General features: G+C 40.3%; 13 protein-coding genes across 21 annotated transcripts in view; 9 read left to right on the forward strand and 4 right to left on the reverse strand.

The window, feature by feature from the left end:
* The window catches only part of rgl2 (ral guanine nucleotide dissociation stimulator-like 2), a 29,661-nt gene extending 5,665 nt beyond the window's left edge, over positions 1-23,996 (forward strand). For 2 of the 3 annotated variants that reach the window (XM_056381887.1, XM_056381888.1), the window contains exons 3-20: positions 6,575-6,622; positions 6,994-7,077; positions 7,171-7,337; positions 8,825-8,881; positions 10,473-10,669; positions 11,107-11,216; positions 11,661-11,876; positions 12,961-13,064; positions 14,284-14,368; positions 17,470-17,529; positions 18,620-18,706; positions 18,806-18,838; positions 19,319-19,440; positions 19,565-19,651; positions 20,305-20,398; positions 20,593-20,817; positions 21,052-21,166; positions 21,763-23,996. In XM_056381887.1, coding sequence (XP_056237862.1) covers positions 6,575-6,622; positions 6,994-7,077; positions 7,171-7,337; positions 8,825-8,881; positions 10,473-10,669; positions 11,107-11,216; positions 11,661-11,876; positions 12,961-13,064; positions 14,284-14,368; positions 17,470-17,529; positions 18,620-18,706; positions 18,806-18,838; positions 19,319-19,440; positions 19,565-19,651; positions 20,305-20,398; positions 20,593-20,817; positions 21,052-21,166; positions 21,763-21,944 — 2,073 coding nt within the window. In that variant the 3' untranslated portion in view covers positions 21,945-23,996. Of the gene's footprint in view, positions 1-3,597; positions 3,880-6,574; positions 6,623-6,993; positions 7,078-7,170; positions 7,338-8,824; positions 8,882-10,472; positions 10,670-11,106; positions 11,217-11,660; positions 11,877-12,960; positions 13,065-14,283; positions 14,369-17,469; positions 17,530-18,619; positions 18,707-18,805; positions 18,839-19,318; positions 19,441-19,564; positions 19,652-20,304; positions 20,399-20,592; positions 20,818-21,051; positions 21,167-21,762 lie in introns of those variants that run through there. The other variant, XM_056381890.1, reaches the window with a different exon arrangement.
* A 410-nt stretch (positions 23,997-24,406) lies between these two features.
* Positions 24,407-34,488, reverse strand: dnase2 (deoxyribonuclease II, lysosomal). 2 transcript variants are annotated; one of them, XM_056381895.1, is made up of 7 exons: positions 34,144-34,488; positions 32,294-32,391; positions 31,942-32,113; positions 30,979-31,084; positions 29,781-29,945; positions 26,697-26,915; positions 24,407-26,475 (listed from the first exon to the last, which is right to left on the reverse strand). In XM_056381895.1, exons 2-7 carry the CDS (start codon positions 32,389-32,391, stop codon positions 26,105-26,107), a joined length of 1,131 nt encoding a protein of 376 aa, XP_056237870.1. In that variant the 5' UTR covers positions 34,144-34,488; the 3' UTR covers positions 24,407-26,104. The 2 variants fall into 2 exon arrangements, with proteins under 2 accessions (XP_056237870.1, XP_056237869.1); XM_056381894.1 differs by lacking the exon at positions 34,144-34,488 and adding an exon at positions 34,061-34,138.
* Positions 34,489-36,224: 1,736 nt separating this feature from the next.
* Positions 36,225-39,114, reverse strand: LOC130172920 (G-protein-signaling modulator 1). Its single transcript, XM_056381896.1, has 5 exons — positions 38,889-39,114; positions 37,940-38,440; positions 37,532-37,697; positions 37,057-37,286; positions 36,225-36,908 (listed from the first exon to the last, which is right to left on the reverse strand). The coding sequence occupies exons 2-5, from the start codon at positions 38,420-38,422 to the stop codon at positions 36,768-36,770; spliced, it is 1,020 nt and encodes a 339-aa protein (XP_056237871.1). The 5' UTR covers positions 38,423-38,440; positions 38,889-39,114; the 3' UTR covers positions 36,225-36,767.
* A 606-nt stretch (positions 39,115-39,720) lies between these two features.
* On the forward strand, positions 39,721-46,369 carry pbx2 (pre-B-cell leukemia homeobox 2). Its single transcript, XM_056381893.1, has 8 exons — positions 39,721-40,104; positions 40,763-40,836; positions 42,216-42,460; positions 43,260-43,450; positions 43,720-43,855; positions 44,095-44,236; positions 44,599-44,693; positions 45,601-46,369. The coding sequence occupies exons 1-8, from the start codon at positions 39,863-39,865 to the stop codon at positions 45,679-45,681; spliced, it is 1,206 nt and encodes a 401-aa protein (XP_056237868.1). The 5' UTR covers positions 39,721-39,862; the 3' UTR covers positions 45,682-46,369.
* Positions 46,370-48,801: 2,432 nt separating this feature from the next.
* On the forward strand, positions 48,802-50,790 carry LOC130172924 (enhancer of split mgamma protein-like). 2 transcript variants are annotated; one of them, XR_008828349.1, is made up of 4 exons: positions 48,802-48,949; positions 49,151-49,246; positions 49,497-50,470; positions 50,605-50,790. XR_008828349.1 is itself a non-coding variant. In XM_056381900.1 (3 exons), exons 1-3 carry the CDS (start codon positions 48,872-48,874, stop codon positions 50,046-50,048), a joined length of 726 nt encoding a protein of 241 aa, XP_056237875.1. In that variant the 5' UTR covers positions 48,802-48,871; the 3' UTR covers positions 50,049-50,790. The 2 variants fall into 2 exon arrangements, 1 of the variants encoding a protein (XP_056237875.1); XM_056381900.1 differs by having other exon boundaries at positions 49,497-50,790.
* A 4,835-nt stretch (positions 50,791-55,625) lies between these two features.
* LOC130172925 (transcription factor HES-5-like) lies at positions 55,626-57,069 on the forward strand. The gene is made up of 3 exons (XM_056381902.1): positions 55,626-55,702; positions 55,887-55,973; positions 56,078-57,069. The coding sequence occupies exons 1-3, from the start codon at positions 55,658-55,660 to the stop codon at positions 56,612-56,614; spliced, it is 669 nt and encodes a 222-aa protein (XP_056237877.1). The 5' UTR covers positions 55,626-55,657; the 3' UTR covers positions 56,615-57,069.
* A 4,008-nt stretch (positions 57,070-61,077) lies between these two features.
* Positions 61,078-70,943, reverse strand: notchl (notch receptor, like). Its single transcript, XM_056381886.1, has 11 exons — positions 70,532-70,943; positions 69,346-69,490; positions 68,724-69,056; positions 67,501-67,709; positions 66,318-66,642; positions 65,615-65,790; positions 64,862-64,923; positions 64,519-64,642; positions 62,954-63,051; positions 62,493-62,824; positions 61,078-62,269 (listed from the first exon to the last, which is right to left on the reverse strand). Exons 1-11 carry the CDS (start codon positions 70,581-70,583, stop codon positions 61,753-61,755), a joined length of 2,373 nt encoding a protein of 790 aa, XP_056237861.1. The 5' UTR covers positions 70,584-70,943; the 3' UTR covers positions 61,078-61,752.
* A 43-nt stretch (positions 70,944-70,986) lies between these two features.
* Positions 70,987-76,917, reverse strand: LOC130172917 (uncharacterized). Of its 2 annotated transcripts, XM_056381891.1 has the most exons (5): positions 76,625-76,915; positions 75,535-75,642; positions 74,714-74,863; positions 73,453-74,088; positions 70,987-72,587 (listed from the first exon to the last, which is right to left on the reverse strand). In XM_056381891.1, exons 1-5 carry the CDS (start codon positions 76,668-76,670, stop codon positions 71,668-71,670), a joined length of 1,860 nt encoding a protein of 619 aa, XP_056237866.1. In that variant the 5' UTR covers positions 76,671-76,915; the 3' UTR covers positions 70,987-71,667. The 2 variants fall into 2 exon arrangements, with proteins under 2 accessions (XP_056237866.1, XP_056237867.1); XM_056381892.1 differs by lacking the exon at positions 75,535-75,642 and having other exon boundaries at positions 76,625-76,917.
* Positions 76,918-79,400: 2,483 nt separating this feature from the next.
* Positions 79,401-88,784, forward strand: tap1 (transporter 1, ATP-binding cassette, sub-family B (MDR/TAP)). Its single transcript, XM_056381903.1, has 13 exons — positions 79,401-79,554; positions 80,003-80,335; positions 81,548-81,776; positions 82,244-82,358; positions 82,835-82,965; positions 84,319-84,524; positions 84,708-84,905; positions 85,074-85,202; positions 85,300-85,494; positions 85,594-85,767; positions 86,245-86,404; positions 87,160-87,296; positions 87,386-88,784. The coding sequence occupies exons 2-13, from the start codon at positions 80,015-80,017 to the stop codon at positions 87,614-87,616; spliced, it is 2,226 nt and encodes a 741-aa protein (XP_056237878.1). The 5' UTR covers positions 79,401-79,554; positions 80,003-80,014; the 3' UTR covers positions 87,617-88,784.
* Positions 88,785-90,073: 1,289 nt separating this feature from the next.
* Positions 90,074-101,128, forward strand: brd2b (bromodomain containing 2b). 2 transcript variants are annotated; one of them, XM_056381884.1, is made up of 12 exons: positions 90,074-90,211; positions 92,720-93,008; positions 93,352-93,489; positions 94,444-94,588; positions 94,837-95,000; positions 95,265-95,777; positions 96,019-96,147; positions 96,282-96,527; positions 96,647-96,900; positions 97,084-97,400; positions 99,249-99,389; positions 99,533-101,128. In XM_056381884.1, exons 1-12 carry the CDS (start codon positions 90,180-90,182, stop codon positions 99,661-99,663), a joined length of 2,499 nt encoding a protein of 832 aa, XP_056237859.1. In that variant the 5' UTR covers positions 90,074-90,179; the 3' UTR covers positions 99,664-101,128. The 2 variants fall into 2 exon arrangements, with proteins under 2 accessions (XP_056237859.1, XP_056237860.1); XM_056381885.1 differs by having other exon boundaries at positions 99,252-99,389.
* A 1,056-nt stretch (positions 101,129-102,184) lies between these two features.
* On the forward strand, positions 102,185-105,609 carry LOC130172923 (H-2 class II histocompatibility antigen, A-U alpha chain-like). Its single transcript, XM_056381899.1, has 4 exons — positions 102,185-102,303; positions 102,627-102,884; positions 103,929-104,213; positions 104,536-105,609. Exons 1-4 carry the CDS (start codon positions 102,246-102,248, stop codon positions 104,664-104,666), a joined length of 732 nt encoding a protein of 243 aa, XP_056237874.1. The 5' UTR covers positions 102,185-102,245; the 3' UTR covers positions 104,667-105,609.
* A 699-nt stretch (positions 105,610-106,308) lies between these two features.
* LOC130172921 (HLA class II histocompatibility antigen, DQ beta 1 chain-like) lies at positions 106,309-110,844 on the forward strand. Of its 2 annotated transcripts, XM_056381897.1 has the most exons (5): positions 106,309-106,477; positions 107,578-107,847; positions 108,075-108,356; positions 109,645-109,756; positions 109,859-110,843. In XM_056381897.1, exons 1-5 carry the CDS (start codon positions 106,411-106,413, stop codon positions 109,890-109,892), a joined length of 765 nt encoding a protein of 254 aa, XP_056237872.1. In that variant the 5' UTR covers positions 106,309-106,410; the 3' UTR covers positions 109,893-110,843. The 2 variants fall into 2 exon arrangements, with proteins under 2 accessions (XP_056237872.1, XP_056237873.1); XM_056381898.1 differs by lacking the exon at positions 109,645-109,756 and having other exon boundaries at positions 109,859-110,844.
* Positions 110,845-115,628: 4,784 nt separating this feature from the next.
* LOC130171632 (vitelline membrane outer layer protein 1 homolog) lies at positions 115,629-121,554 on the forward strand. 2 transcript variants are annotated; one of them, XM_056379694.1, is made up of 4 exons: positions 115,629-115,901; positions 117,461-117,573; positions 118,901-119,207; positions 119,312-121,554. In XM_056379694.1, exons 1-4 carry the CDS (start codon positions 115,692-115,694, stop codon positions 119,402-119,404), a joined length of 723 nt encoding a protein of 240 aa, XP_056235669.1. In that variant the 5' UTR covers positions 115,629-115,691; the 3' UTR covers positions 119,405-121,554. The 2 variants fall into 2 exon arrangements, with proteins under 2 accessions (XP_056235669.1, XP_056235670.1); XM_056379695.1 differs by having other exon boundaries at positions 115,636-115,901; positions 121,467-121,554.
* The last annotated feature ends 4,918 nt before the right edge of the window (positions 121,555-126,472 follow it).

The raw sequence follows: 126,472 nt of genomic DNA on the forward strand, positions 1-126,472 counted from the left end.
AGTATTTTCAGAAAAGTCTCTCCTCGAAAGCATTGGGTGTTACACTTAGCTGTTCACATGGAAAATGAGAACAATAGCTGCGTGAAGAATGAAAAACACACAGTCTGAGAGAGATTTTCAAATCTTTCTTAGCAGCTGCGACTGTTGGCTTGTTGGTTTCGGGAAGTTGCAGAAATTGCTGGACACAGAGCCACCGATTGTGATGCCAGACAGGTGTTGGGGGAGGACCAGCGTTTCAGATGGAGTATACTGGTGCTTGTTATCAGCCGGCATCAGTGGCTGACCTCACTAATGCTGCTGTAGGAGCAAATCCCTGAAGCCATGTTCCATCACCCGGTTATAGCAGCATGATTTTCAAATGAGCTGCTCAACAGTCTCAAATAGGTGTAAAGTTTGGATATCCACATATTGTACTATGTTCATACATTACCTGCCTGGATAGTTAGTTACAATACCCATAAGCCCACCTCAGATTTTCACTGCTAGGAATTACTCACTAAAGTTGAATTAGAGGTGCCAGGTTAAGTCAGAGTTTGCGCACCACAGAGTCAACTATTCCCTCTGAACTAACTTTCAGAACATCACAGACTGACGATATCTAACAGAGTCATCATATCCAAGGGAAGAGTTTTTTCCCCCTTTAAGGGAAATAGAACAGCTTTGACCTGAATGCCACAGAGTTTTACTTGAAAGAGAGTAGATAACGGGCACCAAGGGATATATAGATGAAAGCGTGAGAAGAGGAGCAGAGAGAGAGATAGGAAGGAAGGGGTCGGGGTTGTGGACCACTCAAAAAAACAAAACAATGGTTATCTTTAAATAAAACTTCAGAAGATGTATTTATGACCCCCTGTTTGGTGGAGAGGCTTGTGTGAGGTTGTAAATAAGGGCGTCAGTGGTGTGTATTTGTTCAAAGCCAAAGCTTTTTGGCACAGCGGAGGCACAACTACATGGATTTATTTAAGGAAAAAGGTTGAAACTGGTTGTTTTCTGAGGCCGGGGGGTGGGGGGTGGGGGGGTCAAAATGGAGAGTCGGCTTCCTGCCTGCTTTTCTGGTGCCCTCCAATAGCTGATGTAGTTGTTCAGGAGGAGAGGTTGACTCAGCCTCAAGTTGTGATGGAAGGAGAGAGGAAGAAAAATAACTTCGCAACACGACAGCACGTCCTGCTTCCTGTGTTTGTCTCCACTTATTATGTACTTCCTGCATGCAGCTGGGGGTGGGGAAAGCTTAGGGCCCTCAGAGAAGATCTTACAACAAAGTTCATATGGGAAAAAGCGACAGTGTTTTTGATTGTTTTTTAAATCACGAGATTCATGAATAGCAGCAGCAGAGTCCTTTTTTTTTTTTAAACTAATAATCAACTCATACCACCCACCACTGTGGTCTATAATCATGATCCTTACCCAGCAGCCTTTGAGGCAGCTGAACTCTAAATTACACACGCTTTAAAAAGTTTCTCCACAGTAAAGGCTGGCTTCTCCCTGACCCAGATTCGGCCCGGTTTCAGAAGGCAAACTCAATCGACGCTCCACTGAATGTACTTTTATCTCAGGGATCTCTATATACCAAGGAACAAGGAAAAAGAGCAAAGGGCTATGGTTTCCTTTGTGGCTGTGATAAAGGTCCACAGGATCAGCACGCTAAAGTACTGAAGGCCAGACAAGTGATGAGTGAAAGCTTTAAATCACTTTCACTTTTTTATAAGTAAGCAGTAAGACTGTGCCTTGAGGGGAAATGATACTATCTTATATATAAACCAGTTATATTTAAAGCCTTTGTATCGCTGTGAGACTTGTCAGCTCTCAAGCCTGCGTCTATAAGACACGTCTAATTCCATAATTCTATCACGTTTTCTTCATATTCTCTCTCTTTTCAGACTTTGTTGAGTTTAGCAAAATGAAACAGGCAAATATCCTGAATCGGGTTTTATTTTTGTGTTATTATCCGTTCTCTTATTGCACTAAGACTTGCATTATTTAAGTTCGACTTCCTGTCATAACTGTTGGTTTACAGAGAAGTTTTTGCAGCTATGTTGCTTAGAGGATCTTTTTTTTTTTTGTTGTTGCATTTTCTTGTCAAAGTAATAAAATCCAAAACATAAATATAAAACAAAATACATTTTGATTGATTATGTTTGACAGCTAAATACCTTAGAATATAAATCCTGGATTGTATCAAAGAGTTTCAATATGTACTGTTTTAGACTGTAAAATACAGAGTTTAAAGTAAGGACCAAAAATAGACAAAGCTTTTACAAGATGTGTCTAGCACGGCCTAATAATAGGTGATGTCAAACTTGCAAATAGCTTTTTATAAGTCAGAGTAAATACAGTTTACTGCGAGGACTAATGCTCCTTAGTGGACATTAGCAGTCTACTCAAGATACTTCCCTCCCAGAGCAGTGCAAGTGACATTTTACACTTTGTTTGTTTGTTTGTTTTTACATCTAATGCAGATTTTATTTTGCACCCAGTTTGCACACTTTCACTATCTATTTATCTGGAGGACCTGACTTCTGGAGAACATAGTATTTCTGGTCTAATTAAAGCTGCGCTAATCAGTGTTATTATGCTATGTAGCATTTTTAGCATCTTTTCGCTCTATTTTACAGTCTGCAACTTTACTTTGCTTCAGTCTCACTAATCTTTTCAACCCTGTTTCTAGCCACAGTAAGCAGCTTTTATTTCTTTTGATAATGCTGATTCTCAAGCTAATGTTGCTCTGCGTCTGCTGAATATTTAAACAGGAATGGATCGCCGACACGTTTAAAATAAGAATTTGGGTACGGGGATAAATATTGTGTTTACAGCCTGTTCCATAAGTGTCCAAAAAAAAAAATCACTTATATTGCTTTGAATATTGTGCGTACAGTCTTGGCGATGTGTTAACGTACTAATAAGCAACTGCCCTTTACACACATACACAGCTGTGAAAGTCTCGCCCTAGTTAACGTGGCTTCACTCTCTGATGTCATTAGCCCCTTAAATAAACACAGCTTGCTTCCTGGTTTAGTGGCCGTCTGAACATTTATTACCTCTTGTTACAAGACCACAGGAATCTTACTGCTCCAACACCAGGTCAGGGCACAGGTACGAAGGCTGTCCAACTTCCGCCTGTTCTCAGATAGCGTCCTTCCCAACTGAACTGTTGCTTTGGTTAGCGCCGCATTAAACAGGATACTCGGCCAAACTGGTTTATCTGCATGGGAAGGTCATCTACAAAGCAAAAGAGAACAGGAGAGCACAGAGGAGAGATTGAAAGAGAAGGGGTATTGTTCTGGAAATAGCTTCGGGGCTTTGTCTCTGTGTGTGTGTGTGTGTGTGTGTGTGTGTGTGTGTGTGTGTGTGTGCGTGTGTGTGTGTGTGTGTGTGCGTGTGCGTGTGTCTGTGCAGGCAAGTGCCCATGCACGTGTCTACTGATGAGAGCCTTTATTTGTGTGTGGCTGTATGTGAGGTTTTCATGTGTGTATATGGGTTACTGTGTAAAAAGTGACTCACTGAAAATGAGTGTTGGTCTATCCACACAGCCTATCCCTATCTCTGTGTTTGTAGTGTGTGTGTGTGTGTGTGTGTGTGTGTGTGTGTGTGTGTGTGTAATGGGAGTGCCAAGGCTTGCGGGGGCCGGACTTAGCTCCTGCTTCAGGTGTGTCTTTGTGATACATAGCCACAAGACTTGAATAGTCAAACGGTAAAGACCTAAACACACAGAGAGAGGTCAACTGAGGAAATAAGAGACGGTGAAGTCAAGAAAGAAAAAAAGAAAAGACGGAACAACAGATGAGAGAAAATGGGGAAAATGAAACTGCCATTTCTACCTTCATCCTGAAAATTTCCAGGAAGTTCAGGGATTGTTACCTGTCTGGACTTGCTGAGGGAAAGGTGACTTGTTTTTGTCTGTGTCTGTTTGAGCTCATTTCATGGGAGAGAAAGAATCACAGGCAGATTTGCGTAGAAAACAGCAGGGATCACGCAGGCAGGCAGAATAACAGGTTTGATAAACAGACTGTATTTTTCAGTGCAGTAGGCTGCTTTGTGAAAGCTTCCTTTGTGGAGCGTCTGCTCGGAGCGTTGACCTTCGATCAAGTCGAGTCAAGGTAATTTGAAAGAGGCTAGCAGAGGCTAACACATGCCTATTACAGCTAATTACAGCACAGGTTGAACACAGAAGAATAGCAGACCACAGCCGGCAGCAGCTTCTGCTCACTTCACCTCTGCTCTGTGAATGAAAATGTTTCTTGGCTCACACTGTCGATTTGCATGTGAGAGAGCTCACAAGTCAGAACATGCAAAATGAATAAAAACGAAAGGCAGATCATTATTTTATTTCATTTTTTGTGAAGCCGATTAACAGTCAGAAGGGTTTAGAAGACGTTGTGTTTTGTTGTGTTCGTTTTGAGTTTGTTGCCAAGGTGGTTTTTTTTTTTTTTTAGATGAAAACTGTTGACTCACAGCGAGTATGAACCATCTCGAATTGTCTGGAGATTTCACCAGACACCCGGGATGACTCCACTCTGCGTTTTACTCATGCATTTTTTATCATGGAAAAAGTCACAGTTGTGAAATCATCAGTGTCGGTGTAAAGTGTAAAGTGATATTGATCGGCGTATTAGTTTAATGCACAATCTGTGATCTACAGTTGATGTAAACAAAAGAGCGGCCCCACCCACCACCAACAATTCACACTACAAGAGAGGAAGCAACTGTCATTCTCAAATTGGTTGACAGCTAATTTATTGCAAGAGCTGCAAGAGAGTTTTTTTTTCTAATGCTGTGGAAGATTTTCTTTTCGTCAGTGAAACGTGCCTGTATCAGTTTGGACGTCCCACATGCTGATTTTTGCATTTAAAATCTTACTAAACTAAAAGTGCAGAAGTATTAACAACAAAATGAACTTAAAGTTAGTCAATCTGTAGAAAAACTTATACAGTATATTCTTACATTTTATATTACTAGATTATTAATACTGATGCATCAGTGTTTAAGAAGCATTTTACTGTTGTAGCTGGCTCATTTAAACTACTTTATACAGTTTGTTAGAGTAGTTTAGTCCAGTGGTTGCTTGCTCCTTTTATTCAAGGGGTCACAAGCCGAAAAAGAAAAGCGATGGAACCACTGGTTTATAAGCTTATAATATGTTTATTTTTAATATAAAATCGTAATCTGTAAAATAACTAGTCAACTCCACCTGTCAAATAAATGTAGAGCATTAAAAACTACAGTAGAGTAGAAGTATACCGTAAAGTTGCATAGAATAGAAATACTCGAGAAAAGTACCTCAACTACACTTGAGTAATTGTGCTTAGTTACTTTCCACCTCTGGCCTTTAATGACACAATAAAAACCTCTGGCTTATAATATTAGCAGTTCTTTAGCAGCATAGAGTCACCAGGCTCTTATCTCGCTGCCTGTGCTGACAGTATTCAAATGTCTCTGGAGTGCGAGTGAATGTCACTGTATTCTCTTCTTCTCTCTGCTGGAGAGCTGTGACTCATCATCTGCTGCCTGTAACGTGACTCGCGCTGCAGGAGACTGCTGTCCAAGAACTGTGTGTGTGTGTGTGTGTGTGTGTGTGTGTGTCAATATTTAGTTGCTCATAACACTTTGTACAAATACTGGCTGGATTTAAGTCGATTTAAGTCTGCAAGGAAGTTTTCTAATTAACCATCAGAACTTCCCATTATGGCACGCATGACTGATGTTATAGTTTAATATCCATTTGTCCTCTGTATCCGGGTGTTTTTCTGGGTGATGTGTTTGTGTGATTGGCAAACACAATGCTGGATCGAGAGAGCTAAACCAAGTTGAGCAATAAACTAAAATTGTTCGATTATGATTTTAAACTCTGATTAACCCGCCCTCTTATCTGTATCAAATTAACCTGATTATTTGTTTGATCAGTGATTAATATTATGTTAAAAACCATGTTGAATTTGGAGGATAATTAGTAAATCCTGTGTAGGTTGTTATGGCTTGTACACGCTGATAATGTGTGGGCTGCATAATATTTATTAGACCATGTAACTAAAATTCAGACTGCTTGTTACACACACACACACACACACACACACACACACACACACACACACACACACACACACACACACACACACACACACACACACACACACACACACACACACACACACACACCCCTGAGCCCTCAAAATGATGTTATTTCATTTTGCGTGCACAGGTTATTATCTTGTGCAGATTATATGTTGGAGCAGGATAATAACTCGTGTGTGGAGCCTAGTGGTTAAGGCCTCAAGCAAGTCCAGTTGCTTCGTATAGAACAAATTCAAAGATGTCTGTTTACAAGTTCCCATTTTTTTATGTGGCTTTTTTCTTGTGAAATAAAGACTTGCTGTTTTTGTAGTTTAGTCTTACCATGTGAGCTTATGGAGACTATGATTGTCAGGATTAGTTTGCCTTCATATTAAATAGACTAGGGACCAGAGTATACACATAATTATTATGTGATGTGTTGCTTTACTGCGGATTCACTTATTTGGTGTAATGCCTTTTTATAAGAAGACAAGCACATTATTAATGTTTGTGTGTCTCTGCTCCGCAGGCAGAGCCCTCACCGATGAAGACTACCTGGTACTGTCCTCTGGATCTGGTAAGGCCGAGTGTGTCGCACATTGCAACATGCACAAGATACTGAGCCTGTGTGAACCAGTACCAGTAGAAAATAGGGTAACTGTGTCAGGGCCTTTCCTCGAGGCTAAAACCGGATCGTTCGAGCTCCCTGCACTGTAGCGTGTGAGAGATGAGTTCAAAGCAGCTTGATTTTATGCCTTTTTAAACACATACATGGATGTTGGTTGTCTCCAGTAGAACAAATTACATCTCAGTCATTATTATAATGAGACAGTCTGACAGTGTGAGTCTGTAAAGTCAGTAAAATGCTAAAGTTAAATTTAGTACTTGTAATCAGTATCAACAGCCTTTAAATGAACAGTGTCGTAACTTGGGTTTTCTGCTCTACAGTCCACTGTGGTGGAGGAAGAGGAGGATGGAGTGATCTACACAGTGGTGGTCAAACAGCAGCATGCAGGCCCCACCAGTCCACTGGTAAGCTATATAAAGTATGTGACTGACTGAAAAAGCCTCATTTATATATATAAACACTAGCTTCCTTTCTTCTTCCTTCCTGCCTCCCTCCAGTCAGCAGGTTCTCGCTCCCAGTGTGTGAAAGCAGGGACAGAAGAGAAGCTGGTGCTCCACCTCCTCCACTCCTTTTCTATGGGAGACTCCTCTTTCATCACCATCTTCCTCTCCACCTACCGCTCCTTCACCTCCACACTGAGAGTGCTGGACATCCTCACTGACAGGTAACAAAGAGTTCCACCTCTTATCAGCACAATGTTTGTGTTGAGTGTAGTTTTTGTCCGGTAAGGGAAAGTTTTTAAAAAGGCAACAACAAAACAAAATAACAGAGAAACAAGTGCTATGATAGCAGTTCCACATGCAGTGATGCACAGCAGCCACAGCAGCTGTCAGTTTCCTGTCTGACTGGGTTTGTGCAGTTTGAAGCGGGAAAGCTCAGACTGATCCTGTCCAGTGGGAGTTTGGGTGGAGGAAGACAAAAAGTGAAGAGAGAGACTGTGCCAACTCAGCTCTTGCTAAATTGGAGGAACAGATCTCATAAAACAAGACAAAGAGTCTGCAGCCGCGCTAGCTGCTCTGTGAGGCTGCACTTAGGCACAGCTGCTTTGAACTAAATGCTAATGTCAGCATGCTAACATGCTCACACAGACAATGCTACCATGCTGATGTCTAGCCGGTGTAATGTTTACCATGTTCACTCACTAAGTTTAGCATGTTGCTAATTGGCAATAAACTCAAACCACAGATGAGGATGGCAACATCAGTTTTACAGGTATTTGGTTGCAAACAAAAGCACTGAATATATTAGAATTTGAAGATGTTGCAGGGTTAAAGGATCACCAACGTTTTGCAATTCATCCTGCAGGGAACATGAATGTAAATTTCATGGCAAATGTCAAACTCATAGAGCAAAAGTCAGCGGATCACCAAAGTCATTAGGACACATTATCTGGGAACCATGAATGTCAAATTTGACAAATTTTGTGCCAACATCCATCATGTAGATGTTAAGATATTTCATTAGCTACATGAAAACTTTGACAAGCAGGTGCCACTACATGGAAGGTTAGGGTTAGTTATTGTTATTATGTTATTATGGTATTGTTTTGATGAGGGAAACCCTAGCAGCAGAACATTTCCTATTGTGCGTTTAAATGTTCACATTAGAGTCTGCTATGCTAATTTCCATTTTCACAGTCTAAGCAGGTGTTAGTTTAGCTTTGCACTTTGTCTTCAAGCTCGGTCTAATGTAAACAGCAGTTTCTAGATTAATGGCGTCACTTAATTCAGAGACACTTCACGTTGCAGGATGCACCTGTGTGGTGGTTTAAAATAACTGCAGCTTTGTGTTTTTCTTGGCAACATGAGCTAAAAAAAGCTTGCTTGTGAAAGCTCTTGGTTCTTTTATAAAGTCTTTATTGAATAACGGAGGCATTTGTATGAAACACCTGCTTGGAAAGTTTTCCAGAGATGCAACACAAAAGAGAGTCAGTTTAGTTGCACTTACTTCCTGCCAGGATGCTCAGTAAACATTGGGACAGCACCTTAGCTAAAACACCATCTTTGGAAAAACAAGCCATAAATACGTTTAGCACAAAGCATGAGAATTATTTCTGACACAGTAGATGCACGTATTTGAAGTTGAATGGAACTCTGAAGCTGGTGTTTTGGTTTTTTTCTCCTCCACTAACTTTTTCTTTTTTGTTCACAGATTGGAGAATCCACCTGGGGACAGCGAGAGGAGCCAGACGAGACAATCTTTCAACAAGTGAGTTTTTGAAAACGCTATCTAACGTCTCTGTGGAAGTTTTAGTGTCTTTGTGTGCAGCCCTCTAAAATATGTTTTGCTTTTTGCTTCTGTTCTGGGGGGATATTATTATTACTAGGCAGTATTATTATTTAAAACTATGATAAAAAATTTTATTCAGGTTCTATTTTATCAAAACAAAATGAATTGTTAACGTAAAACATGATCATTAACCGAGTGAACAACAACAGAAAACACCAGCACAAAAGATAGCAACAGGAACGAGCTATTTCTTTGACATAGTTTACCAGTGTTCTGAGATGAAGCTGTTTAACTTATGGAAATGTTTAAGTTGAGCTAACTACTGTTCAGAAGACAGTAACAAGCTGTAAAGAAAACACTGACACGTCTCTTAATAAAGTTGCTATGGCTAACATGTTAGCAAACAGTTTCCTATTTACACATCCAGCAGACACAGAGTCAATGTTAGCATTTATTTGGAGTCGTGTTTCCGAATCTAAGTCCAACATTCACTCTCTTTTAGCTCTGTTTTTGGACTCCGCTCCCTCCCCAGGAAAATATCTCACGCTACTCTGTTCACCACCTACTTGCTAAGTTGATGAGACCAAATCGAAACAGTAAAGCGGCTAAAACCAAAACAACAAGCTGAAAGGTGCTAAAATACTCTGCACACTGAGGGGGACTGCAGATAGTCGAGAGATCTCTGTACGTGTCATTTCGACCAATTAATATGAAACAAATATTTATTATTAATGCACCAGAAGATAACATTGTTAGACACGCATGGTTTTCGAGTGTTTTGTGCACAGACATGTTTAACTAATGGAAATGACAGTGTACTTGAACTGACTTACTGTTTGAATGAATAACTCAGACGACGTGGAGGGCAGAAAGTGTCAGGCCTGTTTTACTGTAAAGAAGAGTTTGTATTTAAGCCTGCAGTGTTGTCTTATACAGGAAGCTTTGTTGTCTGGAAAGGTGGGAGAACACATGTAATGGCCCCACCAGTGCTGCACTCCATCTTTCTTTGGAGAGGTTCTCGGTGCTGCTAGCCCAGGCTTACTCACTGATGGATGTGTATGGGTTTTCTTTTTTTATTACTTCATGTAAGCAGGCGATCCATCAACATCTGTTAAAAGAACACAATCTTGATCCTTTGTTTCCCCTAAATTATAGATCCGTCTCTAAGCTGCTTTGCTTGTCTAAACGCCTTGACAAGGTGATTTCTTGGAAACTTTTGAGACATCTTGGAAAAATATCAATATATTCAATCGATTCCAATCTGCAACAGCTTGTTTATCTGCTTCCAGCGGTGCAGCTACAACCAGGAATTAAACCAGAAACATATCCTATATAACACATCTCTTCATTGGCCCACATCAAGAACTGATGACCTGATTTACCCCTACAGCACTGTCCTCAGAAGTCAGATCCGTGTGGAGGTCAAGGCTAGAAACAAAAGATTATCAGGTCTTTGATGTTGTGGCCCTTGAAGTGAGATCCCCAGAAGCTCTGAAAATAGTGCATCAGAATAATTTCTTTCTTAAGCATTTTGCTGATCTCACCCTTTTCCCCCTCTGGGCCCCCACAGAGCGGTGTGTACCGTGTTCAGCACATGGCTCACGGAGTATCCTGAAGACTTTAAGAGTTTGGGGGAGCCCGATCGCCTGCTGCGCCTCGCTCCCCTGCTCCCTCAGGACTCCTCCTCTGCAGCCGACCTCCGCGCTCGCCTCCTCAGGATCGCCGAGGAGCTCAGCGAGAAAGCCCTGCTGCCAGACGCCCATAAAGGTCTGTATTTTAACTGGGATTTAAATGACACTCTTGAATCCTCGATAGATGAGGTTTTCATGTAGAACTTCACTTGTTTTATCACTTTAAATCACAAACGGAGGCTGAGAAAATACAGGCTGAGCTGGTTGTGGCTTCCTTGATTTGAGGAATGTGACTAAACAGCTGCAGAAATGTAATGTTCAAAACTGTGGAGCGCCTACAAGGTTATTGAAATATCCTGAAATAATCTGGAAACTACAGCTGAACTTCTATGAAAGCCAAAGGTGGCTGTGGTTGCTGCTGTAATCTTTAGCCAGTGTAGTGGATGGCAGTCTCAGCAACTATCAAATGGATTCCCGTTACATGTGGTGCACACATTCATGGTCTCCAGAGGATGAATCCAATTACTGCTTTTTCTTTTCCGCAGTTTTATTGAACATCCTTACATTTTGCAGATCAGAGCAGTTTCATGACCCCGCCTCCTGACCCCTCCAAGTTTGAACCCACCAGCATCCTGGGATTCCCTGCACCTCTCATTGCTGAGCAGCTCACCAAGATAGAGACAGTGAGTTCACCTTTAAGCCTGAACATATTCTTTTTAAGGTGGCATGAAGCAAAAAATGTTGACAATTCATGGTCAAGTTATTGACAAGTTATTTGGTTTATTCTGACATTTACAGAATATGTTTGCATGCGACTGTCTGTACCTGCTTTTAAGTGGCTGTTGAGTCTGTAGATCAGTTCAGCTACAATCTGTTAATTAATGATTAATAATTTTGTATTTTTCGCTCTATTTTAATCACTGTTTAAAACAGGATCCACCCATTTTCAGGGTTGAAGTTTTTACTGTTAAAACCAGCGACAGCAGTTTGTTTAGAATACAAAGACAGTAAATGGTACTTACAGTAAGATGAGCCACCACAGAGAGGTTCCACCCACAGAAATGAAAGCTCTGTCAACAGATGTAAACAGGCTGTAATTCATACCTCTGTGTGCCGTCACATCTCAGGAGCTGTTTGTCCGTCTGGTCCCGTACCACTGCCTCGGCTCACTGTGGTCTCAGAGGGACAAGAAAGGGAGGGAAGGCGTTTGCTGGTCCGTCCGGGCCACCATACGTCAGTTCAACAAGTTGGCCAATGCCGTGCTAGCATCGTGCCTTGGCCCCACGAAGCTGCGCAGCCAGCAGAGAGCTCGTCTGCTGGAGAAGTGGATCAGCGTGGCAGAGGTCAGTAGAAGAAAATCACAAGGTCACAGCACATAAAGTGAAGCATTTGATGCCATAAACACAGATTTTTACAGTCTAGAAATGGAAAATGGGGTTCGCGCTGAATTAAAAACAGTTTGTCAGTTGGGGTTTCAAGTCTTCCAAAAGCCTCCACTGTGCATTTTCCTACCATAAACCCCCATAATCCCCTAACCATAATCCTATTCTCAGCTCTGACTGTGCACATAGCATCACAAAGTCACAGTCGGCTTGGCTGGCTTCTGCTGTGACTAGGCTACTAATAATTTCACTTCAATCAATAACTGAAAGCAAAACAAATTAATGAAGTTTTGATTTATGGTTCTTTTCTGCACCGTGCAGCAACAAATAACAAAACTGTGCGCTCCCTACTCGGGTGCATTGTGTGGTGAAACAAGTTTGCTGCAAGATTAAAGGAGAGATTGTTCAAATCAGCATTTTTTTTTTAAGTTTGAGGTGTGCATGCAGTTCCAGTGCGCCTTTAGGAAACTGAAGAGGAAATGTACTTTTCATGAACGCTAATGTGCTGAGTCAGAAAGTCAGCTGTAAGACCTCAAGGCAAACAGTGAAATTTTAAATCTGCTTAAAAAACGACAGTATTATACAAGAGGAAATGTGGATTAGCTGAAGCCTGAAACAGTGTTATAGTTATTGTGCACAATAATCAGCTTCTTCTATAATTTCAAGGAGCTTGCACCAAAGACAGGATCTGCTCCTGTCCTTTGATGTTATGGTCACATGAGCCTTTCTCCGTCTGTGAATAAACACAGATTCATTCATTTATTCTCTTATGAAGCTGCACAAAAACACACACTCCAACATCCTCTTTGGCAAAGTGAGATATCACTAGTTTTCTGCCAAAACGCTGTCCCAAGCTCACCCCAGGTTTCGCTTTGGACAAACCTCTTTAGCAGAATACATTATTCAGCACATCAGGCTGACACTGTAACTTAACACCAGCCAGACCCGCACCCACAGCGGTTCTCAGTTACAGTATGAGTATGTGTATGAATGTGTGTGCGTTTGTGTGTGCATGCAAATGACTGTATTCATCTGTGTTCAACAGGAGTGCCGAGCCAGAAAGAACTTCTCCTCACTGTACGCCATCGTGTCGGCCCTGCAGAGTAACCCCATCCACCGGCTGAGGAAGACGTGGCAGGACACCGACAGGTCTGTGGCTGAACAACTCGCTCTATTTAAAGGGGAATTAACACCCAGACATTTAAAGGTTTATGGCCACAAAGAGAAAATAACTGCACTTGAAATTGTTTTACAGCAGCAACTTCACAAAAACTAAAAAAACAAAAGAGATTGATAATAAACAGGTACAATTAAAATGCCAAATTATAAACAATGACTCAAATAAACTTGAAATATTTAAAGAAATTTTTTTTTTAAAGAATAAAATTAAAAACTTTAACTAATATGTTCTGAAAATGTATTGTACAATGATAGTTACAAAGTGCTTTACAGAAAAAACGAAGAAAAAAAGTAACATCCAAAATATAAACTATAAAACAAGATAAATATATGATAGAAAGGTGCCACATGCATATATATATATGACTATGTTATATGAATATAATGTCTGAGGTTCAAAAGAAAAACAGATGAGATTGGATTCCCCCATAGAAAAATACTTAGAAATATTTAGACAAGTAGACGAGTAAATAAGTATAAAAACTTTCAAAAGTGTGTTGTGCAGCTGTATTTCAGTGAGTGAAGTCTGATGTGCACCATAAATCAGGTGTGAAATAGTAGTATGATTTTCTACAGTACACCTGGATGTGTATTACAGTTGGTATTGCAGTATTAACTAATGGAGGACTGTTATCGACCTCTGCTGGTTACCGAGGAATTGCAGCTGTGTCATCTCAGGTGTCTTTCACAGATTCCAGTGGCCTGATACTGAAACAAACAAGGATGTCTAATTTTCACACGGTATAATTACTTAATTACTAAGTAAGAGTTTGTTATTGTGCACGTGGGCTGAGTGGCACGCCTATTGTAAACAGAACAGAGCCATTATTTATGTGGTTAGTCTCACCTGTGCTTCTCCTGTGAGACACTTTGACCTGAGGAGACGGTATATAAAGGACACTAGGTAATAAGTTGAGTAATAAACACAGATTTTACTTACACGCAGCAAAATTCTTTGTCAGGCTTCGGTAAATTACATTTTTCAACTCTTGATGATCTGCAGCAAATTCAGCAGCTCGTTTTATCTGTTTATCTGTTTAAGTAAAGAAGTAAATCTTTCTTTCTTTAAACACATAATGATAACAGGCCACTTCAGTAGCGTTGTCCTCACAACATAAGCTGCAAAAACAGTCGTAAATGAAAAGTGAATATTTACTGTAAATCAACTCAATGATTTGTTGCTTTACAGGGAGGCAATGAGGAGATACGAGGAACTGTCAGAAATATTCTCAGAGAAGGACAACTACTCTCAGAGTCGAGAACTCCTCAAGGAGGTAAGCTGATGTCAACATAATGGACATGATGGAAATGTTATATTCTGTACCTTTTTCCACTTGGCTGACGTACAAACAGGACATCAGACTCTGAGCTTCTCTTACTGTGTGAACAGAGTGAGAAACTTGATCAGTCATGGCGTGCACAGGCTGGACTATGACACAGCATGTCACCACTTTTGTTTTTTAAACTTAAAAGTAAAAGGTCCAAGCCTGAAGTTTCTCCAGAGCTTGTCATTTGACCACTCGTGTGTTGTTTGATAAAACTAACCGGCGGCCTACGAGCTGCAGAAGCAGTGTCTCATGCTGGAAAGCTGCCAGTTTGAGCTCTCGCTCACAGGGTTGTAATGTTGGAGTGGAGTGTTGGTTTGGAATCAGATTTCATAAACACTTTTCTGATGTCTTGGACTCGTTTCAGGCCTATTTTCACTCTGATCCATGTTGCTCTTGGCTGCTGTTCGATGCTTTTACAGCTTATCTTTTCACTGCCTCGCTAAAAAATCTGCAAAGATGTTTTTTTCTCCACCTTTCCCACCCATCACCACAGCTGTAGTGAAACCTCTGTGTACAACATGTAACAGTAAACTGTGGATACATACTCCTGAACCATAAAGAAAGACACTGTTTACTGCATGTTTACTGTACACTTGGTTTTGAATTTGCTCTTCCATCATTCTGGTATTATATCAACATAGTTTCTTTTTACCTGAGTTTGGAAAATTACTATTTAATGTACGAGCTAATCCATGAGTAAAACAGTGTCAAATACTCTCCCAGCCTCAGTTAGTTGTTTCAACATCATGAGAGGCGGGATATTGCTGAACACCGCTAACAGTCTACAGCCATGCTAGCAGCTCTGTGGCTGTACTGACGTGCTTTGTGCACTGAGCTACTTGCTAACGTCAGCATGCTAACATGCTCACAATCACAACGCTAACGTGTTGATGTTTATCAGGATAACCACCTTAGTTTAGTGTGTTAACGCGCTAACGTTTGCTAATTAGCACCAAACACAAAGTATAGCTGCACATGAGGACAATGTCATTACGACCATCAACATCAGCATGCTAACCTGCTCACCATATCTATATTGACATGTTGCTGTTAACAGGAACTGTAAGTCATGCATGCAAATTTTGCAGGTGATTAATCATAACCCAAGTATATACAAATCAAAATTGACATTGGCATAAAGTTGTTACAATTCACCCAGAGGGGAACATGAATATCTGATCTAAATTTAATCCATCCAATAAATGTTGAGACATTTTGCTCAAAACCACAAATATCAACCTCATGTACTAGAGGAAAATGCAGGGGATCACCACAGTCTGTAGGGGACCATGAGTGTGTTACTTAATCTGAATCCACCCAATAGTTAGAGATATTTGAGTCTGGACCAAAGTGTTGAACTTGGGCCAGCTGACAGACTGACATCGTCTCTCTACAGTCACGCTGCCAGCATGGTTAAAAACAACAACAACCGCAAGCATAGCTGTTGAACCTCAAACTGAAAAACCACATGACTCTTTTGCACTTTGGCTGATATGTCACATCCTGGTGACTCGCATCTCATCATTTGAACAGCAGTTCAGAAACATTTATTAATGTTCCTGTCAGGTGCCACCACTGGTTCACATTTTTGGCTAAAGACTGTCGAGCCTCATCCTCAGCTGCAAACAACATTCACTGTGGGAGATTTAGGACTTCTTTAAAGACCAGAAACCAGTCTAATCTGGTTGAGAACAACTGCCCTTATTCTGTCAACACTTTCACTTCAGTGTTAGACACCCATCTGAAGAAGAACATTATATTTAGTTTGCACTGTGTCAGAGAGTTGGGGAAATTGGCAGGATTAGCTGTGTTTTGATTTGCTCTAATGGTGCAGTGCAAGCATCAATACCTTTGCATTAGCTGCGATTTTACCCATGATACCCTCTAAGGAATTCATCCAAACATTTGCTTTCATTTTGAAAGCTTCACTCTGAGCTTTGATGCCAGAAAAACACCACCGCCTTCTGTTGGCCTTTGATTTTTTCAGCACAAGTACTCGCTTCCCTTCATCTCACTGCTTGTCTTAAAATGACTACGACTAGCAGTCAGGGTGTAAGATGAATGATTCAGACTAATAAAAGACTAATAAAAGTTAGAAGAAAAGAAATTATTCACCACTCTGTCACTGGAGCATTTCACAGAGTAATAACACATGTTTATGACAGGCTATTTCTTGGCTAATGGATGTCATGACTGAGCTGTAGACGGAGCAGTGCTGAAGGGTACCATTATTAATTCTATAAAAATTAATCAAAAAATAATGTTCATATTAGTTGTAATGACAGAATTGGTTTTTGTCTAGTTTACCAATGCATTTATTGTCATTTGTATTTTTTGTATATTTTATATCACCTTGAATATTTATTTTTATAAAATAAAAGCCCATATATATAGCCTATAAATGCTAGGTGTCACATATTCATAACTGAATATTCTGTGTCCCAGTAAAACGTCTCTATGGTTTAGAAATAGATGAAAAATGGACCTTGAAAGTGGCATTATTAACAAAATGACATATCTATGTTAATAACAGATTGCATGTCTTCCCCTGACTCTGGAGTTGCCCTCAGCTCAAAGGAGCATTTTAATGTCTTTCAGCTCAGCTGTATTGTTTTGGTTCAATGCCACATGCTCTTATTGGTTTTTTGTTTTGTTTTGTTTTGTTTTTAGAAAGCATTGATAAACCCACTGTGCACTGCTTCCTCAGCACCAAACAGCAGACAGACGCAGTTAGAGACAAGCTGGTGAACTTATGGAACATTTAGCAGCTAAGAATCCAGATATTTCCCTCAGGAGCTGATGGAAACCAGATCAGAGCTAAATAAGAGGCAATATTTGAATGTCATCAGGTGACAGGAAACACGGCTCCAAATGAATGATAATGTTGATCCGTATCTGCTTGTTCGGTAACATGTTGACGTTGACTTAAAAGAGTTTCACAGCCCAAAATCTGCAAACACTTCCAAACTCCATCTGATGATGAAGATCAATTCCTGTTTTCAAGGTCAAAAATAAAGGGAAGACTTTCCCTTACTTTTGTCTTGCAGGAGGGAACGTCAAAGTTTGCCAACATTGACAACAGGCTCAACAGCAGACATCTTAATAAGGTAAGCAGAGTGGAAATGGAGACTTATGATGGCGGTTTAGCGTTCGGGGAGGCTGGTTTGTTTGTGAAAGGGTTGAACATTTAGGTTACAGATAATGATCTTCCTTAACAACCACTTGAAAACAGAAGACGGCTGTTGTACGAGTCTGCACTCAGGTGTAAATGGTTGTACTTGTACAAATATGTCTCTTGAAAGTCTCAGATATGCCACATACATAGTTTAACGTTTGTAAATTATTCTCACTGGAGTGTCGAATCATTTAGGGGTTACATCACCAAGACATTTCAGATAGCTTCAGTCACAGAGGAGCAACTTAAAACAACCTCAGCGTTTATCGCTGAGGCAAAACCTCAGATCTTCAAGCACATGAGAAAAACAAAAAAAATTCATGAACTTAACATCTCACGTTTGGTGTGAATACCAACCATTTTAGCCTGAAGGATTGTACATCCCCACAGGCCTTTAGGGAGACCTTGGAACATTTGGAAATGATGTAAGACCCTGCAAAAGTGTCATTAGTATTGTAAAAGTTAGGGGACAGAGATATGGTATAATGTCTTTGGAAAATGATCTGTATTTTTGGGGCTTAGAGAAGGAGAAGGCATGACACGAGTCTTATTTTATATACAGTGCATGTTCTGCTCTGCACGGTTTTAATGTCACCAACATGCGAGTGGTTAAAAGCACATTAATGAAAAGCTCCATGGCTTTGCTGCAAGATTAATAACAGATTACATCCTAAAACTACTTGAAAATAGTGTTTTCCTACAAAAAGCTACATTCAAACGATGATACAGATGTCACGGCGCTAAGCAGGGGGTGTATCAGGAGTTTGATGGAGGGCTGTAAGAGGGATCGACCAGCATGCGGCAACAAAGTGGAACAGAGCTGTTGTCTGTCCCTGTGTGTGTGTGTGTGTGTGTGTGTGTGTGTGTGTGTGTGTGTGTGTGTGTGTGTGTGTGTGTGTGTGTTTGAAAAATAGCTGCGGGCGGCTGCTCTGAAATGCCTCGCTGTGAGGGCTCTTTACGATGTGGATAGAAATCTCTGGGGAACTGATGAAACACCTTTTCCTTTTTTTGTCTCAACACAGTCCAATGCCCAGGGCACCGTGCCCTACCTGGGTATCTTCCTCACAGACCTCACCATGCTGGACACAGCTGTCAAAGACAGGCTGGATGTAAGTTCATCTCTATCAAGGGGAAACCTGGTCAGATCCCCTGGAAGTTGCTCAGTATTTTCCAATGATCAGACTTACAACCTGTCACTTCCTTTGCAGAATGGCTACATCAACTTTGACAAAAGGAGAAGGGTGAGTGTTGCAATACGTATTACTTTGAAATTTGAAAGGTTAAAAGATGAATACATTATCTGCTGCAGTGCTCCTGAATGAGGATGTCCTTAAACTTAGCTGATGATTAGATAATGAACAGTTTTCGACGAGTGAAGCAGCAAAATAAGCTTCACTTTCTGCAGCATTAACGGCTCTAACAGGCTGCAAGCAGTAAGGACTCCGACGGTGAGAATTGGAGCACCCTGACAAAAATCCTGTGACCCTGAGATAATAGAAGCTACAGTAAGAAGAGAGATAGGAAGGATCGTTTTCAAGATAAGAGTGTATTAGAGTGAGCAGAGGTAACAGAATTTCTGAGGGAGGAAATGATTAAGTGGAAAGTGCCGTGAAGTCCTAGATGAGAAAAAAAGTTGCTGCACAGTAATACTAGATCAGCCAACATGTGTGCTTTTTTTATTTATTATGAAACCTTGCGGTGATGCGGCTCTTTGTTAACAGGAATTTGAGGTTTTAGCTCAAATCCGGCTCCTGCAGTCTTCCTGCAAAAACTGTGTTTTCAGCACTGACGAGTCCTTCATGCAGTGGTATCACAGCGTACCTACACTAACAGAGGAGGAAAGGTAAACACACCTTCAGTTACTGATTATGAAAACATCTTGAATGCATTCAATTTTTTTTTAATTTGAGCAAGTTATGTTTGTTGCCGTCACTGAGAAATTGTGTTTGTGATGATCTCTATCACAGTTACAGACTGTCCAATGAAATCGAAGCGCCCAGTGAGCCGAGCCCCCGTGGCCTTACTCCAACAGTCATCATCACACAGTGCCCAGAGTAAGCCGAGCTGAGCGTCACACACACTTAAACACAAACTATAAATGATATAATATTCGCACAAAGAGCCTTACAGTTCATAATATCCAGTAGGATTTAGGTTGTTTTTGACTCTTCGTTCATGATAAAACTAAGAGGCCGCTCCAGCACTTTTACACATGACATTTAATTTACACATCACAAGGAGAACTACACGGAGAGTGAAAACAGGTGCATGATACCTTTCTGTCCTTCTGAAGGAGCGTCTCAAAAGTACTTGAGGCTGTGAGTTCCTGTGTCTGATGACGGCCAGTACAGCGTTGCATTGTGGGAAATGTATCGTTTTGGTGCTTGACTCTATCATCTAAGTCAAAATATGATTCCATTTTAACCATTATTTATTTATTTATTTTATGACAGAATGAATGTATGAATTAGTGCTTGAAGAATTTGTTGATTAATCAGTAGTAAAATGAGCTAAATGCTAATATTAGCATATCACCATAGCCACCATCTGAGTTCAAACATTTCCTTAGGCTCTGAGAAATTTTGTTTTCCAGCATTTTGTAGACTAGTGATTAAATAATTAACAGAAAAAAAGCAATTGGATTAAATGAATAATGAAAACAATCATTATTTGCATCCCTAATTTGAATGTGTTCATGTGTTGGCAGCTTGAGCACGTCGCGGACCAGCCTGGCTGGTGACAGCGACAGCCTCTTTGACTTCCCCTCACCTGTCAACAACCTGCTGTCAAAACTCACAAAGGTAATATCCTGGTATTCATGTGTTTAAACCAACTGTGCATTTATATTAGCTCGTTTCAAAGACGCTGTTCGCAGAAGCAGCTCTTTTTCGCTTTTGTCTAAATCTACATGACAGCGACTCAACTCGGTCATTATTCCAGAAGAACAATCATGTCCTTGGTTATCATTAGCAATGTCACTTTTATTCTATTGCAGCATATGAGATCTCCATCTGTGTCCTGTCTGGATGTTGACACGTCGCCTCCTACCAATGACTCCACCCCCGCCGCGTTGACTCCAACCACTCCCACAAAATCCCACCGCCGATCGGCCTCCTGCGGCAACAACCCCCCCAATAACATCCAAGGCTCTGGGCCCGACATGCGAATCATCAGGATACGGATGGACCTGCAGGATGGAAACCTATACCGAAGCATACTGGTAATAATTCACACTATTTGATTCTAATTTACAGCAGCAGCCGTGACATTGTCGAAAATGCTCTGTCCCAAATTATCTGTGACACGGTGCACTTAAAGCTTCACTTCCTCTTATCTGCAAGGATCCCGTAATGATAGTCATCAGAATCAGATCCTCAGGATACAATGGACCTAGGATATCATTATTGCAAATCAAGCTGTCCTAGTGTCATTGTTATTCTCCTCTCTCCCCCAGGTTACGAGCAATGATAAGACCCCCACTGTGATCAGCTCTGCCTTAGAAAAGCACAATCAGGACCCCAAACAGGCGTCCAAATATGAGCTGATCCAGCTTCTGCCTGAAGGAAGAGGTAACGATCTAAAGAGGAACGAATCCCCTCCAGCTGTCTGAAATGTACATTGTGTTTCTGAAGCCAGTTTTATGTCAAAATGGAGAAAAAAACCTGAATAATAATGATAATTTGACTTTTAAAAATCATACAGAGAGAAAATGATTACGATGTTGGTTGTTTGCTGAATGTTTGGTGCAGAAAGTCCCTCTGTGTGCAGAAATCAGTTTTGCTTTTTGTTACATCACTTACATGTTTGACCTTCACTGTGCAGAATAATGTATGTGCAGAGTTTAACACCAGAAGTCTGTTCACGTCCGGCCGCTGAGGGAGGAGAGCTTCTCTGTGCTCAGCTTTAATCTGACTTTAAGATGGGGACATAAACAAGATTGATTTTGTGACACAGCTACAGCCGTTTGTTTGTAGTTTGGAGACAATTGTGGTCAAGTGTGCAACTTGTAAGACAACAGTGGAGATATGACGGAGGGAGAGCGAGAGAGAGAAGGAAGGAAGGAAGGAAGGACATGCATTCCTCACCTAGACGTGATCCGGAGATGTTGTGGTTCACGGTCGAGAAGCTCTATTGAATCTTTGTCTCTCTTCTTCTCTTGACGCAGAACTGGTCATCCCTGCTACAGGAAACGTCTTCTACGCCATGACATCATCTAGTGTTGACTTCCTGTTGAGGAGGAAAGGCGGGAACACTCCTCTCGGCTCACAGCCGATCAGCACAGAGACGAGCGCCACGTTTCCTCGAATCAAGGCCAAGGGGAGGAGACTGGTCAGGACTCTGTTTTGACGTCAGATTTTCCTCGACTTTGTTCACAGCACAGTGACATTTTTCTCGTGCTCCTGACATGAACGCAGAGCGATCCCTCACAGACAGATAATGTGGCCTTCTCCGTGCAAAACAAACAAACAAAAAAAAAAACTCTACATCTGCCTTTATCCCATGCTCCTACAAAGCTGGTTCTACCAAAACACCAAGACCAAGACCACGTGAGTCAGACGTTTCAGACCCCTGCCGCCCCTCTGTGTCCACCACAGCCGTCTGCTGCTGAAGAACACTGTCAGTTTTTTTCCAAACAATATGCATAACTAATTTACACCCAGAGGAAAAGCAATGGAAGCCTTTTAACTGAGTGATTTTGGTGCTGGCTCTCGAGTCCCAGTCAGGTAGCACTTAAAAAACATTTCTTTTTCTTTTTTTTTCTCATTCCATCTCAATGAATAAGATGTGTTTTTAATTACCACCAAGAAATCCCTTGTTGTCGTGTGCCTCAGCTGTGAGTGACATGTCCAAATGTAAGAAGATTTAATTGGTCAGAACGTGTTTTCAGTGATCACCCATGAGGCCGTCGGAGGATTTACGACTGTTTTGGGGAAGAATCATGATGAAATCTGAAAGTACAGAGCCTGTCTGGTCTGGTCCTGGTAAACAACACACATCAGGAGGACACGTGGAAGAAGATGCAGGGGATGTGCATCATTGTAGCAAAACACTGGAGCTTGTCATATGAGATATATGTTTTTTGTATATATTTATATATTTTGTACGTCTGCGTGATGTCAACATTGTGTTTACACTGGCAAGGAGCTCTATGTCCATATGTCTGAATTGTCAAGTAACTAATTCATCAAGGAAAAATACATCAAATACCTGCAGTGTCCACTTTAAAACAGGCCAGCACATGTAAAACATAAAGCTGCATTAATCTATATTTTTATATTAACATCAAATCGTAAATGTGAAGGTGAAAAAGTTGTGAAGAACCTGTGTCCGATCATCACCGACTCTGCAGCTCTAGTGAGGTTTTTTAGCTTGTTTTGGTTACACAGCCCAGAAATGTATGTCATGGTTCCCTGTCACAGCTGTTGTCAAAACCTTTTCAAGCAGCAGCAGTTTTCAGCAAAAAACAAACAAACAAAAAAAAGCTCTAACTAGCAAACAGACAGTAAAACATCTAGAAGTGAAATATCTGAGTGAGCCAAATTCTCTCAGAAGTTGCTAGAGACCAAACTAGAACTAAAGCAGTGTAATATGGACTTGTTTTCATTAGACGGACAGACAGACAACTCTCGCAGCTGTCAGCGAAACAACTTAATAAGGCAATAATATACTAAACAGCTCATTTCGGTGCATTTCTTCCCCCTGGTGGCCAAAAACTCATTACTGCAGCTTTAAAAACAACTAGCAGCTTTTCTAACCTTGTGGCTTTGCTTCAGTTTATCACTGTGGTGCCAAACCCATAAGGACAACAATAAGAAAAAGAACTATATATATATATATATATATATATATATATATATATAAATCTATATATATAAATCACCGGTTAGGTTTAAGGTTTTCCAGGTCTGAACTTCTCAACAGAGCATAAGCTAAACTTAATTTATGCAGACTTTGCAGCAGCTCAGCAGGACACATCTTCACTGCTGTTTACATTCAGTACAAAGACTCAGCTCTGATCGCTCTTTTTGGAACAACTTCAGTGTAGGTTTGAAACACCCAACCTCGACTTTGACATAAGTCTTGTGACCTCTGGTTGTCGTAATCCCTGCTCAACGCTGGTGAGGCCTCCTTATCGGCCGAGGCACGAGCATGACTGGACCGGGGAGAGGGTTCTGGGTAATAATAGATGACGTGTGCTAGCGTAATGCTATGCGACTGATTGCTTTAGTGCCTTTCTCTAAAGGGTGCTCACCTTTCCCATGATTGCATTAGAATGTATACAGTATACATGGAGGCAATGCAGTCACCTCCAGTGCTGTGTAGTCTCACATCAAAGCTCTTTATGCACTACATACAGGATGTCCTATTTTTGTGGTAATAAATTTACTTTTATATGAATTTCATTGCTTTTGACTGATGTGCTGTAACATCTTCCAGGTCCAATACAGACATACCTTCCATGCTGCTGATTATCCCATCAAAAGAATTAAGACTGTCTCCACATGTCAAATTCTGACATTTCTATTTTTCTCACAGATAAAGAAAACAAAGCAAGGTGAACATACATCAGCTACAAAAAAAAATACACCTCTGTTCTAGTGTTTTTGTTCAGATTCAAGACAGCCAGCATCTCTATCTTCAAGCAAAATCAAGGTCAGAACGAATGTATGTGGAACGAGACATAACAAAACATATTTCTGGATATGTCAGAAAAGCACATCTGAAATACACAGACACTCTTTCAAACCCAGTTAATAATACAAACATTCATTAAACACAAAAGTATTAAAGCATTCCTCACACCTGAATGTTGTCAGTGTCTGTAATTTAATATCGTCAGTAAAAAGTGTGCGTGTGCTCAATGTTACAATTAATCCCACATGTTCATGAATTTAAAATCCCATAAAAATCCATTTTCATACAGTTTCAATGAAGCAAAGCCTGATGCTCTCCCTGAGAACAAACCCACAAACCAGCTAATGTTGATTTAAACATAAAAAGTCAGAGTTAATGAAGCAGCACTCATCCAGTTCAGTTTCGGTTAAAACAGTACGCAGCGGCTGTAAAGACACTCGACACCATTTCTTTCATTTAAGGTGCCACTTTGAGGCTTTCATCATATTTCCCACAAACCCCTCTGCTTCCCATCAGATCTGACTTCTTGTCCTCCTTCAGCATTGTTCTGGATGCTTTAAACATAGAGGAGGATGTAACAGCAAAAAACATGGAACAAATGAATGAACAAGCAAAACAGTTTTTGTGCTTTAAAAGTCCCTGACAACAAGTTTTGTCAGTCAGTGTTTTACTGTGAGTAACGGAGTCCTGCATGAACACACCATCTTCTGCTAAACTTGGGTCAGTTTTGTTTATTTTCAATGAGAGACGTCTGTGTTTTTCTCTGTGCTCTTCCCACTGGTCTGAAGTGGGTGAGACTCAGTTGAACAGAGGTGCTGTCACGCACGTCTGCGCACCGGATTTATAAACCTTAATTCAGAATCTGACGTCAGTTGTTTGGTCACTGGCAGTCGAGGATACTCAAACCACACAACCACAGAAGTTTTTAACTCCTGACAGATAAAGATAAAGATACCTAAGAATGTTTTGTTTTACTTTCAGTCATGAATATTTAATAGTATAAAGACATCTTATCGAGTGTTATCCAGTGTGATCGAGAGCTGAAGTCAAACAGTAACTTCCAGTCTCTGCTCCGTCACTACAGCGATTACTAAAAGCCTTGGAGCAGAGCCTGTCTCCACAGTCTGTCATGTGGCTCGCTTTATGTGTGTTTAGATAAGGACGGTAGTTTTTATATCAATGATTATTCATATTTATGTATTTAGCTGCCTTTAATGAACACCATTTCCCATAAGCCTAAATTGGACTAAATTTCCCGGCTGGACAGAAAAGGGGCGTCCATGAACAGTTTGAGGGGTGGTGGTTAGTGCAGACATGTCTGTAATAACAGCAGCACAGAGAGGTTTTTAGACAGCAGGGATTACAATTAGAAACCAATTGATGTTGATGCAAAGTACCATTACTGCTACACTTTCATTATTTAACCTTTTTGTGCTCACAAAGAAATCTTTGTTTAACTTAAGATTTCATTTTCTCATGGCAGCTGCTGTAGTGGAGCTGATTTGTCTTGGAAAGTAAATTTTAAATTATAAAGCTTCATTTTTCATGAAAGACCGATGAAAGAAATGTTGAGCGACGGCACTGAGTTTCAGAAGCAAGCGGAACAGAGGCCGACCCGGACATGACGTCATGACTCCGGGTCACCATACATTTAAGGGAATGACTGCGTCACCTCAAACTATCACAAAAGCACATAATTGTAGAAATCATCATATTAATTTCAAAATGGTAGACATGGGTCATCTCACTAAACATAGAAGGAAATATATACAATCAACAAAATGTTGAAATATTCCTCTTAGAAACACGCGGGATGCAGCGTAATGGCCTTACTCACGCCCCGGTTGACCCATCTGTCTCCAGCAGCTGCATCAACAGCTGGTTCCTCCTCCACACGCCTCACACTGTAACGCCGCCGTCCGGTAAGCCTTCCACACCACCGGGTCCTGCAGACACACCGTGCCTCCGCCTCGCTTCTCCTCCGCCTCGTTCCGGTTTATGTCTCCCACACACACCCAGCCTCCTCCCTTGACGCCGTCCCCCGCCGCCTTGGGGCTGACGGCCCACTTGGAGTGATCCTGGCTGGTTTTGAAAGTGAACGTCTGCCCCGGGTTGATGAGGCTGATGTCCAGGACGTTCCAGCCCAGCGAGCAGTCGGAAGGGAGGACGCCTGTGGAGCGAACCCAGAACTGGACCAAGAGGTCTGACCCGAGGGCCGGGGCCACCCAGGAGTGATAGAGGTCTGATGAAGCAGAGAGGGAAGATGGGTGAGAACATGTTTTTATTTTTTATTTCCTGTAAACTGTCTGCATGCTCTTTATAATATCATAATAGGTCACTCAAAAAGTGACGTATTTGAATATCACAGTAAGATCTTTTCATGTTCACACTAAAAAACTAAACGTGAAGGTGAACTGCAGCCAGAACAAACTTTAAACTACTTTTATTTCTCCAAAGTCGTACCATTGTCAAAAGAAGATCCTTTGGCAAAGCTGATGAAGTTGGTTCCATCCTTTGAGGTCAAAGTCACGCTGCGATTGGACACGGCTTTGGCATGTGGAAAGATGTGACCAGACAGATGTTTCTTCTCACAGACGGCAGCCAGCGCAGGCACCAGGGACGCCAAGGACTCGGGGACATCGCAGTCGTACACATTAGGCTGATTGATCTGCAGCTGCTCTCCTGTGGTGCCAAACAAATGAGATTTAAGGCAAAGGCTGCTAACGGCACTCAGGAATCACAACTTGCTTAGTTCAGTAAACGAAGAGCACCGTCTCGGTCACATTTTTGTAAAGGAACAACCTGCAACTTTGCACAGCTGTTTACAGCAATGAGGAAAATACATGTATGTGTTTTTGGAGTTATTTTCTTACATGTAATTTTCCTTCCTTTGTTTTTTTACAACCTTTATTTATCGACAGTTACTCCAGGTGTTCACACTGCCTCTGTCCCAGTAGATTTCTCCCTGTAGGATTCTTCATGTAAAACAGCAGTGATGGAGAGTAACTTGTGTCAGTTACTGGGTGAAAAGAAAAACCACGTACACATTTCTTTCACAAGGCTTTTGAATAAACTTTTAAATATTTCACATACTTCTGCATTCATTGCCTATTGGTGTTTCTGTTTCTATTGTTTTTATTTTTTTTGTCTAGAGTAATTTGTCTGCATGTGTTTGTCGTTCATTTTGTTTTTGTAACTATTATTATTATTATTATTATAAAAAGACAGTTTGTTGTTGTCAGTAACAACACAACACTTAACTGTAATTCTAACCTCAGCACATTGTGCACTTCAGCTGCTTACTGAGCTCCATTATGGCTGCAAGTGAGGATCGCTTTCATTATTAATTAATCAGCGCATTATTTTCGAATTAATTGATTCATCATTTATTCAACACAATGTCAGTAATGTCCATCACGATTTCCCAGAGCCCCCCGGTGATGTCTTCAAACAGCTTGTTTTGTCCGACCAACAGTCCCAACCTCAAATATATTTAATCCAAATTTATATAAAACTGAGATAAGCAGCAAATCATCATATTTGAGAAGCTGAAACCAGAGAATGTTTGTCGCATTAAGCCGTGATAGATGCCCTGACTTCTCCCTTCCTGACTTGGTTTTGTTTGAGTGAAATGCCTCAACTGCCCCTGAGTGTATTACCATGAAATGTGTTCACACATTCATACCGCCTTTAGGATGGATGATCTTAGGACTGATATTCCTCTGACTTTTCATCTTGCTTGATAAATAACTTTGAATCACCCAGTGAAATCTCTGTCGATTCAATTCATGACACTTGACTAATCAGTAAATCTACGGTGGCCGTGAGGGCTCAGTAGACAAAACACAAGCAAATAAAAACAGCATTTTTTTTCGGCAACAGGCTAATGCAAGGTGGACAACAAACATGTAATATTATAATGTCATTAGCTCTTTTTTCCAACATCACTGATACATCACATCACACTCCACCTCAGTAACTGCACGAGCCACAAACAGCAACAAGGCGCGTGCCCCAGGTGTGTCTGTGGAATCAGTTGTTTTATTCATTTCCATCGCGCTGAGTGACTTGCAGTATTTCTGTTTGCGGTTGTGTGTCTGAATTTGCAGCGTGTTCATGTATTTGCTTGTGTTTTCTCACTTTGCAGCCTTTTGTTTTTCTGTGCACGTGCTGTCAAACCGATACTACTACTTGTACTTGTGTGTGTTTCTGTAAAGTTGCAGTGTGTTGAGCTTTCAGGGCCACCGTATTAAACAGTTTGTCGTTTCAGTTCTAAATCAATGCATAAAACATAAGCAGTTATGCTAATCAAATCTACAATTAGGCTAATTAAAATATAAATGAGCAAATATTTCTGACAACATATAGTCTTCACATAATGGATAGGTAGTATTTATGAACTCGGTGTAAAAAAAAAAAAAAAAAAACGTAGTAGCTGTGTTAAATTTCCGTTCCGCCTCATTAATGTGCAAATTCATGCTGCAAGGTGTTGTAAAATGAAACGTGACAAGGCTGTGATCACCTTCTGCTGTCGGACACAACATCTATACGCTGCGCATCCACGTCACCCCGGACACTGTGACGCTCTCAACATCCCAGCTGGAGAGGCGAGAGTCTGATGAAACAAATGCCTGCCGCAGTGTGAGGGCCAATATCTCTATGGTTACAAACCTCAATCTAATTACATTACCCCAGGCACTGCCTTAGCAACTGTGCCAACTGCTGGGTCTGCCAGGGAACTGCAGAGGCAGCGCACTGACATGGTGATGACACCTGTTTACGCTGATTATGTTGGTTAGGGATTGTTGCTGTTGTTGTGTCAATACCTGACTGGATTATCAAGTACCTGGGTGACAACGAGACAACAGCACCTGAAGAAACCGCTCTCAAAAAGAGACACCCCTTGTGATAAATAATGCCACAACTACGCTGAAAACATCATTTGTGATTCAATACCTTAAAAAGTGTGTTATGGTTTGACAGAGGCAGAAAATTGTGTTATTTCTATACTTAAAAACAGCAGATACATCCTCATGGGAAACTAAAACTCTACTCAAACTTTTAACTCTTAAGATATATTATATATCATGACAGGTTTTGGAGGCAGGTAAGTGATTGGCTGATATGATAAATAATATGAAACTTAAATAAAAAAGACCTAATATATCAGCAAAACAAAATATCTGCTTATTTTTATTTATAATCTTATAGACAAAATAGCAGCATTTCAGAGGCTGTAGCAACTGGAATTTCTAATATACTGCACAAAAAGTGACCTATTTTTTTCCAATAATATAGATAGGAATTTGAAAATGAACTCTTCGGTTCCTTGTTAATTAAATCGCACTGAGCCAGAACAATATAATGTAATAGCAGACACGAGGCAGAGTATGAATTTTCATTAGCTGTCTGGTCCTTCTCTTCACAACTCACATAACTGTAATGTGATAACACCACCCATCTAAACATCCTCATAAAGTGCTGACTGCGCTTTTACAACAACTCTGCCTGCGCTGAGACGGCCACGTGGCAGGACTCCGGTCTTACCGATGGTCTGGAAGCGGTCGAGCGGGTAGGAGACGCAGATGAAGTTTTGTCCGTTGGTCAGACCGGTGCTGGGGTAATAATACTCTCCTGCCTGACGCACAGGGGGGAAGTGAGGGGTGCTGTGGACCAACCAGAAGCCCTGATTTTTGTCCAGCAGCACAACACCTGAGGAGCAGAGATATTTTAAAATGTCAGCAAATTCATTTCAAGCACCAACAACTGAAAGTTATTCCAGTGTGTAAAGTAGTTCACAAACAATTTGGGACAAAAGAAAAGAAAAACAGACAACGACAAATGGTTATTACTCCAAACAAAACCGTACAGTCGACGTAGCACACATCTATCACAAACTATATGATATCAAAAAATCTCAAAGTCTGCGACTCACTACAGCTGCTCCATAAATCCACCACTTCAACAGAAACACAAATGTTGTTTCACATCATGATCCCGTCTTTCTTAAACATGCAGATTTTTATTAGTTATTTTCCTTGTCTGTTATTTTACACAACTTTTGGATGCTTTCACATTTTGTGCCTTATACATACAAGATACCAGATTTCTGCTGTTGTTAAATCTACCATGTAGTTTTAGTAGTTTTATTTATGGCATTCTTCTGAAGTATTTAAACTGGATTTCCATTTATTTTATATGTATTTCCCCATACATTCACATAGTAAGTAACAAAGGGTCATACAAGTCAACAATACACTCAGTCACCAGCTAAAGTGTTCCTGTTATTATTATTATCATAGTAAAAAAATATTTGAATCTATCATTATTATCTATTATTTTGAAATGTCACCTCCCTCCTTCTGTTCGGGCAGCCTCAGCATTTCTTCACATGTGACGATCAATGCTTTATGAATTTGAGAACTTGGTGTTTAGCCTACACTCACTGACGTAAACGGGGTGGACAACGAAACAGGAAGACTTGTCAGTGCACCTCTAAAACTGAACATTACAACCTTCATGAAGGAGCGGTTTCATTCAGGACTGTTGTATCAGACAACATTCATTTTAGCTGGGTGAAACCAGTATATAAGATTTATAAAGATTTAAGAAATCCATAATTTCATACATTACAACAGACTGACACTTCATACACTGTTGTCCTTATTGGCTTATTTTGACTATTAAGCCAAATGTTCTGCAGCCTGTCTAGGCAATAGGAGTTTCAGACTGTTGTGGTGTTCACCTTTCGTGTGCCCCCCTCCGCTGCGTCCAGTGTTGACAACCCATCTGTCACCAAAGTCCTCAGGTGGCCTCTGGTCATTGTACAGGATGTATGCTACCTCTCTGCTCTGTGAAGGGGGCAGAGGTTGGTTTTCTTTTAGCTGAAGTTAAAAACCATCATATTTGGACACATAACACAAAAACCACAAGCACCATCACGTTTAAGCTGAAACCCAAAATAAAACAGGACTTGGATTAGTTAAGTGTAATTCCTATACATGTTTTGTATGTAGGGTTCTTGCAGTTGAACCTGTTGTGTTACGACTCCAGCAGCTGCAGTGGGACAAACAGACAAGCTGCATACAAATAGACAAGCTAAGTTTTCAGTTCTCATTCTCAGTTTCTTTTTCTGATATAATAATGATGAGTGGTGCTAACAGGAAAAAAGCTTACAACTGCATTTTAATAAGTCTGTCTATGAAGAGAGAAGTCATGAGACTGCAGTGAAAAAGCAGAAGCAGACAAAAATAAATTACATCTGCTTTTGGTATTCTACTTGATGTTGCTTAGGTAAAACCACTCTATGGCTAAAGCTAAAGGGGCAGCCAAATAAATACATACATAATAAAACTAAAGTGAGGACAAAAACAACCCAATCTTATTACAAAAACTTTATCCTTTGGACTTTGAAGATAACATCAATTTTAGAGTAACTGCAGTGTCGAGTCCTTGATTTGTAAGAGATGATCAACTGGATAAATCAATATTTCTAAAGGACGTCATTTGTATTTTAGAGAAATGTCAACAAATCCCTGGCTGTCATAAAAAAGCCTTTGGCTTGACCGTTTCACATTAAACCTGCATATATTTATTGCATGAATAATAAGCAGCTGAAAACTGTGTAATAATTTTAGCCAACATCAGTAAAACAAAACTGAGTTTGTTGAATTTGTTACAGACAAAAAGACACCAAATAGGATCAGACCTTTCCTTGTGAGTACAGTTGTCCGACCGTCCTGCCCAAGGCTCCTGAGGTGTCGTTCACTGTTGCCTTCCCTTCGGTCCATCCCTCGCTCCCTTTGTCCAGAAGTAAATACATTTCACCCTTCTCCGGAGACTTACTGCCATGTTTTTTAGGCAGCTTGTACATATAGAACCTAACAAATAGAATAAAGAGAGAGGAAGACGTTTAACAACCACTTACATTGTTGGACATACTAAATTAATTCTCAAATCACCATGTCGGCTTTAGAGGACATTATGTGACTTATGACACCTATTTGGATTTTTAAAAAAACAAACAAAACATATGTTAAGGAATATAACTGATGAATTACCAATCAACAGCCTCTCCTTGGTCATTGTAGCAGCTGATTGGTGAGGTGCCACCTCCTAGTGGCACAAAGGAGATCAGCAGGGAAAGGAGCAGAACCATCTAAGAGACAAACTTACATTAATCATTTGCAGTTACAAGGGTACTCGGGACATTAGCAAATTAAAAGATACGCTCACATATTTTTCAAATCTATCTTGAAACAGTACTGACATGCCCATGCAAATTGAAAGGGTTATTGGTCACAGTAATTGTTTCTCCTGTTCATACTGGCTGCAGAGAGATCCCATCCTAAATCAACTTAATGTGAGTGATAAGGGACAAAATCCACAGTCTTGGTTCTGTGCAAAATGCATTCCCAGTTAGAAAAAGTAAGTGGGAATCTTCCAAGGTCCACTCTGGTTAGTAACAAATTCCCTCCTTGTGTTTCCAAGGACAGTGTTGCTGAGCTGCCGTGGAGGGATTGTAACAAAAGAAGGACTTTGGTACTAAAAACACTGTAACTCGGGAAAATACCTCCTTGGTTTGTTTAATTCAGACAGATGAAGCTTCAAGTTTATTTCAGCTGAAATCTGTGGTCAGCATGTTGAGTTAAGATATTGGAGCAATCACTCAAGGCTCTAAGACCAGGCAGAACAACCAGAGCTCCACCTGGACCGACCACAACAAGGCCTCGGACTCAGTGCCCCACACATGGATACAGAGTGCTTGGCAATGTACAAAGTTAATAATACACTGATAACCTTCATCAAGAACAAGCACATGTGGAAAACAACACTGGAAGCCAACTCCAGGTAAGGCACATATCAAGGTGATGCATCAGAAGAAAAGTGAACTGCGAGAAATTCCAAAAACAAAACCATGCAGCCTCACAGTGAGCTGCCACCTGCTCTGTCCCCCTCACATACCCCTGCCTCACTGCTGCTGAGACGACCTAATGACACACACCTTCCCCTTCCCCTGACTCTCACATACCCCTGCCCCGTCTCACTGCTGCTGAGACGACCTAATGACACACACCTTCCCCTTCCCCTGACTCTCACATACCCCTGCCCCCGTCTCACTGCTGCTGAGACGACCTAATGACACACACCTTCCCCTGACTCTCACATACCCCTGCCCCCCGTCTCACTGCTGCTGAGACGACCTAATGACACACACCTTCCCCTGACTCTCACATACCCCTGCCCCGTCTCACTGCTGCTGAGACGACCTGATGACACACACCTTTCCCTTCCCCTGACTGAGCTGCTGATCAACGCCACTAACCTAGGGGGAAAAAAACTGAAAATATTCAAAGTGGGCTGACCCTTCCAGCAACCACAACCACATCTCACAACCAATGCACTGAATAACTGAACCTCAAAAATTAATAGTATAAACTAAAATACTAATTAAATAACAACGATAATGACAAAACAATGATAATGTGAGGGATCAAGGCTGAGTGGAAAGGGAATGGAGCAGCCAAGTCATGTTAAAAGGTCTGTTTCAAATAATATATATATAACCCTAACACACACACACACACACACACACACACACTATACTATGCATGCACATAAAGTACTCGAGTAAAGTCTAAGTACTTCAGAAATGTACTTAAGTACAGTACTTGAGTAAATTCACCTCCAATAGTCCAGTACATACAAACATGGGTTTATTTAAATAAAAAAATTAATTAATTCCCAGCACTGGATTTACGAGGGATCGTGCCATACGAGCGAAACAACACACATACTTAAAACATATAACTTTAAGTTACACTGACCATAGAAATCACAGTAAATCCAATTGCACGTCGCAACGGCTGAGCTTGTTACCAACTGTTAAAACCACGATTGAAGCACTTACATTCACCTCTCACTGAGCGTGTGTGTCCTCATTCATGTCCTCAAAAGACTGTAAAGTTGTTTTAAGCATGAAGATCTGCTGTAGTTCCCACACCTTAAGTTTCATCTTGAGCTGCACACATCCTTGTTTCGGCCTGGGACTACAAGAGCGGGACGAGACCGTGACGTGACGCAGCCGTTAGCAGCTAGCTAACAACGGCAGGCAACGTCGCTAAAGAAAAATAACTATTGTAATTTATTTAAACACATCAAAAAAACATAATCGAAGTAGTTTTTCTATAAGAATAAACTATGTATGAAACAATGACTCAGGAAATATACGGTGAAAGCCATATTTAAATACTCCGTAGTTTCCAGGCTCCTGTCTCATCCTTGTCTGAAAGTCCTAGGTTTCAGTCAGATGGTCGGTGACGTCACACGACGGGCGGAGCTGGAGAGAAAAGCCAAAAAATACAATATAAAATAATATAAAATAATATAAAATAATATAAAATAATATAATATAATAAAAATACAATACAATATAATATAATAAAAATACAGGTATTGACTGTGGAGTGACATTGATAGGCTTGAGATAAACATAGACACAATGCATAACTAAAGGTTTTACACTCACAACTCTGAGTAAAACACCGTAATATCACACTAGAAGGATCTATCAATTAGTCATTCCAATAATAATGGAAAACAGGTGCTGACCTGGTTAATAATATTTGAAACGACATACACAAAATGCCTACAGAGTATATTGACCCACACCTAGTATAAATATATATTGCACATGTCCATCCTAAAAGTGGAACTTGAACCTGAATAGTCGCCCTGCTGTTGTTTCGTCCTGTCTGACTCTTTCACAATTTTGGTAAAAATATGATTTCTATTTTGTTACATGCTTTTCTTCTCCTCCTCCTCTGTTCCTCTTCTTTTTTTTAAGTTGTTTATCTGCCTTTATATCACTAGATGATTTGAAGCAAAGGCATTCAAAAGCAGGCCATGTGACAGAATAATTATTTATTTTATAATTCAACAAAAAACTAACTACCTTTGAGGAAACATTTTTTATTCTACTTTTTGACTTGCAGTATGTTTTCTTCTTCTAGTGTGAATCCTAACCAGCAGTGTTAGTTAGTGTTGCTATCACATATCACATAATTGTACTGTGTTTGAGGAAGTAACACAATGTCCTCTTGTCACCTCTAACCTCCCTTTGCAGACCAACCAGGACTTCCTCAGAAAGCTTTCCCCTGAGCTGAGTAGACTAAACACACACGACACCAGAGCAGGTCACAGGTTTCCAGGACGCCCCTTCTGGCTAGTGACACAAAGTGGCTCTGATTAGTGAATTTCTGCAAGTACATTAGACCTTTAGAGACAAGGAGATGGATCATGGGTTTTAATGAGTAACACTCACCTTCGATTTAGCAGCAGATACTGTAGGGCAGATTAACTCCACAGTTACTGCCACATTTGTTATCAGTGGTTTGATAAAGTCCTTTTATCTATATTAATATTCATAAAGACACACACATTAAATATTTTATTTGAAATAATTTTTACAGCTGCTTTCAGATCGATAAATTAGTTGTTCTGTCACTTAAAAGGTTTACCTTTATGTTGACATGACCTTCAATAAAAAGAATTCAGTACTGTAAACCAAAATTTAGGAACAAGATAAAATCCGTTATCAGTCAATGTATTCTGTAAAAAATTAACACCTTAGTCTTTGTCTTATTTGTTCCCTACTCGAAATGGGACGTCACAAGCTTGTCTATTAGGGTGTGAACATTTTGATTTATGTGCGACAGGATGTTTTAGAAAGATTAGACACTATCAAGTATGTTGGAATCTGCCTAAGCAAGCGAATGATGAATAAAAATGAAAATAACAGAACAGGTTTTACACATCCTTGTTAGTGTCACTGCTTGCACATACACGCCACTGTGTGTGCTGTCCAAAAAGAAATAAGAATGAAAGAATACGTGGCCTAATGACACCCCCATTACCGTGTGTGTTCAATCTCTCTTTTTTTTTCCTGACAAGACTTTGGACAAATTGAACGAATGGATAAATGCAAATAGCTCAGACAGACATTCTGTTTATTTTTCGAGGAGAATAATCCATATACAGTCAAGTGCTCTGTGGCCCTGGAGGTTCTATCTCCTCAACACCATTCCTGGTGTGTTTAATGTCAACTGTACAAAAAAGGAGAACAACAGAGATGGGTGGCCCGCCTCCTCCAAACTGAGAACAGGAACACACACAAAACCAGTCGACCACTCATTGCAGACATTCACTAAAATGCAACATTTGGCAATAAGAAAGAATATCTGCTCATCCTATTTACTAGGATGAATCAAAATACAAACTAACTAGAAGTAAACTTCTCAGTCTCATCATGAACATTGCTATAGTCATGTTAAAAGCTCAAACATTAGCGTTTTTGCTACAATCTCAACAGCTTTAACAGTGACCAACACCATCAAGAGGGGTAATAATTCCCTAAAACAAAGCATCATCAGGGTCAACTCAACCCCTCTTTTAGCAGGAAATCAAACTAAAAAGGCTGCAATACTGGAATGGCTTCCACAGTAGCCCCACAGTTTTTTTTTTTTGTTCTCCATCTCAGGTTTGCAGGAGGCACGGTAGTTCAGTCCTCTGCTCATCCATCCGTCCCCCCTGGACCCTCAGGAGCAGGGAGAAGAAGTCCTCATCATCCATGGGGCCAGGAGCCCTGCTGCGCTGGTCCTCCAGCCTGCCCTGGGCCTGTGGGCGGAAGGAAAGCGGGTAAGTGAAAGCCTGGAGTTGACACGATACTGAGGTTTTTGCAAGATGTTTTCTGTGCCTTTCTCAGCAGTTTTATAGCTTTATAGCATAATAAAATCATCTAAACAAACTAGCTCCGATTGCTTACTTGTGTCGTGAGAATCATATTATAGAGATCCTCTTTAGGCACAGGAACTGGTGTCGGCTTTTTCACAAAAGAGAGTTGCTTTATGCTGCCTCTGAAACTTCTGGCTTTTGGTTTTGGCGGTGGTGACCTTTCAAGCTGCGCCCTCTGGTCATCCAGCCGGCGGGCTTGAGCGGTGGCCACCAGCTCAAAAAACTCCTCTCTCTGCAGTGAAGTCATGGAGGAAAAAACGACTGTGAAGAAATGAGAGAAAAAGAGCGTTTGATGGTCAGATAGCAGGAGACATCAAGCGGTCAGTGGTCAGGGAAAAATGCTAGTCGCACACGTTTCAAAACATTCTTGAGTCACAAAGAACTAGCAGTTTCATGTTGTTTCAGCTCGATCAACATGAGTCAGCAACACTACATGGAAACAATTGCAACAGCTGCGTCAGTTTCATCAACTTGAAAGCACATATAGCCGCTCAAAGTGCTCTCACCTCTGTTGGCCGGTTTGCTTGCATTGGGCTCAGAGTGGCACCGACGCCTCCGCATCCCGCTCTCCAGCCTGAAGGAGCAGCGCTGATCATTGAGCCGCCTCCCCTCCTGAAGAGTGCAGAGCAGCTCGTACAGTGACTCTGGGAAGTCAGGGGTTAACCGGTGAGCCTGGGAAAACGTGGGTAGGTGGCAGAAGAAGAAAAAAAAAAAAAATGAGGGAGGTAGGAAAGGTTTCTCAGTAAGTGGCACAGACTGTTTGTTGGCACAGCAAAAGAATTCACTTGACTCCTACGTACTCCCACATGCTCAGTAACAAAATGATATCTGCTGTTTTTCCATCACTAGACTGTTTTTTCTCACGGAGAACATGGTGGCCGGGAGGTAAAGTCAAGAACATTACAAACACAAACCTTTTTTGAGTCCTCCTCTTCGCTCTGCGTCCCTTCAGGTTGTTGCTCAGATGAATTTAACCTCTTTATGTCCATAACCTTTTCATCTTGTGTGTCACTGGGTTTCTCAGGATTTTCATTAATCCTCATCGCTGTCTCCCCTTGACTCTTACTATCCCCTCTGTTCTGTCCATCGTTCATGTTCTCAGTTTCCACCGGTTTATCATCTTCCATTTTATCCTCTTTGTCCACAGCAACCTCTTCTCTCCGGTCGTCCTCCGTGCTGGTGTGTTGTTTTTCCAGGCGCTGCTCCTCTAAACCCATTTTACTCACTATATCATTTTCATTCTTGTCCTCTCCCGTGTGCTCCTCTTCCTTTCTCAGAGCCGACTCTCCGCTGAAGCTCTGTACAACAGCCTCAGTTATGTCTCCCTCTTCAGTGATCACGAGAGGCTCCAGCAGCCCCTCTTCAGCCATTTCAGCTTTGATCTCTGTGCAGTCCATTAATCTCGCTGTCAAACCCTGACAAGAAGATACACAGAGGCAGGGGTTAGGTCAGAGTTCTTAGGTCAAAGACATTGAGAACCCCATGATTAATTCTTCTGAGAAGAATGATCAGCAAACATCACACATATCACCCCTGAAGTGGCTTGGAATAGACATGAAGTCTGCTAGACAGAAGCTGTTTCTCTCTCTTTCAAAGAAATGTATGAGAAACAAGTTTGGCAGGTTCCAGCATGCTGACTACAGATGTTTAAACTGAAAATCCATCTGTGAGTAATATATTCCTCATAGCTGAATGGCAGTAATTGAGTTTGACAACCTGAGCGGAGATGTCAACTTCTTGCTGCTGATTTGTGGTTTCTGTTGTATATTTTACTAAAAGCTTCACTAATTCTCGCTGTTTTACCCACAGACGTTAACTTTGTGTGTCATACAGTAAATGTAAATTCTGTCATTTTATTCTTACCTTTGTCTTATGAAATTCGTCCCTTCAAAGCATCATCTCCTGAAGTCACCACAGACAGAGCACAGCATTGTTGGTTTGACACTTGTCTTGACAAAATCTTTATGAAGAAAAAAAAACTGCTATGAAGGGTTTCACTTGCCGACGTGACAAACTCTCGCCCTTGCTGTCTGCCTTTCCACCTTCTCTCTCTCTCGGCTCCTCTCTTCCTGTTCCTCTTACCACAACCCACCCCTATTTATTTGGCCCACATCTGACAAGTCATGCTATTGTGAAATATTACTGTCAAAAGCAGAGGGAGCCCCCATCATTCATTTATTTAGTCGAAGTATGGTCCCAGCCAAAGTTTTTTTTTTTTATTATTATTATTATTTGAGATTAAGTTAAAGCTGTGAAAGCAGCTGTGAGCAACTGCTGCTCGTTTGATTTTGTCAGAACCAACTGCAACATGTTGAAACAGGCGCAGTTTTTCTGACACTGTTGTGGTTTTGGCTCACATCCTGTTGACTTGCAGCTAAAAGGAGAAGTCGACTCAAACAAGTGAGAGAAACTGTCTTAAGTGGAATCATCACTTTAAACCTCAGAAATTAAAAAGTAAATATTTTAATGGGAACGTCTGTCTACGAGCTTGTAACCAGGCTTAGCACAAGCAGGATGGCTACAGAGCACATAATCTCCATTTTATTTATCTAGATCTTATTACTTTGTAATTCACACACACACACACGCGCCTGTGTGTATGCGCGCGCATACACACTTCTGCATTGTGTAAATGCAGAGCGTGCAGATGTTTTGTTGGTGTGGTTTCATAAGCACAAAAGCACCGTCTGTTGTGTGCTGCAGTGTGTTTACACGGCTTGTACCTTTTCCTGTCAATCGCTAGGGGACCGTGGCTTGTGCGATGCATCGTGTCTGGTCGTGTTGTGTGTCTGTGAGCACAGTTGGGCAGCAGTCGTCGCCACTGTGCGTCGCTGAAGATGTTGCAGCAGCAGCCTTTGACAGGCAATGGGCCCTCCAACGGCCGGGGAGTCGGCATGAGCGGCCACCCTGGGATGCATGCGCTCAACTCGGTTCACCAACCTTCCCAGCACCGGTCCGACGGAGGGGACTCGGGCCTCGAGGGCACAGAAAACGGACATGAAACCCGCAGAGATATTGGTGACATATTGCAGCAAATAATGACCATCACCGACCAAAGTTTGGACGAGGCACAAGCAAAGTTAGTGACAACTTTGTTTTTTTTTTTTTTTAAGGTTATTGATGCTGCAGCTGCTTTTTGTTTTGCCCCTGTGTCGAGTCCGACTCGCAGTCGCAAAGTTTCCTGAACTTCAATCTATTGTTTAGATTATTTAGCCACTAGCTTACAAATTAGCTTATGGTAGCTAACGAAAACAAAGTTGTTTATGTAATACCCAGTTCAGAATAATTTGCTGTCACGTTTGCCAGAGCTTATTGTTTCTTTACTCTCGTTACAAACACATATTTCTTTTAGCAGCTTTGGTATTAAACGTAGCCATTGTTAGCCTGCTAAGCTGCGTTAACCAAGGCTAACTAGCTAAGGCTACAATAGGTAGCTAACAGGTAGCTAATGCTAATGCAAATGTTAAAACAGCATTTTCTTGCATGTGTCAGTTTTTTTTATATATATATCGCAAACGAATGAAAATACGACAAAACTGGCTTGCTACTGTATACGGGCATCTCACCAGTGAACAGTTGCCTTTGTAGCTCATAGCTAGCCAGGAGCTAACGCTTGCTAAGTTAGCCATGCCAAAGGTAGTTGGACCGTCACTCATTTGTGTTTATGTTTTGGTCGATTTGCATATTAGCAGTGTACCCGTGTTTACACGTAGCTTGTTGTGCTTTCTTATGTACAGGAAACATGCACTCAACTGTCACCGAATGAAACCTGCGTTGTTCAGTGTTTTGTGCGAGATCAAGGAAAAAACCGGTACGTTAATATTATTTAGTTAGAGTTGTTAATGTTTGCCATCATGCTGGCTCCTGGATCATTACAGCGTTATTAGATTGTGTTGACATTGTGTCATCAGAAGCCAATAAAATCATAAACAACTTTACTGGGCAAACACACACACACACACACACACACACACACACACACACACACACACACACACACATGAATATAATTCTGGTTGCCAGTAACTCTCAATATTATTCCTTGCTATGTCAAAAACAAACTGCCAGGAAGATAAACATGATTAGACAGCTTTAAAATTCAATTTGGTATAAAAATAGAGTCAAAAGGCAACAGCTGGCCAAACAGACATGTAATGGCTACAGGACAATACAATACAATGTACAGGTTGTTTAATAGCTGTGCAGCACTAGAGTTAATCATAGTTAACTCCTTGCAAGAGTTAAGGTCACAGGAAAGTAAGAGGGTGGTGAGCAATGCTGCTTGATGGCTGATATGTCTCAAAGCACTGGATTCAGTTTCCTCAAAAATGTCTTAGAAGGTTTTAAATTCCAATTACAAAAATTAAATATGTTCTTTTGCATGGCACAGGCAGTAATGTTTATTTATAAAATGTTTTTGTATTTAATGTGGGAGACTTTACACAATTATAAACTAAAAGAGGGATTAATTAAATAATGGATTGTGCTGCAGGAGGCTGCTCAGTTTTTTTCCATGTAGTTTCAGTCCGCACTATCAGACTACTACTGCTTACAGTAGAGCTTACATTAAATGAACCAATCCTTTTTCACTGGATAAACCATCCACAAAGTTCCCTCCACTTTTCTGGTTCTCGGTAGAGAGAAATTATTGTTACACACTGCTGGGAAGTACTGAAAAAAGAGACATAATAAAATCACCCTGCAGAAATCCAGATTTCATTTATGTTATAAAAACAATTTTAGTTTATACTTTGTTATAAAAGGCAAGGCACTCTTTAACAACATAAACTTAAAAACTGCTTCCTGCAAAGATGTTAAATGGAGACTTTCAGTTTAACAAACTGCCCCTCATTCTGCTCCAAAACAGGATGTTCTGATGTGGGTATTAAATAAAAATAGAGCAAAGCGATTACAAACCGTAAACAGTGTATGAAAGCGATTCAATAAACAAGGTAATGGCAAATAGAATAAGGACCTCTCCATTTTCAAACACAGTGCATCAGTGTTTTTATTGGCTGAAAGTTTAAAAGGTGAACCCAGGAGTTCCAGGAAATGCATGCTTGAATTCATGAGTTTTACAGGCTTCAGCTTAAGAAAATGGTAGATAGAGGGAATTCACCTAGTGTTAGTTTTTTCTGTCAATATTTCCCAAACGGAACCAATAGACACTGACATTTGTCTTATTGACAGGCCTGTCAATGAGGAATAATCAGGAGGAGGAGCCCCAGGATCCTCAGCTGGTGCGGTTGGACAACATGTTGTTGGCAGAGGGTGTGGCGGGGCCGGAGAAGGGTGGCGGGGCTGCTGCTGCCGTGTCTGCAGCCACCAGCTCAGGAGGGATGTCACCTGACAGCTCGCTCGAGCACTCCGACTACAAAAGCAAGTTGAGCCAGATTCGCAGTATCTACCACACTGAGCTGGAGAAGTATGAGCAGGTATCGTGTCGCAACAGGAGATGAGCGCTGACATTGCCTGTGCACGCTTGCTTCTACTAAAGCTGCTCGCCAGAAGCCTAATCCATTGGCATGTTAGGTCTAGAGTTCACAGCACATAACTTTTCTCTGCCTGGGAATACACTTTTTTCCCTTATGTTGCTGATCAAAACACACCAGGTATAAGTTCCACATCTGTGTATGAGAGGAGGCGTCTTAAAGATTATCAGAGGAACTCATATTCCAGTCTACGCTTAAGGCCTAATGTGTGCTGTTATTCAATAAATGCCATACAATCTGCTATTGTGATGATACTCAACATCATCATCATTATTATTGTGCTATACTTAAACCTTTTTATGCAGCATTAAGACGCTGAATTTACCAGTGGGACAAACAAATTGTGTAAAGCACTTAAGTAATTATAGTTAAACATGTTAATGTTTATTTAGAGTTGTTTATTATATTCTGCCCCTTTTTGTATATAAATGGGGAGGAAAAAAATGAGAAACATCTCAATATGTAGTCCAATACAACCCCACATGTAACTATGACCTCAGTAATAAACGTATAATGGAATTTACTCACTTCTGACTGAATATTATAAACTTTGAAAAGGAAAAGGTAGAATTTTTGGCAGACCAGTTGTATTGAATTGATTTAGATTGTACAGGTGAACCCATTAAAGTGGCCACTGAGTGCACATGTCCATAGGAAACTAATATAAAATGATTTGCACAGCTTCATTGCTTTGCACATTTCTGCCCTTCACTGTCTGTCCTCTCCTGCCTGCCACTCCCAGGCGTGCACTGAGTTCACCACCCATGTGATGAACCTGCTGAGAGAACAGTCACGTACGCGACCCGTGACCCCGCGGGAGATAGAGCGCATGGTGGCCATCATCCACCGCAAGTTCAGCTCCATCCAGACGCAGCTGAAGCAGAGCACTTGTGAGGCAGTCATGATACTGAGGTCCCGCTTCCTCGATGCCAGGTGGGTGTCTGGCGTTGGATTTTTTTTTCTTGCTTAAAAGGAGACTACGAAAAGTCTCTTTTATCATTGTTAAAAAAATAATTGGTGTGGACTGATAGCGAAAATATTTGTTTGTTTTTGTGGAGGATATTCTGATAACATAACAGCCATGCAGACCTGTATGTGAGAGAGAGAGAGGAACCCTGACCAACTAGTAACTGTGACTAACAAAATAAAGTCAGTTTTGTTTTATTTCCCCCAACACTCATCACCTGTTTTTGTTTCATCAGGCGCAAGAGGCGTAACTTCAGCAAACAGGCCACAGAGGTCCTGAATGAGTATTTCTACTCCCACCTGTCCAACCCGTACCCCAGTGAAGAAGCCAAAGAGGAACTTGCCAAACAGTGTGGAATCACCGTCTCTCAGGTAAATCACTGAGTGTACTGCACTTGTAGGAACAAGCAGTTGTGAGTGTGTAATTGAGTTTTTTTGTGCCAGTGAACAATCGGTATCTGTTCTTATGCAATCTTAAAGACAAACCATTTATAATTCCTCAGTCACAATGTTAAAACAAGTCTCTGCATTTGAATCTGATGATCACTGTTAAAAACATGTCAGTTTTAAAGATAAACACAGAGAATTTTTCTTTTTTTTTTTGCTACCAGGTCTCCAACTGGTTTGGCAACAAGAGAATTCGCTATAAGAAAAACATTGGCAAATTCCAAGAGGAGGCCAACCTGTATGCCATGAAGACAGCCTTGGGGGCCAGACAGGGCGACGATTCCCCGCACACTCCCAACTCCACAGGTGCTCGCAGACGATATAAAACTATTTGCCTTGAGGCAGTGAAATATGTTGTTAGTTCCACCCTTCTCTGATTCAATCTGTCTCCACCCAGCACGTGTTGAGCTCAATGTATAACTCCAGGCTTTGTGAACTTGTAAAGAAACAGAGTCATTTTGCAGCAGAAAGATTAATCTTAATGTCAGTGTGTTTTTGAACAGGAACTGCTGCGTTTACTTTAGTTAGTTTGTTATTTTAATCCTCCACAAGTCAATATGTTACACAATACTGTTTTCAGAGAACCCTACTCAAAAAACAGGACTGTTAATGTCTATATGTAAAACTCACCAGTACTCAGGTTGCCGTCTTGTTGTTTTTTTCTTCAGGGTCTGGGTCCTTCTCTCTGTCCGGGTCAGCTGACCTGTTCCTTGGGGTTCCACCTGTGAATGGCGAGCAGTCCGCCTACCCAATGGGAGTGCAGGTAACGTAACGCCACTTATGAAAAAAAGTTAAACACACATTGAAATGATGAGACTGGTGATATTGTGTTTTTTATTTTCTGTCAACAAATCCCATGAAACACAAACTTAGAACCTACTTCTAGCCTAGAATACTTTGCAGCCATTATTTATTATGTTTATTCATTTATGTTATTGTGTTCATGTTTTAATATGTTGTTATATGTCACTTTTATCTGTTTTTATGTAGTTTTTATTTTAATCTAATATTTAGGGTTTAAATTCTTTTTACATTTATTACATTTCATCTATTTTTATTTCTCGGGTGCATAAGTCTGACTTAAATCAACTTTTTGAAAATCAACTCTGAGACTTGAAACTTTCCTCAGAGTGATCATCATCACAGTTCGTCAGCATCATCATCACACTCATCACACTCTGCAGTTGTTGTTGCAGCTTTCTCTTGGTGCAGATGTGTTGAAGATTTAGGAAAGTGAGACATTGACGGCCAGCTGCTGAACAGCTAACGTGTTTATCCAAAAACAACCAGATTTTGCTTTTCAGAACGTTGAAGTCTTGGGCTGTAATGTTTCCGAAAAGCACCTTAACACACCTTCAAAGACAAGTCGCTGTCAACTGCATTACTTTGAAATGTAACATAACGAAACCGTATGTGGTGTTAACTGTTATGTATTATCTACATCAAATTAAAGTCTTTTGAAGTTTATATTCATACGTACACTGTCGCTGGTAGCTGCAGAGAAGAAAGGAAATTAATCTTTTGTGGTCAGGGGGCTAAAATCACAGATCAGATAAGCGACACAGTAACGTCGAGCAAAGTAAAATGCAGACATAAGTCACGTATCGTCACATCTGCTGACACCCTGTTGTTTATCTTTTTACCTCTTTGTTGTTCTTTCTATCTCTCAGGCAAACGGGAACTGGCAGGGTCGAAACTCGCCCCCGTCTGGCACCTCTCCCCACAGCGACCACTCGGAAAACTCTGACTGATGGCCACGCCCACTGGAACGGAACGACAGCGACGGAAAGATTGATGACGGAAAAAGACAGAAAGAATGATATCATACTTCCCACTTGGCTGCAGTTGTTTTTGTATGTTTGTTTGGTTTGGTTATTTTAAATGTACGTTGTTTTCTTTTCTTACCGCTCAGCGTTGGTCATTATTATGTTTGTATGATTAGCTGAGTGCACGGATGGTAGAGTGAAAATGTGTGTGTGTTGTGTGCATGCAAGTGTGGTTTTATTATTGGGGTTGTGGGGTTTGTTTTCCACTACTTTTGACATGTTACTGAGGTGTGTTTGTGGTTGGGAAGGGGATGGGGGAGGGGTGGGACTGCATTATCATTGTTTTTAGCACACTATATCATTATTAATATTATTGCTGTTTTATTATTAGTGCTACAACTATTTTCATTTTAACAGCTCCGAAAGAGAGAATGCATTTAGTGAATGAGGGCAATAGAGAAAAATCCAAAGATTTTGTGTGTTTGTTTCTCTGTTTTGTTTGTTTGGTTTTTTTTCTACTGGGCTTATGTGTCCCTGTAAAGTGAATGACGTGTGTCTGAGTCCATATTAATGGTTTGAATGAGTATATCAACAGTGCTGTCTTTTTTTCTGTACAGTGAAACACCTGTATTCTCTCTACCTCTTTTACAATAAAGACTCTCTGTATTCACAACCAGCTGGTGATCGGGACAGATTTATGTTGAGTCATGGTCATAACACAAAAGCTTGATTTATATAAAGGGGCTGCGTTAAAGGGCTGGTTCACTCAAATTACAAAAGAATTGAAACAACAACAACAACAGTATCTAACCATCAAAATAGTTTTTGGTTTAATTTACTCAAGTTTTGATGTTTTTCTTTGCCCCAATGCAACAGAGGTGAATGGAATCTAATTTATGGTGCTAGAAATGAACAGTGATGCATCTTTATCATAACATAATATATCATAATAACAGCCAATTAATCTTGTGGCAATTGGGCAACAGCTCAAAAGACTCAATTAACTTGCCCTGACTGACGGAGCAATTCTGTGTCAGAATCTAGTTTCAACATTTATTTTAACATGTTGTTGGGGGCATCCTCTTTAATAAGGTTGTAAATGAGCCAAAGTTAGAGCCTGAAAGGTAAAAATTTATCTTTTCTCCTTGGGCAGATGTTAGAAAGTGGATAAAAAGACATCCATACAAACAACACAATTAATATGCACAAAATAGTAGAACAGTAAACATTCACTAATAAATCATGCCACAATATAACAATTACCCAAAGATCCCATAACCGGCCTGTAATGTACATGTTCTTTTCTGGAAGGAGATGTTGGTGTTTTTACAAGTAAGTTTTTAATTTTGTGAAAACTGCGAACAAATTCCAGTCAGCTCTGTTGTATTTGGATGAACTGATCATTCTCTGTGCAGCAGGACAATGAACCCAAACAGCCGGAGTCAGAGACAAGAAGAACAAGGAGTCCTGCAGCAGACGGTCTGACCACCACAGAGCCCTGATCTCAGCATCACGGTGTCAGTCTGGGATAAGATTCATTTCATTTGTCTGTCTCTTTGCTGTGACGTGTTTGTTGTATTATTCCGTGGAGCTGTTGGACGCAGTAAAATGAACAGGCTTCTCTTTTAACCACCCGGATAAGCTGAGATAAGCTGAGATACGGGGCTGCGGCGTGTGGAGTTAAATACAATAGGATTATAACCGTGTGCCTCAGCTGTAATGTAGTTAAAGGCTGCTAATTAATCGCCGCCAGCAGAAGACCCCTGAGGGTCCGCGGTCTCCAGTTTGGGAGCCGCTGGTTCAAATGTTAATAAAACATAAAAAGCTGCGCGTCGTCACTGTCACTCTTCTTTCCCACGGTCGCCAGGAAGCATCAAAGGCTTTTCACAAGCAAATGTCAAACAACTGCGGCGCTGAAAAAGGCCCGCCAGCACGAGACAGCGGCCCAAATGGCACGCGTGGCCTATCGTGTCAAAGAGGTGTGAATGCAAAGTGTTAACCATTGTTAGACTGACTAACAAATGCAAAGGCGTCAAGTGTGGATGGAGAAGTGTGGACGCGAGCGTCGGCACTTGCCTGTAGATGAGCGCACGCTTGGTGTCAATAGAAACGAAAAGAAAGATGCATTAAGCAGAAGAAGAAAAAAAACATTCAAAAGTGACGTTGTTGAGACGCAACTAATAAGGGATTTTACGCACTGTACTGTGAGAAGACAGAAGCAGGTTATAATTGATCAGTTTGGCAGCAGAGGTTTCGAGCGGCACAGGTTGTGGGGCATGAATAAACCAGCAGAACAGATGGATAGAAGTGTCAACTCCTTCAGCGACTCGCACCTCAAACGGTACGTGCAACACAAATGGTTCATGTTCTGTCAGTGGCGCACGTACTGATTTTACTCCTCTGTCCAATCTTACATTAGGTCACTGATACCACAGGGAAACTGACAGTCCCTCTGGAATAGCAGGCTATATAATAGAGAATTAACATACAATAAAAACATCATTTTAGAGCAGGAGATACCGACGAAAAATGAAAATTATCATCATTAAAAAATGTTTTTCCAATTGGACCGAATAAACTGTCCATGTTTATATTTGTTAAGAGTCTAGTTTTACGTAAGCTAAAGTCATTCTGTGTTATTTTTATGATTCAAAAAGCAACTGCAAAGTTCTTACAAGTCCAAATCCAAATTAAACGAAGATAAAAAGAAGCGTTTTCATCAGGGGGGACAGAAGATCAAATTCAAGTTCAAATGCTTTCTCATCCTAAAAACAGGAACCATGAATTTAAATATTCCATATTTTAGGGTAACATTTCGACTCCTGTATTTTCCTGTGATTTTACGTATGTGGTTTTTAACGCACGGGTTTTTGTGCGTAATGTGTAAGGCTTCAAATTCTTCTGTGTTTCTGTGAATCTCAAGGCTTCAGTTAAATAAACTGTAGTCTACGATAAATACATTAAATCTAAAATGGTCTGTATTACTGACTATAACAAACGACGGGACCGGGGAGGGGGTGGGAGTGGGAGGGGGAGGAGGTGTAGTGTAACATCTGGGTGGTAGAGTGGGAGGGGTCTGAGGGTCTGGCAGGGAGGCGGTAAAAGAAGCATTGTGGGACTAGAGCCTCATTACCTGATCAGCTGCAGACTGAGAAGGAGCCTCTCTGACCACTGGATGAAGACAGACAGCATTGGACCATCAGCTACTATGAAACTGTTACAGGAAACGGAGGATGCAACAAACGACAGAAAGGTAAAATAAGATTATACAACTGCTGTTTTTACTCAGCTACAACTATGTCTCAGATGACATGGTTTAGCTAAATTTAGAGTTGAGTAAGAACCATCTTGTCCCAAAAATCAATGTTAGGAGAGAAAACTTTTAATGAGAGTGAATGAAATTGAACAGCCGACTGAAGTCAACTTCACAATGTTTTCTTTTTCTTTCTTCTAGTTCATAAAATCTCAGGTGGAGAAACGTCGCAGGGAGCGGATGAACCGCAGTCTGGAGTGTCTGAGAAACATGTTGCTGCAGGAGCCACAACAACTGGTAAAAAACAAAAGCTTTGAGCGCACTTGTTGATCTTTTGAGAGAACATAGTAACAAATAGAAGAAATCTGGGTACAATTACATTTAGGTAGGATACTGTATCACGGCAATGAAAACATGTTAAGATTCCTAATGGCCTACCATAATATCTGACATTGGATTTAAATGAAAACTGATTGAGACAGCGGATCATTATGCACCATTCAGGCCTCAGCAGACTCCATTAACTCATCCTGATGTTTTCTTGCAGGGTGGGGCTCAGCGCAGGGTGGAGAAAGCTGAGATACTCGAACACACAGTCCTCTTCCTCCAGAACACTGCCAAAGAAGACAAGACGAGAGCTGGAGGTGGAGGTGGAGGCCGGAAGCACTCCTTCCAAGACGGCTTCTCCACCTGCCTGCAGAGAGCCGCTCAGTTCCTGGGACCTGAGGGGAAAGGCTTGTGGCTCGGAGCAGCGCTGGACGCATCTTTTGCCGCTCGCTTCGCCCGTTCAGACTCTGATTCTGCAGGCGTCCAGGGGAGAACTGAGGCCCGCTCCTCCACCAGCTCTCTGCCACGGACAAAGTCCATTCTTCGGATGCTTCGGCAAAAGTCTAAGCACAGACTGGATACACGAGCCTACGCTGTGAACAGTTCAGTTGTTCATCCCTACCAACGTCCGGTCCAGAAAGGGTTTCCCAGAGTTCCCCAACAGCCTCAGAAAAAAAGTCAGCTTGAGTTGAGGGTGGCGAGTCGAGCGAGCAAACAGAGCCCGTCCCAGAGCTGCCCGCTCAGCCAGACGATGTGGAGGCCCTGGCCCTGATCATCACCTCTGACACTGAACTTTTAATGACTCTGACAAATGAATAATAATATAATATATATTATTATTACTATAATGATATTCACTGGTGCCACCTGTATTGTTTCTTAAAGAATATCTGCATTGTAGTCTTGCAAACAACGGTCTTTGATAACTCATAACAGTGTTGGTGTTCACCCACAGCCTCAAAGTCTGTAAATAATGTAAAAAATCTCATTTGTACATGTGCTGTATGTGTGATAGGGTTGACTCACGACTCTTGTTTAATGCTTCTGAATGAGCTCAGACAGCGGGGCAGCCGTCTATTCTGCTGACACAGGCACAGGGACTCTCCCAGACTGGGACAGACGTGAGCCGGATCACGTGGCTGAGCGGGGGCCGTCCGGCCGGGACTGCTGCTGTGCAGAGAGGCGAGTTCAGAGGTGAGTATTATGGAGAGAAAAGTCTGCCTCCTCCTTCACACACTGCTACAACCCTCTGCTACACCTGCTATCATGATTCAAGAGTGTGATACTGAAGTGGATAATGATTGAGTGTCCGTCCATCACATTTCCAGGTGTGGGAAGTCAGGGCTTGAGGCTGGGAGAGCCCCATACAGCATCTCACATTCACCTGTGTGCCATGATGTCTGCTGGCCTGAATGACATTTGCGTACAATATAACTTGTATTCTCTTTAAATATATATCTTGTCTATTTTGCACACTAATTTATTCTGGATGTCTCCCTATGGTGAGCTGTATTCCTTTTTATATATAAAAAAATAATAAAAAAATGTTCTTAAAATTAAAATGCGTGGTGTCGTCGATCCTTTTAAAATGTGATGCAAAGCGCTGCTGGCCTTTTGTATGGCGCTGCCTTTTGACAGCTCTTCTTAGTTAGTCTGAGGTGTGAAGCGTGGCTTCCTGCAGAGCTACATCCTCCAGGTGTGAAGTCTGGCCATGAGGAGGAAGAGTTCAGCAGTGGTCCTCACTTCAGAGACATCAAAGATAGACCTGTTCACACCTCATTCACTCAGCCTGAGAGTCTTTGGATTAAACCAAGGAAAAAACAAAAAGATAATATAGCCCAGAGCAGGAAAGATTTACAGCGGAAATGTTAAATAATAAACTATTTTAAACCATTTCATATGTCATATTTAGTTTTAGAATGTAACTAGGTTTCCTATCACCTATTCTGGTCTTATACTGAGCTGACAACATTATTTTAATACTGTAACTGTGCAGTTCTTTAGTCATTTCTTATTTCATTAGACCATGTTCTGTAATTATATGTAACTAGAGTCTAAGCAGAGTCTCTCAAGTTTATCTTGAGCACTGCACTTCTTCTAAATACTCTTTGTTCTCATGAGAACCTTCAACATCAGGTCAAAAATAACTTGTCAACCAGCGCAGCTCATGTCCGCCTTTGTTTTCACTGTGATTATTATTCAGTCTCCATCTGTTTTCTGCGCGTGTCCGGTGTCAGGTCGCAGGAAACGAAACGTGTCTTATTAACGCCTCCTGCACTTTGAAGTTCTTCATCTTGTGTGGAGAGTCCGAGGTCGTTTGTCCTGTCGTGGCAGTTTGATCATTGACTGAAATAAATAAATAAATATATTGTGGATTATGAGACTGCGAAATTGATTATTTGAGGCCGGAATTCAGAGACACAGTTTATAAAGCCGAGAAGCAACATAATGGATAAATCATTAAATTCCTTAATGGGTAACTTGGTTGTGCAGAAATTACACTTCGAGGTAAAACCCGAACTGCAGAGGAGGATCCGCCATTAATTTGATATGTATGAAATGTTATTATTTTTTAATTAATTATTTTTTAAAAACTTTTTGCACACCTGCATTTCCCGGTTTTACATTAGTGGGTGAATCTGATGTAACTGAAGTGAAACGGCATGGGAGACAGTTTTCTGGCTCTTTCCCGTGGGAAAAAGGAAAGCCACAGTGTATTTGCACTTTTATTATCTGTTAGAATTGGTACATCATGAAAAGACGTGTGTGGAGGACAGTGGCCTCTCAGGTTCCCACGCGCACACAGACACACTTCTTGTCACACAAATGCAAATTACGCAACAGGCCTGCCCCGTCATTTTACTTCTTTTACATGAGCCCACCGCTCTCTGTTGGTTTCTATTCAACAGGCTATAAATACCTTCCAGTGACGACAACACTGGCTGTGGACTGATGGACTCACTCAGTGATATGAGGCGGTATGAAAGTGATTTCAGGGCATTACGTTTAAAGAGCTTAAAACTCAGTCAATCCTCCCTCAATAAACAATGGCTGGATATTTTAAGTTTTTCTAGGAAACGTGTGTCGTGTCCGTTTGAATTAAGGTTTGGCGCGTGCCAGACTTTTTCTGGATCTTTCCAACAATAAATCAGCAGGACACAAACATCCATCTTAACTCAGCAGTCTCTGGCAGATATGTACCAATCCATCCTGACGGAGCTGACAAGCAGGAGCTCCTCTAATGTAAAATATATATATTTAAAAAGAGGCCACGTCTATAATTCTGTGTGTGGTGAAGTCAGTCAGTTGTTAAGCTTTTCTCAGCTGGCGCGCGTTTGAATAAGGTGCGAAATGCTGTCGCGTGCTGCTGGAGCCGCCGCGCGTGTCTGTGGAGGCGATCAGAGGCTTTGAAGTTCAAGGGAAAACGGAGAGACGGTGTGTGTGTGTGTGTGTGTGTGTGTGTGTGTGTGTGTGTGTGTGTGTCCATGCTGAGTGTGTAGAGCACATCTGTGAAAAGACAGTAAACATCATCCGGACATTTTCTAGAACAATGATAATCACTAACATCAGCAGCAGAAGGGGATTGTGACCTCAGACTATTGATTTTATTGGAGCATTTTGTCTTTATATTTTAATACTTTATTACATTTCAGAGCGACATATTTTACTTTTAAATGCACTACGTTCGTTGAACAGATTACTAATAACTTTGCAGATTAATAAATATTTTAAGATGATAAAATACTACACATTATCAGGATTAAACCAGTGGTTTCCAGCTGTTAGGCCTGTGACCTGAGGTCCTTGTCATGTTTCAGAAATGTTAGCAGTTCCACCCAAGAGTGATTTCATTTAAATAACTGTTCACACACAAAGAGGCATAAAATGATCTATTATTTTACAAAATAAGTAAATATAAGAGAAAAGTCTTTAAACTTAATAAAGGATAATAATAATAATCATCTCCCATTAATCATTTCATGACCCCTCAGATTTCTCTTGTGACACTTTGGAGGGACCTGACACCCAAGCTTGGGAACCACTGACTAGATTAAATTAACTAAATAAATATATAAAGTTGTTAAAATTAGCTCTACAACAGTAAAATGCTGCACACACACACACACACTGTTGCATCAGTATTAAAAAAAATCTATATCAGATATAATCATTTGTCAGCGACAGGGGCAACTTCTCTGCAGGAGTATTATAATACTTCTGTAAGAAAGCACAGGCTCACACTGTTTTAAAGTGCGTCTTAAAACAATCGTCAGCTTCCCACATGTGCATTGAAACAGCTATTCGGTTCATGTGGAGCGAACATGAGGCTCCAGGTGAAATGAAGTGTGTCTCTGCTGAGTTGAGTTTTGAAGATATCCACCTGGTTTTTCCTCAGAGTGTTGAAATCTTATTCACTTCAGATTTACTCTGGATGGACAAAATGAAAACCATCACTTATATTATAAGCGCTTTGGGATTTTTAATGCCCAGAGGGAACAGGAGGAATGATGATAGCTAAAAACACACATAGGCAGCACTTCAAAAATGGTAAACTTGTCCTTTAAGTAGTGTTTAAAATGCAGGACACTTATTTATAATGGAATAAGTGAAGGATGAGTATTTGCTCCAGCACATAAGAATAGATGAAGATAAACTGTTAGGGTGCAACAGGGGGCCTGAGGCAAATGGTTACGCGTTTCCAAATTGAATGGCAATAAAGAAATGGGGGTTTAGTGGACGCACATTTGCCGTCTGACACAGCGACGTGTAGACAAACGCCGAATAACGTGTGACAGTGGGACAGTGTCCTCCAGCTCTTTCTCATCGCGGAGCAGGAGGCTTCATCTTCACTTTATTACCTGTTAAAACCGATACCCCGTTTACAAAGCGTGCTTGGGCGAGAGGTGGCTCGCGGGTTCCCACGCGTAGCCTCCACGTAAGACGTTCAGATTAATCGTCACAGGTTATTACGAGAGTCAGTGTAACTTTATACAGTCATTTGATAAGTCACCTGTAAAATGATGACGTTTGTCCGTTGAAAATACCTGTCGTTTTACAAAAACGTGCTGCTTTCTATGCTGCTTGGAAAGTGGTAAAACAGCAGCTGAGCGCAGCACAGGTTGATCCAGTTTGGTTCTGTTGTGAGATGCGTATTTGCAGCAGTAGTTTAGACAGACGTGGGAGCGGCTCCTCCAACTCTCTCTCATGGGAAAAGCGAGCAGGGAGCTATTCACACTTTATTACCTGTTAGAATCGATACATCGGAACAAAGAGTGTTTGGAGGAGAGGTGGAATTCGTGTTCCCACGCGTTTGCCTCTCAAGACCGAATCTATGTGGCCATTTGGTTTCAATGTCATTATTTCACAACAATTTGCGGAGACGCGCGTAAAAGTTATTTTCACGCGGGGCACGCAACCTAGTGGTGACGTTCAGAGGACTTTGCAGATTCTTTGGAGTTTAAGAATCACGTTTGAAATGAAATAATCAATTAACTGAATTGCGTTGTGTTTTTACATCAACAACCAAAGGAAAACAATTTACAAAGATTCGCATAAAATAAAGGATTTTACGCAAGCTGTACATTTTCCCTTCTTGTAGATTTTACAGAACTTCTGCACCAAGGAATCGCTGAATGAGCGCTTAATCAAAATGTTTTCGATTTCACCAGATTTTATTTTCCCTCTTCCACACTCCTTTTTTAGTCACAATTCACCTGGGGCAACCTGAAACCCGACAAGTCTCGTATCAGCGGCCATAATAATGGCATGAGTCATTTGTCTGCGCTTCCAGCTGTGTTGGCGGATGTTTTCTCTCACACATGTAAATAAGGGTCACACGAGCTGCCAACACCTTTCAGGGGCGCGTGCCGCTGACACTCCGCTGGACAGCTGCGCGTGGCTGCGGATTAGTGAAGGGTCCTAGTTGGTGCGCCATTCCGTCTGCATTCATCTTCATACTCTTGTCAAATGTGTATTAAATAGATAATTAAGAAAAAACATTTCAGGGACAATCAATGAATATATTTGTTTTACATTCTTCATTTTATTATAATGTTTTAACAATATTTTTTCCACTGATTCCACGCCAACTATCAAACTATGAAAGACTATCAAAATATAGGAAATAAGAATCACAACAGAGAAGGGGTTCACTTGCAATGTTGTATGTTTTACAAACATTAACGACTTTGTTACCGTCTACAAATTGAGTTTAGTGGCTGCAGTGAAATGAAGCGTGAGACCAGGGTGGTGGGAGGAGCCTAAAGTTACGCCCACCCACGGCTTTAAAATCCCTCCCTGAAGCCTGTGTGGTCACTTTCGGCCCAGACTGACAGACCGACACAGTTGCAGTTACTACTGGATAGTTCTTGGACTACAACCATGAAATTACTTCAGGATTCACAGGACGCAAAGGCCCAAAAGAAGGTACTTGTATTATTTATGCCTTCATGGAATATTACAGATTATTATTGTTAACAGTGCTGTCTCACCTGAGATGCACATCGCCCTGTATGCGGGACAGAAGCATGCATTTGGAAAGGACTGAAACAGTTTCACCTTGCAGTATCATTCATTCATTAATCTTATTATCTCGTTTCTGTTTCTGTAGAGTCTCAAACCTCAGGTGGAGAGACGTCGAAGAGAGAGAATGAACCGCAGCCTGGAGAGCCTGAAGACTCTTCTGCTACAGAGACAGGTAAAGGCCACGTGGCTCTGGTGGTCATTTGGTCCAGCCTACAAGATTAAAGAGATTTTAGTGGGGGTGGGAAATTGCTTATTAACTCTTTGTTTGTGTCCTAGGAGGAGACTCAGCGCAGGGTGGAGAAAGCTGAGATACTCGAACACACAGTCCTCTTCCTCCAGAACACTGCCAAAGAAGACAAGACGAGAGCTGGAGGTGGAGGCGGGGGCGGAGGCCGGAAGCACTCCTTCCAAGACGGCTTCTCCACCTGCCTGCAGAGAGCCGCTCAGTTCCTGGGACCTGAGGGGAAAGGCTTGTGGCTCGGAGCAGCGCTGGACGCATCTTTTGCCGCTCGCTTCGCCCGTTCAGACTCTGATTCTGCAGGCGTCCAGGGGAGAACTGAGGCCCGCTCCTCCACCAGCTCTCTGCTTCTCAGGAAGACGTCCAGATCTATTCTTCGGCTGCTGATAAACAGGTCCGGACACAGACTGTGCACGCCCGTCTCAAATGTGGCCAGCTGTGTTCAGACCCCGGGAGAATCACGTCGTTCTCCCACAACTCCTCAACAGCCCCACAAAGTGGCGAGTAGAGCGAGCAAACAGAGTCCGTCGCAAAGCCACCCGGTCAGCCAGTGTTTGTGGAGGCCCTGGCCCTGAGTTACTAAAGAAACTGAACTTTAAATGACTCTAACATGCTGATTCAGATTCATACAACAGCATGTGTTGCTCATTTGTCTTTCTACGAGGACATTTTCAGTGCAATGTATTGAACACGGGCCTTCTGTTTCCTGTAAATTCTGACACATTTGTAGATACTGTAAAATTATTATGATCACATCCAGTGCTGCTACTGCCTCTACAGGCCGGCTCGTGATAACTGTGTCATTTATTAAGTATTTTTGCACCTTAATTTATTTTATTTGTCATTTGTAAATAAACAAAAGGAAAAATCACCAAACAATGGCTGTGTGTTCATTAATTGTTTGCTGGCACGTGCCTCAGGGAGCGAGGTGTGGACTTGTGCTGCCACACGTGAGGATGAAAGGCACCATGTGGTGACATTTCACAGTTTGACCCTTTCTTCGTTACTTCGAAAAATTATAACATACATCGAGGTTGCCAAAACATCCAGCAACACTAAATACATACATACATTTATACGTAACAGACTGGCTGTCAAAAGCCAGATTTATGGTTAAATTTGAACTAACTAAATTTCACATTGATAAAGGTGTTAAGGCCGTGCGTAAAAAGTGCCATTCCCGTGCGTAATGTCTCTTCTTCCTGCTTTGAAATCGAGTGAAAAAAATGTGAAATGTTTACCCTGGTTAAATAGATTAAATTGGGGATAAGAATCGTTGTTATGGACAAAATCACAATTTACTGCAGAAAAAATGAGGTATTTTTTGACGTGCGTAAAACAGTACGCCGCACGCTCCCCTATCCCTGAATTGCGTCAGTAGAAAAACTTGCTCATATTGCGGAACTCTTCTTTCACTGGGACTCATTTGCACCTCAATCGCAGGTGAGTGCGCGTGGGAATGTGGGAAGTGTCTCCTGCCTGTGTCGTCCTTTCCACTGATGTATCAGTTTTAACAGGTAGTAAAGTTGTAAATGCAGCGCCATTTCCCCTTTTCCCACGAGGAAGAGTTGTAACCCCCCCCCCCCCCCCCCCACGTACAGTGTGCGTATTTACATGAAGAAGAAACGTAGAGTGTGAAATTTCAAAGGAAAAACAGACTGAATGTCAGCTGCGCTAAAGAAGCAAATGGTTGAAATGCAGAGCAGAGCTTTGATCCACAACGGCGCGTGCCTCACAATCACTTGCACGCGTGTGGATCAAAGCTCTGGATACTTGTATACAATCGTACTGCATGCAATCAATTCACGTGATTTACAGATCAATATAATATAGTTATATAGTTTGCCTCTTATCATACACTCAAAAAACTGCTGGGTTAAAAAAAATAACAACCTCAACCTCAGTTACGTGTTGCCTATACACTGGGTTATTTCCTGTCTCATTGCCTTCATATTTTTATATTTAATAAAATAATAATAATAATAATATGTAACAATTATTGAATGACATTTTCTGCCAAAACGAGTTATTTTACAAGAATACAAATTACATGACAGGCTACAATACACCTCATGCTATAGAGAAACTTCCAGGTGGGAGGGGGCTCGGTGTAATTGACTTCAAACATGAAGAAAGCCTTAAAACAAAGATCTAAAACCACCAGGGAAGAGTCTGTTTCGATGGCGTGGCCTGAAATAATGATGAAGGCCTGGCAAATCATCATCTCATCTCCAAGGCACAAAAAGTGCAGGAAAGGTTAATAGGTCTTTGCATGTCATAAATACTCAACCATGTTGGTCCCCACCTGTTAATTACACATCTGTCACTTTTATACTGTTGCAATATAACTGAAATTAAGTTATCCTGAAAGTATGATCACCAAAAACTACTGATTGCAAACATTAAGTGGCCAAATATGGCCAAATGTGAACATGCGAAAGGCAAACACATTAAATTTGTATTCAAATAGTCTTTGTCAACTAAATGTAAGAGTTGAAATAGATTTTATTCTTTGTTTACAGTTTTTTTTTTGTTTGCTTATTTAAATTTTTTTTTGTCTCATTTAAAGTTTGTTTTTCTTGTTAACGGGTTTTGTTTCACATTTACAGTTTAATTTTATGGGTTTAATTTTACATTCACAGTTTATTATTTTCCTTTCAAACATTCTACCACTAAATTACCTTCATAGTTATCAAGCAGTACAAACATCAACCCTTATTGAAGTAGAAAACCTAAAGCAAAACTTACAGGATGCATGCCAATAAATGACATGTGCGACTCCTCAGTGGTGGCTCTGATAACTTTTCCTCCTTCCTTATAGGTAGATGGGGGAAGTAGAGTTGCAGGACCTTCAGAGCTCTATCATCTTTAGCAACAAAAAAAGTTGAGCATTAACATTTAAATCATATGCTACATTTAACAATGATATTTCTGAAGCAGTATCTCTAGCCCTGGTGTTGATTAGTGCCTATAAGTGTGTTGATAATGAACCTTATTAAAACACAAGAAGTGTGGTAACATCCTACAATGGACTAAAAACTGTTTCATGATTTAAAAAGTTATATATTTGCAGAGTGACACAAGACAAAGAGACATTTAAGCTTTTCTTTTATCATGGTAATGTGACAATGAAAACCCACGTGCCTTACAAATTCACAAGGACTGAATTCTTTTGCCAACTTTACATAGGCTGTTTGAGGGACATATGTTGGCCTTGTAATGTCCAAACTTTAAGATAGCAGCAAATGCTAACCTGATAATGTCTGATTGACACTGCATTAGGTTTATGCTAGCCTTGTATTCCACAAGTTAGCAGCTAATGTTACTAGCACTGTGTAATGTAGTGTAATGCTAGCCTTTGTACAAGAGTTAGTAGCTAAAGCTAGCCTTGTAATATTCAGAGGTTAGGAAGAGCTAAAACTATCTTGGTAATTGTAAGGTCCAAAAGTTAGCAGCTTATGTTAGCCTACTCTCCAAAGGTTAACTAATGCTACCCAAAATTTTGGAAGGTTAGCAACTAATGCTAGCCTTAAAATATCTGATTTATGATAATGACACTGCTTATATTCATGCTAGCCTTGGTTTCTAGCTAATGCTAATGACATATTCTTATTTTATCTTACCACTATCTTTTTGAAGACAAAAGTTAACAGCAGCTATCTTTGTAATTGTAATGTCCAAAAGTTAGCAGCTAACTTTGTTATTCATGTGTGTATACAGCAACTCTGAGAACACAAATCTCATGCTGTGTTTAGCACTTCATCTTTAATAGTGGAAACACTTTGAATAACAGGTTTGTTTGTGGTTATTATTCTGTTTCGTTACAGTATTTTTTGGTTAAATAGATACATTTCTAAAAGACTTTGGTTTGAATCTGAGCACCTTGATAATCCATACTCACCATGAACTCCAGGTGTTAAAATAGGGGGTGGCGGCCAAACACTTCCCTGTTTTATTCTCTTGCTGATGTCATCAATGATGTCACAGGTTATACCATGACTGTGGGGGTGGTAATAAATTTAATATACTGTGTTAATGAATATTTGTCTGATTTGGAGTGATTATAAAGTTTGTTTACAAAATCCAAATCCAGTACAAGTACGTCTTTTTTGTACTGTTGATGTTTACAGATAGTAGAAAGATTTTGTGTGTTAATCTTTTTAAATGAGATAGACTTAAACCCATGAATGAGGTTTGGTTCTGCCCAGTCTGATTGTCCAGGAGAGAGAGGGATTATATAAACAGAGGTCCTGGCTCAGCTGAGAGAAGGATGTCTGTGCAGGTGAGAGAGTTATAGTGGTCATACAGCGTTACCTTAATTTTAACTCTGTGAAAATTAGCAGCTTAAGGTATTAAAATTTTAACAGGAAAATGGATGTTCACTGACCAAGCTTAGATATATAACTTATTCTTTTCTATATAACTTTTCTTTTCATTTTATCCAATGTAACTGTTACTGTTTATGTTTTATTAGAGTTACCAGTTAATTTTATTTACTGCCATTTTAAAGTGACATTGTAATTGATGGCCAACTTAGCAGCTAAGGTTACTTACTGACATTTTATTACTGTAGAGTCATCATGTTATTTTCCTTTTTACCATACAAGCAATGTTTTTTTTCGAGGTAATGTAACCGTCATTGTTACCTTTCAAATCAATATTGACTTTGTGATGTTACTTTCACTTTTTTATTTTCCTTGACATCAGATTGTCGAGGCCAAACATTTTGTCAGGTTGCTTTCTTTTTTAATCGCCTCACCAGCGCAGGCAACAGCTGAACACTCGCCTCCACCTTCAGCCTGAAAACCTCCCTGGCTTCTGCCTCCCAGCTGGTCGTCTGTAAGAAGACAGTCTTACCCTGGTATTAATGAAGCCATAATGTCAACACAATGAAAACATAAAACCATCCTCTTGTTCAAGATGTGATGTCTGATTTGTTGATAAAGATGAAAAAAAATAATTGGTAGATGAGATTATACTTTGAGATTATAGCCTTCATGTTGTGGGATTTGAAAATGAAATTAAAAATCTGTATTACTTAAATGAAAAGTCACTTTATTACATGCATCAACATGATTCTTCGTCTTTGTGTAACTGTGCACATATTTCATTTTTTTTTTTTTTTTAAATCTCTCCTTCAATATTTCTCCAATAAACAGAATGTAACCTGTTACACGTGAAGACAATGTGAACACACTGTAGTTCAGTTGCAGACTGACGGCCGGATTCATCACATTTGATTGGCATTCATGTCAAACATGCTCCATCGCCTATTTGACTGTGCCATGTAACATAAAATTTACAATTAATATCCTCCTCTCTAGTAAAAATATAATAATAATAATAATAATTTAGGGCAAGGCTGAATGAAAACAGAAGGGGTTGTTCGGGCTGGAACATCTCCAAGTGCTGCTGAGTATTAATTTGACAGGAATGTAACAAATAAGTAATTTAACAAGCAAATCTGTCATGTGACACCCAACAGATGTATATTGGAGAATCATTAACTCCCAAATTACAGTAAATACAAGCTGGACTCCTTCCAGCTGTGGGCCTACTGGTACACCCTCTGCTTTGCATTGGGATTAACAAAATAGGCCTGATGCCAAACTAAAACTCAACGTAGGTCTATTAAACCACCGCAATCATCATTCTCCTATTCTTATGGGCTGAATGGAAAGGCAGCTGAAGTTTCTTTGCTTTTTCCTCTTCTCTACAAGGCTGTCTGTGTGGAGTCGTTCATGTTGTTTGACCTCTCACCTCTAGATTTCTGCTCTGTGTTTGTTGAACTCACCGCTGCTTGTTCTGCTCTGTGGGGATCTGCTCTATCACCATTTACAACTGGCTGGCGATCTGATTGGGCGGCAGCATCTGTGGGAGGTGAAACAACCACTCTCTCTATGGGCTCAATGGCTGTTCTGTCTGTCACAATAATATAATTGGGCTCTGGCTGGTGGGCACTGGAGCGACGCTGCAATGCATGCTGGGTGCAGGAAAAGGAACGCTGGCGAGGGGCTGGTTGGGGTGACAGGAAGTGAGGCGTCGCAGCTCTGGGGGCTTCATGATGCCTGTCACGATCCTCGTCTTCTGAGGTCACCTCCTGTAAGGTGCTGATTGGTCGAGGGGAACGGCCCATGACTCTTGGCGGGACCAAAGCCGTTGCTGATTGGTTGAGCTGTGGTCGCCAGTTCTGAGGACAGGGGTACTGCACTCTGTTCATCGACCAATCGCTGGCAAGACGAGACAGACATCACGATATTAGACAGGATCCATTAACAGAAAGGCTGGAAAAGTAGTGCTGGCTTCACATGTTTTATCCAATCAAATACAATTTCATGGTCTTGGTTCAAATATCTACCAATCATTTTTCTGTCAATGGACTAACTGATTAATTGACTAACTGTTTTAGCTGTAACTGTAAACTTTACGCGCATTATATTTGTGAAACCATACTTTTGTGGCGGCGGGGTCATATCTCGATGTCCTACGATCCCAGAGAAGGAGGCGCTTCTTCCAGGCAGGCCTTGCGCTCCGACCCACGGCGAGTACATCAGAGCGCGCTCCTCCCACATCATGTCGTTGGCCGAGTCGATGGGAACAGGCCCTCTCTGAATCTGGTGAGCTAGCAGGAGCTCCAGGACCTGGTGGCGCATGCCTTCTCTGGCCACGTCGATCGGTCGACGTCCCCTTCGATCACGCAGCTCAAGGTTGGCACCATGAAGGAGGAGAAGTCTGGCAGTGTCATAGCAACCATGGAGGGCAGAGAGGAAGAGCGGCGTCTCGCCCTACCAGAGACAAAATCATGAATATAACATACTGCTGAGATGTTTGAAAGTCATTTCATCTACTTTGCTTTACAGTACAAGTCTAATCCCTCTGAATAACAACAGCAGGAAGAAACTTTCTGCTCTTACCTTGTTGTCTTGCAGGTCTACAGCGGCCCCATAGCGTATGAGGGTCCTTGTTAGGGAGAGGTGATTTACTGAGCATGCCCAGTGCAGGGCTGATCTCCCTGAGAGAGACAGTGTGAGTGGAGGTGAGGGGGAAGAAGGGAGGGAGTAAGTCAGCCAATGAACAACCATTACACAACAGAGTCGAGCCCAGGTGGTGAAGAGAGGGAGAATGAAGGGGAAGGGATGTGGAGATGAACTGCTTCAGCCCAGGTGACAGAGATGGGACATAAACACAGGAAACGTAAAAGGTGTAGAAAGAGAGAGACAGAGAGAAAATCTAAGAGACAGCGAAAGCAGGAAGAAGAAGGACGAGCAACAAAGTTAATATGTCCATCGACCAGAGTTTGAGCTGTATAGCACATTAACTTTGTTCTGAGTCGGAGGAGGGCAGCAGGGGAGCTGGAGAAAGACAAAGAGGAAGAGATGGAAGCCATGGAGAGGAGAGGACAGAACGGGAGAGGAGGGACACAAAAAGAGGACGTGAGAGAGACGGGGTAAGTTACACCAGTTACTCAACCCCTCAGTGTACAGGTGTCAGAAAATAATGGCTTGCTCATGAGCTGTACATGTTATTTCTCTCCCAGGTGGGCTTTAACCTATTCATGCATGGTATTCAAACATGGCAAGTGAACAGATAAAATTAAGACATTTTCATTAGCCATGATAGCGATGTGGCTCGAGGGATGGCAATGTTGGTTCTGTCAGTTTAGCCTGAAATTTTTCAACATCTATTGGATAAACTACCATTAATTTTTTTACTGATATTCGTCGTCCCCAGAACATGTGGTTACAACTGACTTTGGTCATTTCTTTGTTTTTATTGACATGTCTCAAAAACTCTTGGATGGATTGCAATGAAATATGGTGTAGACCTTTATGTCCCTCTCAGGGTGATCTGTAATAACTTTGCTGATCCCTTGACTTTTCCTCCAGCCATCATCATTTCAACATTGTAATTCGTCCAATACTTTGGTTTATGATCAAATACCTGGAAACCTAAAACTGTAAAACATTTGTTTTGGTAATTAGTAAATGCTAGCATGCTAAAGTAAGATGGTGAACATGATAAACATAATACCTGCTAGATATCAGCATGTCAAGCAGTCTTGTCACTGTGAGCATGTTAGCATGCTGGTGTTAGCATTTAGCTCAACGAGGCTTCACTGAGCCGTTAGATGGCTATAGATTAGAATTAAACAGCATTTACAAAAGCAGCCAATTAATGTATGATGGGGTTAAAGCAGAATTCACCAGTGTCTGCGCCTGACATCAGTGATGACATAACATTGCAGGAAAATGGTTGGATCCTATAGTGAACTGCACAGGCAACGATGGAACTGCATTTGAACATAATTCTTCATTACTGTTTTAGACTACTTGTCTCATAAAATGGATAAAGTTCCTGGCATTCACATTGTTCTTAACTTCAAGAAGGTGAAAACAGGCAGCAAGAATTACATGCAAATACTATTTGACTAAGGTTTGTGGCCAAACTAATATGAGTGACTTTGACAGGGATGCATTACCAGTATGATCAGTGTTGTTAACTGGTACTCCTGCTCGAAGCAGCTCCAAAACCACTCTGTCCAGACCGCTACGCACGGCTCGAATCAGAACCACAGACCCATCTGGGCCACACCACTCTGCCGACTGCAAAGACAACCAAATCACGATGAATAAAAACCGCATGTACAACATACACACATATATAATACAGTCTGTATAAAGAAAAAACAAACGCATTACTTCTTCTACAACAGAAAAATAAAACAAACAAGCAAAAAGACAACTCAGATAAATAAATCAAAATTTTAACATGAAGAATGACCAAGTTTATATAAAGACATGGGAGTAAAGGCAAGGCCAGACCTGCTGAGGAGGACTGAGCAGAGGAGGAGGCATGGCGTTTCTCTCCCATCCTCTAGGTGGAGCTAAAGGAGAGAACAAGAACAGTTTAAGGAGGTCAGGGTTTGTGTATGGATGGGTATGTATAGTTTACATGCAAACGTTCATGTCTCAAACTGTAACTCCACAGCGTGTCAGTGTGAATCCTGCTTTACTCAGTTTCTTACACTATGTGTATGAGTGTAGTGTCTCCATGAACTTCTTTACTAAAGTTGTTGAATAAAATGATTCCGATTTTGTCATTAAATATTGGCAAAATTTAAGAATGTGTCATATGTGATGACAAAATGATGTGGCTTTTAGTTTCAGGCTGCAACTAATGACAATTTCATAGTCGATCAATCTACTGATTATTTTCTCAGTTAATTGTTTGGTCTATAAAATGTAGTGTAATGAAAAATCTCCAAAGTGACACCTTCAAATGTCTTGTTTTGTCCGACCAACAGTCCAGAGCCCAACGATATTCAACTTACAATACAAAACACAAAAAAAAGCAAAAGAGAAGCTATTTTTGCCTAAAAAATACTGAAACAATTAATCTACAATGAAAATGCTGCTGATTCTTTTCTTTTGAGTGACTAATCGATTGTTTACAACGCTCTCATTAAACACACAGTCACGGTAAAGTAATGCTAGACGTAGTAAAAACGGATCACAGATTCTCAGAGGAATAAAAATTTTGGAGCTAGGAATGAATTCATGACTGAAAACCCTTACGTTGAATGGGTCTGCGGGACTGTGAGGGTCCATTTCGGTAGTGTTTCTGCTCCTGGGTCCTGTGGTCACAGATGGAGGCTTCCTCCTCTCGTCTGGAGCATCTAGCATTGATGTCTTCCATTGAACTCTGGGTAAAGTCTGTGTCACTTCCTATATCCTGGTCCCTTTTGAGAGGCCTGAAAACAAAAGCACAGTTTTTATGCTGCAGATTAAGAAACTATTGCTGTGGTCCTGTGGTCTTTTCCTTTTCTTTTCCTGTCTTTTTATTTTAACTTATGAGTCACCAAAGAGCTCCGCAAAACACCCAAAATGTCAACACGCAGAGTGTTGTTGTTTCTGAGAACAACATGGGCCCTGAAACATGCCAGGAGCAGAGATTTTTTCAGCTTCAGGGCAAATAGAGAAAGAGAAGCGTCGGTGACATGCAACAAAGGTTCCCAGCTGTAATCAAACTGGAACCATTATGGCTTCACGGGTTAAGGTTAGGGTCCATGACTTATAAAAGATTAATCAATAATCACATTTGTTGAGGCTGAATTTTCTGTCTAATGAAATGTTCCAAAAAAGACAAAAAAAAGTGACATTCGGTCTTTGTTATCACTATACAGGATGAACTCTCACTTGTTTTGGAATAAACTATAGTTGTCTACATGACATCATTCCTCCAGCAGACAAAACATCCTCTCCAAGCATCTCCTCTCACCGCATTCGAATGGCGTCCTCGCCCAGCGGCTCCCTCCGCCTCTTTTTCTCTGCTTCCTTGGCTTTCTTCTTTTTCCTCAGGCTGATCTTGTCCTTCTCCCTGCTGGATCTGACCCGTTGGTCTTGGTGGGCTGCGTGTGGCGTCCAGGACTTGGCTTTGCCGTCGTTGTCGGTGACCGTAGACCGGTGTCTCACCCTGTTATTGACCTCCCTCTCCGCCCGCTGATGTCTCACCCTCCTCACCACAAGGAACACCACCAGGGGAAGCAACAGCAGCAGGGCAATTGCTATGGCAACCACGGCCCATAGCCACACAGGTTTCGACTCTTTGAGAGAAAGAATTAAAAAAAATAAAAAGATTTTCTGATTAAAATCATGTTCCTCACAGTCACATTGTAATATTGTGTTTTAGTTGACATAAATCTTAAACTTACATAACATAAGTAACATAAGTATTTATGTTGTAAATCTGTGACAGATTTCAGTGAGATTAAACTGTATTTTATTTCTTTCTGCTAAACCTGAGAATATATCTTGGCTTTGCAGGTGATAAGTTTTAACCTTTTAAAATATCAAGGCACCAACAGATTGTTCAGGCCACATTGGAGCAACAGAACAAGCCGCAAACACAACGTTGACATATTTATCACCTTCTACTGTGAAGTTGTTCTGGCAATTGTGTTAGCAAACAATTGCCCAACGTAGCATGGATAAAATAGGAGTTATCTATTATGATGAAATCCTGTACTTTTGCCTCTGGCTACCTTGCCTTGTGAATTTAAGTTAACTTAACCTCTCCTAAACCTACCTAAACCAAGTATGTCTAATCTTAAAATAAAACATTTCTATTCATGTGCAATGAACCAACCTCTTGGTTAAGTGCATAAAACACTTCTACCCATAAACCTGGTAATATCCAAATTATCACCTAGGTGAGCCACTTCACTCCTTAAAAAGAGACAATTTGACCAGACGTCCTTCTTTGCCATTTTGATTTGTAACTCTTTAAAACTCAGGGATGAAATATGTGAACAAAACTGAAAACCTGCAGCAGTGACCGATACATCTGCACACTGGAAATGGAAAGATGCTCTATAATGTTTTGGATGTGTGTGTGTGTGTGTGTGTGTATGTGTGTGTGTGTGTGTGTGTGTGTGTGCAGGACACAGGACATGCGAGCCTACCTTTGACTTCCTTTTTCACCGTTTCCTCCTCTCCGGTTCTTATATCCACACCTCTAATACCGATGACGGCCTTCAGCTCCGGCAGGGCGGGGAACGAGATGGGCTTCAGTAACATTACGGCACGTAGGAAACTGGCGGCCTCGGAGGCAGAGGGGAAACAGGTAGATGGGGAGCATGGCCTGTTGTCCACTCCGAGGAAAAGGAGGGAGCTGGGAAAAAGAGAGAGAGAGGAAGGAAACAGTGGGAGAGTAAGTATGTCATTTTGAGGCCAGTTTCATGAAGCACTTTGTTGATTAGAATCTCTAACTTTCTCAAATCTGGAACATATACTAATGTAAAAAGACCTATTTCAACATTTGCCCTTAGCAAAATGTTACACCCTCTTACCAAACAAACAAAAACTCAGCAAAATAATTACAGAGATAGACATGGATGTCAATATGTCAATATTCATATCAGCATCCCTGGTTCAGACTGGCTTGCTGTACTCAGTGGGGTTCCCCAGGTTCTGTGTTTGGCCCACTTTTATTCTATCTTTACATAAATGCGTTGTTGTGAAGTGTTAATGCACATGGATATGAAACTCATTGTTATGCAGATGTTAGAGTGTTGTGTAGCTGTGGATCTGTACTCTAGATCCTAGCCTTTAATATTTGGCTCAGTTAACTCATGAACAGTTAATGGAGACAAAACTATGTTGATGTTATTTTCTAATGCTTTTGAAGCTGTAAGTGAATGTATCAGCACAGTGTTAGATGTTAGACTCGCAGAATGTTGATATTTGGGACCAAATTAAAAAACAATAATTTCTGCTCTGCTTTCCAGAGTTAGCTGGCTGTTTCTGTCCATACGTCAACTGAATCACTGGTAGATTTTTATTTATGAACCCACTCGGGCGAATCGTGATATATCTGTGACCCTAATTTACAAACTTCATGTTGCAATAGTTATCTCAGATTACAAGAACTTGAAATAATCAATTTACTGTAAATTCTACAGTAAATAACTGCATTGTTAAATGTTTCTGTTCGTAGCCCACTTGTAGGCGTTATTATCTGTCTTTAGAATTGTTCTATTGTTACCTGATTTTGTATTGTTGTGTCTGAATCTTCTGAAGCTGCCATCTTGGCCAGGTCTAAATAAAAGTTAAATAAAGTACAACTGCACTCACTATTTTTGAAACACCTAATCATAATGCCAGTAACATTTCACTCAGCACGCACCCATTAGAGTCAGCCGGTGTTGTCTTAGCCAGCAGCTCGATGAGCTCCTCAGAGGTATAGTCAAACAGTTTCTTGCTGGTGTCGAGGGGGACGGACCCTCGCAGTTTAAGTGTCGACTGGAGGATGACGCTGAGCGCCCAGAGCAGGGAGCTGTTGGAGAAGGTGCCACGTTGTAGTGGGATGTTAGTGTGGAGGACCATGGTGCCTTTAGCCCATACAGGGCTCTGGTGTGTGAAGCAGTCGCTGCCGTCCCATCCACAGGGGGCGCTGTCGCATCCCTGCTCGCAGTGGGAGTTGGCGTAGTGATCACGGCAGTACTGGATGTGGCCTGGACTGAGAGCCATGATGGGGAGGGATGAAAGGATAAACAGAAAGAGACAGAATTATTAGACAAAATAATCTGGATTTAAGAAGAACACATCAAAACACAGAAACAAGCACCAAAACATCCTGAAAGCTAAATTGATATATGTGAAAAGAAAAAGCCAGGATTATATACAAATAAGACAAAAACACATAACCCAGCATACAATAGGACAGAACATCCATAACCTGGATAAGGCAATGAACAATTTGTTTTAATTCCCAGCATTCACTATTAAACTGGAAATGCTTATATTACTTGCAGTGTCCCTTGTCCTTCAGGCAGTCGAAGCCGTCTCTGAGACACTGGGGCTCCATACATGCTCTGTCACATGTCCCGTCTGCAAACTTGTCCTTACACTTTCTGTTGCCTGGACACTTAACCCATGGATCACTAGATGCAGCTGTGGAGACAAATACAGATTGGTCTGATGTCTCACATGAATTGTGACCTTTTTAAACAGTTGTTGTGGTGAGTCTGCTCTAGTGTCTAGTGTGTATGTGCTGTATGTCTAAAGAACGCCTTGTATGTCTAGTTCCTTTTCATGCTCCTTGAACCTGACATTATACAGTAATCAAAGTGACCATGCAAACTGTTTTCACTGTGTTTTATCGCAGGACCAGCTCACCCACATATTCAAACCCCTCATTGTTTCAGCGCATTAGCAACTATTCATAACAATGCAGGTCAAGCCATGAAAGGTGGGTCCTGGTACGGGCCGTTAACGGGAACAGGAAATGGGGCTGACATAAACAGGAAGTTTCCAGGAGAAGCGAATAGCAACAGGAAATGGAGTGGGCCGGGGACTTGATAAAGGTCGAAGGTCATCACCATGGCAATGAGGAATGTGATGGAGTTGGACAATGGGGTTGGCAGGTGTGTGTGGGACCATAAAATAAGAGCAGAAAAAAAAGTATGGACAATAGAGCTGAAATTAGACATGTTAAGTGTTTTACACTTTTGTTTCGCTTGATCAGCAAAGAGGGACTTCCTGGTTCAGAAGGAATAGAAATCTATGTACAATAGAAATATAAGTCCTTATATTCATATAAGGACTTATATTTCTATTGTACAAATGTAAGAAAAATAAATATTAAAACAAGGAAATTAAACTGTAAAAAGATTTTTCACTTTGTCTTTAACAGAACATTGAAAAAGCTATGATGAAAAACAAGTAATGTCTATTTCAAAATATTTAAAAATAATACATATGGAGAGAAGTTATTTACAGAAAATTCATTATTCAGTGAAAATACAAAGCTTCAGTGTAAACAATCATATCTATATTATGTCGTAAACCACACAGGCACACATTACCTTAACAAGTCCTTGAAAATGGTAATAATGAATTTAACTTTTTTCAAACTGGTCTTAAGAGTGGCGTGTTTCATGTATGTATGAAAGAAAGATAAATGTGTTGAGAACAGAGCGGACACTAACTCACCCCGACACGTCCAGCTCAGTCCCAGCAGAAGAAACATGCTCAGAGCCAACATCTTCAGCCTGATCAGGTCAGCAGCTGGGGGCCTTTTCCTCCCTCCGCTCAGACGGATCTGCGGTCCAGTCCAGCTGTTTGGTAAAACCTGCCTCTGATCCTCAGAAGCTCGGCTGCGACTCAAAGCGCTTCGCACTGTTGTAAATGTGCGGCCCTGTGGTGCAGCTACAGCCCCGCTGCGCACAATGAACAGTTAACTCTGAGTCAAGTCGCCCAATTCCATCACCACCGTCAGCGCCACCGACACCTTCTAACGCCACCCAGCCCACTTTGTTCACTTGCTAGCTTTTCTCTTTTTTTTTCAGAGGCCAGCGGATATCTGGACAACTTCCTGCCACTGTGTGGAGAAGAATAGGAGGGCAAAGACCATATGTGTGTGTGTGTGTGTGTGTGTGTGTTGTGTGTGTGTGTGTGTGTGTGTGTGTGTGTATTTGTAGTTCTTACAGTGGCTCAACTTGAAAAAAAACCCACATTATGTGTTGTCTGAGCTGTTGGAAGAGCCGTTATTCTGTATTGTGTGAGGGTGACGGCGTAGTGTGAATTTGATCTTTTCAAACAAGCGTAGAAGCACATTCAAACACAAGCTTTGTCCTGCTGAGTCCAGAAACTTGACTGTGAATGCTCTGCCTCTGACAGGAATCTACAGTGCTTCTCTTATTTGTTCTAAAGTCACAGAAGAAAATAGAAGAAAATAGAAACTTTGGGCCCGAATGGCTCCTTGTCAAGAACAGAGGTAGATAAACAAAAACAAATAGATTGAGTAGTTTTGTAGTGTTGAGTCCTTTCAGACATTTGGCTTTGGCTTTTCACATGTATTGAAATTCAAAACAGAAAATTGTCAGATTAATATGTTTTAGTTAATTGCAAATTGTTAAATTGTAAAGAACAACTTGGACAAAATGCATGTAGTGCTTAAACAATTCCACAGCTGCATAAAGACAACTGGACGGATTCAGACAGTGTGAGCTTGGAAGAAGCAACTAGTGTCTATGCTTAACGGGATATAATTAAGATCGTTAAGTACAGAGTCGTTTTGGCAAAGTCTTGAATGAAACTTGGCAGAGAACTCCAACATAGCTCCTTTTCTACTGGTTACCCGCTTTCTCTAGTTGTGGCCCCGAAGCTCCTCTTTCCATGCAGTATTCCTCCCAAAGCTCATTAAACAAGTTTCCTGTCGCACCAAAAGTACAACTCTGATCCCTTTTGGGGTCGCACAATCCCAAATCCATCTTTTTAAATACCGCACAGAAAACCTGCCGAGAGAGCGGTGTCGTCTTCCTCTCTAAGCAGTGGTTGTAGTAGTGCCTGTACACGTCGGACATGTTGGAGAAGACTGGCTCCAGATACAGCTTGGAGATGGACGTCCCGCAACAGTAAGAGGGCACTTTAGGTAAACTCTCCAGGAACTCCTTCAGGACTATATGTTCTGAGGCTTTACGAGACTTCCTCTGCGTTTGCTTCTTTGTGTTTTCCTCTGAATCCCCTTGCTGGGATGCGTTTTGTGCCCAGTTAAGCACTGACCACTCTCCAACCCCCAAAGTGGAAAGAAACATCTTTTTGCAAACTTGTTTTCTGTCGCCGTCAGCTATCAAATGGTATCGCATCGAGACCGATCTTCTCGACTGAGTCCACGGTGCTCGGGTTCTTTCCACCGGGTCACAGTCAACTAGTCCGGCCACGTAGATCTTTCTCTGAGACCAGTTCATGCACTGCCAGAAAGTAGTAAAAAGGTCGTGCCTCGCTTCCTCATTGAAGTCAGCACAGAAGCGGTTGGAGGCCCTTTTACAAGCACTGGACGTGCATCTTGGTCCTATTGTCCTCTGAGCTTTAGTTACGGTCGTCCCATCTTTCTTTCGTTTGCTAATATAAGGTTTTCCCTCCATTCTAAGTTGCTTCTGTCGATTTTGCTTCCACGTTAGGGGCTTGGCAACTCGAGACTTCTTTCTGGCTGACGCCTCTGGTTCTGATGCCCTGTTTTTGTCTTTATCAGTGACGTTCACTTGCTCTGCAAAAAACAGGGAAATATAATTAACATTATAGCCCCACCGATACTGGATTTTTTTTGTGATCAATACTGATATCAACATGTGGGAGTTTAAATACCTGATAACTATGGACGGGACGATTAATTTAGTAATTTTTAAAAACAAACACATAAAATACACAAACAATCTCTATACGGATTCATTAGCTATTTTTTTGTGACCAAGAAACATACTGACATTTTACAGTTGATGAATCCACCTGTCAGCGCTCTCTGGTGGACAAACTATGTAATTGTGACACTGTTAAATGATCTCAGCTCTAGTTTGGTTTTTCTTGTTACTTTTAGACTGAGCTAATATCAGCCTCGAGGATTTATTGGTCTGGCTGTAATTAACATACATGAAGCATTACTGTGGTACACTTCAGTGTTACTGCAAACAATATGACCTTGTGCTAAATATGTCACCTTAGCTCTAACATGATTACATGAGTTCGCTACTGAGAGTGGCGGCAGATATGGGTTATTTTCATTATCAATTAATATGTCAGTTAATTTTCCAATTAAATGACAAATCATTTACTCTTAACATTCATACAATTCAGTTACAATTTCCTAAAAGCCTAATGTGACATCTTGAAATCGCTTGTTTTGTCCAACCAGCAGTTACAGTGTAAAGCTAAAGGAATTCGACTTACAGTAAAACAGGCAATCATCACATTTGAGGAGCCAGGACCAGCACGTACTTGGCATTTTTCCTTGATCAATGATAGCATTTAATCTGTCAACAAAACTGTTGTGTTGGATGACTAATCGATAAATCAACTAATTGGTTCTGTCCCACGTTTAGAGAGTCGGTGTTAAGGGCAAAAGAAAAAGCACTCACCCTGATTGACGTCCACAGTGTGACTGATTGCAGAAGGAGGAGGATTCTGTCGTGAGCACTGAGCGACAGTCGGCCTCTTTTCTAATTTGTTTTCATTCGCTTCAGCCTTTTTTGTTGTTCCTCTCTGCGCCCAGTTGAGCACAGACCACTCTCCTATCCCCAGAGTGGACAGGAACATGTTTTTGCATACTTGTTTCCTTTTGCCGTCCACCATCAGGTGATAACGGAGTGAAACCGATCTTCTTGACTGTGATCCCACCGCTCGAGATCTCTCCACGGGGTCACGGTCGACCTGTCCTGCTACGTACAGTTTCCTCTGAGCCCAGTTCATGTGCTGCCAGAACTCGTCGAACACCTTCTTCCTGGTTTCTTCGTTGATTTCATTGCAAAGCCGGTTTGATGCCTTTTTGCAGGCATTCGAGGTGCACCTTGGTCCAACTGCTCTTGGCTGTTTTGTCACAATCTCGCCGTCTTTTTTCCTTTTGCTTAAGTATTCTTTTCCCTCCATCCTCAGCTGTTTCTGCTTGTTTTGCTTCCACTTTGTTGGATCTGCGATTTTGGCTTTGGGTGTTTTTCTGGAGGCCCCTGCTTTATCCAAATTAGAGCTTCCATTTTTAGCAGCTGTATTAAGAAGTGCTGTAAAAGAACAAAAACAAAAACCAGCTGCATTTTAGAATGACTAACTTAAGTAGTTTTTATATACTGTCCAACAATATATGAGAGAAAGAGTATCCAGATCCAGATTATTGTTAGATGTACTATTGATTTATATTTACATACATGTAAAAACAAAAAAATGTCTTTAACAGGCTATGAGTTTGCATTCACAAACTTCTGCATCCAGCTGGAAATGGTTACAGTTTTATGCACTGGACTTTATGCTACTTTATACTAATATTGTTCTTTTAACTCCACTACATTTATTTGATGACTTTAGTTACCAGTTACTGAGCAGATTCAGACAAATAACACAAAATATAATCAAACAAACATCATTTATTATAGTACTTTTTGTAATTTAAGTATATTCTGATACTTTCGTACTTTTAAATAAGTAACATTTGGATTTTATTACCTTTTCTTTTTTTCAAATATTTCTACTAAAGTAAAAGATTTGAGTTCTTCTTCCACTAGAGGTTTTATGTCACAATAATTTCAGACAACAGGATGATAAAACAGGATCCAATTATTCAATCAATCTGGGTGTAGTTGTTAAATCCAGTTATAGAGTTACACAGGACTCCACCACACTGTGACTTACTAGTGTCAGTACCCAGAGGCAGTGGGCTCTGTACAGGAAACTGGGGAATCATCTGCGGCTCTGCTGTTATCATCGAGTGGGACCTTTTTTTGGATGGTCCATCTCTGTCCATGTCAGATTTCCTGCTTGCATCTGAGACATGTAGATGATCTGGATAGAACAACACACAAGCATCTGGTTAAGCGTGGCTGGATTATCCTCCAGGCTCAGACACAGGCTCAAGGGTAAAACTTTGTGGTTGGGCCCTTGCTGACCTCCACTATACAGCACATGGCAGCTTAATTATTTCCCATGGCACCCAGATACCAAGACTACCCTAAAGCTGAAATGACTACACTACTCAACTGATGCAAAATTAATTGATAAGAATTCTGACAATTGATTAACCAGTCAGCCACTGATACTAGCATCATTTCCTAGTTTCCCATTTTCTTTTATAATAGTAAACTCAGTATCTTTGGGGTTTTGAATTGTGCTCAAACAAAAGCAGACATGTTCATATGTTCGTTTGAATTTCGGGGAATAATTATGGATATTTTTCACTACATTCTCACATTTTGAAAATTATCAGCAAATATAAACTTGAAAATATAAAAAATGAAGCATTTCACAGTAGATCTTGTCACAGAGTCCCTCTACAGTACCAGCCCAGAACCACTAGATGAAGGATGGAGGAGTCGTCAGAGTTCATATTTTACTTAATTAAATAATTTGCAACAAATTTGTGACTGATAAAACTCTTTGTCATTAACTGCTGTGTATCTTTAAAGAGCGTGGGACGCTCAGAGTGACAGTGTGATGAGCTCTGAGCTCAGACCCACCTGGTGGGATGTGGTGCAGCCCCAGAGTCTCAGTGACTGTGGGTCTGTGAACAGGGGGGTCATTGGTGGGTTTGGGGAGGAGACCAATATCCTCCATTGCTGCAATGGCTAAACATAACAAAAACTTTGTTGGAGCCTTGTGCATCAAGCAAAACACTAGCATGCTTTTTTAGATTCAGTGATTAGCATTCAGACTGCAAGACTGTCAGCATTCAGACCATGAAGTTGGCTTCTGATTCAGCAGTTAAGGGGAGAGTTAGAGGAAACCTTACACTACAGAGCCAGCAGGTTTTTGCAGTACGTATTGTTGTGACAGGGTGTTAGTTAATGACGTAACACTGTTTTAAAACCCACTTTCAGATTCATTTGATTTCACTGTGTTTTCTCCATCCAGACAAAAAACCAGGTCCAGCATGAAAACCCCTCACTTACACTAAAGACTCCTGTAACTGTTTAAAACACATGTTCTCCCTCCAGACCACACTGGACCAGGTCTAGATCACTAACCAGTCCACTTACATTTATCAAATCTGGATTAGATTAGCAAAAGAGAGTGTGAAAAAAAGATGTGAAATGCTGTTTTCAACCAGCTTCTCTATAATAATAAAATAGGCCACATTTAAAAATAAAATCTGCTAAACCTGGTCTGATGTGGTCTAGATCCCAAAGAGGCTTTTAAACAATGTGAAGGCTTTAACTGGGATATCTATCCCCCTGTCACAACAGCAAATGGCTTTAAAACAAAAACGGAGAATATAGTTGTATAAGTTTCCCTTAACTGCCGAATCGTTAGCTAACTTCAAGCTAACTTCAGCGTCTTTATACAAAAATTGTAAAAATGACTGTCCATCCTGTTTAACGGAAGAAAACAAACCCATGTGTCGAAAGCCAGATGTTTTGTATGTTACGTATAAAAAGTAGGCGTTGCTGGGCCTGACATTCATCGGAAAGGTAAGTCAAGAAGGCTGCAACGGTGGTCGTGATAGATATTTCATTAACATCAGCCTATATTTAGCTCCAAGTTGCTCTCCATGCAGGCTAACCAGCGGTAAACACTTTAACATGACACATATTCACCGTGTTTGCTTACATAGTGTTATACATTTGAAAACGTCTCGTAGACCCGTCGGTTCCATCCAGATCAGATCAGTTTCCCCGCTGCCGGTTGTTTACTCCATCACGGCTCTGACTGTCCAGCCCAACATGTGGCAGCTCAGGGTTTTTATTTTCCTAAATATCTGAAGTGTCGGATCTGAGGAGACGCTCGCTGGCAGCTGCCATGTCTGCGCATGCGCACTAGCTTCGAAGGTGGAAAATCAGCACGTTTGTGGTCAGGCATTTAGAAATAAATGAATGAATGAAAGGATAAAAAGAATAAATGATTGTTATTAGCGGAAGAAGCAAAAAAAAAAAAATTTTTTTTAAAAAAACACTCCATTATAGAATTCTGTATTAAAAATCCAACTTTAATTAACAATTCAGAGGTACTATCAGCAAAATATACTCAGTATATTGAGTAAAAGTACTTATTTTGCAGAAGAATAACCCCTGTGACTGGTAGGTTTCCAAACATTAAGGACTAAAAGCTGTTTCAAAGCAGAATTCTGATGGAGAAACTCTGATACATTCATTTATTTATTGGATGTAATTCAAATTTTAACACTGTAAGTCTTAAAATGCTGGAATCAGCCTGTAAATTATGTGTTAGTTTTTAGTTATATAATCTAAACAAACCTCAGGTTGCTTATTAATAATGCTTGCATACCTTTCCTTTCATGAGAATTTTACTTATAATTGTGTATTTCGACAGTGTTGTATTGCAAAACCTTCTCCACAAATGATTTATGACATTATTAGATTATCATTACTGAAAGATGTAGGAAGCATTTTAATGCTGTAGCCGGGACTGGGCTCATTTATAAACTGTTGGATAGTTGAATTTATAATAACTGGTCATATGTTTGGGTCTAAAATCTTGTAGTAACTATAGGTGTCAAATAAATGTAGTGGAGAAATGAAATGTGGTGGACCACTTCAAAATTGTAACCTCATCAAATTAATAAAGATCTGACAACAGATTGGATTGGATTTTCAAAAAATACAAAGAAGGAAACTTATTCTAAGCATTAGTGATTTATAGTGGCTTGCAAAGAGGCTGCTTAATATAGCAACAACGTTTATAGCTTTGCTCATCCCATTCTTCTAACATGAAAGCAGGGGAAAGGAAGGAAGCTATCAGGGAGTTCAAAGTTTCTGTTGGAGGCTTCAGTCTCTAATTCAAGGCCAGATCACCAGCCAAGCAAAGCTGGCAACTGCCACAGGGTCATACAGGGCTGCAACTAATGATTATGTTCATTATTGATGAATGTATCGATTTTTTAAAGTCATAAAATACTGAAAAATACACCAAACGTGGTCAGATTTCTTGTCTGGTCTGAGGAGCAGTCCCAAAAGCAAAGATTTTCAGGTTATAAAAATATAAAACAGAGAAAAGCAACAAATCTTTACATTTGAGAAGACTGAAGTAGGCTATCTTCTATTTTTTCTGAAAAAAAAAATACTTTGATGATTATTTGCAGATTAACCTTCTGTAGGATCGACTCATTAATTTATTGATTGTGTTCAGCTCTATTCCAGTGTATGACTAGGCTGTACTGGCTGGTTTCTGGCTGTCTATGAAATAATGAAGCTACCATGTATCTACAGTGCTGTGTGCACTGCTGGCAGATGGGAGATGGTGGTGATAGTGATGTAAATAGAGGATAAACAGTAGGGTTTTGTCCTGAGCCACTCTAACAGGTTAATCCTGCTATGCTGCAATGGCATTTAAAAAAGAAATCCTTTTGTACACCAGCTCGGTGAGTCATGGTTTGGTCCCAAAAACCTTTAACAGTGTTTGTTTAATATTCAGATAAGACTGACATATAAACAGAGAGAGATTACATAAAAAATAAAGAATCAAAATAAGTAAGGCTGTGACAACATGAATAAGATAAAACTACTGTTTAATTTTACATTTAAGAGGTTAATAAACCTTAGGCAGAAGAGATTACATTATAATTTATACTGTTAGGTTATATAGGACATTGTTTTTGCAGCAAGGCAAACATAGCCTACCATTTATTATGTGCCTGCAATACAATAACAAATGCAATTGAAGGCATATATTACTATCCTGCATACTTATTAGTGTGAATGCTGTGGCATTCACACTAATAAGTACTATACGTATAAAAGAAGTCACAGTAGCTTTATTGCAGATCAGCTTCTGTTAGGGCATGTACATGTGTATGTACATGTCTTGCTATGGCTGTGGGGAACGTCATTGTGAGGTCACTTTGTCCAGTCCTCACAGTTTCAAAGAGCTTTTTGAGGGACACCTGCAGGGACTGACGTCAGAGTTAGGATAAGTCTCTACAACATGAATGAAACTCAAAGTAAAGTCTTCTGTAGAGACTGAAACTTGTTTGATGGATACGAACCAAAACAGCAGGCACATTCAAAATTTCTTCAGGAATTTACAAGTCATTATTATCGTTGTGATTATTTTTATTTCATGTGATAAACGAATAAAGCTCCTGCAGTTTCAGCTCTTCGCCACACGGTGTCGCTGTCGGACGGTTTGGATTTGGTCCAGGTTGAGACCAACCACGCAGATCATATCACAGTGCTGCTGTATTAAAAGTAACACATATAATCTTTGTTTTACTTGAAGAAGTTTATGACAGCAGGATTTACAATAAAATACGGTTCTACTCGCAGCAAATCCCCCCGTAACACTTCGGCCACCACTGTGGAAGAGAGATAGCCATAAAAGGGACTTTCCATTGTAAAAGAATATAAATAGTTAACGTACTTTCGGTTTCAGTCTGAACCGTCGTGGCTCGCTCGACGTGTTGGTTGGTGGCCGGTCAGGAGCTTCTTCATTTCACTGACAGTTTTTACCTGTCGGGAATAATATCAGACTCGTTTCAAGCTCTCAGGCAAATATCAAGCAAACTTGTGTCGTCGAAAGGAAACGTAAGTCGGATTTACAACAGCTGTACTGACACTAGTTAAACGTGGCGAGCTAACGTTGCTGTATTTACTGTAGGTTAGCATAGACTGTGACTTAATAATACGAATAGTAATATTGTGGTTTTATGTGTTAAGCTAATTCCTACGTGTGTGTTTGTGGAAGGATCACTGTCAAACCGTTTCAGAGAAATCAGCAGTGTAGGTGAAAATGAAAGTAAACGCATCACACCATCTGCAGCAAACAGAAAGTTACTTCTATTCTCACCATTGCCAATTAAAGTCATGTTAGTGTAAATTATAGGTTAATGTACTTAGGAAGGGGTAGATATGAAAATGATAAGCTGTATTCTACATGTTTTCAGGCCACAGATAATCCGTGTTTTAGTTTTGAGTACTGATGTGAGTGTTGAATAACCTGCCACTGACCCCACCTGTAACTTTATATTTGCAGAACCTGTGCATTATGCAGAAAATGAGCTACTTCACCCCCCTGCTCTTCGTGTGCCTGGATGTGTGTGTGCTGCAAGCCATCGGCCTGGCACAGCTCTCACCTCTCCTCCTCTCCCATCCTTTCTTCACCCTATGGGGAGGAGCGGCGATCCGGGCCTGCTTCTTTGTCCTCCTCATCCTCACCTACCCTGGGAGCCTGCCGTGGATGAGGAGCTTTCAGGGGCTCCAGAGCTTAGGGGTCCTTTGCTTCAGCTTCCCAGCGTACACCACTCTTCTCTGGGCGCTGGGGCAGCCGGTCGTGGAGGAACTGTGGGGGTGGCACTCATGGGAAAGGGTGGGTGGCTGCGTTTTGTTGGTTGTTATACTAGTGTGTTTGAAACCATGATCTGTCGTACGGTTGATCACACTGATACAGAAGAACATGTTAGTATGTTACTGGGGGTGACAGATCCAGAACAAGGCCCATGATGCTTTGTTGGTCTCAGAACATGGTGTATTTTCACATGCTGGTGAAAAGGTCTGAAATGTTAGTCCTCCAGTTCAGCTGCTAACAGGTTTTTCACCCACAATCCAAACCAGGAAATGAAATGATAAACAGAAAGTGATCACATGAACTGGCAGAAATGAACTACACATTTACATTTATTCAAATACTGTAGCGAAGTACAGTTTAGGCATGTGTGCTTTACATAAGTATTTGTTACGAGTAGTTTTGCTTTACCACAATTCAGAGGGAAAATTATAATTACTGGTTAATTTGCATATTAAGACTTTACAAACAAAACCTGTAATGAGTTTATAAAATACATTGCATTGTTAGTACCTAACAGTGTAAAGTACATAAAATGACCTCTCCTTGCTTCAGACTGACAGAGGCATTCTGCTGCACAACAGGAACTTACAGCACCTTGCACCTTACAGCAACCACCACCTTCAGGTGCTGCTCCTAGCTCATACTAGCACCCAGCAACCTTTTGCTTACTGGTTGGCCACATCTACCTGTCGGCCATTAAGGGTTGTTTTATACTTTCTTAATTAGTTTGGTCAGCCATCAAAACAAAACCCCCAAAGTATTCAGGTAGATAAGAGAATCTGATGTTTGCGTTTGTGAAACAAAGTATTGGACAATTATTCCATACATGGTTAATCTGCTGTGTGCTCTGTTTAGTCTATTAAGATGTGTTAAGATACAGGGGCTTTTTTTCAGTGTTATTGTTTTAGAGAGAAGTGGAATTTAATCACTTTATTTGTATATTTATGACAATGTTTGTTTGGCAAACAAGATTATATAGCCAGTCACAGAAAGATCAAATTACTTATTATGGTTGAGATTTTGTTGCTACAGGGCCTGGAACAGGAACAAGACTGAAACCAAAACCAAACCAGTCTGAAGAGCATGAGAAATGTTTACTCTGTTCACATACAAACCAATTTTTGGAAACAAGAAAGCTATTAGTTATTTTTGATGCATTTTCTCTTGATCTTAACATTTGCCATGTGAAGCAGTATTTGATTTATGTCTATTAAACCTGTAATTCTTTTGCAGGTGTTACAGGGTTATGTTGTGACAGTAGTGGCCTGGCTCTACTGGAGCCGATATGTGTCATCTCTTTTGCTCTCCTGGGGTCGATACGTCTCATCTCTGTTCACGAAGTCGCCGTCTGAGGAGCCCAAAGATGACACTGGTGCCTCTCTGCAGAGACTGATGGGATACATGAGGCCCTATCTCTGGCGCTTTGTTGCAGTGTTGTCTCTGGTGGTCCTCTCTTCTTATGGTAAGTGAGACATCATCTTAATTTAAATGATGTGCTATGTAGTGCTATCATGCAACTACTATTTCTGTGTTGTCAGCAGCTTTACTCAAAGTAGGCGGTATTAATTAAGAGTACAGCTTATTCAAAGTTAACTCTTATAACTATGTGTGACGGCACACCTGATTTCTTTTAAATTAAAGTAGAGGTTAGGAACATATTTTTCATCTGGCACTTGCCAGTTAACTTAATAACCTAATACCCAATAGTATAATTGATAATAATAGATGTCAATATAATGAAATTATACCAGTTGGCAATTAGGAATGTGCAAAAGTCTAAGTGGCTGCTTCAGCTGTAGACAACAACAACCAGTTATATATCCACTCCTCTGTCTCTGTTGACTCTTTAGGTCAATCTAACAGCAATTAGATTGACAGTCTTTCTTCACCAAAGATTAATATTGTGACGATGTGATCTCCTGATCTCAGGTGAGATGGCTATTCCTCAGTACACTGGTCGCGTGGCTGACTGGATCATAAATGAAGAAGCACCTGATGCATTCACAGAGGCCATCACAGTCATGACATTAATGACCATTGCCAGGTAATGAAACCTTTGTATCAAGGAAGTTCACTCATTACTGGTTCTAAGTTTGTAAAATATTGAAATTTGCTAAAGTCAGACTTTTCGAAAATTGTCAATATCTCAAATCTTTATGTGTTCTCTTTCCATTAAAGATGGAAAATACGAAATCTGTCTGGCATAACTTTCAATAATGGTATTTTATATTAGATTCAGATTTATTTCATTTTAAATAAAATGTTATCAATGATATAAATAAATAATTGAGTCGTGGCTCCATTTTCAGATTTTATATGCTTTTAAATTTTTACATTAAAAACACCAACTTTGGGTTGAGAGGAAGAATTAAAATAATGATTTCTTTCTACATATTTCTCTTTAAGGATAACTTATTAAGAAAACATGTTTTTCCACTTGAGATGATAGTGTAATAATATCCTTGTACTGATTTCTTTGTGTACTTTACACTGTAATGTGTCCTCTGTTGTATGTTTCAGTGCTGTGCTTGAGTTTGTGTGTGACCTCATGTACAACGTCACCATGAGCCGCATACACACCTCCGTGCAGGGAGTTGTCTTCCAGGCTGTGCTGAAACAGGAGATTGCTTTCTTTGATGCTACATCAACAGGTGAGTCATGTACACACTGTGCATACGACTGTGCCAACACAAAGTAGGCGGTATTAATTAAGAGTACAGCTTATTCAAAGTTAACTCTTATAACTATGTGTGACGGCACACCTGATTTCTTTTAAATTAAAGTAGAGGTTAGGAACATATTTTTCATCTGGCACTTGCCAGTTAACTTAATAACCTAATACCCAATAGTATAATTGATAATAATAGATGAAAATGAAATTATACCAGTTGGCAATTAGGAATGTGCAAAAGTCTAAGTGGCTGCTTCAGCTGTAGACAACAACAACCAGTTATATATCCACTCCTCTGTCTCTGTTGACTCTTTAGGTCAATCTAACAGCCATTAGATTGACAGTCTTTCTTCACCAAAGATTAATATTGTGACGATGTGATCTCCTGATCTCAGGTGAGATGGCTATTCCTCAGTACACTGGTCGCGTGGCTGACTGGATCATAAATGAAGAAGCACCTGATGCATTCACAGAGGCCATCACAGTCATGACATTAATGACCATTGCCAGGTAATGAAACCTTTGTATCAAGGAAGTTCACTCATTACTGGTTCTAAGTTTGTAAAATATTGAAATTTGCTAAAGTCAGACTTTTCGAAAATTGTCAATATCTCAAATCTTTATGTGTTCTCTTTCCATTAAAGATGGAAAATACGAAATCTGTCTGGCATAACTTTCAATAATGGTATTTTATATTAGATTCAGATTTATTTCATTTTAAATAAAATGTTATCAATGATATAAATAAATAATTGAGTCGTGGCTCCATTTTCAGATTTTATATGCTTTTAAATTTTTACATTAAAAACACCAACTTTGGGTTGAGAGGAAGAATTAAAATAATGATTTCTTTCTACATATTTCTCTTTAAGGATAACTTATTAAGAAAACATGTTTTTCCACTTGAGATGATAGTGTAATAATATCCTTGTACTGATTTCTTTGTGTACTTTACACTGTAATGTGTCCTCTGTTGTATGTTTCAGTGCTGTGCTTGAGTTTGTGTGTGACCTCATGTACAACGTCACCATGAGCCGCATACACACCTCCGTGCAGGGAGTTGTCTTCCAGGCTGTGCTGAAACAGGAGATTGCTTTCTTTGATGCTACATCAACAGGTGAGTCATGTACACACTGTGCATACGACTGTGCCAACACAAAGTTATCTTTAAGTAGGTCATCGAGAATAAATCCTCAACCTGTTTTTCCTCCACACTTATGGGATTTGCTTTTATTTTTATCAAGGCCAAAAAAAATACCAGATTTATAAACCAGGAATGTAAATGATTTGAACAACATGTTGAACACACACTGATGTACGACTCTTATCTCAGGTGAACTGGTGTCTCGCATTACCACGGATACCAACGATATGAGCGAGGCACTGAGTGAGAAACTAAGTCTCGTGATGTGGTACACAGCACGTTTTGCCTTCCTCTTGTTCTTCATGGTGAGCCAGTCATGGAAAATGACCCTACTCACTTGCATGGGACTGCCCATCATATGGGTCATACCCGAACTCACTGGACACTTCCACCAGGTAAAGATGAGTTCCCCCAAATTCCCCATACTCTTTAATGAACAACACCTCCTTGAATCACTACAATTATTATCACAAAAATACCCTGAGCATAAAAATGATCAGTTTCAACAATAAATAAGTCAAAGATGATTTTTCTCTGAAGTGACTTGTGTCTATTTTTGACTTCTGTCCATGTTTCAGACTATGGCTGTAAAGGTTCAGGAGTCACTAGCTAAAGCCAACCAGGTGGCCACAGAGACCTTCTCCTGCATGAAGACAGTGAGGAGTTTCGCCAACGAGGATGGTGAGACAGAGAGGTACAGACGGCGGCTGGAGGACACTTACGCCCTTAATAAAAAGGAAGCAGCGGCCTATGCAGCATCTACCTGGGCCAACAGCGTGAGTTGAATACTGACCTGTGTCATAAAGTATTTGCAATTATTTCTTTGCTTGTTTTTATCTGTGAGTGTAGTGTCTGTAGTGTCACTGGCTATTTTAAAGAATTGAAACTTTCCTTTTCACTCAGTCCCTTTAATGTGAATAAAAGCAGATTTTATGTTCCCTCAGATGACCACTTTGGCCCTGAAGGTGTTCATTCTGTACTATGGAGGGACTCTTGTGACCAGGGGCACCGTTAGCAGTGGAGACCTGGTGTCATTCGTCCTTTATGAGCTACAGTTTGCTTCTGCAGTTGAGGTGAGCCACAGGCCAAGAGCCAGCTAGTTGTGTTGTTCAAAGTATCCCACCGTCACTTCCAAGTTTTGCTCAACTTTCACTCCTACTTCCCTTCCAGGCTGTCATGCGTTATTACCCTGAGGTGAAGAAGGCAATAGGTGCCTCTGAAAAGATCTTTGAGTATTTGGATCGGAAACCTCAAGTACCGCCAGATGGCACCTTGGCCCCTGAAAATCTTAAGGGACACATTCAGTTCAAAAATGTTAGATTTTCCTATTCTGGCAGCACAGAAGAAAACAATCTTGTGCTTAAGGTGTGTGCGTATTTCCTGTGCTTTTATTATGTGTAAATTAAAATTGATCTTAATCACATATGACTCTCTACCAATTTAACATATCCTCCATTCCACCAGGATGTGTCTCTGGAGCTAAAACCAGGCCAAATCACTGCCCTTGTGGGACTTAACAGATCAGGGAAGTCCACCTGCGTCAAGCTGCTGGAGAGGTTTTACCAGCCCCAAGCAGGGGAGATCCTGCTGGATGAGAAACCACTGCAAAGCTACGCAGACCAGTACCTACATGACAAGGTGGGTGGTTAACATGTGTACTAAGCAGTCAATATGTTTTGCATTTTGCATAAGAAACTTTTAAGCATTTAGCTGACATTGACATATAATTTGACTTAAATTGAGCACAAGAATGAACAGTAAAGACTGCAAGGAGCTTTTAATCTTTCGGGACCTTTTCTTTGGGATGTTGAAGATGATTTGCAGAATTTTACCATCCAACCCTTTTTAACTACTGTACTGTTTATCTGAACATACAGATTTAAAAGACTTTCTAAACCACTACCTATGCAGGTGAGGTAGAAGGGGTTTATTAGGTCTTTATACTGGAAAAATTGACTAAGATTTAAGAAGGCAAAAGTAAATTGTGCATTTAAATTAGCCCAGAGCTGTACAGGGATGATGATATAGGGAAGGTGAATCACAGTTCATTGAAATTTCCTACTCAGCTGTGACAATTACTCTGCCACTGATGTTTCCTCTTCGTCCTGTTTATAGATGGCTGTAGTGAGCCAGGATTGTGTGCTGTTTGCTCGCTCTGTCCGGGAGAACATCAAGTACGGCTGCAGAGACGCCTCTGATGAGGAGATGCACAAGGCTGCCAAGCTGGCTAGTGCCCACGAATTCATCCTGGAACTTCCAAATAAATACGACACAGGTTTGTCCCACAAAGTCTAGCAACTAGAAGAGTCTCTCCTGGAGTGTGTGAGTTCTTCACAGGGGTTATTTTGACTTTCTGGAAGAATTTGTAATAACTTTTCTTATTAGTCGAAAATGTATTGGAATTTAGTTTCCTCAAAAAAGACCTTAGAAGCTATTAAAGTCTTAAATTTAATTTATAAATATCTTAAATATTTTCTCTTGCTTGGCATAGGGAGTAATATTAGTTATAAAATGTTTTTGTATTAGATTGCAGGCTGTTCACAGTCTGTGCTAACACAGCTATAGCAAGCGCACTCACTCCTGCTAGCTACAGTAACTAGGACCCTTGTACCATAATAGGCAAGTATTAGCAAAAACTTAATGAACTAATTGCATTCATATTTTTTTAATTGGTTAATCCATCCATCAGGTCAGTTTACTTAAATGGATTATGTCATAAAAGATTATTGTTATATACTGCTGAGAAGTACTGAAAAAATGTGTAAATCAGTAGTAAATCATTCTGGGCCACATTATCGTTATTCAATTGGATTCTATGTGGTATTAAAAAGATCTTACACAAGGCCTGATATTTAACTATATGAACCCTGCAGAAATCCTGCTGACACTAGTGGAACGGCTTATGAATTTAATTAAGTGCTCTAGAATCCAACAGCATTTCAGCCTTGTGGTCTTGCCTAATGCAAGACACTTACTATTCCTCAAGGATGTACATAAACACAATAAAAAAAACGTCCTTCTGTTGCATAGATGCTGGAGAGAAGGGAGGCCAGGTGTCCGGAGGCCAGAGACAGCGCATTGCAATTGCTAGAGCTTTAATCAGACGTCCCAAAATCCTGATACTGGACAACGCCACCAGTGACTTGGACACAGAGAATGAATACCAGGTAGGAAATTCTTTTGTTTCTCAAATTTTCGCTCATTAATTTACAACTCTTTTCTGCATGTAACACCAAGTCATGCTTGTACTTAACAGGTCCACCAAGCTTTGTTGAACCAATCCAACAACTGCTCTGTGCTGCTGATATCCAACAAGATGAGTGTTGTGGAGAAGGCCAATCATATAATTGTCCTCAGTGAGGGCATGGTGAAGGAGGAGGGAAGTCATGGTGAGCTGCTGAACAAACAAGGCCTTTATGCTGAACTGGTGAAAAAGCAGAACATGAGCTTTCACCGTAAAGAAGAGGAGAGGAATGATGCACAGTGATGCGTTGGGGCGGTGGTTTGCCCTCAAGCCTAGAAGTCGAGTTCCAGGAGGGTTGCTGATTAAAAGTTCGGACTTAAAGGGTCAAAACTCCAGCTCCACTTGCACTATATTTAACTATATTGTGAGACCATACTTTTAACTACAAGTATTGGTAGAGTTTTGACCCTTTAAGACTTTTTCCCTTCTCCATGCACCTTGGAAATAGGTGAAGTTGTACCAGAAATCCCTACTCCGGAATTCCAGGATGTAAAAAACCTAACTGGAAAAATAGATTGTACCCTTCAGTCAGCAACCCCTGAGCTAGGCGTCCGACCCCCAACTGCTCCTGGAAGAATGGGCCCATTTGGACAGGGCGATACAGACACAATCTTCAAACACAATACATTTAAATTTATATTGTGATATGCACATTCTGTATATCAAAATGTAGTTCACATTCTCATCAAAATTCTGTTTATGCATCAAATAATCAGACGTGACTGTCTATTTCTGCCTTATCTAGTAATGAAACACATGATTCAAAAATCATAGAAAGTCAATATTTCCACAAAGCATCGAGTTGCATGATTGCCCACAATGGTCTGAAGCAACCACGGATACAGTGTGAGGGGGGGGGGCTACCATTGTGTAAATGGTAGGGCAAAATCTCAGATGGTGGACAAATTAAAATTGTCCCATGGAATATATCTTCATAATGCCCAAGTCCAGATCTCAATGGGTGTGATTGGGAATCATCTTAAATGGATGTATTTAATAAATGCTTTTGTACATATCACTTTTCAATTTGCCTTTGATTCACACACCCACTTATGTTAGGGAGCTACTGGCACAGGGTTGCCCCACGACACATGGGCAAGAAATGTTGACACGAAGACCGAAGGAGCCAAGGATCGAACCACCAACCCTTCAGTTCATGTACGAGTGTATTGCTTCATACATGTTGCAAACGTAGATGTAGAAGAGATGAATCAGCTAGACTTTAGATATTTTATATTGCAGTATTTAAGGTTTATTGTTTTCTAAATTTAATAGCTGTAAATATTTCTCATATTGGTCAAATATTTGTTGATTGTGCTTTTGCTATGTAAATAACTTAACCTATTCATTCCTTTGTGCCTACTTAGAGATACAATAAATCTCTGTGAAAGTTAATTTTATGGAAAAATTATCATTTTTGCACACGAGTTGTTGCTTTCTGCTTTTATGTAAATGTTTTTTGTATATTATTTTTCATATCCTGGAAGAAATCATTTGGGGCACTGTTTTATTACTTTTTAACATTGCTTGCATGTAAAGGGGCACTCCACCAATTTTACATGTGAAGGTAAGGTGAAAACGGCTCAGGAGTGAGGTTTACCATTTTTAAGAAACAAACCCTGAAGTCATCAAGTTTGGGGTTTGAAAGATTTGGGTTTGAGGTGGTGGCTACACTTATAGTTAAATTCTGTCAAAGGGTCTTTCTTGAAAGCATAGACAATAATAGTTTCTGTTTTAAAAAAGCTAATAGATATCTATTATCATATCACATAAAAAGCATGTGCAGCCATTGTCAGTTTAACCCCCTGGGATGTCATGAGACAATACATGGTACATGTATAGATGGTACATACATGCCATTCTCAGGCATCTCAGGTAACCAGAAACAACAAGTTCACTGGTACCAGCTTCTCAAATGTGAATATTTGCCAGTTCCCCTAGTTTTCTATGATAATGAACACAAAATTTGGGAGTTTTTATCTGTTGGTCTCACAAAGCTAAGTAATTTGAATATATTAATAGTAATGGGACTATTTTCTGACATGTTATACACTGATCAATCAACCGATTTTTGAAGAAAATAACTGTCACACTTATTGATAATGATTATTGGTTGCCTTTCAGTTCTGCTATGATGGAATAATATTAACCTTGCCTGAGGTTTTCTGTGTTCATTCCTTGACACAGCTTCTGGGCAGTTGGCCACTTTGCCTGGTTGGTAATCCAACTTTGTTTTCATCTCTCTGATTGTCCACACATATGACCCAGGCCAAAATAATATTCAGTCTCATACTGTCCATAAAAATACGAAGAGTTACCAAAAGGTAATCCGAAGGTATTCTATAAGGCAGAGAAGTCCTGCATCAGCAGCCCAGATACTGCAGATAACATAGACACATCATAACACCATTCCCTGTAGATAGAAGGACATTCGTCTGTCAGATTAAAGATTAAAGTATTTGTGGTTACTATGGTGCAAAAGTCTAACAACGAGAGCAATTTAACGCAGTGCGACGCCTGCTCCTATTGTATTCAAAAATACATGACAGAGAACAAGATGTACCGACCGTGGAATGAGGGGCGTGTGCTCTGCTGGACAGACGTCTGCTGACAGCCAATCAGAGAGCAGACTCAGCACGCACGTGACAGGAAATACGCAAAACTGCCACGTGGTGGGTTTATATAGGGTCAAACGGAAGCGTAGAGGCGCCATTTCATTGCGGAGGAGCTCAGTGGCATTTCCGTGGAAGTGCAGCGTCAACAGAGGTGGAAAAATTGGATCGTACTAATATCCGCCTTCAGCCCGATGGAAGCGGCCGTCAACCCGCCTCACGACAGGTAATGTCCGCAGCATTTTTATTCAAACTGACGGTTTGTTGGCGCCGCAGCGCCCATGAAGGTGGACTAACGTTAGATGTCATCTTGCTACGTTACTGTTACCGTTAGCCTCCCCATAACAACGCTAGCTTGTCTGAAGACACACACCGATTTTCTTCGCTTTTACAACAGAATATCTCACGACTTGCTGAATATCTGCTTAAATGTTGCTAAATGTCTGGACTAGTTTATTTTAGCTTTTAGCTTCACAGGTGAGCCGGCATCGGGGAAACAAATGCCAGTTGCAGCCCCACCGGCTGGGTCAGCCGGCTGCTCCCGCCGGCTCTCTGTCATTCATTGCTCAGACACCCTGCTAACGCTAATCCCGCGGCTCATGAGACTATCACATTAAGTATCTCGTAGTAAAATACCGTGTTCCTTATGCAGCTACACTCAGATTTTAACATGCACAAAGGTGGCAGCGCTCAGATAGCTTTGTCAGGCATTGTGTGCGGTCCGGTGACGGGAGCTAGCACTCGGTTAGCAGACGTCGAACTGTCTGTGTGCTGGAGCAAAATGAGAGGAATCGACTGACCGGTTAATGTTCCGATCTTTTTATGAAGCAGCGCCGATGAGGAAAGGCTTCGTGGTTTTGCTTTTTTTTTTTTAATTTTTGACAGAAAATCGCTGTCCGTCTTTGGTTTCTGTCATTGTGAGGCAGTGTTTACAAACAGTGAGGGCGGGGCGTCCAAACCACGCGATCCTCAGCTGTTGGATTGCAAATACAAGGGTCTGGTTTTTCTTTCACCGCTTGGATTAAATGGTAAAGATGGTTTGTAGTAGGTTCTGTTGTATTAGTTATGGTGCATTTAAGTGTAAGCAGAAGTTGATTCAATGCAGATTGAAAAAAACAAAAAAAAAAAACAAAGCCACATTTTGTTAGTCATGGAGTTGTGCAAGTGTTTTCTAATTATAAACCATTAGGTCATAGAATATAAAGCTCGGTATGATTCTTATGGTTTCCAAGTATCATTATTACGCTTGTGATTTGTTGGTGTATCTCGCATTTTGGCAAAAGTTTATGACTTTGAATTTTATTGGACATAATCTCATAACTCTATAGAGGACAATTGTATTTAACAGATCCTAAATTTGTATTTTGTTGAACACAGGTGCACAAGTCACTTATAGATTTTATCAACAATTTTATTGATCAAGATCTAGGTCATTTCCAGTAAAGAGTCACAAAACATTTTAATTCACACTTTTATTTCAAGTTAATTTACAATTGCATTACTTGATAAATAATCCATAAAGCTAAAATATAAGGTGACTGAAAGTTTATATTGTAATGTATTCATTACACAATGGCTCATGTTTTTCTTTAAACAAATGCGGTTGAGCCATTCTTTGTGTTGCTGGGATTCTGATTGATGTAGAAAATCAGCTCACAGGCTTTGCTGCAGGTTGTGTGTCAGTGGAGCAGGTGTGTGTCCTGAACTGGGGTGAGATTTAACTTTTCTAAATCTGGTTCATGTGCTCTGCTTAGTGGGTCTTTGACTACATGCACTGAGAGACCTCTGTTACGTAGAACATGCTCTGTGTAGTTTTGTTGCACCACAGCCAAGACTGAAGATTGTGGGACTTGTAGAGCATTTTCATTTTCAGTCTTCCTTTTCTCACCTGCAACTGTAAGACCACAGCGCGTCAGTCACAGGTATAGGCAGGAGTATTAAAAACATTCATTCCTTTATGTAAGGGAAGAAACCAGAGCTGACAGTTTTACACAGAAAAGTGCAGGGCTAGCAAGTATTTATTTTTTGTGTCATGTGTGGATTGACTAGTTGTTGTAGCTTTATCATGAGAGAGTAATATATTTCATTGAATTACCAGTTACAGGTTTGGAATTAGTGCTATGTCTAAGCCTATTTTTCCCATGATTCATAATATACTTATGAGCCACAGTTTTTAAAATAAAGCTGTTTCATGTGTTCATGTGAGCTAAATGTGATAATATATGATGTTCATTTAGTTTTGGTGGTCTTATTACCCAGCCTTATTAGAAGTTAATGTTTGTTTTTTAGGTGGCGAGGACCCATGTGATGGCGGTTCCCATGTCTGTGCTAAAAGTAGCAGCCTGTTGATAGAGGCCTAGTTTCCTAGATGATGTTGAGCTGACCAGGAGGCAGAGCTGTGGTTTCATTGGTCATATGGGTTATGTGAATGAAGCATGTATAAGCTGCACCGTTTGACATTAGCGGATTTTCCATGAGTACGTGCCATTGTTCTAGTGGATGGCAGATCGGTGAATCCATGGTTGCATCAATCAAGGTTGAAAAAGTCATGCAGCACAGTTATGACCATTTCCTTCACTAGCAGGCGTTTCTTTCTCGCTGTGTGTGGACATTGTGTGTCTTTGAATTCCCACACACTGATGGATTCGTTGTTCTCCTTTTTTATTAAACTTTCATCATAAAATCTCTTGTTATCTTTTTCCATCCTCTGGCCTTTCGGTGTCCTTCACTTCAGCTCCCTGGTCGGGTTGTCTGGTGGCGGGATGGACCAACATAGCAGCTCGGGCAAGCGCATTCGCAAGCCCTCCCTGCTGTACGAGGACTTTGAGAGCCCCTCTCTGCCGCACACGATGCCCCAGGGCCCCCCCATCCCACCACAGCCCCCAGTCAAGGATCCCAGCCGGCCAAGCCGCATGACCAACCAGCTGCAGTACCTGCAGAAGACCTTGATGAAGTCTCTGTGGAGGCACCACTTTGCCTGGCCTTTCCATGAGCCTGTGGATGCCTACAGGCTTAACCTACCGGTGGGTTAAACAGGGGGGCTTTAACAGACAGACTTTCACCTTCTAATTTCACTTTCTACTTTCACTTTCAAGTTGATGAGCTGTACTCATGTTTCTGCAATTCATGGTAGTGCCAAGGCTCAGATGATGAAGGAAAAATCCCCTAATTGATTTTCCTTCTGATAGTTTGTTAATTTTTGATTTTCAGTTTGGCTAGTTGACAGCTTTCTAAAATCCCCTTGTGTGTCTCAAGATGTTAAAATAAACAAAACAGTTTTTTAAACTATGTTGGAAAGAAGCGTTCTGTTTTTTGTTTTAATAAAAAAGGAAAAAAAAAAAACTTTTATCTCTCATTCTTTTTCAGGATTACCATAAAATTATCAAACAACCCATGGACATGGGGACCATAAAAAAGCGTCTGGAGAACAACTTCTACCGCAGTGCAAGTGAGTGCATACAGGACTTCAACACAATGTTCACCAACTGCTACATTTACAACAAGGTAGGTGAAAAGATTTAAAAAAACAGATGTTTTTCTCTTCTTTTTAATTTCTCCCTTACTCTTTCCTCGCAAAATGCAAATACTCTCATGATGTGACTTGGTATCAGGTGGGACTTAGCACAGCAGGGATAACAGGAGGGTTATAAAGCACAAGGCCTATGTTTACCTTGAAAATATGTGTTGGGGGTTTGAAATACAGTAAGTGTCTGCAGCTTTTCACTGACCCAGTTGAGGGGTGAAAAACGAAAGTGTAGATTTGTTTCAACTTTTAACTGACGTAACAGTCTTTATTGATGATCCAGGCCCAGACCCTTTTCTTAACATGAAGGCTTCATCTAACAATTTTCAAACAGAAACCTGTCTGAGACACTCCCCTGTCCTAAGTAATAACAGATTACCTGCTGACCTGCATGTGTTGTACCTCCTGTTGTACCTGTATGTGCTTTAGAAGGACAGTTAATGAGGAAACGAGTGACTGCAGCATCCTTGTGCTGCCTTTCAAAAATGCAGTGTAGATCCATTTGGTAATGCATCTACATTTTATAATGGATTTTATAATTTGGTAATGGATCTACACTGCAATCATCCGCTGTTGGGAGGTAAACGGCACATGAGAAATGTTTACAGATGAGGGTGATTCCATGATGTGTTTGTTGTTATTCATTTCCTTTATAAAATGTCATAAGTAATGACATGTAATAACACATGTTGCAAGCATTTATGAAGTTGTATCCCCCAAATGTTTGGTATTTTTACATCATAAAAATTATATTGACATTTTCATCAGCTGCCACATGAATTAATCAGATAGGAATTACAGGACCAATAAAGTCAAATCAAGTAATCTGAGCTACAGTAATTCATATATTTAAATTGAAATGCATTGTTTTTTAATTAAGCAGTTATAGCTTCTTTTAGTTGTACTAATGTGTTATAAAATGTTTTCTTGGTTAGCCGACAGACGACATTGTACTGATGGCCCAGTCCCTAGAGAAGATCTTTCTCCAGAAGGTGGCCCAGATGCCGCAGGAGGAAGTTGAGCTTCCTCCTCCAGCTCCCCGAAGCAAAAACAACAAGGGAAGAGGTCGTAAATCTAACAGTGAGTTAGTGACAAAGTCTTACAGAATTTGAAATTATTTACAAAGTTGTTGTATTCATTTACCACTGGAAATCTTCAGATGTATTCTGGAGTTTTCTGCTGTGAACACACATTTTCTGTCTTATATTTCCAGTTGAACGTCTCCAGTGACAATACGCTGCCTCCCAAATATTTGGTGTTCATTTTTCAATCTGTAGCAGAGTTTTACTTCTGTAGCTTGCTAAAGTTGACTTTACTGTATCTCCCAGCATTGAGGGCTCAGCAGGTGCCAGCAGTGTCGCAGTCGGCCTACTCCCCTTCTTCCTCGGACACGGGGGAGTCCATGTTAGCCAACTCTCCCCAGACTGTGCTGACCAAAAGCCTGCCTCCGGCCAACATCATGGGCCTGCCCCCTACACAGCCCACGACCAAGGTACATACAGCAAAGCATGATACTGATTATCATTGGTGTAGAAATCTCTGAAGTGGCTGCCTCCTGCTGCACATACAATAACATAATGACAACAAGAGTAGTTAGTTTAGGGTTTTAGCATATTCAATAGATGTTTTTTTAATTTTGCCTTATGCAAAGAACCCCTAAAATATTTAGTACATTCAGTTTTTTAAGAAATCTAATCTTGACTTGCAAGAGTAATAATTGTATATTGACATCCGACCACTTTATTTCTCTCTGTAGAAGAAAGGTGTAAAACGAAAGGCAGACACCACCACTCCATCCACCATGGGCTTGACTGTGGGGATATCTGGTGTGGGCATGTCCGGAGCAACACACATGGTGGGTCTAGGGAAAGGAGGACACGGGGGCCAAGTCCACGACACGTCCATGCACACCGTCTCCTCCATGGGGGGCATGAGCTTAGATACTCCACCTGGTATGGGTCTGGTCAGGAGCTCTGGAGGTCCCGTCCTTCTACAGCCAATGATGGCTAATGCTGGTCGAAGAGTCGGCAGCGGACGCCCCATCAAACCCCCCAAGAAGGACTTGCCTGATTCTGTCCAGGCTCAGCCCTCGAAGAAGGGCAAACTCAGCCCGCAGCTGAGGTACTGCAGCGGTTTACTGAAAGACATGTTATCAAAGAAACATGCTGCGTACGCCTGGCCTTTCTACACACCCGTGGATGCAGCTGCGCTCGGACTTCATGACTATCACGATATCATCAAGTGTCCCATGGACCTCAGCACCATCAAGGTGACGTCTCATGTACTTATAACTCTTGAAAAGAATATTGCTCCTGCTGTGCTGCTGATTACATAGTAAAGTGATGTTTTTTAAAATTTCTTAATGGTGGATTGTAAAATAAAACATGCTGACAAACACAGATGTTGGTGCTTGAGTCATTAATAATAAAGAAATGTAAAAAAAAAAAAAAAAAGGGAAAAACTTCCTCTTTTTGAAGCACTAAAATTGTCCTGTCCCATTTCTTCATCAGAGGAAGATGGACTGTCGTGAATACAGGGATGCTCAGCAGTTTGCTAGTGATGTCAGACTCATGTTCTCCAACTGCTACAAGTACAACCCACCTGACCATGATGTTGTGGGCATGGCACGGAAGCTGCAGGTGAATTTCACCGTCTAAATCTGCTTCAAATATTCAGAGTGAATGAAAATGCAGCAAAAAAAAATACAGACTGTGAGAAAAGTCTTTTAATTGTTAATTTACTCTTTGGTTTGTTTTTTTCGTTTGTGCTCCAGGATGTGTTTGAGTTCCGTTTTGCCAAGATGCCAGATGAACCACATATGGACCATACGACCCTGTCAATGAGTGGCCACCCAACATCCTCTTCCTCCTCTTCTTCCTCCTCCTCGTCCTCATCTTCCTCCACCTCCGAGAGTGAGCCCAGCAGCGAGAGTGAAGAGAGTGAGAGCAGCCCCACCTCAGACAGTGAGGAAGAGCGAGCGCACCGGTTGGCTGAGTTACAGGACCAGGTGTGCACACAAGTAAGTACCTCCAGCTCTCTTTCTTAATCCAGCTGACTTTATTCCAACAGGTTTCAAGTGGAAGCAAAAATGGTTTGCACAGTGATCATTTTTTTTAAAGAAATGTAACTTTCTCACAGCTCCGAGCCATGCACGAGCAGCTGGCTGCCCTCTCTCAAGGCCCCATCGTCAAGCCCAAGAAGAAGAAAGAGAAGAAGGAAAAAAAGGAGAAGAAGAAAAAGAAGAAGTTGGAGAAGAAAAGTCGGGGCAGCAGAAGCAGAGCTGGCTCTGAGGAATGGAAGATGCCCGGCAAGATACTGAAGAGCAAATCTGCCAAAGCAGGTGGCTCCCAGCCAAAGAAAGGCCAGGGGAAGAAGAGCAACAAGAACAGCAAGTTAGTAGTAAAATAATTACCCACCTTACCAGTAACCGTATAGCTTTATCTCGCCTTCGCTTTAATTTAGAGATTTAAAAAAATATATATATAATGTTGTATCTCAGATTTTTGTTCTGAATGTCAAGCAGCTGATAATATTGGCATTTGTCCCGATGTTGTCTGTTCCTCTCAATTCTTCAGGACCACAAAGAAGCCGTTCTACCCCCCAGTGGCACCTTCCATGCTGCCGCACTACGACTCAGAGGAAGAGGAGGAGATCGTGCCCATGACGTATGACGAAAAGCGCCAGCTGAGCCTCGACATCAACAAGTTACCGGGGGAGAAGCTGGGTCGCGTGGTCCACATCATTCAGTCCAGGGAGCCGTCGCTGCGGGACACCAACCCAGAGGAGATTGAGATTGACTTTGAAACGCTCAAGCCATCGACACTGAAAGAGCTGGAGCGTTACGTCATGACCTGTCTGAGGAAGAAGCCTCGTAAGCCGTACGGCGAGCTAGGTAAATGAAACGTCCACCAAAACACACATTGGTTTGTATCCTTGCACTCATTTACATGTAATTAGAATTACTGATACAATACAGGGATAAAATCAGTACCTAGCATGTGAATGAGGATTGTCTTGTAGGCCAGCACTTGGGGGCAGCACTTAGCTAAAGTGAAGACTTTTGGACAGTAAAAATGCACCAGAACTGCAAGTACTTAACTGCCACTGAATTTCACTGTGGTTGGTTCAGATGCATCAACGTCACTCGACATAGAAAGAACAAAATAACGGTTCAGTCCATCTCACAGCAGCTGAGCTTTGTAAAGCAGAGCACTAAGCCACTAATTTTTTTTGTTTATTTCAAATGCGAGTCAGTAATGGTTAACACATGACTTTTACAGTTTGTGGTGTGTTGATTAAAACACAGCCCAGATCTGCCAACCCTTTTAAGCAGTATATATATTTTTTCCATTTAGATTTTATAGCCAAAAGACTAATTTTCAAGTGTTGTCCCTCGGCCAGTTGTTGAGTTACAATAACACAAACAGCATGTAAGATTATAACATGGCAGAACAAACATGAAGACAATCGTGTAATGACTGTGTATGATGGAGGGTCTGGCTGCTTTTTTGTCAGTGTTCAAGATTGAATGCACACCAACAGTTCTACACTTTGATATCAGAATTGGGTTTTTTCCCCTGACTGGACTGCTGAAGAAATAAAAATGTCACCACAGTGTTACACCAATTTGACAGGCATGTAATGTCATTTCTTTCAGCCAGTTAACGCACTTGACTTTGGTTCTGCACCCACATCTTTTATTCATCTCTCCTCACTCTGTGGCTCAGTGAATGAAGGGCTAGTTTTCCTCCTGAGTAAACGCTGCTGGATAAGTTCCTCAAGACCAATACAGCAATGTGGAAAGTTTGAATTATGAATTTGCCAAGTTAGTATGTGCTGCGTTGCAACACAGTGCACGTTGCATAAAGCATTTATTCCAGTGGTTCTCAATCTTGGGAGCAGGGTCCACAGAGCAGCAGGAGGTGGGCGTGGATGACCAGGGGAAAAACCTGGAGTGGAAGTTGAATGAATTTGATTCATATAGAGGTTCTTTTTCTTTTAGTTGCTTCCCCTATCATTGTTAATGATTGATAAAAATTGGGGGCGGGGGTTTGGACTCCCTTCTGCTTCTGAAGGGGGGCACGCTAGAGAAAGTTTAAGAACCACTGATTTAATCAATGACATGTCAGGAAGCTAAGCTTCCCACATCGATGACAGTAGTAGCTACTTGTTCTAAACTAATTACCTAATTAAAAAAAAAAAAGCCAAATGGGCTAATCAGGGAAACATGTCAGAATGAAGATGCAACTTGTACTTCAGCTCTGTTGGTCTCAGCTGATAGAGCTGACTCATCTACACACAGAAAATAGATTTGAAACTATTTAGAAAATTTGTTAATCGTCACTTTTCAAGCAAAAATTCCAAACTCTTCCTCTTGCCGACATTTTAATGAAACCATTTGTTTCTTTTCTTTTTCGTATGTGACAGTAAACTGGATACCTCTATCTTTTCGACTGTTGGTTGACAAAACGAGCATTTTGAAAGCATTCATAAAAATATTTTAATGTGCATTTCTCACATTTTTATAATATTTTGTAGACCAAACTGTTATTATTGATGCATTTGGTGTATACTACCTCCAGATGTCTGTCCCCAGTGCTCCCAAACCACTCCACTCCCTAACACTTTATAAACAGTAATTGTAGCTCATTTACACAAATACACCAATACACTAATACATAGGTCACTGCATTACCATGTGGATGCCAGGCGTTTTACAGCCTTGTTATCTTTTTACTAGCAGCAGCAGCAGCAGCAAAGAAAGGCAGCGTTGGTAAGTCCAAAGAGGAGCTGACTCTGGAGAAGCGGCGGGAGCTGGAGAGGAGGCTGCAAGATGTCAGCGGACAACTCAACTCTGTCAAGAAACCTACGAAACCTAAAGGTGAGCTCATACATCCTCACTGTCTGTACTGTCTCCTCACACCTTTCATGTCGCATAAGATATTTTACAACCTTCTCTTTTTCATCTCTACCTGGTACAGCTGTACAAATCTAATTTACTGTAACCGACTCTTCTCTCCTCAGTGGAGAAGCCCAGCGCTGTAGAGACGAACGCCCAGCCCTCACGCCTCAGTGGCAGCAGCTCCAGCTCCGACTCATCATCCTCATCCTCCTCTTCCTCATCCTCAGACACCAGCGATTCAGACTCGGGTTGAGATCCTTAGCACTGGCTAAGAGTGAAAACACTAATAACTCAGGGATTTGGGCTGGCCCAGGACGCAACACACCCTGAAACAGTAGTTGGCTGAGATATTAGACACCATGGAAACAAAAAAAAAAAACACACTTCACGTGGACTCGTAAAATGTTTTGAATGTGGGACTGAGGGATGTGAAACAAAGTCTCTGTGGATAAATGTAGAACCCAAACACTAAATGCCTTGGTTTCCCCCCTCCTCCCCTTTGTAAATACTTGTACAAATTTATGTTTCTTTTATAAAGAAGAATTTTATGGTGATCCCCCAAAGAGGGAAGTGGAGTACTAAAAGAAAAGAAAAAAAAAAAAGAACAGGATGTGGAAAGATGGGCCTTACTCCAAATCTGCTTTGGCTGGCCTCACGCCGTGTCCTCTGGTGAGGGAATGGAAGAGTCTTTATTTATTTGTTTTCCTCACCCACATTTCCTCAGATGTTACTGGAATTTCAACCAGCAACCCTTCGGTCATAAGCCTTGCTTTTTCTAACATCTGGACTTCTGCCACACTTAATTTTAGACCAACCCCCGGAGTCGGCCTTAACGATCCAGATTGTTAATAACAAACAGATTAAAATACAGTGTTGTTAAGGAGCTCTGAGTTTCCTTCTCATGTTCACAGGTTTATTGAGCAGTAAATAAAAGCAAACCTATGTTTTTCTGCCATGTTCAGGTTAAAATTCGAAGTTGGTTACAACTTGAGTTTGAGTTCTGGATTATGACAGTTCTGTTTACATACATCGTTCTCCTCAGTTTGACATTGAGCTTCATGCTGCAGTCTGTTTTACAGCCTGCATGAAAACATGGTGGGTTTATAGTACAGTATAGAAATGGTTAAACATACTGTAATCACAAAGTTTGCAGTTACCTTACATATTTGTATTGTATTTTTATGGCTGCACTATTCCCTCAAAATCCCACCAGCCATTTTAAGACTGACCGGTCTTATAAACGCGACACTAATGGAAGTACTGTCTGTCTTCAGTATTTTGGAATCAGTTCTTACAGTTCGGCTTTGATATTGTTCTCAACATTTCTCCTCATCATATCAAACAGTAACTTAAGTGTGCATCAGTCTCTGAAGAACACAGACTGAACACAGACTGCTGAATGTTATCAGATCACAGTGCAGGTTTCTCATTCCCACATTAATCTCCTTAACCTGTGAAGTATTGCATTACTGTGTCTTGAAGACATCTGTAGCACTTGAAAACTCAGTGAAGGTTTCATAGAAGAAGTCTTTAAGCTGCTCTGCACTTACTGGAACAACGAGTTGACTGAACAAACTGAAGATGGATAATGCTACAAGTTTCCTTCAGAGAGACAGGAAAGTATACTCATAGTCCATGCATAGTTAAAGCTGTTGTTGAATGTTCAGTGAAAGAAGATATGCTTGTATATATTTAAATTGTATTTGCTGTTGCACAAACTTGTATTTCTGCTGTTCAGTCTTTCTTTCTTTTCTTTTCTTTTTTTTTGAGTTACATTGTTTCCTTTTTTCTGTCTTTCTTTTTTTTACACGTAATTATTTCTAATTCCAGCTAACTGTCTAAGATGTTTCCTGAAGAGCATTCACATCAGCGTTGCTGCCCCTGGTCAAGCAGGTTGCTGCCTCTCAGAAACATACTTTTCATTTGACGACTGTGTTTATTAAACTATTCTCTTCTGTAGAAAGAGTTCGACTTTTGTCTGGGGTCAGTGGGAGATTGATAGTTTGACTTTATGTTTTAAAACCTGCGATTGTTGATCAACAGAGTTGGAACAGTTTTCATAATCGTCTTAAGAGTAGTCCATTCATTGATTAAGGCATCAAGAGAAAATATCTGCAACTATTTGAAAACTGATGAAGCATTTTAGTCATTTTCTCAAGCAAGAATAACTTTTGCTGCTTTGAGCAGAAAAAAAGACACCTGTCTGTGGGCAAAGAGCAGTTTCAATATATTCTGGCATTTAATCAACAAAATTATTAATTAATCAAAAAAAAAAAAAGAAAAAGCAAATTCAGTGATATTGGTCAAGTTCATTTATTCATTGTTATGTTCAAATTGTTGAAATGTTTAATATAATTGTTGGTTGCAGCCCTAAATTAATTCTTAAGTCATATAAAACCAGAAATACAAAAACATTTGTTTCCAGTTCCAACTAAAATGCTGCTTTTCTGTTTTCCATCACTGTAATTTGAATATTTTATAATTACTTCTGGCCTGGGATTTCATTAAAGTTTTATTAATTAAATGATTCATAAAAAAACAATAGCTTAAAAACACAAATGAATAACTAAACTTTTTTTTTTAGTAAAAGTTGTAGTTACCACCTTTGTCCAGTAGGTGGCAGCGGCGAGGCGTGTTAAAATCTGAGTTGCACCTTCCGTCAGTGTTTTTTAAAGGTGGAAACGTTGTTGTCACTGAGTTACAAGCCTTGATTGGTTCCTGTATTAAGGAAGTGCCACTAAAATATAAATCCAATAGTGATGTTTAGGAGGGAGGAGCTACAGGCAGCGAAACCTGCCCAGGTTGACATGATGTTTATAGCACCTGAAATACAACATGGCAAGGAATCTGTTCCCAGTACTGCTACTTATTTGTGTTCCAAAACACAGTCCAGGTAAGTTTTTCTGTTTGGCTCTGGATTCTAAAACGTCCCTATCTTCTTCCATTTAACGATTTCTCCAGCCAGCTAGATTTTTACAACAGAAACCATCATGGTTGGTTACCTGCCAGTGCGGCTGATGGAGCCAAAAACTGCACAGCCAAAATTTCAGCAGCGACTCGGATGGCGTCTGGTGTCAGTTCTCCACATTATTTGAGATATCAGGCCATATTTACCTCGAGCATAGTCACCAAATTTACTCTCAAAGCTCACTATTTTAACCAACTTGACTGCAGGTTGTGAACACCAGTATGTCATGCTATATGTATTTCCTGCAGGCAAACACTTGCTTCGCTTCTTGACCTTCTGTCAAAGGGACGTGGTGGGCGATGGCCAGTATGATATTGAATTCGACGGTGATCAGCTCCTCTACGTTGACCCTGTCACCTATCAGGCAGTTCCACGGCTCCCAGAGTTTGCGGACCAGTGGACCCCTGATCCTGGACTGGCCGAAGACACATACGTGTCCCTGGGTACCTGCAAGTACAACATCCCACGTGCCATAAAGAGAGAAAATAGTCCCCCAGAGGTCATAGGTGAGGAAGCTGAATCACTGAGTTTCTCTTTTGGAATTATTTTTTAGTTTTTACTGATAATCTGACTGTTTACAAAAATGTATCTGAATCTGTGAGGCTCAGGGCTGTGGGGCTCTGATCCCTGTTTGATGTACATTAAAGCTGTTAAATGAAGACCACAGTAAACATTCGTAAGCATCAAGAATATCGCCGCTCACTTCATTGTTCCAAAACCCAGACCAGATTATTGCCTCCTCCCAGTCACAAAAGTCAATCAAACAACTGTGGTCTAATGGGAGCATCAGTAAGCGGGGTTATTAAACACAAGTTAATGAGAAGATTGTTGTGGTGTGAATTCTTAAGAGAAGAACAGGTACCAGCAGGGAAAATCCCTGTGAGCTGCAATTAACCTCTCTGGGTGTATAATCATGCTTGTATTGTCAGTGCAGGTGAAGGTGTCACTGTCACTGTTTATTATGTAGCTCTTCACTGGGGAGTTTCCGTTCATTAGCAAGCGCTCCATGATACTGCGAGGTATGTGTGTCTCTGGCAGTCTTCCTCTGGTTCTGCTATGATTTGCACTAAAGTTATCTTTGTATTCTGTGATATCTTTTATTTTATAGTCGTATCAGCCCCAGTGGAAACTTGTCAAACACAACAGAAATGTTGCATCGACAATGTCAAACGTCGAAAAAGTTTTTGTGTATTTTGCTGTTTTGGGATGATTCAAGCCACAGCCCATGATTTGACATTTGACTCCTTATCAAGAAAGAATTCCATGTTAAATATATTTTTCAACACAATTAAAATACAGTAAATGTCGTATTTTTGCATTGTGGTTTGTCCAATCCCTGAGGCAGCTCAAATCTAAATGCAAAAGCATACAGTGTTATTTTAGCCAATACTGTGCTTCCAACTTTGTGGCATCAGTTTGTACCCCCGTGCACAAAGCAAAGACCATACATTTGGTGTGGAGAAGCAGCACCTTTAGGATGAATTGGAATAATAATAAGTCATGTAGTGTAACTATCTGTCTGTGTCAACCATCCACCCATTCATCCGCAGTCAGTCCTACCTCCATGATCTACCCGAAGCAGGACATGGAGCTCGGGGTCCCCAACACCCTCATCTGCTTTGTCAACGACTTCCATCCGCCTGAGGTCAACATCACCTGGACCAGGAATGGGCAGCTGGTGGACCGGAGTGACATCAGCCGGACTAAGTACTACTCCAACAGCGACTTCAGCTTCCGCACCGCATCCTACCTGAAATTCACCCCGCGGGAGAACGACATCTACTCCTGCAGCGTGGGCCACATCAGCCTGCAGGCGCCTCTCTCCAGGTTCTGGGGTAAGTCATTATGAGTCCCAGCTATGAATTGGTCAGTGGATGTTTTTAGTGTCAAACAGGAGAACTAAAGAGTGAAGATGTTGCACCATGATTCATGCTGTCTGGAGACCGGTGATGTCATTTCCCTTCTAGCAAGACTGCACATCCCTTGCCTTTTTCCCCTAATGAGATATAACTGTTGCCGCTCTCGTGCTACCAAGAACATGTCAAGAAATTTAACCAAAAAACATTTGGACTGGTATCACCTTTCAAAACTCATTTCACAGAAATGTTTATGCTATCTACTGTATCTGTGTGTGTTTGTGTGTGTGTTCTTTCACAGAGGCTGAAGAACAAACAGACCGGCAGACTGTGGAGACATCAGTGTGTGTGTGTGGTGTGATCCTGGGGTTGATTGGAGTTGTCACAGGACTCTGGTTCATCATGAAAGCCAACAAGTCCCACCGAGTGTAACACGCATCGAGACCAACACCTGAATTTCAATGATAGATGTGTGATTGTCTTTTTGCTTTTTTTTCTCCTTGTGTTTCTTCCTTCAGGAGTGAGATTCCTCTTGGTCCGTGTCAGACTTTTATTTGTTTTTATTACACCAATATTTATATGTCGTCTGTTAAGTTAAAAAAAACCCATCAATTCAATCAAATAGTTCGTAATTTTAGGAAATACACTTATTCGCTTTTATTTCGCTGGACTGAGATGAGAAGGCTCCACGCTCACTTCTGTAGAGTGAATATAAGGCTGCAGCCAGGAGACTGTTAGCTTAGCACAAAGACTGGTAACAGGTGGAAACAGCTAGCCTTGCTCTGTCCAACACACACACACACACACACACACACACACACACACACACACACCGGCACCTCTAACAGCTCACTAATTAGAAAGAAATTGTCTGGCACGTAGTCCCCTGTAAAACAGCAAATTTACATTTTAACACTTTGGTTTTTGTTTGGATCAAACAAATGAGATTTAACTTGCTAATTAGTGAGCTTTAGAGACAGATGGACAGATATGACAGTGGCATCAATCCTCCCATCTAGCTCTCTGCCAGAGTGGTTCCCAAAATGTTGAACTATTATTTTAAAAGGCTCCAGACACCATTTCTAAATTTGCTTGAATAAATGTATGCAGGAGACTCAAGAATATTAACCCATTACACATACAGATTAACACATATTATTTCATTATACATTAGAAAAATATATATTCTCATAAATCATAAGGTGCAGAGGCTTTACGCATGTCTGGCGATATTGTTGCACAGTAACGGGTTTGTATCTCCACTGTGTTTCTCATGTTCACATAATGGACATGTAGGGAAGTTGAAAATGCCAGTTCCTGTTTGATGTGAAAGTACATGCAAAAGACTTGAAAATAAAAGTGAACATATTCCTTACATTCCTGCTTGTGTGTTTATTAACCCTTTCATCACAGCAGCCCGTGCTGATCACTGGCACGTTCACAAAGTCAGCATCAATTATCACTGCACTGACTAAGCTTTTGGGCAAATCGCTGCTCCTGCAGTGAAAGCCTGACATGAATGATCCGTAAATAATGTCTGTCATGTCTGCTTGCTAGTGTTTTTAAATACGGGCATAAAATGCAGATGCTCCAAACTGTCTCTGTTGTCTGCTGGTTTATTTGTCTCGGGCCTGAATCTAATTATTTTCACAGTGATGGATGAGCCACATTTTAATATGGAAGTGTGCTGAGCATCTGAGGGATGTATTTTAGATCCCAAACACTGAAAATACTGCAGCTCTGATTGTGTAATAACAGTATATATTCAGTAGTGTAGAAATAATTCATGCCATGGACTCTGTGGGTATTAACACTGCAACTGGACTTAAATTACAGAGTAGAGAGACCAAATACTGAATGATGAATTCATTTACAGAAGTGTGCTTTGACTACTTCAGTAACAGGCATGCAATTGCATGAGAAGAGTGAAAGTATATCTGTCTCACTTACATGCAGTTGCTGCACTGTGGGGAATTCCTCCCTATTAATTAATGAACATGACAACAAAAGAGCTTTGATAAAACCAGAAACTCAGGTTTGTGTCATTTACTGTGCAAGCGAGCAGGAAGCAGTTTTGTTTTTTGAGCTTGAGAGGTTTGAGGAACATGATTGAGTCTGTAATCTTTTGCATGTAGCAAATGATGAAATTTACATTGTGGTATTCAGTGTTTAAAAGATGATGGGACTTTATTTTCTCTACAATCTTGCAGTCTCTGCTGTTTTACTCTGCACGACACCAGCAGGTCAGTTTCTTTATGTATTCATTCATTCATGTATAGGCTATTGCTATATTATTTATAATAGTTTATTGGGTTTTACAAGGTTGATAAAACGACTGACACACTTAATACTATACAAAAAATCTGCTGTAAAAGTGATTTGCTGATATTCATAGATTTAACTTTATTTAATTTCTTCTTTATGTCATCATTATTTTTGGAGACTTGACTGCTTGCAACACTACACCATTTTGTTTTGTTTGTGTCCTCCTTGTGCCTCTGTAAGTTGCCCTATGTTGCCTTTAAAGGCGCTATTGCTATTGCTACATAGCCAGCATTAGCATTAATAGCTGTTTACTTATCAGTCAAGAGCACACATTGCACGTTCAGCATCAAATTTCATTCCTTTATTCACTAATAGCTGTCTCTGAAGGTGTAAAGCAACGTCAGCGTTAACTCTTGTCTCTATCACATCTTTTCTTCTACTGAAGTTGGCATGCTAACCAGCTAGCCCAAACTCACTGTAGCCTCCAATCTGTCCTCAAGAGCTAGCATTGCTCAGAGGACGTATTATAACCTCTTGTCTTGTAAACACGATGATGGCCAAAGCTCTTGTCAACTGACAAAGAAACCACATTCGGTGCCAGAGGAAACTTACAAATACCCCCTTTAAAACAACACTGTACTGTTCTGTTGTTGAGCTAGTTAGGTGGTGCTTAACAACCTGGTGCTAATCAGACAATCACTGATGTGTGGAAGTTGGGGATTTTTTCGACTCAGATCATGTTAAAGTGTGAATGGTCTGGTTAATGTTCTAAAAGAATAGTTTTGGAGAGTTTCTGTTTTCACCTTTTTAAGGGAATGCACTTACATTCACCATTTTAACTGAAACAACGCCTCTGACAGTCTCTGCAAGCACCAAAGAATATCAGTAGCCACAGTAATTATGACAGAAATCTTTAATTTTGCCCATCCTCTGAATGTGACATGTCTCATTAGTTAGTCACGGAGATTATATTAGAATTGTAGGTTGGAGCCAGTGATGAAAAGTTTAATTTGTTTGCTGAAGTGACTGATTTTATTGTCACAATTTTCTGTATTAACCACTTTTCTTACTGTTACAGATGGCTATGTATATCAGATGATGTATGACTGCGAGTATGGCGACAACATCACGGATATGGTCTTTATTGTTAAAAACATATTTAACCAGAAGCTCAACAACATATATGACTCTCGGGTTGGGAAGTACGTCGGCTTTGGAGAATACGGCATGAAGAACGCAGACCATTATAACAACCAGGCTTGGAAAATGGCCTTAAGAAAAACTCAAGTAGAGACTCTTTGCAGATACAATGCAAGACTGTTCAGAAGGAGCACACTGGATAGAAAAGGTAATTTTCTGTGATTTTTACTCTTTGAAAAGATGAAGATTTTGAAGCAGGTTATTACATGACTAACAGTGCCACTTCACTGGATTAATTCATTTCATCAAAAGAAAAGAAAAAAAGGATTTAATTAAATGTCTTGAAGAAAATTAGTTTAGCCCATGACTCTCTTCTGCACTCAGCCTCCATGTCCAGGTCATTTAGCAATTTTTTTTTTGTTATCATGTCTCCAGTGCCTCCGATTGTCAGGGTCCATCAGACCAAGCTGACTAACTACGGGGAGCGGTCCATGCTGGAGTGCAGTGTTGTGGGGTTTTTTCCCCAAGAAGTGAGGGTGAGCTGGCTGAGAGACGGGGTGGAAGTCTCCACCGATGTGTCGTCTACAGACGTCCTGCCCAACGAGGACTGGAGCTTCCAGCTTCACTCTTACCTGGAGCTGACACCTAAGAGAGGGGAGAGGGTGAGCTGCAGGGTGGACCACAGCAGCCTGAAAGAGAGCCTGGAGGTGGCCTGGGGTGAGCGTTTGTCCTGAGGAGAAAACACACTCAAACACTGTTGAAATTTAGGTGAAAGATGGATGCTCATCGGTCAGATTTGCTGGAACAATCTGAAGATAACGCTGCATTCACGTCATATAGGATGACTAGTAAAGATGGGAAATGTTCCCATGTTAACAACTTGCAAACGTTCACGTCATCTGACAACTCAAGAAGGTTGTGTGATTAAAAAGGTGGTCGTGTGGGGGTTAGAAATACTAGACTCTGACAAAAATGACAATATATCCATTAAATGAGGGTTTAATCTCATTGAACTGTGGAGTTTAGCTGATGTTAAACTTCCATGTTTGATGGTTCTCAGGCTCTGAGCTCCAAGTTGGAAACATATTATATTAAGATGCCCCCAATATGACATGAATGCAGCATCATGATTGTGATGGAGAGGTGGTGGGTCGTAAAATACTCATCAAGTCATTTGTATCGTAACGATTATCGTAGAGATAACTGGTTAGGATTAGGATAAGGTTGGAGTTAGGTTGAGTATCATAACACACGACTGGTTAGGGATCAGGTGAAGGTTAGGTTCAAGATAAGGTTAGGGGAAACACATATTGACAGGGAAACTGATTTCACTTCCTCCAGGATCTATACCCCGAGCGTTGGAATCTAGTGTCAACTGCAGTTTTCCCTGGTGTATTCTTATGTTTCCACATCACCTGACCTCCACACGCACCTGCTCACCTGCTCACCTGCTCACCTGCTTCTCATTCCCTCGTTTGTCCTGATACCAGCCAGCCAGCACCCACTCCCTGCCAGGTTGTCTGTTGTGCCTCTGTAATCAGATAGAGTTTCAACTGCTGTTCTTGTTTGCATGTCTTCCCATTCATGTTTCTCCGGCTTTTCACTGCAAACATCTACTACCAGAACTGTTACGCGTTATTTAAGAGCAGCATTGAACAGTGGGCTGGTTTGTCAGCTGCGTTGTGAATGAGAGGAGGTTTGAGAGTTTGAGAAAGCAGAGGCTTGAAGTGAGAATGAGATTGAAGGGCTGAAATTCATCAGCAGAATGTGAGAAAGAAGGTCTGAAAACTAGCATTAGCATTTCCCCAGCACGTTTGATTTATGTAAAGAATTGTGCGTATACAGATAGCAATAAGGAATTATCAAGGTATTAAGGATTTTAACTGTTTCTAAGTATTTTTGCTTTCAGATGGAGCTAACTTCATCTTCATGCCACCTGACTAAGTATTCTGATTTAATAGGCTATAGGATCTAAGATTTCACTGTCAATATTTCTCTCACTTAGACACATTTGCTCTGGATGCTAAACATGTGAAGATGACAGCGGGGATCATCTTCTTCTTTATCGGCCTCACTGCAGCTGCTGGTGGAGCAGTTTACCATTGGTGGAAACAGAGGTGTGTGTGGACATCAGGGTTCGTTATTATGAAACCATTCACTTTTCTTCTGTGCAGTATTCATTGTTTATTTTCTATGACACTACCTTTTTTATGTTTCAGGTTTGACTTCAGCCCAGTAGGCAGACAAGGATAAACATCTTCATGTCTTTCAGAACTGTAGATTTGTTGTTGGTTGACGTGCTTTGTCAGAAGGCAGTTGTGATGATATAACGGATAATAAAAATCAACCATTGAACTGAAGACTTGGATAATGTTAATGTTAAAGTATTAAAGGCCCCCCCCCCCCCCCCCCCCGCTCAGCTTTCTTGAGTACAAAAACTCTCTTTCTTCAAAAAACCTTAAGCCCAGAAAAAAAGAAAAGGAAAAAGTCCTTCCGTCCTTCAATCTGCTTCACCTGACCTGCAGTGGGAGGAGATAAACGGCATCGTGGGAAGGCGACATGCTGTTCTTCTACTATGGAACTGGCCTCCTGACATGGCAGAGCTCCTCCTTCATTATTTTTATCAGCCAAGGACTCAACCGACATGGTATCCATCAGGAAAAGTGCCATAAATTCTTGTAACATTATGTTCTGATCATTTTGTAGGATTAAAGTGTCAGACCTGTCTCTTGTAATAGTTCTCACCTTGGAGTAAGACTCCTATCTTTACAAGACAGGTCACATCTGTGTATGTGGATACATATAGTAGATAAATTAGATAAATTGAGTACTTTATTAATCCAATAAAAACCTACAATCTTTAATTAGAAATAAGTATGTTTATGAATGTTGTGATTATTTATTAGTAACTTGAACTTTGCGCACAGCTGCTGTTGGACTTATACTACAGTTTACTCTCACTTACAGCTGCAGTTTACTGATTTTTGCTGCTGCTTGTGGACTTCATGCTGGTTTACTCTGTGTCCAAGAGAATGAGGGTACTCATGTTGTGTAAATGTGTCTTTTAATAAAACAGCATAATGTAATCTGATTCTATCCTGCATCTCAGGGAAGGGCTGGCATGGGGAAAATATCAAGAAATGAACAAACACCATTCAGGCCCAGCGCCAGAACAGTAATGACCGTCCAGCACGTATGGTGCACTTCAGGCCTGGTTGTGGGTCTCTGGGCCCAGATCCGGCCGAGTCTTTGCCAGAATAATTTGAATAACAGCATAAGAAAAGTAAACTGGGGAGCAAAGCAAAAGAGGAACACTTTGTTTTAAATGCGAAAGACAAAAAGCAGGACGGTTGCAGTGAGCCCCTGCCTGGATCTGAGACCAGTAAAAACCATAGACTGTATATAAAAATGGATGCTGACTCCGGGTCTGGAAAATGAAGCCAATGCGGAAGTGCCTTAAAGTTGCATTCTATCGAATGACCATCAGGGGGCGACTCCACTGGGTGCACAAGAAGTCCGATTGTATTGAAGTCTATGGGAAAATGACCCAACTTGTCACTTGATTTTTACCTCAGTAAACGTTTTCATCATGTGTTTATGGTCTGAATCTGACCTGCCTGTTAATCCGGATATGAGGTCAGAGTGATGTGTCGGACATTTGACTTGTCATTGTGTTTTCAGTTCATCAAAGTTTTTTCCAACATGTTGTTTACAGGTAAATGTCTTGTTCGGTGTTCAGTTGTTCTCAAAGACACTCAGAGGAGTCGGCGGTTCAGTTTTTTCCGGTAAGTACATTTTGTTTTAAGCTTATTTCTTTGCTAGCCAAAATTAGCATCCTTGTTAATATCACAGTTCAGGTGAAGATGCACCTTGCTAACCAAGCTAGCTAGCTATCTAGTGCTAGCGTTAGCTGATAACTTTGCTATTGCTATGCTAACGGTACCTGGGCACGCTCGGCAGGTAACCTGTGTCAACCTGAGTTAGCCCGTGGAGATGTTCAGTCAAAGCCCAATAAAAAGGTGAATTTAATCGACGTTAATCTAACGACGTTTGCTTTGTGTTTCTCCACGTGACCCAGTTTAAGTGATCTGCGTTAGTGTAATGCGCAGCGTTAATGTCAGTTAATACATTGTCCATCAAGATGACGTGATAGTTCAAGTTAAGATAACGTGACGTTTACAAAATGTGTAGACAAATATTTTTCATATAAAAGATTGTTCATTTAATATTCAAACCAGTCCTCAACTGAAGCAGACATTCATGCACCTGTCCTGACAGCTGATCGATATTTGTGATTAACTGTGATCAGCCGCATCTTAACTCAAGTGTTTGTCTTTTCATTTGAAAGGTTTCCACACTGTGAAAACTGAGTGATCTGTGCCAACAGAAGGAGGACCTCATGTACAGAGCAGCACATTAGTTTCCATTCATCTGGTTGAAGGGAGACTGCATGGACATCCTTAGTTCTCTAATGTGCTGTGATGATGATGATGATGATGATGATGATGATGCTAGAAAACCTCCCAGTTCATCTTCCTCTGATGAAATGACCTGCACTTAATTTCTGCTGTTGTTGACAGGTGATGGTAGCAACACTTTTAAGATCAGAATTTATAAATATTAAACTGTGATTAATGATGGATCATCTCTAGCACTGTCACTGTATTTACCAGTTAACATCAGCATTTTTTTTGATCCTTCATTGTCAGTGTTGTCAGACAACATTTAAATATTTCTAGTATTTATGTTGTTGATTAAAGCTAACATAGAAATAGTCACACAATGCTGTACGTGTTACTATTGTGAAAATTCATACCAGATGTGTTTTATAAAAATCATCAACTAAGTTAAAGCAAGAGCTTCATAAATAACTTTATTGGACATTATAAACTACATTTATTTAAACAATTTACAACACTGGAAACATGTCTAAAAGAATCTAATAAATGGATTAATTAAATACTGTAGTGTACAATTTACAATCAACTAACTATTTAAAATCAAAAAATAGTTGTGGATGAAGTTAAAGCTGAATTTCTCTGTCATATGTAAGTTTGTTTAATAAAAATAAGTCGTTGAATCAACAGCAACAGAATTTTTAATAACAAGTATAATCATTATTCATCATGAGTCCTAATGTGTGAAACAGTTCATATTTATTTGCTCCAGTAACAATCTCCCTCTAAATAAGTGACGCTGTTGGAACAGCACACTGATATTAACTATAATGACTGAGGACTATGAAATATGAACTCTAATGTTTTAAACTATTGACAGTTTGTTACAGCTACAGTGGAGTCCAAAGGTCATGTGACTGTATGTCTGACATGGGGCAGAGAGTGTAATACGACAGTGAGGGTGAAGGGAACCAGGAAGAGCAGAGCTGATCAGACTGAACAATGTTATGGCCACAAGTGTTACATTAGAAAATACTATATTATCATATAAGACAGTGTGTTTATGTTTGGGAAGAGAAGATCTTCATGTGTGGACACTGCAGGTGGAGGTGGTGCAGGGCCTCCATCATTGCTGCAAGAGGTTGTAGGTGTCCCCAAAGATCCAGACCTTGGCTGGATGGAAAAAACAGAGATAATATCAATATCATATTGTAGAGTACAGAGAAAAAGACTAAAGAAACAGCACTCTGATTAGATGATCACAGATATCTGAAAATACATTATTCCCTCAGCTTACTTATAATAAACAGTCTGCTGAACCGTTTTACATGAAATAACAATATAACAGAAACTAATACTCAGTTTGGTGTCATTGTGCAGATGCACATGTCATGATGGTTCTCAGCTCTCAGTCATGTTATTTTGGTTAACAATTTGCCACGGGTCTGAGACGTGAGCAGTTGTATTTCCTGTGTTAAGGTTGTTGGTAATTTTGGCTAGCCGGCTAGCTTTCTCTGCGTCACTGCAGCATTTGGTCAGTCACCTGACGCGGGTGTGAATGCTGATTGCGCCCTTAAACATTGCCGACAAAAGCCAGATGATAAGAATGTCTTACGTTTTTTTGACCAGTGGAAACGGGGCTTGACTTAAGACACAGATCCGCTCAAGTCTGCGTACACAGTATCCTCCAGTGTGATAGGCTGTTACTTGTGATGTGTAACCCTCATTCTCAAGGACTACGTGCCTATTAGAGAGGCAGTGCTGGCCAGCCCGGGGTTAATGGTTCAGACCAACGTCCAGCTCTTTGAATTGAATTGAATCAAATTGAGGACTCTGGTAAGAGTTTGTCATAAAGCTGAGTTGGTGTGTTGTAATCTGTTCTGTGATTCATAGAAGAAGGCGGCCCGAAGCTGCTGTGGCAGAGCGGGGGCCGCTACCTGGAGGAAAAACCGGCTGGTAGCCAACATCATACATCTGCAACAAGTGTGACCAACGCAAAAGGATCGGCACTGACCTCACTCACATTGCAGGTGTGTCACACTGTGACTGTTAGTGGAAAGACTGTGGAGGAGTGGAGGGAAGAGATGAAGAGAAGACAGGAGGACAACTTTTTCTGTCTTCATTTATAACTTTTCATTTACATTTTTTAAAAAATTATATTTTATTTTATTGCATTCTGAGTGGTGTTTGTGTCACCTGCCTCCCTCTCTTTTAGCTCTGTGTTTGGTCTCCACCAGCTCCTGAGGGAAATCTATGCTCCACTATGTTCACCAACTGCTCTCGGACCGTGTCTGCTGTTTGCTGCTGAGGAGGTATGCTTTCTTGTAGCTTCATGTGCTGTGGTACAGTGGATGGACGGACATCAGTTGAGAAAAACTAAGACAAAATAGAAACAAAATTTGGACTGAAATGAGAATCACAGTTTTGTCTACTGAGCTGTAGAAGAGCAAGCTTTGAGCAGTAAAATATTCCTCTGGGTTATCACCAAACTCTGCCGCTCCTCTCAGCTGTTTGGAGATTTTACAGCAGCATGTCTTTACTGTTTTGGTTTGCTCTCATTGCATTGTTTTTGGACGCAGCAGGCAGCTATTGTCACAGAAAAAGCTATAAAAATCCATTGTGCAATACCTGCTTAGCACCAAACAGCAGACAGACACAGTTAGCGATTAGTGATAGAATTAAAGCATTTAGCAGCTGAAAAGCCACATAATTCCCATAGTTTTGGATTTCCCATCTCCACATGTCCTGCCACCAAGTCACCCAAAAATTAAATGTTAGCATCAGAGTCTTGTTGTTAAATAACATAGTAATCAGCCTTAAAAACCCCACACTATGTACTTTGTATGTAACTGTACAATGTGAGAGATCCCTGAAGTCTTAAACACAATACTGTGAACGTTTCCTCAGTGTTCTCAGGGGTAGTTACTATACTACACACACTCACACTCACACATACAGTTATGTAGAGTACTAGAAGGTGCTAAAACAACACAAAAATTCATCCAGTCTGTAAGTGTTTTGCCAACCATCAACCTCCATATATTGAGATAATGTAAGACAGTTTGTATTAGTTTCATGTTTATGTGTAAAAATATGAATGTCTTGTGAAGATTAATGAATCAAATCCTTATCTGAGGATATGGCTGTTTTCCAAAATTCAATAAAAAGTCTCAGTTTTTATCAGGCAACAGTCTTATGTCTGTGCATATCCATGCAAAACAAATGAACCGTTTGCAATATTCCTCCTAATCTCTTTACTGGCCCAGCTCTTTTCAATCCATATATTATTATTGGACAATCGCAATCCCTGCAACATCGATTACAAGACTTTATAACTGTAAAGTTGCTGCTGCTGCTAACCATGTCCTTTGGATCCCATGGATTCTCTGCTCTCTGCTGATGTAGAAATGTTCAATTCAGATCAGATCCACTGCTCGCTGTGATAAATTGAGCAGCATGGCTGAGAATCTGTTACTGAATGTTACCTTTTTCTTTTTCCAACACCAGCTGTTAATTCCCACGCCTCTCTGTGGCTCTGTAAATGATTCATGCTGATACGTGTTGTCTATTTTGGAATCAGCAGGGAAACTATAAGAGCTTTGAGTCTGAAGCCCTGGTACTTTTCAGAGTGAAACACTGACTCACTGCTACCAAGATGGCGAGTCTGTTCACTGCTGTGGCCGTGCTGGCCGTGTTGTCTGGTGGGTTGTGTGAGGAGAAAACCTTTCTTCAGAGAGCTGGTGTGGCCTTTAACAACAGAGAGTATGAATCTGTGCTTACTGTGACCAATGGAGAGCAGTTTGGAAACTGGACCTGGGCAGAGATGTGTCCTGACAAGTTCTTTGCTGTTGGATTCAGTATCAGGGTAAAGACACTGACACTTCCACATATTACAAATATTCTATTTAACATAAACTTAGGCAAGGCAAATAAATCTCTTTCCTAACTGTTTTATAAGTCCAATATAATTTTTGCTTTCATGTAGCACACTGGCTGGAAAGCTGAAAGCTGCATATTCAGAAGTCTGAATAAAGAATTACTTTTACTCGCTGTTTTGGTTATCAGCCTTTTTCAGAATGAGAACAACAGTCATTTCACTGGAGTTTACACTCATCAGCCACAACATTAAAACTGGTTACCGATTTTAAGTGGGTTTAATGCTGTGATTGATCAGTGAATGCCAATCAGGACAGGTGTTACAAATCAAGTCAATCGATCTGAGGCCACCCGAGGGTCCATCACATGCACAGTCCCCTAATGAGATTCATGTAGGTTATATTTTTCTGTTGTTTTTGTCTCAACGTTTTATTGTAAATTAATTTTTCACATAATAACTTTGACCTTTGTCATGTTTCTTTCTGGTTTGTGTCTGTTGTCTTGGTCATGTGGACATGTGACCCGAGGTCCTCAGTTGGCCTCAGGTTGATTGCCTTGATTCGTAGCATCTGACACGGACGGTTGTTTCTTATCCTGCAGATGAAATATGGAACAGAGAGTGGGGACTGTTTGCCAAAGTTTTAACACAAATACATCAGCAATATATGAGTATGCAGCTTTCTCCATGTAGTTTCATAAATAGACAGCTTAGTTAAAAGGATTTTAAATGAAGATTTAGAATTCCTTGTGGAGAAGCTTGAAGGTCCAGGTTCATGTTTTCTTTCAACTCACGCCCACTATCAGATTTTGGCTGATTTAGTTCCTCCTCCTCCTGCTGGCCCCGAAGAGATGCTTTTCTGATGTGCTTCCATTATAAGACACGGAGGACAGAATTCACACTTGTCATTCTGTGCATAAGCTTAGCCAAATCTAATAAAGCTTTAGCAGTCTGAGTCATTCAAATCAAGTGGTTATCTTTTATAAAGTTGCAGTCTTTAGATTTCAAAAATCCTAGATTGCAATAAGAGTAAGGATTATGGAATTTATCTTCCATGTTATATTAGCATTGTGTTTGGACACAGTCTTCACAGCCAATATAAAGAGGAGGGATATTCACAGTGACTGGAAACTGTTTAAATATAAATATGGGCATGTGAATATTGTTTTGAACGTTGGTAAAAAGGTGCCTTTGAGTTGTTTTACAGAGGGAAAATATCTGATAACAACAAGCTCCAGTTGCTCAGTTTAGTTTAATGCAGAAATATTCTGATGTACCAGAGCATTTCAGTAAGAATCCTTCCCATGTGTTTACTTGCATGCAGAACAACACAGTTCTCAGTAACAGAGATGCACTCTGAATAGATAAATACCTCTTGTTGTTTCAGATATGAACCCACACTTCTCTACACAGACTGTAACAAACCCTCTAAACAATCTGTTCTCACCAACCTTCACACTAAATCTGCCTGCTGCTTTACCAGCGTGAGATAAAGAGCTGGTCTGAGCAGAGCTGTTACTTTGTCTAGGAACTCTTTTGTGTTTCCTCAGGTGGAGCCCAACCAGTACGGGTCAGATGACACTGGCCTGAACGGGATCCGCCTCATCTGCTCCAAAGACGAGCGCCGAAGCTTCCTGTACTCTATTGAGTCCCACACTGGCTAGTAGGTAGCAAGCAACAGTATGACTATAAAAGGCTTATATGTTGTAATAATGGCGTTATTAGTGGTTAATAAAATAATTTTCAGTTGGCAGGTGTTTATCCTTTATTTTTGATAATAATGCAGTTGAAATTGTATCAAAAACATCTTAATTAATGCTTATGGGTTTTTCACTTTCTTATAAGACATTATGTCAACTGTCATAAAAAATTGTTTTAATCATCAAATCTGCAGTTGTAGTTATTCATAGGTTGTTAATAAGTGGATTTAGGTCCAGATTGTCAGCAACCCTTTTATATAATAATAGAAATAACACATTTTCTAATGTTAATGTTACAAGTGTTAAATGAAAAATTAGCACCAGCTAATAAGAGTAAGGAAAATAATTATTAAATTGAATAAAATACCCAAAATACCCACAGTACAATAAACAATACACTGTGGAAGTGGGAAAAAAAAAAACTGCGTGCTGACATTAAAGATTAAGTGATTTTAAAAAGATGATTCTGAGAAAGGAGCGTACAAGTGGTTTAACCAGTCAGTGGTTGTTTTCACTACCTGGCAACCCAAAACGTGTTCTTTTAAATGCCCCATAAATGATTTATAAAGCTTCAGTAAATGACTTTTTAACCAATTAAAAAGCCACTGTTGTTACAACTTATGAATGCTTCATAAAGGGGACCTTATTAGAAAGCTGTACCCCTTGAATAAAAACCATGACATATGTATGTATAAAATCTAATATTACCCAGACGTAAATGCACTTGGTTTTTCTTGCTTTTCAGTTGTAGCAGTAAATGAACATGAGGCAAACTGCCCTGCCACATCTGCATGTGGTTTGTTTCTTCTAAAAAATGCAACCATTGTTTTGTAGGGAGCCGGTATTAAGCAGCAGGAAATCTAATGTTGGACGGTAATGAACATATCAGTAGACACACTTTCCTTCACCCTCCTTGAGAATGTCTGCTGTTTACGCTGAAATGTTTTTATTGATGTCTTTAAATGTTCAGCCGTTTGTTGCTGTGGGCAGATCTATCTTGGGAAAGATCCTCGATCTCAGTGGGACTAACCTGGCTGTATTATAAAGGTTAAATAAGAATTAGATAAAAAAAATAGTATGCACTTGGAAGCAGCAGGAATCTGGAGGTTGGCAGTTTCCCATCATGTTCAGAGGGGAAATGAAAACACTGTTTCTGCCAGGATTGCAAATTAGGTGTTCAGATGTTGAAATGTCTTGACTTCCCTCCAGTGTTTCCAACCCAAACCTTGGATCTTTTCCTGATCTTTTTTCCTCCCTTCTCTTTCCTGTATTTCCGGCTCTCCTGTCCAGCTTCGGCGACTGGTCCCAGCCTCAGTACTGCCCCAGTGGCGTGCTCACCTCTTTCCAGATTCGCGTGGAGCCTTATCAGGGTCTGTTTGGCGACGACACGGCCGTCAACAACATCAAGTTCCGCTGCAGTAGTAACCCGACGCTGGAGGGGCCCGGCATGACCTGGGGAGAGTACGGAAGCTGGAGCCAGGAGTGTATTGACGGAGGAATCTGTGGCATTGAGACCAAGATGGAGGACTACCAGTACGGCCTGGACGATTCCGCCCTCAATGATGTGCGCTTCCATTGCTGTGCCAAGCTTCAGCAGGTAAGATGGAGGGTTAAATAATGGGAACCAAAGCCCAGATGTACATAGACTCTGGATGGCTTTATTTTGGTTTATTTGAATAAGTGAGAACAATTTTATTCCAGACTGTTTGGCCCCAAGCCACACCAAAATTGCCTGAAAGTGTTGGCGGTATTGCCACCAAAAACGGTAACTCTAAACTCTTACCCTGTCACTAACCTGCAGCAAGATGCATGAGAAGCCAACCTTTTGTCTGTGTGTGTTTTTACAGGAGTGGTGGAAGAGATATTCAGCCCCTTTATTTAAGTTAAAGTACCAGTGCAACAGTAGAAGTCTTTCATTGAAAAGCATCAGCTAAGTGTGCTTTCATTGTTAAAAGTAAACTTTATACTATTAAATTAAAAGGGAAACACTTTTTGCACACTTGTGGCGCCGGCTGTTCAGGAAGCCAGATGTAACGGAGAGGCAGACTCCTGGAAACCCGTCGTCTTGTTTAATTTGAATAATATGACGAGAGGGGAAAAACCTAGCTTCATTCAAATAACATCAGTCAGTGGAAACACAGACCATCACAATGTGTCTTGTCGACTTTTCTAAAAAGTCGCACATCTGTAGACCAAGTCATGTGAAATCCACAATTCAGTATCTAATAAATGTCTTCTTTCAAAATAAAACTGCACATTTGGATGATTATCTTGACAAAGGAGAGATGCTCACTGACACAGATTTAAACACATTTGTGAAGAAAATTTTACAGAAAAAAACCCTTTTGTGTGCCTTAGATCTTTAATTTCAACATATGCAAAATGGGAGCAAAAACAAAAGTGTTGCATTTATATTTTTGTTTTATTCTGCAGAAACCATAAAATATAAAAAATACTCAAGTAAAGTAGAGTTACTTAAAAACTGCACTTGAGTGATTAGTGTCCACCACAGGTAGTCACAGGTAATCTGGCCAAGGTCACTGGGGCCTTTGGAAAACTTGGGGACAAAAAGCTGATTGGAAGAAAACTGAATTTTTAAGTGGGCTGTCACAAAACACGAAGCTATCAGGTAAATGAAAACATATCTGTAGTGTTTTCAAACTTGCATCCAATCGAATGGCTGTGCCTGAGGATTTCTCATTATCTTAAGAGTTTTTTCATGATGACAGGATTTTCTCCAGATGTTCCCAGACAATAAAGATGCAGGCCTGGCTACTTTAGGAACCTAAGCACCAGCTGCTCGGGCGTCTTTCAGAAATCAGTATTAGAAAGACATGCACGAAACACAGAGGCAGATTAATGTGACATCCTGGTGATTAGAATGTGAAAACATGCCTTGAACATCAGGTTTAACAAATATGATAAGCTCATGCATACTAATATTAACCTGGCTGACTTACTAATGCCCATCTGGACTCAGACATTGCTTTATGCTCTATGTTCTTAATGTTTAATCACAGTTACTGAGTCTGGAATCAGTTTTGTTTGTGAACTCAATCTCTAACCTCAGACATGACAGATTATTATAAAGCATGGTCTAATAACTGAGCAACCTTTCAGACGTTTGTTTCCAAGCTCTAATTTGTGATCAGGCTGAACCAAATCCAAAAATACAACAAAGCGAAGATTGTTTTTATTTATTTATTTATTTATTTATTTAGTGCTTCTGATCAAAGAAAATGAACTACAGGTTTGACTGCAACCTTTAATTCTGCTGTTTGTTTGAGCCACAATGGCTCCTCTCCAACACAGAAATCAAATCCCATCAGAGCTTTTTGTCTTGTGTTTTTATTTAGTTATTTTCCCACTTTCTGAATAGATAAATGAAATTAAGTGAGCGTGTTTTTTTTGTTTATTATTGTATTGAATTATTCATTTTAATTAAAAGTGTTCCAAAGGTGATATTGTGTACCTTACACAAAGAGAAACAAGCTAGAAAACTGTATCCCGATGATCTTGGGAAGCTTCAAAATACATTTTTCACCTTGGAAACAGCAGTCGACTAAACTATCTCACCTCAAGGTCCATTTAGCTGTTGTGGAACTTTCAACCATATTACACAGTCTTCATCAGCAGATGTTTACCACGTTTAATGGAAATCTAGACGTTAAAATTTAAATATTTTTTTCTAAGCCCTTTACAGATTTATTATTGATGTTGGCTTTAAATAACAGACTAACTAGTAACTGGCTCTTTTTGGGATGTTTTTGTGACGTTATTCAAATATAACGGATATTAATCTGTGAAGCTGTTCTTTGCAGATAGTGATTTTGTGCTCTTATGTTTTCATTGACAGTGATTGACTGTGTAACCGGCTTGATCCAGTCCTTCTCCGACACCCTGAACTCAAAGACAGCAAAAAATAAAGTGCACATTTCAATGTCCTCTGTCTGTGTAATGCTTCCTAGAGCCTCAAGTCGCTTGTATAGTTTCAGTTCCTTCCTTAAAAATGCAACCATGCACCAAGATCAGAGTTTGCAGCATTAAACGGTTATTTGCCGAAACACAGAGCTCTCAAAACGAAGTTGAGTGTCACCTTCAGCAGCAAAAGCAACAAGATTAGGAGCGCTGCATCAAATCAAGCCTTCATCTGAGGAGCCACTTTTTTACATCATGCCATCCCCTCCTCACCTCTCATCAGCTCGAGAGCAGCATGTTTTCATATCCTGTCTAATGAACCAATGAGCTCATAGCAAAGTCATGAGCGTGAGCACAAAACAGAGCCGCTGACACAGGCATTTCCCAGAATTCCTGTTGGAACTAAGGTAATTAAGAAATGACAAGAGAGGGGGGTATTAATTAATTTACAGTTTAAGGCCTGACAAAGGTTGATAAGACACCGATTGGCACACACAGAGGTAATTGTGTTAATTAATCGGTGAGTAGTTAATCTGCTAACATGGAGTGTGTGTGTGTGTGCGCGGCCAGTTGGGAGGGAGGGAACTCGAGGACGTTATCAAACTCGGTGGTAATGGTTTTCTGAAGATTTTTCAAGTCGAGGCAAAGTGATCTTCAGCACACAGCTACAGTGTTCCTCTACACTATGCTAATAAATACATTCATATCTAACTTCAGAGTGTACTTCCTGGAGTTAGACACTAGTGCACTTGTTGGTCTGCTTGGAATATGGATACGCTTATATCAGCAGGAGGAGGGTTAACAAGGACTTATCTTAACAACACTCACCATTGTTAATTGAAGTTTCCAAAGACACCAGAGATGTCAGGCTGAATCTTTATGAAATGTCTATAAAATGATGCACAAGACACAGAATATTTCCATTAAATGAAATGATGCAGCTATTAAAACATACATGAGTCTTGGGTTTAAATAATTCATTCAGTGAAACATCATTTAGCCTCAATGAGGAGTTGGAACAAGCTCATACAGAATATATATGATTATTTTTAATAACCTTATTCTACCTGAAGGGGTATTCTACTTCCATAAAGTAAAAAGAGAAAACGGGCTGAGATATCTTGACTTGTAGTATGGGTCAAGCTTCGAACATACTGGAGTTGTTTTTGGCTGCAGCTGTGGAGTAAAAAGTAAAAAAAAAATCCCTCTCAAAATGAACCTCTTGAATTCCCTCTCTTCTACTTCAACAGTAGAAGTACAAAGTAGCAGATACTGGAAATATTCAAGAAAAGTACCTTAAATTGTACTTCAGTAAATGTACTTAGTTACTTTATACCACTTCTTATCAAATACTTGTTTATCTGACAGGAATCATAATCATATCACCATACAATCACTTTGTTTCTGTGAAATTACATGTGCAATGTACACAATAACTGGATGCAAGTAATACTGTGCAATTTTTAAGAATGCTATATAATGCAAATGCTCTGTGCAATATATTTCAATATTTTCAATACTTTTTTTGGTTTTAAAGTGAATGCTAATTACTTATTTCTCTGTTTGCACTATATGTAAATATCTTTGTAAATATCTCTACAAATGTAAGTACTTAAAATGTACATACTTTCTTATTCATGGTTGATTTGTTATTTTCTACTTTATTCTCTTATACTTGTTTTTTTCTTAAACCTCATTTTCTGCTGCAGTGAAAAGTGAATTTCCCCGGTGTGGGATCAATAAAGGTTTGTCTTGTCTTGTCTTTTCTTGTCTGTTATCTCATCTTATCTCATCTCATCTCATCATCTTATCTTATCTTATCTTATCTTATCTTATCTTATCTTATCTTATCTTATCTTATCTTATCTTATCTTATCTTATCTTATCTTATCTTATGTATTTTGAAGTCTGTCAGTGCACAGGAAGCCTTGGACATCCACTAGATGGCAATGCTGCGTCAAGTGGAACTTGAATCCACATCTCTCACCAGAACCTGTGACTTTAATGGTGCAACACATCCAATATGAACATCTTAAACTGCTTTTATGAGTGCAATGAATTTTAGATCAATCAGTTCAGAAATGTTCAACAGCTGGCACCGCCGTGCAGCTCCACCTCTTAGTGCACCAAAAAAGCCCTCTGGGCATGTGGGCCTGAAATCTGCATTGAATCAACCTCAGCCCTGTCCTGAACACCGTAACAGCATCCTGCACAGTCATCATGAAAACAAAGGGAGTTCATTATTCAAAACACGCTGCCCTCAGCATGTTGTCATGTAGCATTACCGTGGAGCCCTTCAGTGGAACCTCGGGATGTAACACCCCAGGTCATAAGTTTAATATCCAAACCAGAGGCTCAGTGTATTTCTGACCAGCTTAGTGGCTCGCCAGCGGTCTCTGTTCTGTCTCAAGAGCAATTAATGCCTCCTGTAATGAACAGAATGGACAGAGCTGACCAAAGCTTTTATGGGGCCCTAAGCAGAATTTTATTTGGCGATGGGCATAGGTTTGGTTTCAACAATGGTAGGGACACAACAAGTTATATTAAGACATAAAAACATCAAAAAATGTCTTGTATAGTATGGCATAAAAATGTCCAAAAACGTTATATTAATACATAAAAAGATCAAAACCGTCATAAGGCATAAAAACATTAAAAAAAAAATTATATTATAAAAAGGCATAAGAAAATCTAAAAAATTCACAATAAGGTCAGAGATAAAAACGTTTTAAAATGTCATAGTATAGTATGGCATGAAAATGTCTAAAAATGTCATAGTATAGAATGGCGAAAAACGTTCAAAAAAGTCATTATATAGTATTGCATAAAAACACTACAAAACGTCATACTATAGAATGGGTGAAAAAGTTACATTGTAGTAAGGCATAAAAACGTTGAAAAACATCATAGTATAGTAAGGCATAAAAACTCATAAAAAAGTCATAGTATAGTAAGGCATAAAAAGTCATAAAAACTAAATAGTAAAGTAAGGCATAAAAAGTCATAAAAACTTCATAGTATAGTAAGGCATAAAAAGTCATTGTATAGTAAGGCATAAAAAGTAATAAAAACGAAAAAGTACAGTAAGACATAAAAAGTCATACAAACGTCATAGTATAGTAAGGCATAAAAAGTCATAATATAGTAAGGCATAAAAAGTCATAAAAACGAAATAGTAAAGTAAGGCATAAAAAGTCATAAAAACGAAAAAGTAGAGTAAGGCATAAAAAGTCATAAAAACGTCATAGTATAGTAAGGCATAAAAAGTCATAATATATTGAGGCATAAAAAGTCATAAAAACGAAATAGTAAAGTAAGGCATAAAAAGTCATAAAAACTTCATAGTATTGGAAGGCATAAAAAAGTCATAGTATAGTAAGGCATAAGATGTCATAGTATAGTAAGGCATAAAAAGTCATAAAAACGTCATAGTATAGGAAGGCATAAAAAGTCATAGTACAGTAAGGCATAAAAAGTCATAAAAACGTCATAGTATAGGAAGGCATAAAAAGTCATAAAAACGAAATAGTAAAGTAAGGCATAAAAAGTCATAAAAACGAAATAGTAAAGTAAGGCATAAAAAGTCATAAAAACGAAATAGTAAAGTAAGGCATAAAAAGTCATAAAAACGAAATAGTAAAGTAAGGCATAAAAAGTCATAAAAACTTCATAGTATAGGAAGGCATAAAAAGTCATAGTATAGTAAGGCATAAAAAGTCATAAAAACGTCATAGTATAGTAAGGCATAAAAAGTCATAAAAACGTCATAGTATAGTAAGGCATAAAAAGTCATAATATAGTGAGGCATAAAAAGTCATAAAAACGTCCATGTATAGTAAGGCATGAAAAGGCATAAAAAGTAAAAAAAAAAATGTCAGAATAGTAAGGAATAAAAAGTCATAGTATAGTGAGGCATAAAATGTCATAAAAACGTCACCGTATAGTAAAGCATTAAAAACGTCATAAAAACGTCCTTGTATAGTAAGGCATAAAAACATCATAAAAACGTTCTTGTATAGGAAGGCATAAAAAGTCATAAAAACGAAAAAGTACAGTAAGGCATAAAAATTCATAAAAATGACATAGTATAGTAAGGCATAAAAAGTCATAGTATAGTAAGGCATAAAAAGTCATAAAAATGAAAAAGTACAGCAAGGCATAAAAAATCATAAAAACGTTATAGTATAGTAAGGCATAAGTAGTCATGGTATTGTAAGGTATAAAAAGTAAAAAAAATGACATAGTACAGTAATGCATAAAAAGTAATAAAAACTTCATAGTATAGGAAGGCATAAAAAGTCATTGTATAGTAAGGCAAAAAAAGTAATAAAAACGAAAAAGTACAGTAAGACATAAAAAGTCATAAAAACGTCATAGTATAGTAAGGCATAAAAAGTCATGAAAACGAAAAAGTAGAGTAAGGCATAAAAAGTCATAAAAACGTCATAGTATAGTAAGGCATAAAAAGTCATAAAAACTAAATAGTAAAGTAAGGCATAAAAAGTCATAAAAACTTCATAGTATAGGAAGGCATAAAAAAGTCATTGTATAGTAAGGCATAAAAAGTAATAAAAACGAAAAAGTACAGTAAGACATAAAAAGTCATACAAACGTCATAGTATAGTAAGGCATAAAAAGTCATAGTATAGTGAGGCATAAAAAGTCATAAAAACGAAATAGTAAAGTAAGGCATAAAAAGTCATGAAAACGAAAAAGTAGAGTAAGGCATAAAAAGTCATAAAAACGTCATAGTATAGTAAGGCATAAAAAGTCATAATATATTGAGGCATAAAAAGTCATAAAAACGAAATAGTAAAGTAAGGCATAAAAAGTCATAAAAACTTCATAGTATTGGAAGGCATAAAAAGTCATAGTATAGTAAGGCATAAGATGTCATAGTATAGTAAGGCATAAAAAGTCATAAAAACGTCATAGTATAGGAAG

This window comes from Seriola aureovittata, chromosome 7, assembly GCF_021018895.1.
Source record: "Seriola aureovittata isolate HTS-2021-v1 ecotype China chromosome 7, ASM2101889v1, whole genome shotgun sequence".
NCBI lineage: Eukaryota > Metazoa > Chordata > Actinopteri > Carangiformes > Carangidae > Seriola > Seriola aureovittata.

Excerpts from the sequence above, each read along its gene's own strand:
- dnase2 (XM_056381894.1), bottom strand. Across the intron at positions 32,114-32,293 it reads CAAGGAGAGGCTGTTGATTG|GTTCTATATGTACAAGCTGC; the intron begins GTAATTCATCAG and ends TCTATTTGTTAG. Across the intron at positions 29,946-30,978 it reads CGGAGGGGGGCACACGAAAG|GTGTTGTGCTGCTGGACAAA; the intron begins GTGAACACCACA and ends TCTGCTCCTCAG.
- LOC130172920 (XM_056381896.1), bottom strand. The coding sequence starts at position 38,422 with ATGGACTGCACAGAGATCAAAGCTGAAATGGCTGAAGAGGGGCTGCTG. Across the intron at positions 37,698-37,939 it reads AAGAGGAGGACTCAAAAAAG|GCTCACCGGTTAACCCCTGA; the intron begins GTTTGTGTTTGT and ends ACGTTTTCCCAG. Across the intron at positions 36,909-37,056 it reads ATATGATTCTCACGACACAA|GCCCAGGGCAGGCTGGAGGA; the intron begins GTAAGCAATCGG and ends TTCCGCCCACAG.
- pbx2 (XM_056381893.1), top strand. The coding sequence starts at position 39,863 with ATGTTGCAGCAGCAGCCTTTGACAGGCAATGGGCCCTCCAACGGCCGG. Across the intron at positions 40,837-42,215 it reads CGAGATCAAGGAAAAAACCG|GCCTGTCAATGAGGAATAAT; the intron begins GTACGTTAATAT and ends TCTTATTGACAG. Across the intron at positions 43,451-43,719 it reads TCCCGCTTCCTCGATGCCAG|GCGCAAGAGGCGTAACTTCA; the intron begins GTGGGTGTCTGG and ends TTGTTTCATCAG.
- LOC130172924 (XM_056381900.1), top strand. The coding sequence starts at position 48,872 with ATGAAGACAGACAGCATTGGACCATCAGCTACTATGAAACTGTTACAG. Across the intron at positions 48,950-49,150 it reads ATGCAACAAACGACAGAAAG|TTCATAAAATCTCAGGTGGA; the intron begins GTAAAATAAGAT and ends TCTTTCTTCTAG. Across the intron at positions 49,247-49,496 it reads TGCAGGAGCCACAACAACTG|GGTGGGGCTCAGCGCAGGGT; the intron begins GTAAAAAACAAA and ends GTTTTCTTGCAG.
- LOC130172925 (XM_056381902.1), top strand. The coding sequence starts at position 55,658 with ATGAAATTACTTCAGGATTCACAGGACGCAAAGGCCCAAAAGAAG. Across the intron at positions 55,703-55,886 it reads ACGCAAAGGCCCAAAAGAAG|AGTCTCAAACCTCAGGTGGA; the intron begins GTACTTGTATTA and ends CTGTTTCTGTAG. Across the intron at positions 55,974-56,077 it reads CTCTTCTGCTACAGAGACAG|GAGGAGACTCAGCGCAGGGT; the intron begins GTAAAGGCCACG and ends TTTGTGTCCTAG.
- notchl (XM_056381886.1), bottom strand. The coding sequence starts at position 70,583 with ATGTTGGCTCTGAGCATGTTTCTTCTGCTGGGACTGAGCTGGACGTGT. Across the intron at positions 66,643-67,500 it reads GGTGAAAAAGGAAGTCAAAG|AGTCGAAACCTGTGTGGCTA; the intron begins GTAGGCTCGCAT and ends TTTCTCTCAAAG. Across the intron at positions 62,825-62,953 it reads TAGACCTGCAAGACAACAAG|GGCGAGACGCCGCTCTTCCT; the intron begins GTAAGAGCAGAA and ends TGTCTCTGGTAG.
- LOC130172917 (XM_056381891.1), bottom strand. The coding sequence starts at position 76,670 with ATGGAACCGACGGGTCTACGAGACGTTTTCAAATGTATAACACTAT. Across the intron at positions 74,864-75,534 it reads GCTGCACCACATCCCACCAG|ATCATCTACATGTCTCAGAT; the intron begins GTGGGTCTGAGC and ends TGTTCTATCCAG. Across the intron at positions 72,588-73,452 it reads CACTGTGGACGTCAATCAGG|AGCAAGTGAACGTCACTGAT; the intron begins GTGAGTGCTTTT and ends TGTTTTTTGCAG.
- tap1 (XM_056381903.1), top strand. The coding sequence starts at position 80,015 with ATGCAGAAAATGAGCTACTTCACCCCCCTGCTCTTCGTGTGCCTGGAT. Across the intron at positions 82,359-82,834 it reads ACATTAATGACCATTGCCAG|TGCTGTGCTTGAGTTTGTGT; the intron begins GTAATGAAACCT and ends TGTATGTTTCAG. Across the intron at positions 82,966-84,318 it reads CTTTGATGCTACATCAACAG|GTGAACTGGTGTCTCGCATT; the intron begins GTGAGTCATGTA and ends CTCTTATCTCAG.
- brd2b (XM_056381884.1), top strand. The coding sequence starts at position 90,180 with ATGGAAGCGGCCGTCAACCCGCCTCACGACAG. Across the intron at positions 93,009-93,351 it reads CCTACAGGCTTAACCTACCG|GATTACCATAAAATTATCAA; the intron begins GTGGGTTAAACA and ends ATTCTTTTTCAG. Across the intron at positions 97,401-99,248 it reads TAAGCCGTACGGCGAGCTAG|CAGCAGCAGCAGCAGCAAAG; the intron begins GTAAATGAAACG and ends TCTTTTTACTAG.
- LOC130172923 (XM_056381899.1), top strand. The coding sequence starts at position 102,246 with ATGGCAAGGAATCTGTTCCCAGTACTGCTACTTATTTGTGTTCCAAAA. Across the intron at positions 102,304-102,626 it reads TGTTCCAAAACACAGTCCAG|GCAAACACTTGCTTCGCTTC; the intron begins GTAAGTTTTTCT and ends TATTTCCTGCAG. Across the intron at positions 104,214-104,535 it reads GCCTCTCTCCAGGTTCTGGG|AGGCTGAAGAACAAACAGAC; the intron begins GTAAGTCATTAT and ends GTTCTTTCACAG.
- LOC130172921 (XM_056381897.1), top strand. The coding sequence starts at position 106,411 with ATGATGGGACTTTATTTTCTCTACAATCTTGCAGTCTCTGCTGTTTTA. Across the intron at positions 106,478-107,577 it reads ACTCTGCACGACACCAGCAG|ATGGCTATGTATATCAGATG; the intron begins GTCAGTTTCTTT and ends TTACTGTTACAG. Across the intron at positions 107,848-108,074 it reads GAGCACACTGGATAGAAAAG|TGCCTCCGATTGTCAGGGTC; the intron begins GTAATTTTCTGT and ends TCATGTCTCCAG.
- LOC130171632 (XM_056379694.1), top strand. The coding sequence starts at position 115,692 with ATGGCGAGTCTGTTCACTGCTGTGGCCGTGCTGGCCGTGTTGTCTGGT. Across the intron at positions 115,902-117,460 it reads CTGTTGGATTCAGTATCAGG|GTGGAGCCCAACCAGTACGG; the intron begins GTAAAGACACTG and ends GTGTTTCCTCAG. Across the intron at positions 119,208-119,311 it reads GCTGTGCCAAGCTTCAGCAG|ACTGTTTGGCCCCAAGCCAC; the intron begins GTAAGATGGAGG and ends ATTTTATTCCAG.